The 144,179-nt window shown below is 44.4% G+C and overlaps 1 protein-coding gene across 3 annotated transcripts; it reads left to right on the top strand.

The window, feature by feature from the left end:
- The first annotated feature begins 41,632 nt into the window (after positions 1-41,632).
- On the top strand, positions 41,633-136,168 carry dnaaf9 (dynein axonemal assembly factor 9). 3 transcript variants are annotated; one of them, XR_006771026.1, is made up of 36 exons: positions 41,909-42,094; positions 44,960-45,036; positions 46,983-47,108; positions 48,552-48,676; positions 49,879-49,975; positions 53,158-53,264; positions 53,738-53,815; positions 53,910-54,011; positions 67,679-67,870; positions 68,598-68,679; positions 68,775-68,811; positions 69,518-69,602; positions 71,910-71,986; positions 75,173-75,217; positions 75,382-75,427; positions 75,709-75,820; positions 75,939-76,009; positions 76,601-76,648; positions 76,741-76,831; positions 85,988-86,091; positions 95,921-96,067; positions 98,727-98,812; positions 98,919-99,020; positions 105,094-105,211; positions 106,085-106,173; positions 107,485-107,619; positions 108,869-108,994; positions 115,482-115,655; positions 115,747-115,833; positions 120,166-120,272; positions 123,444-123,518; positions 124,796-124,977; positions 128,032-128,097; positions 128,812-128,905; positions 129,035-134,438; positions 134,521-136,168. XR_006771026.1 is itself a non-coding variant. In XM_045723811.1 (35 exons), the coding sequence occupies exons 4-35, from the start codon at positions 48,662-48,664 to the stop codon at positions 129,139-129,141; spliced, it is 3,084 nt and encodes a 1,027-aa protein (XP_045579767.1). In that variant the 5' UTR covers positions 41,633-41,728; positions 44,960-45,036; positions 46,983-47,108; positions 48,552-48,661; the 3' UTR covers positions 129,142-136,168. The 3 variants fall into 3 exon arrangements, 2 of the variants coding, with proteins under 2 accessions (XP_045579767.1, XP_045579766.1); XM_045723811.1 differs by lacking the exon at positions 41,909-42,094 and adding an exon at positions 41,633-41,728 and having other exon boundaries at positions 129,035-136,168; XM_045723810.1 differs by having other exon boundaries at positions 129,035-136,168.
- The last annotated feature ends 8,011 nt before the right edge of the window (positions 136,169-144,179 follow it).

The following is a 144,179-nucleotide window of genomic DNA, read 5'->3' as shown; positions in this document are numbered from 1 at the left end:
TGTGGTATTTAGTTAATGTGGTATATTAGTACAGGCCTATAGCTGGTAGTCTGTGGTATATTAGTACAGGCCTATAGCTGGTAGTCTGTGGTATATTAGTACAGGCCTATAGCAGGTAGTCTGTGGTATTTAGTTAATGTGGTATATTAGTACAGGCCTATAGCAGGTAGTCTGTGGTATTTAGTTAATGTGGTATATTAGTACAGGCCTATAGCTGGTAGTCTGTGGTATATTAGTACAGGCCTATAGCTGGTAGTCTGTGGTATTTAGTTAATGTGGTATATTAGTACAGGCCTATAGCTGGTAGTCTGTGGTATTTAGTTAATGTGGTATATTAGTACAGGCCTATAGCAGGTAGTCTGTGGTATTTAGTTAATGTGGTATATTAGTACAGGCCTATAGCTGGTAGTCTGTGGTATTTAGTTAATGTGGTATATTAGTACAGGCCTATAGCTGGTAGTCTGTGGTATTTAGTTAATGTGGTATATTAGTACAGGCCTATAGCTGGTAGTCTGTGGTATTTAGTTAATGTGGTATATTAGTACAGGCCTATAGCTGGTAGTCTGTGGTATTTAGTTAATGTGGTATATTAGTACAGGCCTATAGCTGGTAGTCTGTGGTATTTAGTTAATGTGGTATATTAGTACAGGCCTATAGCTGGTAGTCTGTGGTATTTAGTTAATGTGGTATATTAGTACAGGCCTATAGCTGGTAGTCTGTGGTATTTAGTTAATGTGGTATATTAGTACAGGCCTATAGCTGGTAGTCTGTGGTATTTAGTTAATGTGGTATATTAGTACAGGCCTATAGCTGGTAGTCTGTGGTATTTAGTTAATGTGGTATATTAGTACAGGCCTATAGCTGGTAGTCTGTGGTATTTAGTTAATGTGGTATATTAGTACAGGCCTATAGCTGGTAGTCTGTGGTATTTAGTTAATGTGGTATATTAGTACAGGCCTATAGCTGGTAGTCTGTGGTATTTAGTTAATGTGGTATATTAGTACAGGCCTATAGCTGGTAGTCTGTGGTATTTAGTTAATGTGGTATATTAGTACAGGCCTATAGCTGGTAGTCTGTGGTATTTAGTTAATGTGGTATATTAGTACAGGCCTATAGCTGGTAGTCTGTGGTATTTAGTTAATGTGGTATATTAGTACAGGCCTATAGCTGGTAGTCTGTGGTATTTAGTTAATGTGGTATATTAGTACAGGCCTATAGCTGGTAGTCTGTGGTATTTAGTTAATGTGGTATATTAGTACAGGCCTATAGCTGGTAGTCTGTGGTATTTAGTTAATGTGGTATATTAGTACAGGCCTATAGCTGGTAGTCTGTGGTATTTAGTTAATGTGGTATATTAGTACAGGCCTATAGCTGGTAGTCTGTGGTATTTAGTTAATGTGGTATATTAGTACAGGCCTATAGCTGGTAGTCTGTGGTATTTAGTTAATGTGGTATATTAGTACAGGCCTATAGCAGGTAGTCTGTGGTATATTAGTACAGGCCTATAGCAGGTAGTCTGTGGTATTTAGTTAATGTGGTATATTAGTACAGGCCTATAGCTGGTAGTCTGTGGTATTTAGTTAATGTGGTATATTAGTACAGGCCTATAGCTGGTAGTCTGTGGTATATTAGTACAGGCCTATAGCTGGTAGTCTGTGGTATATTAGTACAGGCCTATAGCAGGTAGTCTCTGGTATTTAGTTAATGTGGTATATTAGTACAGGCCTATAGCAGGTAGTCTGTGGTATTTAGTTAATGTGGTATATTAGTACAGGCCTATAGCTGGTAGTCTGTGGTATATTAGTACAGGCCTATAGCTGGTAGTCTGTGGTATTTAGTTAATGTGGTATATTAGTACAGGCCTATAGCTGGTAGTCTGTGGTATTTAGTTAATGTGGTATATTAGTACAGGCCTATAGCTGGTAGTCTGTGGTATTTAGTTAATGTGGTATATTAGTACAGGCCTATAGCTGGTAGTCTGTGGTATTTAGTTAATGTGGTATATTAGTACAGGCCTATAGCTGGTAGTCTGTGGTATTTAGTTAATGTGGTATATTAGTACAGGCCTATAGCTGGTAGTCTGTGGTATTTAGTTAATGTGGTATATTAGTACAGGCCTATAGCTGGTAGTCTGTGGTATTTAGTTAATGTGGTATATTAGTACAGGCCTATAGCTGGTAGTCTGTGGTATTTAGTTAATGTGGTATATTAGTACAGGCCTATAGCTGGTAGTCTGTGGTATTTAGTTAATGTGGTATATTAGTACAGGCCTATAGCTGGTAGTCTGTGGTATATTAGTACAGGCCTATAGCTGGTAGTCTGTGGTATTTAGTTAATGTGGTATATTAGTACAGGCCTATAGCTGGTAGTCTGTGGTATTTAGTTAATGTGGTATATTAGTACAGGCCTATAGCTGGTAGTCTGTGGTATTTAGTTAATGTGGTATATTAGTACAGGCCTATAGCTGGTAGTCTGTGGTATTTAGTTAATGTGGTATATTAGTACAGGCCTATAGCTGGTAGTCTGTGGTATTTAGTTAATGTGGTATATTAGTACAGGCCTATAGCTGGTAGTCTGTGGTATTTAGTTAATGTGGTATATTAGTACAGGCCTATAGCTGGTAGTCTGTGGTATTTAGTTAATGTGGTATATTAGTACAGGCCTATAGCTGGTAGTCTGTGGTATATTAGTACAGGCCTATAGCAGGTAGTCTGTGGTATTTAGTTAATGTGGTATATTAGTACAGGCCTATAGCTGGTAGTCTGTGGTATTTAGTTAATGTGGTATATTAGTACAGGCCTATAGCTGGTAGTCTGTGGTATTTAGTTAATGTGGTATATTAGTACAGGCCTATAGCTGGTAGTCTGTGGTATTTAGTTAATGTGGTATATTAGTACAGGCCTATAGCTGGTAGTCTGTGGTATTTAGTTAATGTGGTATATTAGTACAGGCCTATAGCTGGTAGTCTGTGGTATTTAGTTAATGTGGTATATTAGTACAGGCCTATAGCTGGTAGTCTGTGGTATATTAGTACAGGCCTATAGCTGGTAGTCTGTGGTATTTAGTTAATGTGGTATATTAGTACAGGCCTATAGCTGGTAGTCTGTGGTATTTAGTTAATGTGGTATATTAGTACAGGCCTATAGCTGGTAGTCTGTGGTATTTAGTTAATGTGGTATATTAGTACAGGCCTATAGCTGGTAGTCTGTGGTATTTAGTTAATGTGGTATATTAGTACAGGCCTATAGCTGGTAGTCTGTGGTATTTAGTTAATGTGGTATATTAGTACAGGCCTATAGCTGGCAGTCTGTGGTATATAAGTACAGGCCTATAGCTAGTAGTCTGTGGTATTTAGTTAATGTGGTATATTAGTACAGGCCTATAGCTGGTAGTCTGTGGTATTTAGTTAATGTGGTATATTAGTACAGGCCTATAGCTGGTAGTCTGTGGTATTTAGTTAATGTGGTATATTAGTACAGGCCTATAGCTGGTAGTCTGTGGTATTTAGTTAATGTGGTATATTAGTACAGGCCTATAGCTGGTAGTCTGTGGTATATTAGTACAGGCCTATAGCTGGTAGTCTGTGGTATTTAGTTAATGTGGTATATTAGTACAGGCCTATAGCTGGTAGTCTGTGGTATTTAGTTAATGTGGTATATTAGTACAGGCCTATAGCTGGTAGTCTGTGGTATTTAGTTAATGTGGTATATTAGTACAGGCCTATAGCTGGTAGTCTGTGGTATTTAGTTAATGTGGTATATTAGTACAGGCCTATAGCTGGTAGTCTGTGGTATTTAGTTAATGTGGTATATTAGTACAGGCCTATAGCTGGTAGTCTGTGGTATTTAGTTAATGTGGTATATTAGTACAGGCCTATAGCTGGTAGTCTGTGGTATATTAGTACAGGCCTATGTATGTGGTATATTAGTACAGGCCTATAGCTGGTAGTCTGTGGTATTTAGTTAATGTGGTATATTAGTACAGGCCTATAGCAGGTAGTCTGTGGTATTTAGTTAATGTGGTATATTAGTACAGGCCTATAGCTGGTAGTCTGTGGTATATTAGTACAGGCCTATAGCTGGTAGTCTGTGGTATTTAGTTAATGTGGTATATTAGTACAGGCCTATAGCTGGTAGTCTGTGGTATTTAGTTAATGTGGTATATTAGTACAGGCCTATAGCTGGTAGTCTGTGGTATTTAGTTAATGTGGTATATTAGTACAGGCCTATAGCTGGTAGTCTGTGGTATTTAGTTAATGTGGTATATTAGTACAGGCCTATAGCTGGTAGTCTGTGGTATTTAGTTAATGTGGTATATTAGTACAGGCCTATAGCTGGTAGTCTGTGGTATTTAGTTAATGTGGTATATTAGTACAGGCCTATAGCTGGTAGTCTGTGGTATTTAGTTAATGTGGTATATTAGTACAGGCCTATAGCTGGTAGTCTGTGGTATTTAGTTAATGTGGTATATTAGTACAGGCCTATAGCTGGTAGTCTGTGGTATTTAGTTAATGTGGTATATTAGTACAGGCCTATAGCTGGTAGTCTGTGGTATATTAGTACAGGCCTATAGCTGGTAGTCTGTGGTATTTAGTTAATGTGGTATATTAGTACAGGCCTATAGCTGGTAGTCTGTGGTATTTAGTTAATGTGGTATATTAGTACAGGCCTATAGCTGGTAGTCTGTGGTATTTAGTTAATGTGGTATATTAGTACAGGCCTATAGCTGGTAGTCTGTGGTATTTAGTTAATGTGGTATATTAGTACAGGCCTATAGCTGGTAGTCTGTGGTATTTAGTTAATGTGGTATATTAGTACAGGCCTATAGCTGGTAGTCTGTGGTATTTAGTTAATGTGGTATATTAGTACAGGCCTATAGCTGGTAGTCTGTGGTATTTAGTTAATGTGGTATATTAGTACAGGCCTATAGCTGGTAGTCTGTGGTATTTAGTTAATGTGGTATATTAGTACAGGCCTATAGCTGGTAGTCTGTGGTATTTAGTTAATGTGGTATATTAGTACAGGCCTATAGCTGGTAGTCTGTGGTATTTAGTTAATGTGGTATATTAGTACAGGCCTATAGCTGGTAGTCTGTGGTATTTAGTTAATGTGGTATATTAGTACAGGCCTATAGCTGGTAGTCTGTGGTATTTAGTTAATGTGGTATATTAGTACAGGCCTATAGCTGGTAGTCTGTGGTATTTAGTTAATGTGGTATATTAGTACAGGCCTATAGCTGGTAGTCTGTGGTATTTAGTTAATGTGGTATATTAGTACAGGCCTATAGCTGGTAGTCTGTGGTATTTAGTTAATGTGGTATATTAGTACAGGCCTATAGCAGGTAGTCTGTGGTATATTAGTACAGGCCTATAGCTGGAAGTCTGTGGTATATTAATACAGGCCTATTGCTGGTAGTCTGTGGTATTTAGTTGATGTGGTATATTAGTACAGGCCAATAGCTGGTAGTCTGTGGTATTTAGTTAATGTGGTATATTAGTACAGGCCTATAGCTGGTAGTCTGTGGTATTTAGTTAATGTGGTATATTAGTACAGGCCTATAGCTGGTAGTCTGTGGTATTTAGTTAATGTGGTATATTAGTACAGGCCTATAGCTGGTAGTCTGTGGTATTTAGTTAATGTGGTATATTAGTACAGGCCTATAGCTGGTAGTCTGTGGTATTTAGTTAATGTGGTATATTAGTACAGGCCTATAGCTGGTAGTCTGTGGTATTTAGTTAATGTGGTATATTAGTACAGGCCTATAGCTGGCAGTCTGTGGTATATAAGTACAGGCCTATAGCTAGTAGTCTGTGGTATTTAGTTAATGTGGTATATTAGTACAGGCCTATAGCTGGTTGTCTGTGGTATATTAGTACAGGCCTATAGCTGGTAGTCTGTGGTATTTAGTTAATGTGGTATATTAGTACAGGCCTATAGCTGGTAGTCTGTGGTATTTAGTTAATGTGGTATATTAGTACAGGCCTATAGCTGGTAGTCTGTGGTATATTAGTACAGGCCTATAGCTGGTAGTCTGTGGTATTTAGTTAATGTGGTATATTAGTACAGGCCTATAGCTGGTAGTCTGTGGTATTTAGTTAATGTGGTATATTAGTACAGGCCTATAGCTGGTAGTCTGTGGTATTTAGTTAATGTGGTATATTAGTACAGGCCTATAGCTGGTAGTCTGTGGTATTTAGTTAATGTGGTATATTAGTACAGGCCTATAGCTGGTAGTCTGTGGTATTTAGTTAATGTGGTATATTAGTACAGGCCTATAGCTGGTAGTCTGTGGTATTTAGTTAATGTGGTATATTAGTACAGGCCTATAGCTGGTAGTCTGTGGTATTTAGTTAATGTGGTATATTAGTACAGGCCTATAGCTGGTAGTCTGTGGTATATTAGTACAGGCCTATAGCTGGTAGTCTGTGGTATTTAGTTAATGTGGTATATTAGTACAGGCCTATAGCTGGTAGTCTGTGGTATTTAGTTAATGTGGTATATTAGTACAGGCCTATAGCTGGTAGTCTGTGGTATATTAGTACAGGCCTATAGCTGGTAGTCTGTGGTATTTAGTTAATGTGGTATATTAGTACAGGCCTATAGCTGGTAGTCTGTGGTATATTAGTACAGGCCTATAGCTGGTAGTCTGTGGTATTTAGTTAATGTGGTATATTAGTACAGGCCTATAGCTGGTAGTCTGTGGTATTTAGTTAATGTGGTATATTAGTACAGGCCTATAGCTGGTAGTCTGTGGTATTTAGTTAATGTGGTATATTAGTACAGGCCTATAGCTGGTAGTCTGTGGTATTAGTATGGTATTTAGTTAATGTGGTATATTAGTACAGGCCTATAGCTGGTAGTCTGTGGTATTTAGTTAATGTGGTATATTAGTACAGGCCTATAGCTGGTAGTCTGTGGTATTTAGTTAATGTGGTATATTAGTACAGGCCTATAGCTGGTAGTCTGTGGTATTTAGTTAATGTGGTATATTAGTACAGGCCTATAGCTGGTAGTCTGTGGTATTTAGTTAATGTGGTATATTAGTACAGGCCTATAGCTGGTAGTCTGTGGTATTTAGTTAATGTGGTATATTAGTACAGGCCTATAGCTGGTAGTCTGTGGTATTTAGTTAATGTGGTATATTAGTACAGGCCTATAGCTGGTAGTCTGTGGTATTTAGTTAATGTGGTATATTAGTACAGGCCTATAGCTGGTAGTCTGTGGTATTTAGTTAATGTGGTATATTAGTACAGGCCTATAGCTGGTAGTCTGTGGTATTTAGTTAATGTGGTATATTAGTACAGGCCTATAGCTGGTAGTCTGTGGTATTTAGTTAATGTGGTATATTAGTACAGGCCTATAGCTGGTAGTCTGTGGTATTTAGTTAATGTGGTATATTAGTACAGGCCTATAGCTGGTAGTCTGTGGTATTTAGTTAATGTGGTATATTAGTACAGGCCTATAGCTGGTAGTCTGTGGTATATTAGTACAGGCCTATAGCTGGTAGTCTGTGGTATTTAGTTAATGTGGTATATTAGTACAGGCCTATAGCTGGTAGTCTGTGGTATTTAGTTAATGTGGTATATTAGTACAGGCCTATAGCTGGTAGTCTGTGGTATTTAGTTAATGTGGTATATTAGTACAGGCCTATAGCTGGTAGTCTGTGGTATATTAGTACAGGCCTATAGCTGGTAGTCTGTGGTATTTAGTTAATGTGGTATATTAGTACAGGCCTATAGCTGGTAGTCTGTGGTATATTAGTACAGGCCTATAGCTGGTAGTCTGTGGTATTTAGTTAATGTGGTATATTAGTACAGGCCTATAGCTGGTAGTCTGTGGTATTTAGTTAATGTGGTATATTAGTACAGGCCTATAGCTGGTAGTCTGTGGTATTTAGTTAATGTGGTATATTAGTACAGGCCTATAGCTGGTAGTCTGTGGTATTTAGTTAATGTGGTATATTAGTACAGGCCTATAGCTGGTAGTCTGTGGTATTTAGTTAATGTGGTATATTAGTACAGGCCTATAGCTGGTAGTCTGTGGTATTTAGTTAATGTGGTATATTAGTACAGGCCTATAGCTGGTAGTCTGTGGTATTTAGTTAATGTGGTATATTAGTACAGGCCTATAGCTGGTAGTCTGTGGTATTTAGTTAATGTGGTATATTAGTACAGGCCTATAGCTGGTAGTCTGTGGTATTTAGTTAATGTGGTATATTAGTACAGGCCTATAGCTGGTAGTCTGTGGTATTTAGTTAATGTGGTATATTAGTACAGGCCTATAGCTGGTAGTCTGTGGTATTTAGTTAATGTGGTATATTAGTACAGGCCTATAGCTGGTAGTCTGTGGTATTTAGTTAATGTGGTATATTAGTACAGGCCTATAGCTGGTAGTCTGTGGTATTTAGTTAATGTGGTATATTAGTACAGGCCTATAGCTGGTAGTCTGTGGTATTTAGTTAATGTGGTATATTAGTACAGGCCTATAGCTGGTAGTCTGTGGTATTTAGTTAATGTGGTATATTAGTACAGGCCTATAGCTGGTAGTCTGTGGTATTTAGTTAATGTGGTATATTAGTACAGGCCTATAGCTGGTAGTCTGTGGTATTTAGTTAATGTGGTATATTAGTACAGGCCTATAGCTGGTAGTCTGTGGTATTTAGTTAATGTGGTATATTAGTACAGGCCTATAGCTGGTAGTCTGTGGTATTTAGTTAATGTGGTATATTAGTACAGGCCTATAGCTGGTAGTCTGTGGTATTTAGTTAATGTGGTATATTAGTACAGGCCTATAGCTGGTAGTCTGTGGTATTTAGTTAATGTGGTATATTAGTACAGGCCTATAGCTGGTAGTCTGTGGTATTTAGTTAATGTGGTATATTAGTACAGGCCTATAGCTGGTAGTCTGTGGTATTTAGTTAATGTGGTATATTAGTACAGGCCTATAGCTGGTAGTCTGTGGTATTTAGTTAATGTGGTATATTAGTACAGGCCTATAGCTGGTAGTCTGTGGTATTTAGTTAATGTGGTATATTAGTACAGGCCTATAGCTGGTAGTCTGTGGTATTTAGTTAATGTGGTATATTAGTACAGGCCTATAGCTGGTAGTCTGTGGTATTTAGTTAATGTGGTATATTAGTACAGGCCTATAGCTGGTAGTCTGTGGTATATTAGTACAGGCCTATAGCTGGTAGTCTGTGGTATTTAGTTAATGTGGTATATTAGTACAGGCCTATAGCTGGTAGTCTGTGGTATATTAGTACAGGCCTATAGCTGGTAGTCTGTGGTATTTAGTTAATGTGGTATATTAGTACAGGCCTATAGCTGGTAGTCTGTGGTATTTAGTTAATGTGGTATATTAGTACAGGCCTATAGCTGGTAGTCTGTGGTATATTAGTACAGGCCTATAGCTGGTAGTCTGTGGTATTTAGTTAATGTGGTATATTAGTACAGGCCTATAGCTGGTAGTCTGTGGTATTTAGTTAATGTGGTATATTAGTACAGGCCTATAGCTGGTAGTCTGTGGTATTTAGTTAATGTGGTATATTAGTACAGGCCTATAGCTGGTAGTCTGTGGTATTTAGTTAATGTGGTATATTAGTACAGGCCTATAGCTGGTAGTCTGTGGTATTTAGTTAATGTGGTATATTAGTACAGGCCTATAGCTGGTAGTCTGTGGTATTTAGTTAATGTGGTATATTAGTACAGGCCTATAGCTGGTAGTCTGTGGTATTTAGTTAATGTGGTATATTAGTACAGGCCTATAGCTGGTAGTCTGTGGTATTTAGTTAATGTGGTATATTAGTACAGGCCTATAGCTGGTAGTCTGTGGTATTTAGTTAATGTGGTATATTAGTACAGGCCTATAGCTGGTAGTCTGTGGTATATTAGTACAGGCCTATAGCTGGTAGTCTGTGGTATTTAGTTAATGTGGTATATTAGTACAGGCCTATAGCTGGTAGTCTGTGGTATTTAGTTAATGTGGTATATTAGTACAGGCCTATAGCAGGTAGTCTGTGGTATTTAGTTAATGTGGTATATTAGTACAGGCCTATAGCTGGTAGTCTGTGGTATTTAGTTAATGTGGTATATTAGTACAGGCCTATAGCTGGTAGTCTGTGGTATTTAGTTAATGTGGTATATTAGTACAGGCCTATAGCTGGTAGTCTGTGGTATTTAGTTAATGTGGTATATTAGTACAGGCCTATAGCTGGTAGTCTGTGGTATTTAGTTAATGTGGTATATTAGTACAGGCCTATAGCTGGTAGTCTGTGGTATTTAGTTAATGTGGTATATTAGTACAGGCCTATAGCTGGTAGTCTGTGGTATTTAGTTAATGTGGTATATTAGTACAGGCCTATAGCTGGTAGTCTGTGGTATTTAGTTAATGTGGTATATTAGTACAGGCCTATAGCTGGTAGTCTGTGGTATTTAGTTAATGTGGTATATTAGTACAGGCCTATAGCTGGTAGTCTGTGGTATTTAGTTAATGTGGTATATTAGTACAGGCCTATAGCTGGTAGTCTGTGGTATTTAGTTAATGTGGTATATTAGTACAGGCCTATAGCTGGTAGTCTGTGGTATTTAGTTAATGTGGTATATTAGTACAGGCCTATAGCTGGTAGTCTGTGGTATTTAGTTAATGTGGTATATTAGTACAGGCCTATAGCTGGTAGTCTGTGGTATATTAGTACAGGCCTATAGCTGGTAGTCTGTGGTATTTAGTTAATGTGGTATATTAGTACAGGCCTATAGCTGGTAGTCTGTGGTATTTAGTTAATGTGGTATATTAGTACAGGCCTATAGCTGGTAGTCTGTGGTATTTAGTTAATGTGGTATATTAGTACAGGCCTATAGCTGGTAGTCTGTGGTATATTAGTACAGGCCTATAGCTGGTAGTCTGTGGTATATTAGTACAGGCCTATAGCTGGTAGTCTGTGGTATTTAGTTAATGTGGTATATTAGTACAGGCCTATAGCTGGTAGTCTGTGGTATTTAGTTAATGTGGTATATTAGTACAGGCCTATAGCTGGTAGTCTGTGGTATTTAGTTAATGTGGTATATTAGTACAGGCCTATAGCTGGTAGTCTGTGGTATATTAGTACAGGCCTATAGCTGGTAGTCTGTGGTATTTAGTTAATGTGGTATATTAGTACAGGCCTATAGCTGGTAGTCTGTGGTATTTAGTTAATGTGGTATATTAGTACAGGCCTATAGCTGGTAGTCTGTGGTATTTAGTTAATGTGGTATATTAGTACAGGCCTATAGCTGGTAGTCTGTGGTATTTAGTTAATGTGGTATATTAGTACAGGCCTATAGCTGGTAGTCTGTGGTATATTAGTACAGGCCTATAGCTGGTAGTCTGTGGTATTTAGTTAATGTGGTATATTAGTACAGGCCTATAGCTGGTAGTCTGTGGTATTTAGTTAATGTGGTATATTAGTACAGGCCTATAGCTGGTAGTCTGTGGTATTTAGTTAATGTGGTATATTAGTACAGGCCTATAGCTGGTAGTCTGTGGTATTTAGTTAATGTGGTATATTAGTACAGGCCTATAGCTGGTAGTCTGTGGTATTTAGTTAATGTGGTATATTAGTACAGGCCTATAGCTGGTAGTCTGTGGTATATTAGTACAGGCCTATAGCTGGTAGTCTGTGGTATTTAGTTAATGTGGTATATTAGTACAGGCCTATAGCTGGTAGTCTGTGGTATTTAGTTAATGTGGTATATTAGTACAGGCCTATAGCTGGTAGTCTGTGGTATTTAGTTAATGTGGTATATTAGTACAGGCCTATAGCTGGTAGTCTGTGGTATTTAGTTAATGTGGTATATTAGTACAGGCCTATAGCTGGTAGTCTGTGGTATTTAGTTAATGTGGTATATTAGTACAGGCCTATAGCTGGTAGTCTGTGGTATATTAGTACAGGCCTATAGCTGGTAGTCTGTGGTATTTAGTTAATGTGGTATATTAGTACAGGCCTATAGCTGGTAGTCTGTGGTATTTAGTTAATGTGGTATATTAGTACAGGCCTATAGCTGGTAGTCTGTGGTATTTAGTTAATGTGGTATATTAGTACAGGCCTATAGCTGGTAGTCTGTGGTATATTAGTACAGGCCTATAGCTGGTAGTCTGTGGTATATTAGTACAGGCCTATAGCTGGTAGTCTGTGGTATTTAGTTAATGTGGTATATTAGTACAGGCCTATAGCTGGTAGTCTGTGGTATTTAGTTAATGTGGTATATTAGTACAGGCCTATAGCTGGTAGTCTGTGGTATTTAGTTAATGTGGTATATTAGTACAGGCCTATAGCTGGTAGTCTGTGGTATTTAGTTAATGTGGTATATTAGTACAGGCCTATAGCTGGTAGTCTGTGGTATTTAGTTAATGTGGTATATTAGTACAGGCCTATAGCTGGTAGTCTGTGGTATTTAGTTAATGTGGTATATTAGTACAGGCCTATAGCTGGTAGTCTGTGGTATTTAGTTAATGTGGTATATTAGTACAGGCCTATAGCTGGTAGTCTGTGGTATTTAGTTAATGTGGTATATTAGTACAGGCCTATAGCTGGTAGTCTGTGGTATATTAGTACAGGCCTATAGCTGGTAGTCTGTGGTATTTAGTTAATGTGGTATATTAGTACAGGCCTATAGCTGGTAGTCTGTGGTATTTAGTTAATGTGGTATATTAGTACAGGCCTATAGCTGGTAGTCTGTGGTATTTAGTTAATGTGGTATATTAGTACAGGCCTATAGCTGGTAGTCTGTGGTATTTAGTTAATGTGGTATATTAGTACAGGCCTATAGCTGGTAGTCTGTGGTATTTAGTTAATGTGGTATATTAGTACAGGCCTATAGCTGGTAGTCTGTGGTATATTAGTACAGGCCTATAGCTGGTAGTCTGTGGTATTTAGTTAATGTGGTATATTAGTACAGGCCTATAGCTGGTAGTCTGTGGTATATTAGTACAGGCCTATAGCTGGTAGTCTGTGGTATTTAGTTAATGTGGTATATTAGTACAGGCCTATAGCTGGTAGTCTGTGGTATTTAGTTAATGTGGTATATTAGTACAGGCCTATAGCTGGTAGTCTGTGGTATTTAGTTAATGTGGTATATTAGTACAGGCCTATAGCTGGTAGTCTGTGGTATTTAGTTAATGTGGTATATTAGTACAGGCCTATAGCTGGTAGTCTGTGGTATTTAGTTAATGTGGTATATTAGTACAGGCCTATAGCTGGTAGTCTGTGGTATTTAGTTAATGTGGTATATTAGTACAGGCCTATAGCTGGTAGTCTGTGGTATTTAGTTAATGTGGTATATTAGTACAGGCCTATAGCTGGTAGTCTGTGGTATTTAGTTAATGTGGTATATTAGTACAGGCCTATAGCTGGTAGTCTGTGGTATTTAGTTAATGTGGTATATTAGTACAGGCCTATAGCTGGTAGTCTGTGGTATTTAGTTAATGTGGTATATTAGTACAGGCCTATAGCTGGTAGTCTGTGGTATTTAGTTAATGTGGTATATTAGTACAGGCCTATAGCTGGTAGTCTGTGGTATTTAGTTAATGTGGTATATTAGTACAGGCCTATAGCTGGTAGTCTGTGGTATTTAGTTAATGTGGTATATTAGTACAGGCCTATAGCTGGTAGTCTGTGGTATTTAGTTAATGTGGTATATTAGTACAGGCCTATAGCTGGTAGTCTGTGGTATTTAGTTAATGTGGTATATTAGTACAGGCCTATAGCTGGTAGTCTGTGGTATTTAGTTAATGTGGTATATTAGTACAGGCCTATAGCTGGTAGTCTGTGGTATTTAGTTAATGTGGTATATTAGTACAGGCCTATAGCTGGTAGTCTGTGGTATTTAGTTAATGTGGTATATTAGTACAGGCCTATAGCTGGTAGTCTGTGGTATTTAGTTAATGTGGTATATTAGTACAGGCCTATAGCTGGTAGTCTGTGGTATTTAGTTAATGTGGTATATTAGTACAGGCCTATAGCTGGTAGTCTGTGGTATTTAGTTAATGTGGTATATTAGTACAGGCCTATAGCTGGTAGTCTGTGGTATTTAGTTAATGTGGTATATTAGTACAGGCCTATAGCTGGTAGTCTGTGGTATTTAGTTAATGTGGTATATTAGTACAGGCCTATAGCTGGTAGTCTGTGGTATTTAGTTAATGTGGTATATTAGTACAGGCCTATAGCTGGTAGTCTGTGGTATTTAGTTAATGTGGTATATTAGTACAGGCCTATAGCTGGTAGTCTGTGGTATTTAGTTAATGTGGTATATTAGTACAGGCCTATAGCAGGTAGTCTGTGGTATTTAGTTAATGTGGTATATTAGTACAGGCCTATAGCTGGTAGTCTGTGGTATTTAGTTAATGTGGTATATTAGTACAGGCCTATAGCTGGTAGTCTGTGGTATTTAGTTAATGTGGTATATTAGTACAGGCCTATAGCTGGTAGTCTGTGGTATTTAGTTAATGTGGTATATTAGTACAGGCCTATAGCTGGTAGTCTGTGGTATTTAGTTAATGTGGTATATTAGTACAGGCCTATAGCTGGTAGTATGTGGTATATTAGTACAGGCCTATAGCTGGTAGTCTGTGGTATTTAGTTAATGTGGTATATTAGTACAGGCCTATAGCTGGTAGTCTGTGGTATTTAGTTAATGTGGTATATTAGTACAGGCCTATAGCTGGTAGTCTGTGGTATTTAGTTAATGTGGTATATTAGTACAGGCCTATAGCTGGTAGTCTGTGGTATTTAGTTAATGTGGTATATTAGTACAGGCCTATAGCTGGTAGTCTGTGGTATTTAGTTAACGTGGTATGTTAGTACAGGCCTATAGCTGGTAGTCTGTGGTATTTAGTTAATGTGGTATATTAGTACAGGCCTATAGCAGGTATCGGAGGAAGTCAAAATCGAATAACAGAATGACCTGTTGTAGCTTTCACTATATATGTTCACTATATATGTTCACTATATATGTTCATTATATATGTACACTATATATGTTCACTATATATGTTCATTATATATGTACACTATATATGTTCACTATATATGTTCACTATATATGTTCATTATATATGTACACTATATATGTTCACTATATATGTACATTATACATGTTCATTATATATGTACACTATATATGTTCACTATATATGTTCACTATATATGTTCATTATATATGTACACTATATATGTTCACTATATATGTACATTATATATGTTCATTATATATGTACACTATATATGTTCATTATATATGTACACTATATATGTTCATTATATATGTTCACTATATATGTTCACTGTATATGTACACAATATATGTTCATTATATATGTTCATTATATATGTACACTACATATGTTCATTATATATGTACACTATATATGTTCACTGTATATGTTCACTAGACAGTGCATTCGGAAAGTATTCAGACCCTTTGACTTTATCCACATTTTGTTTCATTACAGCCTTAATTTATAATGGATTTTAAAAAAGAAATTCCTCATTAATCTACCCCATAATAAAAACAGAATTTCCTTATTTACATAAGTATTCAGACCCTTTACTATGAGACTCAAAATGTGGCTCAGGTGCATCCTGTTTCCATTGATCATCCTTGAGATGTTTCTACAATTTGATTGGAGTCCACCTGTTGTAAATTCAATTGATTGGACATGATTTGGAAAGGCCCACACCAATCCCACAGTTGACGGTGCATGTCAGAGCAAAAACTAAGCCATGAAGTCAAAGGAATTCTCCGTAGAGCTCCGAGACAGGATTGTGTCAAGGCACAGATCTGGGGAAGGGTACCAAAACATGTCTACAGCATTGAAGGTCCCCAAGAACAAAGTGGCCTCCATTATTCTTAAATGGAAGTTTGGAACCACCAAGGCTCTTCCTAGAGCTGGCCACCCGGCCAAACTGAGCAATCGGGGAAGAAGGACCTTGGTCAGTGAGGTGACCAAGAACCCGTTGGTCACTCTGACAGAGCTCCAGAGTTTCTCTGTGCTTTCAGAGATGATGCAAGCTATTGGTCTAGGTGACAGGATCAGCTATTGGTCTAGGTATCAGGATAAGCTATTGGTCTAGGTGACAGGATCAGCTATTGGTCTAGGTATCAGCATCAGCTATTGGTCTAGGTGACAGCATCGGCTATTGGTCTAGGTATCAGGATCAGCTATTGGTCTAGGTATCAGCATCAGCTATTGGTCTAGGTATCAGGATCAGCTATTGGTCTAGGTATCAGCATCAGCTATTGGTCTAGGTATCAGGATCAGCTATTGGTCTAGGTATCAGGATCAGCTATTGGTCTAGGTATCAGGATCAGCTATTGGTCTAGGTATCAGGATCAGCTATTGGTCTAGGTGACAGGATCAGCTATTGGTCTAGGTATCAGGATCAGCTATTGGTCTAGGTATCAGCATCAGCTATTGGTCTAGGTATCAGCATCAGCTATTGGTCTAGGTATCAGGATCAGCTATTGGTCTAGGTATCAGGATCAGCTATTGGTCTAGGTATCAGGATCAGCTATTGGTCTAGGAATCAGGATCAGCTATTGGTCTAGGTATCAGGATCAGCTATTGGTCTAGGTGACAGGATCAGCTATTGGTCTAGGTATCAGGATCAGCTATTGGTCTAGGTATCAGGATCAGCTATTGGTCTAGGTGACAGGATCAGCTATTGGTCTAGGTATCAAGATTAGCTATTGGTCTAGGAATCAGGATCAGCTATTGGTCTAGGAATCAGCATCAGCTATTGGTCTAGGTATCAGCATCAGCTATTGGTCTAGGTATCAGGATCAGCTATTGGTCTAGGTATCAGGATCAGCTATTGGTCTAGGTATCAGGATCAGCTATTGGTCTAGGTATCAGCATCAGCTATTGGTCTAGGTATCAGGATCAGCTATTGGTCTAGGTATCAGGATCAGCTATTGGTCTAGGTATCAGCATCAGCTATTGGTCTAGGTATCAGGATCAGCTATTGGTCTAGGTATCAGGATCAGCTATTGGTCTAGGTATCAGGATCAGCTATTGGTCTAGGTATCAGGATCAGCTATTGGTCTAGGTATCAGGATCAGCTATTGGTCTAGGTGACAGGATCAGCTATTGGTCTAGGTATCAGCATCAGCTATTGGTCTAGGTATCAGGATCAGCTATTGGTCTAGGTATCAGGATCAGCTATTGGTTTAGGTATCAGGATCAGCTATTGGTCTAGGTATCAGGATCAGCTATTGGTCTAGGTATCAGGATCAGCTATTGGTCTAGGTATCAGGATCAGCTATTGGTCCAGGTATCAAGATCAGCTATTGGTCTAGGAATCAGGATCAGCTATTGGTCTAGGTATCAGGATCAGCTATTGGTCTAGGTATCAGGTTCAGCTATTGGTCTAGGTATCAGCATCAGCTATTGGTCTAGGTATCAGGATCAGCTATTGGTCTAGGTATCAGGATCAGCTATTGGTCTAGGTGACAGGATCAGCTATTGGTCTAGGTATCAGCATCAGCTATTGGTCTAGGTATCAGGATCAGCTATTGGTCTAGGTATCAGGATCAGCTATTGGTCTAGGTATCAGGATCAGCTATTGGTCTAGGTATCAGCATCAGCTATTGGTCTAGGTATCAGGATCAGCTATTGGTCTAGGTATCAGGATCAGCTATTGGTCTAGGTATCAGGATCAGCTATTGGTCTAGGTATCAGGTTCAGCTATTGGTCTAGGTATCAGCATCAGCTATTGGTCTAGGAATCAGGATCAGCAATTGGTCTAGGTATCAGCATCAGCTATTGGTCTACGTGTGTCTAGGTTTGTCTGATGTTTCTCACTAGGGATTCCAGGGATGTGTGACAGACATTCTTAGGTAGAGAGACCTGGCAACAAGGTGGAATAGGTGTGTGTGAATGTGTTTGCTTTAGTGTCATAATCAAAGCCCAGCAATTGGTCTTGGTGTCTCAGGTGTGTTTCAGGTGTTCTCTGATGTCCCCCGGTGATGCCCTCTGCTCCTCCACTGGTAAGTGCTCCTCAATGTAGCGTGAAAATGGGACGTGGATCACTGACTGTGAGTGCAGTGCCTCAGCCCTCTCTCACCCCTCTCACCCCTCTCTCTCCTCTTCCCCTCCACAACCTCCTAGTCATCCTATCATCAAAGAGAGGTACCCCTCTCACCCCTCTCTCTCCTCTTCCCCTCCACAACCTCCTAGTCATCCTATCATCAAAGAGAGGTACCCCTCTCACCCCTCTCTCTCCTCTTCCCCTCCACAACCTCCTAGTCATCCTTTCATCAAAGAGAGGTACCCCTCTCACCCCCCTCACCCCTCTCTCTCCTCCACAACCTCCTAGTCATCCTATCATCAAAGAGAGGTACCCCTCTCACCCCTCTCTCTCCTCTTCCCCTCCACAACCTCCTAGTCATCCTATCATCAAAGAGAGGTATCTCTCTTACCCCTCTCACCCCTCTCTCTCCTCTTCCCCTCCACAAGGGTCCATCAGGTCCCTCTTCATCTATACATTAAACTGTTATCACTGAAAACAATAATGAGTCGTTTGGACATCCCCGGGACGTCGCGAAATGGTCACCTAAAGTCGTCAGGATGTTGTGTCACGGTCCCCTGGAGGTTTTTGTCTAGTTCCCGGATTGTCCCAGTGACGTCTCGTGATGGTCGCAAAGAAACAAACGTATTACCCAGGACACCCTAGTTTAATTAAACATCACCCCTTGTTGTTAACGTATCAGAGCCCATCAAGGCCCTGATTGGTGAACCACTGATCCAGTCACAGCTCTTTGTCTTTTGGCAACGCTCGCAACAACCACACACACAGTGCTTTTAGCATATCATGTTTTCAACTTATATATTTGACATACATGATTACATTGTGTATGTTTATTCGTACAGTAATTATTATTAAACATGTCCTCACCTGGGATTTGACCATTCTAATCATCCTGCTACACCAACATCAACAATCTAACCAAATAAAATGTTATTTGTCACATGCGCCGAATAGACCTCCAAGTGAAATGCTTTCGTAAAAGACCTTTAACCAACAATGCAGTTTTAAGAAAAATAAATGTTAAGAAAAAACTAGATAAGTAAAAATAAAAATAAATAATTAAAGAGCAGCAGAAACATAACAGTAGCGAGGCTATATACAGGGGGTACCGGTACAGAGTCAATGTGGAGGCTATATACAGGGGGTACCTGTACAGAGTCAATGTGGAGGCTATATACAAGGGGTACCGGTACAGAGTCAATGTGGAGGCTATATACAGGGGGTACCGGTACAGAGTCAATGTGGAGGCTATATACAGGGGGTACCGATACAGAGTCAATGTGAAGGCTATATACAGGGGGTACCGCACAGAGTCAATGTGGAGGCTATATACAGGGGGTAACGGTACAGAGTCAATGTGGAGGCTATATACAGGGGGTAACGGTACAGAGTCAATGTGGAGGCTATATACAGGGGGTACCGGTACAGAGTCAATGTGGAGGCTATATACAGGGGGTACCATTACAGAGTCAATGTGGAGACTATATACAGGGGGTTCCGGTACAGAGTCAATGTGGAGGCTATATACAGGGGGTAACGGTACAGAGTCAATGTGGAGGCTATATACAGGGGGTAACGGTACAGAGTCAATGTGGAGGCTATATACAGGGGGTACCGGTACAGAGTTAATGTGGAGGCTATATACAGGGGGGTACCGGTACAGAGTCAATGTGGAGGCTATATACAGGGGGGTACCGGTATAGAGTCAATGTGGAGGCTATATACAGGGGGTACCAGTACAGAGTCAATGTGGAGGCTATATACAGGGGGTACCGATACAGAGTCAATGTGGAGGCTATATACAGGGGGTACCGGTACAAAGTCAATGTGGAGGATATATACAGGGGGTACCGGTACAGAGTCAATGTGGAGGCTATATACAGGGGGTACCGATACAGAGTCAATGTGGAGGCTATATACAGGGGGTACCGGTACAAAGTCAATGTGGAGGATATATACAGGGGGTACCGGTACAGAGTCAATGTGGAGGCTATATACAGGGGGGTACCGGTACAGAGTCAATGTGGAGGCTATATACAGGGGGTAGCGGTACAGAGTCAATGTGCGGGGGCACCGGTTAGTCGAGGTAATTGAGGTTCATTGTACATGTGGGTAGAGTTAAAGTGACTATACATAGATAATAAACAGAGAGTAGCAGCAGAGTAGAAGATGGGGGGTGGGGAGGGGGAAATGCAAATAGTCTGGGTAGCCATTTGATTAGGTGTTCAGGAGTCTCATGGCTTGGGGTTAGATGCTGTTCAATAACTTATTTCACCTGTAAGCCCCTACATCTTCACTTCAAAGTAAATCTCAGCTCTGTTAAAAATACACTAAATAAAAACTATTATTTTTATCATAGTGATTCAGGAGTAACATTAAAACAGAATAATATGCCCCCGTCACCATTAGACAACTGTTCTGAAAACCCAAACTCAAATAACTGGAATAAGTAGATGAAGTCAATGACACAATGGTCAGACTAACTGATCAATCAAATCAAATGTATTTATAAAGCCCTTCTCACATCAGCTGATATCTCAAAGTGCTGTACAGAAACCCAGCCTAAAACCCCAAACAGCAAGCAATGCAGGTGTAGAAACACGGTGGCTAGGAAAAACTCCCTAGAAAGGCCAAAACCTAGGAAGAAACCTAGAGAGAAACCAGGCTATGAGGGGTGGCCAGTCCTCTTCTGGCTGTGCCGGGTGGAGATTATAACAGAACATGGCCAAGATGTTCAAACGTTCATAGATGACCAGCAGGGTCAGATAATAATAATCACAGTAGTTGTCGAGGGTGCAACAGGTCAGCACCTCAGGAGTAAATGTCAGTTGGCTTTTCATAGCCAATCATTCAGAGTATCTCTACTGCTCCTGCTGTCTCTAGAGAGTTGAAAACAGCAGGTCTGGGACAGGTAGCACGTCCGGTGAACAGGTCAGGGTTCCAGCAGGTCTGGGACAGCAGGTCTGGGACAGGTAGCACGTCCGGTGAACAGGTCAGGGTTCCAGCAGGTCTGGGACAGCAGGTCTGGGACAGGTAGCACGTCCGGTGAACAGGTCAGGGTTCCATAGCCGCAGGCAGAACAGTTGAAACTGGAGCAGCAGCACGACCAGGTGGACTGGGGACAGCAAGGAGTCATAAGGCCAGGTAGTCCTGAGGCATGGTCCTAGGGCTCAGGTCCTCCGAGAGAGAGAAAGAAAAAAAAGAAAGAGAGAAAGAAAGAATTAGAGAGCATACTTAAATTTACACAGGACACCGGATAAGACAGGAGAAATACTCCAGATATAACAGACTGACCCTAGCCCCCGACACATAAACTACTGCAGCATAAATACTGGAGGCTGAGACAGGAGGGGTCAGGAGACACTGTGGCCCCATCCGACGATGCCCCTGGACAGGGCCAAACAGGCACATTACCAGAGGGATATCCACCAACTTACCATCCTGAGACAAGGCCGAGTATAGCCCACAAAGATCTCCGCCACGGCACAACCCAAGGGGGGGGGCGCCAACCCAGACAGGAAGACCACGTCAGTGACTCAACCCACTCAAGTGACGCACCCCTCCTAGGGACGGCATGGAAGAGCGCCGTGATAACTATAATAGCAGTGCAGAGATGTATTATAGGTAATGTACTTGTAGGGGACTTCTGAAATTCTGGACACTTTGAGGCATAGCAGAAAGATTCACGTACCCCAATTCCAGAAGTCGTGAGTTCAACTCCCATGATCATGTCACATGTAATCATCTTGTCATTTTACACTATTTTAGCTGACCAGCGTACCACTTACCTTAAATACCCCATACCATTTCATTACTTGCCTTATAACGGTTTGTGACACCTGGGACCAACACGTGACCAAAATCTCCAGAGGACCATAACACAACATCCCGAGAACTTTCAGGGAACCTTCAAGGCACCAACAGGGAACTAAACAAACGTCTCGTCCTAAACACGTCCTCGGGGAAATCCTAGAGTGTGAGGGACACTACCGCTAACCGCTGTCCCTCAACTAACTCAGACACCTTCGTTACCTGCTGTCCCTCAACTAACTAGAGACACACTCTCTGGGATATTGCAGAACTCTGAAACATACTTTCCACAGCAGGTTCAGACTCAGACCTGTCCTCTCTGGGAGACTGCAGAACTCCGGCTCTCTGAGAATAAAACAGTCAGAGAGCCAGCCGAGACACAAACCGAGGACTACGGTACCGATAGCAGCCGGGACAAAAGCCAGCCTTATCGCGGACGAGAGGGAGAATCAGGCCTGTCTGGGAATGTTGGAATCCCCCTGAAAGGCATACACATTGGCACACCCACACACACACAGACACGCACGCTGGCACACACACAGACACGCACGCTGGCACACACACAAAGGTATACACATTTGCACAAACGTGAGAACGTGACAACCTGATAACGTTTGTGACGTTTGCATTGTTGGAAAACATTATTTCACTGTTATTCTACACCTGTGGTTTACAAAGCATGTGGCAAATATATATACTTTTAAACACACACAGACCCACACGCTGGCACACACAGACCCACACACTGGCACACACACACACAGACCCGCACGCTGCCACACACACACACAGACCCACACGCTGGCACACACACAGACACGAAAAATGGCACACACACACACAGACCCGCACGCTGGCACACACACACACAGACCCGCACGCTGGCACACACACAGACCCGCACGCTGGCACACACACAGACCCGCACGCTGGCACACACACATACACACAGACCCACACGCTGCCACACACACACACAGACCCGCATGCTGGCAAACACACAGACCTGCACGCTGGCACACACACAGACACGAACGCTGGCACACACACAGACCCGCACGCTGGCACACACACACACAGACCCGCACGCTGCCACACACACAGACCCGCACGCTGGCACACACACAGACCCGCACGCTGGCACACACACAGACCCGCACGCTGGCACACACACAGACCCGCACGCTGGCACACACACAGACCCGCACGCTGGCACACACACACAGACCCGCATGCTGGCACACACACACAGACCCGCACGCTGGCACACACACACACAGACCCGCACGCTGGCACACACACACACAGACCCGCACGCTGGCACACACACACACAGACCCGCACGCTGGCACACACACACACAGACCCGCACGCTGGCACACACACACAGACCCGCACGCTGGCACACACACAGACCCGCACGCTGGCACACACACAGACACGCACGCTGGCACACACACAGACCCGCACGCTGGCACACACACACACACAGACCCACACGCTGCCACACACACAGACCCGCACGCTGGCACACACACAGACCCGCACGCTGGCACACACACAGACCCGCACGCTGGCACACACACAGACCCGCACGCTGGCACACATACACACAGACCCGCACGCTGGCACACACACACACAGACCCGCATGCTGGCACACACACACACAGACCCGCACGCTGGCACACACACACACAGACCCGCACGCTGGCACACACACACCCGCACGCTGGCACACACACAGACCCGCACGCTGGCACACACACACACACAGACCCGCACGCTGGCACACACACAGACCCGCACGCTGGCACACACACAGACCCGCACGCTGGCACACACACAGACCCACACGCTGGCACACACACAGACCCACACGCTGGCACACACACAGACCCACACGCTGCCACACACACACACACAGACCCGCACGCTGGCACACACACAGACCCGCATGCTGGCACACACACAGACCCGCACGCTGGCACACACACAGACCCGCACGCTGCCACACACACAGACCCGCACGCTGGCACACACACAGACCCACACGCTGGCACACACACACAGACCCACACGCTGGCACACACACAGACCCGCACGCTGGCACACACACAGACCCGCACGCTGCCACACACACAGACCCGCACGCTGGCATACACACAGACCCGAACGCTGGCACACACACACAGACCCTCACACTGGCACACACACAGACCCGCCGTATATCATATATTAAAACTGTTGTGATGTTCTCTCTGTTGTCAGTTCACCAGACTGTGTTGTGATGTTCTCCCTGTTGTCAGTTCACCAGACTGTGTTGGGATGTTCTCTCTGTTGTCAGTTCACCAGACTGTTGTGATGTTCTCTCTGTTGTCAGTTCACCAGACTGTGTTGGGATGTTCTCTCTGTTGTCAGTTCACCAGACTGTGTTGGGATGTTCTCCCTGTTGTCAGTTCACCAGACTGTGTTGGGATGTTCTCTCTGTTGTCAGTTCACCAGACTGTGTTGGGATGTTCTCCCTGTTATGAGTTCACCAGACTGTGTTGGGATGTTCTCTCTGTTGTCAGTTCACCAGACTGTGTTGTGATGTTCTCTCTGTTGTCAGTTCACCAGACTGTGTTGGGATGTTCTCCCTGTTGTCAGTTCACCAGACTGTGTTGGGATGTTCTCTCTGTTGTCAGTTCACCAGACTGTGTTGGGAAGTTCTCTCTGTTGTCAGTTCACCAGACTGTGTTGTGATGTTCTCCCTGTTGTCAGTTCACCAGACTGTGTTGGGATGTTCTCCCTATTGTCAGTTCACCAGACTGTGTTGGGATGTTCTCTCTGTTGTCAGCTCACCAGACTGTGTTGTAATGTTCTCTCAGTTGTCAGTTCACCAGACTGTGTTGTGATGTTCTCTCTGTTATCAGTTCACCAGACTGTGTTGGGATGTTCTCCCTGTTGTCAGTTCACCAGACTGTGTTGGGATGTTCTCCCTGTTGTCAGTTCACCAGACTGTGTTGGGATGTTCTCCCTGTTGTCAGTTCACCAGACTGTGTTGGGATGTTCTCTCTGTTATCAGTTCACCAGACTGTGTTGGGATGTTCTCCCTGTTGTCAGTTCACCAGACTGTGTTGGGATGTTCTCTCTGTTGTCAGTTCACCAGACTGTGTTGGGATGTTCTCCCTGTTGTCAGTTCACCAGACTGTGTTGGGATGTTCTCTCTGTTGTCAGTTCACCAGACTGTGTTGGGATGTTCTCCCTGTTATCAGTTCACCAGACTGTGTTGGGATGTTCTCTCTGTTGTCAGTTCACCAGACTGTGTTGGGATGTTCTCTCTGTTGTCAGTTCACCAGACTGTGTTGGGATGTAATTAGTGATTTAATTAGTTTTCCCTGGGCTGTGCGGCGGATCAGTGGAGCAGGGTGGTGTTGGGGAGAAGACCAATCAATCAAATGTATTTATAAAGCCCTTCTTACATCAGCTGATGTCACAAAGTGCTGTACAGAAACCCAGCCTAAAGTCGCGCTCAGATGACTTCACTGGTTACGATTGTGGGGAGTGTTCCTGGGTAGAGAGACCCTGTCTGGGCTGGATGGTGTGTAGAGTATTCCTGGGTTGAGAGACCCTGTCTGGGCTGGATGGTGTGTAGAGTGTTCCTGGGTAGAGAGACCCTGTCTGGGCTGGATGGTGTGTAGAGTGTTCCTGGCTAGAGAGACCCTGTCTGGGCTGGATGGTGTGTAGAGTGTTCCTGGGTAGAGAGACCCTGTCTGGGCTGGATGGTGTGTAGAGTGATCCTGGCTAGAGAGACCCTGTCTGGGCTGGATGGTGTGTAGAGTGTTCCTGGCTAGAGAGACCCTGTCTGGGCTGGATGGTGTGTAGAGTGTTCCTGGCTAGAGACCCTGTCTGGGCTGGATGGTGTGTAGAGTGTTCCTTGCTAGAGAGACCCTGTCTGGGCTGGATGGTGTGTAGAGTGTTACTGGGTAGAGAGACCCTGTCTGGGCTGGATGGTGTGTAGAGTGTTCCTGGCTAGAGACCCTGTCTGGGCTGGATGGTGTGTAGAGTGTTCCTTGCTAGAGAGACCCTGTCTGGGCTGGATGGTGTGTAGAGTGATCCTGGCTAGAGAGACCCTGTCTGGGCTGGATGGTGTGTAGAGTATTCCTGGGTTGAGAGACCCTGTCTGGGCTGGATGGTGTGTAGAGTGTTCCTGGGTAGAGAGACCCTGTCTGGGCTGGATGGTGTGTAGAGTGATCCTGGCTAGAGAGACCCTGTCTGGGCTGGATGGTGTGTAGAGTGTTCCTGGGTTGAGAGACCCTGTCTGGGCTGGATGGTGTGTAGAGTGTTCCTGGGTAGAGAGATCCTGTCTGGGCTGGATGGTGTGTAGAGTGTTCCTGGCTAGAGAGACCCTGTCTGGGCTGGATGGTGTGTAGAGTGTTCCTGACTCGAGAGACCCTGTCTGGGCTGGATGGTGTGTAGAGTGTTCCTGGGTAGAGAGACCCTGTCTGGGCTGGATGGTGTGTAGAGTGTTCCTGGCTAGAGAGACCCTGTCTGGGCTGGATGGTGTAGGTTGTGTTCCTGGGTTGAGACTGTCTGGGCTGTAGGTTATGGGTTGTGTTCCTGGGTTGAGACCTTCTGGGCTGTAGGTTATGGGTTGTGTTCCTGGGTTGAGACTGTCTGGGCTGTAGGTTATGGGTTGTGTTCCTGGGTTGAGACTGACTGGGCTGTAGGTTATGGGTTGTGTTCCTGGGTTGAGACTGTCTGGCCTGTAGGTTATGGGGAGTTTTCCTGGGTTGAGACTGTCCGGGCTGTAGGTTATGGGTTGTGTTCCTGGGTTGAGACCTTCTGGGCTGTAGGTTATGGGTTGTGTTCCTGGGTTGAGACTGTCTGGGCTGTAGGTTATGGGTTGTGTTCCTGGGTTGAGACTGACTGGGCTGTAGGTTATGGGTTGTGTTCCTGGGTTGAGACTGTCTGGGCTGTAGGTTATGGGGAGTTTTCCTGGGTTGAGACTGTCTGGGCTGTAGGTTATGGGGAGTGTTCCTGGGTTGAGACTGTCTGGGCTGTAGGTTATGGGTTGTGTTCCTGGGTTGAGACTGTCCGGGCTGTAGGTTATGAGGAGTTTTCCTGTCTAGAGCGACCTGCCTGCCTGGCTGTCTGCTGGAGGTAATGAGAGAGATTAACACAAGAGGAATCTCCTCCAACCCTGCTTTAAACACCTAACACACACACACACACACACACACACACACACACACACACACACACACACACACACACACACACACACACACACACGCACACACCACATATGCACATTCTCACACACCCCACACACACAAACACATACACCATGCCACACCACACACACACACACTCACACACACACACACACACACACACACACACACACACACACACACACACACACACACACACACACACACACACACACACACACACACACACACACACACACACACACACACACACACACACACACACACACACACACACATAAACACCTATCTCACCTACCACTAACCCTCTCATCAGATGGTACTGCAGAGAATGAGGAAACACAGGAGATTAGAAAGATTAACAGTAATCCTGAAAGGAGGGGGGAGAGGGAGGGAGGGGGAGAGGGAGGGAGGGGGAGGGTGGTGAGGGAGGGGGAGAAGGGAGAAGGAGGGATGAGGAGGGAAGGAGGGGGAGAAGGGAGAAGGGAGAAGGAGGGAGGAGGAGGGAGCGGGAGAAGGGAGAAGGAGGGAGGAGGAGGGAGGGAGGGGAGAAGGGAGAAGGAGGGGGGAGAGGGATGAGGAGGGAGGGGAGAAGGAGAGAAGGAGAGAGGGGGGAGAGGAGGGAGAGGAGGGAGGACAGTGAAAGGGAAGGACAGATGGGGAGAGAAAATAATTAAACATTTAAACATAAAAAAGCATTCTTTGGAGATCACCCCTGATAACTGTTTCAGTGTCAGACCACACACAGGGATGCACACACACACACACACACACACACACACACACACACACACACACACACACACACACACACACACACACACACACACACACACACACACACACACACACACACACACACACACACACACAGACCTGTGGTTGTTCCTGGGTGGGCTAGCTGAGATCCAGCAAGGGTGTTTCCCTCAGTGTTTCGGGATACATGTGCTGTCAGAGTTGGACACCCACACCTTGTCATCATGGGAACCAGGTAACGCTGTGAGTCTAAAAGCCATTTTATGTTTAATCCGAAAATGTAATCGGAGGCCTCGTATGGAGGGTGTAACGCCTTCAGAGGCACGCTGTAGCCAAATCAAGCTCCGTACCGCATCGCCGTGGCCAAATCAATTTCACCTTTATTTAACCAGGATGGCTAGTTGAGAACAAGTTCTCATTTACAACTGCGACCTGGCCAAGATAATGCAAAGCAGTTCGACACATACAACAACACAGAGTTACACATGGAATAAACAAGCGTACAGTCAATAATACAGTAGAAAAATCTATATACAGCATGTGCAAATGAGGTAGGATAAGAGAGGTAAGGCAATAAATAGGCCATGGTGGCGAAGGAATTACAATATAGCAATTAAACACTGGAATGGTAGGATGTGCAGAAGATGAAAGTGCAAGTAGAGATACTGGGGTGCAAAGGAGCAAGATAAATAAATACAGTATGGGGATGAGGTAGATTGGATGGGCTATTTACAGATGAACTATGTACAGGTGCAGTGATCTGTGAGCTGCTCTGACAGCTGGTGCTTAAAGCTAGTGAGGGAGATATGAGTCTCCAGCTTCAGAGATTTTTGCAGTTCGTTCCAGTCATTGGCAGCAGAGAACTGGAAGGAAAGGAGGCCAAAGGAAGAATTGGCTTTGGGGAGACCAGTGAGATATACCTGCTGGAGCGCATGCTACGAGTGGGTGCTGCTATGGTGACCAGTGAGCTGAGATAAGGAGGGGCTTTACCTTGCAGAGACTTGTACATAACCTGTAGATTACCTCTAAGGAGCAGGGTTGTGTAACCGGGTGATCTGAGTTTATATAACATAACATAGATCTGATTTTATATAATATAATCCATAGATCTGAGTTTATATAACATAACATAGATCTGAGTTTATATAATATAATACATAGATCTGATTTTATATAAAATAATACCTAGATCTGAGTTTATATAATATAATCTATAGATCTGAGTTTATATAAAATAATACCTAGATCTGAGTTTATATAATATAATACATAGATCTGAGTTTTTATAATATAATCCATAGATCTGAGTTTATATAATATAATCCATAGATCTGAGTTTATATAATATAATCCATAGATCTGAGTTTGTATAATATAATACATAGATCTGAGTTTGTATAATATAATACATAGATCTGAGTTTATATAATACACTGCTCAAAAAAATAAAGGGAACACTAAAATAACACATCCTAGATCTGAATGAATGAAATAATCTTATTAAATACTTTTTTCTTTACATAGTTGAATGTGCTGACAACAAAATCACACAAAAATAATCAATGGAAATCCAAATTATCAACCCATGGAGGTCTGGATTTGGAGTCACACTCAAAATTAAAGTGGAAAACCACACTACAGGCTGATCCAACTTTGATGTAATGTCCTTCAAACAAGTCAAAATGAGGCTCAGTAGTGTGTGTGGCCCCCACGTGCCTGTATGACCTCCCTACAATGCCTGGGCATGCTCCTGATGAGGTGGCGGATGGTCTCCTGTCGGATCTCCTCCCAGACCTGGACTAAAGCATCCGCCAACTCCTGGACAGTCTGTGGTGCAACTTGGCGTTGGTGAATGGAGCGAGACATGATGTCCCAGATGTGCTCAATTGGATTCAGGTCTGGGGAACGGGCGGGCCAGTCCATAGCATCAATGCCTTCCTCTTGCAGAAACTGCTGACACACTCCAGCCAGATGAGGTCTAGCATTGTCTTGCATTAGGAGGAACCCAGGTCCAACCGCACCAGCATATGGTCTCACAAGGGGTCTGAGGATCTCATCTCAGTACCTAATGGCAGTCAGGCTACCTCTGGCGAGCACATGGAGGGCTGTGCGGCCCCCCAAAGAAATGCCACCCCACACCATGACTGACCCACCGCCAAACCGGTCATGCTGGAGGATGTTGCAGGCAGCAGAACGTTCTCCACGGCATCTCCAGACTCTGTCACGTCTGTCACATCTGCTCAGTGTGAACCTGCTTTCATCTGTGAAGAGCACAGGGCGCCAGTGGCGAATTTGCCAATCTTGGTGTTCTCTGGCAAATGCCAAACGTCTTTGCACGGTGTTGGGCTGTAAGCACAACCCCCACCTGTGGACGTCGGGCCCTCATACCACCCTCATGGAGTCTGTTTCTGACAGTTTGAGCAGACCCATGCACATTTGTGGCCTGCTGGAGGTCATTTTGCAGGGCTCTGGCAGTGCTCCTCCTTGCACAAAGGCGGAGGTAGCGGTCCTGCTGCTGGGTTGTTTCCCTCCTACGGCCTCCTCCACGTCTCCTGATGTACTGGCCTGTCTCCTGGTAGTGCCTCCATGCTCTGGACACTACGCTGACAGACACAGAAAACCTTCTTGCCACAGCTCGCATTGATGTGCCATCCTGGATGAGCTGCACTACCTGAGCCACTTGTGTGGGTTGTAGACTCCGTCTCATGCTACCACTAGAGTGAAAGCACCGCCAGCATTTCAGAAGTGACCAAAACATCAGCCAGGAAGCATAGGAACTGAGAAGTGGTCTGTGGTCACCACCTGCAGAATCACTCCTTTATTGGGGGTGTCTTGCTAATTGCCTATAATTTCCACCTGTTGTCTATTCCATTTGCACAACAGCATGTGAAATTTATTGTCAATCAGTGTTGCTTCCTAAATGGACAGTTTGATTTCACAGAAGTGTGATTGACTTGGAGTTACATTTGGTTGTTTAAGTGTTCCCTTTATTTTTTTGAGCAGTGTATAATACCTAGATCTGAGTTTGTATAATATAATCCATAGATCTGAGTTTATATAATATAATACATAGATCTGAGTTTGTATAAGATAATACATAGATCTGAGTTTGTATAATATAATCCATAGATCTGAGTTCTTATTGTATAATATAATCCATAGATCTGAGTTTATATAATATAATACATAGATCTGAGTTTATATAATATAATCCATAGATCTGAGTTTATATAATATAATCCATAGATCTGAGTTTGTATAATATAATCCATAGATCTGAGTTTATATAATATAATCCATAGATCTGAGTTCTTATTGTATAATATAATCCATAGATCTGAGTTCTTATTGTATAATATAATCCATAGATCTGAGTTTATATAATATAATACATAGATCTGAGTTTATATAATATAATCCATAGATCTGAGTTTATATAATATAATCCATAGATCTGAGTTTGTATAATATAATACATAGATCTGAGTTTGTATAATATAATACATAGATCTGAGTTTATATAATATAATCCATAGATCTGAGTTTATATAATATAATCCATAGATCTGAGTTTGTATAATATAATCCATAGATCTGAGTTTATATAATATAATACCTAGATCTGAGTTCATATAATATAAGACATAGATCTGAGTTTATATAATATAATACTACATAGATCTGAGTTTATATAATATAATCCATAGATCTGAGTTTGTATAATATAATACATACAGTGCCCTTCGGAAAGTATTCACCCCTGTGAGTTTTTTTTCTCTCACTACAGTTGAGGAACAATGGGAAAGTTATTCTGCTTTGAAAGTTGATACATTTGTAACTTCACTTTTAAGAAAATTGCCCTTGAATGTTGTCAGTACCTAGAGGAGAGCTTTTCTTTGTCTACACCCATTCAGCATCATTCACACCCTCTTAAGCTTTAGCCCCACCCATCTCTTTAAGAATTCACATGTGAGGCAATGTACTAAACAACCAAAACTTAAGGCTGGTTTGTACAACGGGAGTGTTCATAAATTTAATCTGGAGTGCCAGTGTGCTCTGGGTGTTCGTAGACGCAGATAGTTGTCAGATTGTCTGTTCAAAAATTCAGAGCGTTTTGGTCTTGGAGCGTTCAGAGCACACACTGGACACTGGCCGAGGAGTAGGGTTGATCTAACAACAGCAGTCAAGCACCCAAGCTAACTGGCTAACGTTGACTAGCTTGCTAGCTACTTCCAGACACAAATGAGAGAACAGCTCACTCTGACCATTTTACTCACCCTAGCAGAGCTGGTTAGGCAGTTTTCGTGTTAACCAGAGCGTTGGTGACTGTGCTGCTGGAAACAATTTAATTACTCTTTTTTTGCCAATGTTTGCGTAGTTGCGTAATTCATTCGCTGTGGGTGGCGACGACGTTTGTGCGGTTATTCCTATTATGTTTGTGTTGTGCTTTCGGGACCACCTGAATAAACGTTGAATTACACTGGAATTCATCTGCTCTCCTGCTCCTGATTTCCTACACACCCCCCTCCTACAAAGAGGCGCTGTTACACTTCATTGCAAAACAGTGTGTTTTAATCAATTATTTGGTGACATAAATATATGTGACTCGTTTCAGGAAACTTGGCATATGTCGCGCGTAACTACTTCACAAGACATTTGAACGTAAAACTTTTTTTTTTTTGGCAGATATGCCTTCTGGAGCCATTTACAATGCTAGTTAAAGCCTAATTTTAGCTAGCTAGCAAACATTGAACCTAGCTAGTTTGTTAGCTTGTTTAGCTAGCTTCATGTCTAAAGAAAAGACTCCACTATGCAGGTAACCATTTCACCTTCTGTAGCCTGTGCATGTGACAAATAAACTTAGATTTTATTTGATATAGTGTGTGTTTACCAGAGATGGTAATGTGAAGAACAACATGACCTGCACCAGTCCAATTAGGATATAACGTAGGTGTAACATAGATGCTGGGAGTTGAGAAGCATGTGGTAAGTTTAATATAACATGGAACGATACAACGTAGGTGTCACGCCCTGACCATAGAGAGCCCTTGGTTCTGGGGAGACCCTTCCTTGTAGAGAATCACAGAAAGATCACAGCGACGACGCCGGGGGCCACGGCTACAAAAACCCCAAGATTTTTTTGGGGGGGAGGCACATGGGTCGACTGAGCAGCGGGGAGTGCCAGAGCCCGTTTGGGACTTGGTGGAGTAATTCAATGAAAGATACCGGAGAGAGGTGGTAGCGAGGAGTAAGCTGCAGCGCAGGCGTGCTGAAGAGCGTGACACCAGTTCGGTGCAATCTGCGCCGGCTCCACGCACCAGGCCTCCAGTGAGCCTTCTCAGCCCGGTACATCCTGTGCCGGTTCCTCGCACTTGCCCTGAAAAGCGGGTCATCGGTCCGGTGCCATCTGTGCTAGCTCCCCGCACTCGCCCTGAAGAGCCAGAGACCGCCAGGGAGGCGATGGAGAAGTTGGGAGAGAGAGAGAGGAGAGAGATGTTGGTCAGGTGTGTTCTGCACAACATTCAACCAGAAGAGCCTGTCAGCAGTCTGGTGAGTCCTGTGCCAGCTCCCTGCACCCTCCCTGAAGTGCGTGTCACCAGTCCGGTGCCACGTGCCGGTTCCACGCACTAGGCCTCCAGTGCGCCTCTCCAGCCCGGAGCGTCCTGTGCCGGCTCCACGCACTCGACCTGAGGAGCATGTCATCAGTCTGGTGCAACCTGGGCTGATGCCCAGTCCAGGCACGGTGTCCAGTCCCGCTCCCTGGCAGGAGCCTTCCTCTGCGCCAGTGCCCAGTCCAGGCACGGTGTCCAGTCCCGCTCCATGGCAGGAGCCTTCCTCTGCGCCGGTGCCCAGTCCAGGCACGGCGTCCAGTCCCGCTCCATGGCAGGAGCCTTCCTCTGCGCCGGTGCCCAGTCCAGGCACGGCGTCCAGTCCCGCTCCATGGCAGGAGCCTTCCTCTGCGCCGGTGCCCAGTCCAGGCACGGCATCCAGTACCGCTCCAAGGCTGGAGCCTTACTCTGCGTCGATGCCCAGTCCAGGCACGGCATTCAGCCCGGCGCCATGGCCGGATCCGGGGTCTGGGCGGGGGCTACGACCCGCACCGGAGCCGCCACCGACACTAGTCACCCCCCCTAGCTAACAAGCTAACAAGCTAGAAACGAACCAAAATATTGTTTCCGAAAGTTCCTTTTAGTTCCCTGGTTTGCTAGATTGACTTATACTACATTCATTTTTAAACAGATGGGTTTATTGGTGTTAAAATACACAACCTGCTATTTTGGACCATCGGGCTGCTGATGTCATGCCGCCTGTCGTTTTTGTGTTTATACTTGTTCATAACAACAACACAAAGTTTGACGTCGGACGGCAATAGAATGTTAATGATGTCACTGCGACAATTGTATATAGACGTATTATAAACCAGTCTCTAGTCTTTGGTTGTACACTACCATACTCACTGTTTAGCACATGGCCTTATGTGAATCCTTAATGAGATGGGTGGGGCTAAATTTATCAACTTTCAAAGCAGAATTACTTTCCCATTGTTCCTCAACTATAGTGTATGAGGTACCATTTTCAAGCTCTGAGTCTCTTCTTTGATCCAATGTAAAAAAAAAATTATAATTATAATAATTCTAATGTTGCTAAATAAGACCGAATCAAGCTGGTCAGTCACATATTTTCTGTATAGTTTATCTAAAAAATAATAAAAACATTTAATGTTTCACTATTTTCTCCTCACTGAGGAGGATGGTCCTCCCCTTCCTCCTCTAAGGAGCCTCCACTGCTCCACATGGAAAAGCAGGTCATCTGGAGATGCACCGTTTTCATCAGCCACAATAAAGATTAGCCACAATAGTGGAATTTGCGGTTTACCTTCAAAATAAAGATCCCGCATTGAAACGGATACAAAATAGTGGAATCATGTCATATTTGACACTCGATCGTTCTTAACAAGTTTGGAATGTTATATAAATGCAACAAAAAAAACAATAGTTAATTTGACAGAGAAGGACAAATCATTTGAAATCACTCTGTTGATGTATTAGATGTTGGGGGGCATATTTATATTACCTATGGATGGTGGATCAATTAAATAAGGTATCAGCCTATTCAGTGACACCCACAGAACACAACCAGGAAGAGTTTACACACATTTTAGCGTTGTAGCTCTTATTGCAGGGCTTTATGGGAAACGACCTCACCGTTCAGCCTATTGTGCATATACACCTTTAAACAATGCCACTTTTATATAACGTTCTCATTCCCTACATTACTCATCTCATATGTATATACTGTACTCTATACCATCTACTGCATCTTGCCATCCTGAAGTAATGTATCACTAGCCACTTTAAACAATGCCATTTTTATATAACGTTCTCATACCCTACATTGCTCATCTCATATGTATATACTGTACTCTATACCATCTACTGCATCTTGCCATCCTGATGTAATGTATCACTAGCCACCTTAAACAATGCCACTTTATATAATGTTTTCATACCCTACAATACTCATCTCATATGTATATACTGTACTCTATACCATCTACTGCATCTTGCCTATGCTGCACGGCCATCACTTATTTACATATTTTTATGTACATATTCATATTCATTCCTTTACACTTGTGTGTATAAGGTAGTTGTTGTTAAATTGTTAGATTACTTGTTAGATATTACCGCATGGTCAGAACTAGAAGCACAAGCATTTCGCTACACTCGCATTAACACCTGCTAAACATGTGTATGTGACAAATAAATGTGATTTGATTTGAACATTAATATTTCACTGTACAGCCTTACCTATGAATCCTATGGTCCATGAAATGGGGTGTCAGCCTCCTGGGTGACACCCACATAACACAACTGAAGGGTTTACACATATTAGCGTACTATTGAGCCCTATTGACTTAGTGAGCTAATGTGGCTCATTTTCACAGTGGTGTCCTGCAATAGAGAGTTACAACCTTAATATTTGTGTAAACTCTTCACAGTTGTGTTCTGTGGGTGTCACTGAGTAAGCCGATACCCCATTTCATGGACCCAAAATCCGTAGGTAAGGCTATTACATTGCAATATAAATGTTCAATTCACAGTAGTCTCGACTGGTACTCTAATGTGGCTCCTTTCACAGTCGTGTCAAAGTCCTGCAATAATAAATAATAAAATCCCATTTCACGGACCCAAGCTACATAGGCAAGGATACAGTATTGCCCCCAATACAATTCTGAATCCAGCCACGCTGAGATTTCAACTGATTTTAAATGTTTTGGTCAAATTGACTAACTATCTTTTGTTGAAATCATACAACATCAAATCAAATTTTATAGCATTTTAGTCATTTGGCAGATGCTCTTATCCAGAGCGACTTACAGTAGTGAATGCATACATTTCATTTCATGCATTTTTTTGTACTGGCCCCCCGTGGGGATCGAACCCACAACCCTGCCGTTGCACACACCATGCTGGCGTTGCAAACACCATGCTCTACCAACTGAGTCACAGGGAAGGCAAGAGCGTATTGGTCATATACACTTGTTTAGCAGATGTTATTGTGGGTGTAGCAAAATCCATATACATATATTTTTTTATATATTAAAAAAATACATTTTTTACCTTGTTTAGCATTATCCAGTTTTTGTGTTTGTTTGTCAGTTTCAATGCAAGACTTTTATTTTGAAGGCGATCCGCAGATTCTACAGTGTGGCTAATCATTATTGTGGCTAGCTTCACATAGGTGGTGACATTAAATACCACCCACAGACGTTTGATTGAGTGACACACGTACACAATCCATGTCTCAATGCTTCCAAATTATTTTTTTAACCCGTCTCCTCCCCTACACTGGTTCTACGCTGGTTGAAGTGGATTTAACAAGCGACATCAATAAGGGATCATAGCTCTCACCTGGTCAGTCTGACGTGGAAAGAGCAAGTGTTCTTAATGTTTTGTACACTTAGTACAAAACATCGATCATACACTGTTTACCAGGGGGCAGGGCTACCGACGTTAAGGCTAATCTGAAGATGGTGCTGGCTAAAGCTAAAACTGGGGAGTGTAGAGAGTATAGAGATATTGTTATCCACGTCGGCACCAACGATGTTAGGATGAAACAGTCAGAGGTCACCAAGCACAACATAGCTTCAGCGTGTAAATCAGCTAGAAAGATGTGTCGGCATCGAGTAATTGTTTCTGGCCCCCTCCCAGTTAGGGGGAGTGATGAGCTCTACAGCAGAGTCTCTGGCCCCCTCCCAGTTAGGGGGGAGTGATGAGCTCTACAGCAGAGTCTCTGGCCCCCTCCCAGTTAGGGGGAGTGATGAGCTCTACAGCAGAGAGTCTCTGGCCCCCTCCCAGTTAGGGGGAGTGATGAGCTCTACAGCAGAGAGTCTCTGGCCCCCTCCCAGTTAGGGGGAGTGATGAGCTCTACAGCAGAGAGTCTCTGGCCCCCTCCCAGTTAGGGGGAGTGATGAGCTCTACAGCAGAGTCTCACAACTCAATCGCTGGTTGAAAACTGTTTTCTGCCCCTCCCAAAAGATAGAATTTGTAGATAATTGGCCCTCTTTCTGGGACTCACCCACAAACAGGACCAAGCCTGGCCTGTTGAGGAGTGACGGACTCCATCCTAGCTGGAGGGGTGCTCTCATCTTATCTACGAACATAGACAGGGCTCTAACTCCTCTAGCTCCACAAAACCCAAAGATTCCTTGATGCCCTTCCAGACTCCCTCTGCCTACCAAAGGACGTCAGAGGACAAAAATCAGTTAACCACCTAACTGAGGAACTCAATTAAACCTTGCGCAATAACCTAGATGCAGTCGCACCCCTAAAAACCAAAAACATTTGTCATAAGAAACTAGCTCCCTGGTATACAGAAAATACCCGAGCTCTGAAGCAAACCTCCAGAAAATTTGAACGGAAATGGCGCCACACCAAACTGGAAGTCTTCTGACTAGCTTGGAAAGACAGTACCGTGCAGTATCGAAGAGCCCTCACTGCTGCTCGATCATCCTATTTTTCCAACTTAATTGAGGAAAATAAGAACAATCCGAAATTTCTTATTGATACTGTCGCAAAGCTAACTAAAATGCAGCATTCCCCAAGAGAGGATGGCTTTCACTTCAGCAGTAATACATTCATGAACTTCTTTGAGGAAAAGATCATGATCATTAGAAAGCAAATTACGGACTCCTCTTTAAATCTGCGCATTCCTCCAAAGCTCTGTTCTCCTGAGTCTGCACAACTCTGCCAGGACCAAGGATCAAGGGAGACACTAAAGTGTTTTAGTACTATATCTCTTGACACAATGATGAAAATAATCATGGCCTCTAAACCTTCAAGCTGCATACTGGACCCTATTCCAACTAAACTACTGAAAGAGCTACTTCCTGTGCTTGGCCCTCCTATGTTGAACATAATAAACGGCTCTCTATCCACCGGATGTGTACCAAACTCACTAAAAGGGGCAGTAATAAAGCCTCTCTTGAAAAAGCAAAATCTTTACCCAGAAAATATTAAAAAAACTATCGGCCTATATCGAATCTTCCATTCCTCTCAAAATGTTTTGAAAAAACTGTTGCGCAGCAACTCACTGCCTTCCTGAAGACAAACAATGTATATGTAACGCTTCAGTCTGGTTTTAGACCCCATCATAGCACTGAGACTGCACTTGTGAAGGTGGTAAATGACCTTTTCATGGTGTCAGACCGAGGCTCTGCATCTGTCCTCGTGCTCCTAGATCTTAGTGCTGCTTTTGATACCATCGATCACCACATTCTTTTGGAGAGATTGGAAACCCAAATTGGTCTACACAGACAAGTTCTGGCCTGGTTTAGATCTGTCAGAAAGATATCAGTTTGTCTCTGTGAATAGTCAATGTCCTCTGACAAATCAACTGTAAATTTCAGTGTTCCTCAAGGTTCCATTTTAGGACCACTATTGTTTTCACTATTTTTACATTTTAGTCATTTAGCAGACGCTCTTATCCAGAGCGACTTACAGTAGTGAATGCATACATTTCATTTCATTCATTTTCTTTAAAAAAAAATTGTACTGGCCTCCCATGGGAATCAAACCCACAACCCTGGCATTGCACACACCATGCTGGCATTACAAACACCATGCTCTACCAACTGAGCCACAGGGAAGACTATATATTTTACCTCTTGGGGATGTCATTCGAAAACATAATGTTAAATTTCACTGCTTTGCGGATGACACACAGCTGTACATTTCAATGAAAAGGGGTGAAGCCCCAAAATTGCCCTCACTGGAAGCCTGTGTTTCAGACATAAGGAAGTGGATGGCTGCAAATGTTCTACTTTTAAACTCGGACAAAACAAAGATGCTTGTTCTAGGTCCCAAGAAACAAAGAGATCTTCTGTTGAATCTGACAATTAATCTTGATGGTTGTACAGTCGTCTCTAATAAAACTGTGAAGGACCTCGGCGTTACTCTGGACCCTGATCACTCTTTTGAAGAACATATCAAGACTGTTTCAAGGACAGCTTTTTTCCATCTACGTAACATTGCAAAAATCTGAAACTTTCTGTCCAAAAATGATGCAGAAAAATTAATCCATGCTTATGTTACGTCTACGTTGGACTACTGCAATGCTGTATTTTCCGGCTACCTGGATAAAGTACTAAATAAACTTCAGTTAGAGCTAAATACGGCTGCTAGAATCCTGACTAGAACCCAAAAATGTGATCATATTACTCCAGAGCTTCCTGTTAAGGCAAGGGCTGATTTCAAGGTTTTACTGCTAACCTACAAAGCATTACATGGGCTTGCTCCTACCCATCTTTCCGATTTGGTCCTGCCGTACATACCTACACGTACGCTACGGACACAAGACGCAGGCCTCCTAATTGTCCCTAGAATTTCTAAGCAAACAGCTGGAGGCAGGGCCTTCTCTTATAGAGCTCCATTTTTATGGAATGGTCTGCCTACCCATGTGAGAGACGCAGACTCGGTCTCAACCTTTAAGTCTTTACTGAAGACTCATCTCTTCAGTAGGTCCTATGATTAAGTGTAGTCTGGCGCAGGAGTGTGAAGGTGAACGGAAAGGCTCTGGAGCAACGAACCGCCCTTGCTGTCTCTGCCTGGCCGGTTTTCCTCTCTCCACTGGGGTTCTCTGCCTCTAACCTTATTACAGGGGCTGAGTCACTGCCTTACTGGTGTTCCTCCATGCCGTCCCTAGGAGGGGTTCGTCACTTGAGTGGGTTGAGTCACTGACGTGGTCTTCCTGTCTGGGTTGGCGCCCCCCTTGGGTTGTGCCGTGGCGGAGATCTTTGTGGGTTATACTCGGCCTTGTCTCAGGATGGTAAGTTGGTGGTTGAAGTGATCCCTCTAGTGGTGTGGGGGCTGTGCTTTGGCAAAGTGGGTGGGGTTATATCCTGCATGTTTGGCCCTGTCCGGGGGTATCATCGGATGGGGCCACAGTGTCTCCTGACCCCTCCTGTCTCAGCCTCCAGTATTTATGCTGCAGTAGTTTATGTGTCGGGGGGCTAGGGTCAGTCTGTTATATCTGGAGTATTTCTCCTGTCTTATCCGGTGTCCTGTGTAAATTTAAGTATGCTCTCTCTAATTCTCTTTCTTTCTTTCTTTCTTTCTTTCTTTCTTTCTTTCTTTCTCTCTCTCGGGGGACCTGAGCCCTAGGACCATGCCTCAGGACTACCTGGCATGATGACTCCTTGCTGTCCCCAGTCCACCTGGCCGTGCTGCTGCTCCAGTTTCAACTGTTCTGCCTGCGGCTATGGAACCCTGACCTGTTCACCGGACGTGCTACCTGTCCCAGACCTGCTGTTTTTAACTCTGTAGAGACAGCAGGAGCGGTAGAGATACTCTCAATGATTGGCTATGAAAAGCAAACTGACATTTACTCTTGCGGTGCTGACTTGTTGCACCCTCGACAACTACTGTGATTATTATTATTTGACCATGCTGGTCATCTATGAACATTTGAACGTCTTGGCCATGTGCTGTTATAATCTCCACCCTGCACAGCCAGAAGAGGACTGGCCACACTTCATAGCCTGGTTCCTCTCTAGGTTTCTTCCTAGGTTTTGGCCTTTCTAGGGAGTTTTTCCTAGCCACCGTGCTTCTACACCTGCATTGTTTGCTATTTGGGGTTTTAGGCTGGGTTTCTGTACAGCACTTTGAGATATCAGCTGATGTGAGAAGGGCTAAATAAACACATTTGATTTAGTGTGTGTTTACAGTACCTCTTAGATATTGTGATCTCCCTGTAGTGCTTTTGTATGTATGATTGCTGTAAGAAGAGTTTGTTAACATGTTCTAAATGTAATGGGCATATTAGCTCCCTGCTAATTACAGAGTTGTTTTTCTACAGCCATAAAGAGCATCGAGAAATGCATATCTAATGTGCAACCTCTTTATTAAGTATTTATACATATTGTATTCCAATATTTTTGTAATTGTTCAATTATTGATGGTAAATCCCAGTCTACTGGCATACAAGCACTATCGAGCCTTGCACAACATATGTAATATCTACAGAGTAAAGATCACATCTGTTAAATACACACAGGTGTTCAGAGAGATGCAGATAGCTCATTAGCACAGGTTAGTCCACTCTGTCTTCCGTGAACAAGCTCTTTAACATGGAAATATGGCCCTGTGGGAACCCTAACCCTGTGTATCAATTTAGCCTATTTTTGTTGTTTAAAATAATTTCTCGCCGATATGAAAACCGTACACCAAGCGATGCGTGTTAATGTTCAGATGAAGGGTTGGAGACTAAATTATTATTAACCCCAAACCACAGAAGATTCCTGCGTCTAATGTAATGGAACTGTAGAGTCAACGCTAACAGGGTCGACTGCTGCTGTGGTGTAGGAAGAGGGGTTTCCAATATGTAGGTTATATCCCTTTCTATATTATAACAACTAATATCCCCCCTCCCAAAAAAACTATATATGTTCATTAATGATACTTGTCTTATACCAGCCATAACTAATGGAATTACATGTTGTTTAGCCTAAATATGACAGTGTTTTTAAAAAGCTACTCCCCTAAATGTGTAATGATCCAGGCGGTTGCTATGCCGTGTAGTTTTATACAGGTCTATAGGGCTAACGAACAAAAATAATGGCACCGATACTGGCGCCTTGAAAAATATCGCCGGATTTATAAAACGTTATTTTCATAACAACGTTTGTTTAAAAATGGCTTGTATACGCAGGGCGAACGGACAATTCCCGTGTATGAGCCCCGCTGTCAGGTAACGTCGATTTCTGACGCTATCTTGTTTACCCGAAATGGGACGTGATGAAGCTAGCTAGCTACCTTTTAGCTAGCCGGCTGTAAATATTTAGCTGCAGATGTGTTGCTTCTTTACGTTGCTCGGCGGTTGAGCTAGCTAACGTTAGCCAACTGGTAACGTTAGCCAACTGGTAACGCTAGCCAACGGGTAACGCTAGTCAACGGGTAACGCTAGTCAACGGGTAACGCTAGTCAACGGGTAACGCTAGTCAACGGGTACCGTTAGCCAACGGGTAACGTTAGCCAACGGGTAACGTTAGTCAACTGGTAACGTTAGCTAACAGTAGCTTTCAAGCAAACGTCAGCTATCTCTCGCCATGTTTGACTATTGATATTGGATCAACCAGATAATGAAGCTAACTAATCGATTGATTTTAGCTAGACTAGTTAGCCGCAAGCGTCAATTGCCTAGGAATTCAATCAAAGTCGCACTGTGGGAATGTGCATATTCATCTACGTTGTACCTTTTTTACTGTATTTTTTTTATTTATTATTATTTACTGTAGATGCTGTGTTGCTATTTCCGCCTTTCGCAGGTCTGAGTGCGGATTGCACATTTTGATCATACGAAAAAAGGTAGAAGGTGGAAAATGTAAATTGCACCACCATCTAACCCTGCACACTATCTCCAAAACACATCCCACTACTTTAGCCCTAAACGATTCTACACCAGGCCGTGGTCCTTGCAGGATGGAAACCCTTCTCTCAATTTCCTGTAGATCTTCTGCACAAAAATCTCTCACACCCAAATATTTATCTGCTGCTTCAACTATCACATCTTTCTTCGGTGATTTTTTTTTTTTCTCCATCAGTGCAGTTGATCAAAGTTGGTTAAATGCAAGAAATCCAACCTTATTAAAACTCAACCTTTCTGAATCTCTCTCTTCAGGCCTACTCACTGGGGGGGGGCTCCGAGTCAAATCCCTCATCATTGGGCTATCCTCTACTCTCCTTACTGCCTCAGCATATGAAAGTCTTCCTCACTCAAACAATCTCAACTTGTCTCTTGTACAGGGCACTTCAGACCCCCAGCTGCATGGGCGCCCCACAGTGTTCACACAGTGCTTTCTCAACCCGAACTTCACACTCCCTCTGACTATGGCCTCCTGCACACTTTCCACATCCTTTTCTCCCCAATTGATAGTCTTGTCCCATCGCTGCAACTCCCGTACAGACTCGGGAGGGGCGAAGGTCAAGAGTCCTCCGAAACACAACCCCGCCCAAGCCGCACTGCTTTTTGACACAATACACACTTAACACGGAAGCCAGCCGCACCAATGTGTCGGAGGAAACACGTACACCTGGCGACCGTGTCAGCGCCCAGCCCGTCACAGGAGTCGCTAGAGCGCGATGGGACAAGGACATCCCTGCCGGCCAAGCCCTCCCCTAGCCGGTCGACGCTGGGGGTCTCCCGGTCACGACACAGCCTGGGATCGAACCAGGATCTGTAGTAACGCAGCTAGCACTGCCTTAGACCGCAGCACCACTCGGGAACCCTGAAATTATTATGTTTTAGTCAAGCATCTGTTTGGGCTTCTTGTGGTCAATTTGCATTCTACAAATGATTTGTAATTATCTTTATATTTTAGTTGACATTCTTATCCAGAGTGACTTACAGGAGCAATTAGGGTTTTTCACCTAGTCGTCTCAGGGATTCAAACCAGTGACCTTTCAATTACTGGCCCGACACTCTTAACCACTAGGCTACCTGCCGACCCTGCCTGTTCTGGCCCCCCCGACACTCTTAACCACTAGGCTACCTGCCGACCCTGCCTGTTCTGGCCCCCCCGACACTCTTAACCACTAGGCTACCTGCCGACCCTGCCTGTTCCGGCCCCCCGACACTCTTAACCACTAGGCTACCTGCCGACCCTGCCTGTTCTGGCCCCCCGACACTCTTAACCACTAGGCTACCTGCCGACCCTGCCTGTTCCGGCCCCCCCGACACTCTTAACCACTAGGCTACCTGCCGACCCTGCCTGTTCCGGCCCCCCCGACACTCTTAACCACTAGTTGATGGTCCCTGGTCTAGGCTATGCCACCCGTTTTCAAGTCCATTCGCAAATTTTTCATGCCATGCGTCAGCCTAATGATAAATAATGGTGTAATGGCCGACAGTTTTCTTGAGATTTAGTTTTCGTTATTGTGACAGGCTCATGTTTTACCGGACCATACCGCCTTACTTTCACCCCGAACATGACACCAGTCGAGTCTCGAGACGCCTGACGCAGATGGCTTCTCTGGGTGGAGGATACACAAAAAAATCTAAACAATTCCACTTCTCTAAACTTTGACGGATATAACAGTTCCCAGTTTGTCTTTTACCCAGCTTGAAACAACATATTGGTTGGCCAAAAAGCATAGATCCACTTATTCCAAAAACCGCGCTCCAACCGGTCCAAAATCATCTCTGGTAAGATTTTCAGGGCAAACGTTGGAAATCTGTACCAACACACCTGCTGCCACAGGACGGCCTTCATCCTGGTCAGCCTCAATTTCAGAGAAATCGTCACTGGCTGCATCTCATGATTCTCAAGAGAGCCAGCAGACCCATGGGATCTAACATCCTCAAAATGCTCAAGCGATAAACTAGATTTATAAGTAATATTACCTGGCTTGTATTCAGGCGATGAAGGTTTGTACTTAGAAAATTTTTTCCCCCTGCTTTCGAGTCATGGCATTTCCTCTTTCTCGCCGTCGGACTGTTAACCTTTTGTCCAATTGCTGCTCCAAGGTTCATACGGTGGATGTTTATTTGTATTTTGACAAACTGGCGTCAATGGCACCTACTGTAGTTATGTTATATTGTGTTTGTCTTTTTCAGCTGCTCCCGTCTGCGCCATGTCCAGTCACTTCTGTGGGAGGGGGAAGCCAGCCCTGATGGGATTCTTTGCTCTCTGGGTGAGTCCAGCACTGTCTCAATACTGGAGTCAACATTCAGTCTGAGGAAGTTGAATTTGACATCATGACAATCAATATATTAAACATTGCTTGAATGCAGTATACTGTCTTGAGATATTATTATTTATACACTTAGTATACCAAACATTAGGAACACCTTCCTAATATTGAGTTTCACCTCCACCTTTTGCCCTCAGAACAGCCTCAATTCATCAGGACATGGACTCTTCAAGGTGTCAAGCGTTCCACAGGGATGCTGGCCCATGTTGACTCCAATGTTTCCATTTGGGTGGTGGACCATTCTTGATACACACGAGGGAACTGTTGAGCGTGAAAAACCCAGCAGCGTTGCAGTTCTTACATTTACGTCATTTAGCAGACGCTCTTATCCAGAGCGACTTACAAATTGGTGCATTCACCTTATGATATCCAGTGGAACAACCACTTTACAATAGTACATCTATATCTTTTTTTGGGGGGGGGGGGTAGAAGGATTACTATGTCCTATCCCAGGTATTCCTTAAAGAGGTGGGGTTTCAGGTGTCTCCGGAAGGTGGTGATTGACTCCGCTGTCCTGGCGTCGTGAGGGAGCTTGTTCCACCATTGGGGTGCCAGAGCAGCGAACAGTTTTGACTGGGCTGAGCGGGAACTGTGCTTCCGCAGCGGTAGGGGGGCCAGCAGGCCAGAGGTGGATGAACGCAGTGCCCTTCTTTGGGTTTAGGGACTGATCAGAGCCTGAAGGTACGGAGGTGCCGTTCCCCTCACAGCTCCGTAGGCAAGCACCATGGTCTTGTAGCAGATGCGAGCTTCAACTGGAAGCCAGTGGAGAGAGCGGAGGAGCGGGGTGACGTGAGAGAACTTGGGAAGGTTGAACACCAGACGGGCTGCGGCGTTCTGGATGAGTTGTAGGGGTTTAATGGCACAGGCAGGGAACCCCGCCAGCAGCGAGTAGCAGTAATCCAGACGGGAGATGACAAGTGCCTGGATTAGGACCTGCGCCGCTTCCTGTGTGAGGCAGGGTCGTACTCTGCGAATGTTGTAGAGCATGAACCTTCTTGACACAAACCGGTGCGCCTGGCACCTACTACCATACCCCGTTCATAGGCACTTAAATCTCTGAATGGCACACATACACAATCCTGTGTCAAGGCTTAAAAAACATTATTTAACCCGACTCCTTCCCTTCATCTACACTAATTGAAGTGGATTTAACAAGTGACATCAATAAGGGTTCATACAGTAGCTTTCTCCTGGTCAGTCTCATGGAAAGAGCATGTGTTCTTAATGTTTTGTACACTATTCCCTGTTTTATATAGATGATGCGTTAGCTATATTGTTGTATATGTAGTCATATGAACTTCCCTGTTTTATATAGATGATGCTTTAGCTATATTGTTGTATATGTAGTCATATGAACTTCCCTGTTTTATATAGATGATGCGTTAGCTATATTGTTGTATATGTAGTCATATTAACTTCCCTGTTTTATATAGATGATGCTTTAGCTATATTGTTGTATATGTAGTCATATGAACTTCCCTGTTTTATATAGATGATGCTTTAGCTATATTGTTGTATATGTATTCATATTAACTTCCCTTGTTTTATATAGATGATGCTTTAGCTATGTTGTTGTATATGTAGTCATATTAACTTTCCCTGTTTTATATAGATGATGCTTTAGCTATGTTGTTGTATATGTAGTCATATGAACTTCCCTGTTTTATATAGATGATGCTTTAGCTATATTGTTGTATATGTAGTCATATGAACTTTCCCTGTTTTATATAGATGATGCTTTAGCTATGTTGTTGTATATGTAGTCATATTAACTTCCCTGTTTTATATAGATGATGCTTTAGCTATATTGTTGTATATGTAGTCATATGAACTTTCCCTGTTTTATTTGATTTCAGCATGATTTGACATGTTAGTTCATATTGCAGGGATTGACAGCAGGTATAACGAGGGCTGCAGTGAGCTGGCCAACTACCTGTTCTATGGACTGTACCGGAAGAACCATCTGAACCTGGGGCACATTCTAGAGGACTTCCCCGAGGAGGTGCTGGATGGTGAGGAGTACGGGTTATATGGGGTTTAGTATTTTATTAAGATCCCCAAGGCAGCGGATACTCTTCCTGTGGTCCAAATAGGAAGCAAAAACACAACAAATAGAATCAATTATATATATATATATATATATATATATATATAATACAATATGCAAATATATATATATATATAATACAATATGCAAATATATATATATATAAACATGTCTGTGTGTCTCTTCATAGTCCCCGTCATGCCGTAAGGTGTTCTTTTATCTGTTTAAAAATCTGAGTTACCTGGGGTGGCAGACAGTACAAAAAAAAATGCATGAAATGTATGCATTCACTACTGTAAGCCGCTCTGGATAAGAGCGTCTGCTAAATGACTAAAATGTAAATGAAGAGACGTCTGGTTGCATATCTTGTTTTTTACCGATGAGTGTCCATACTTTGTGCCAACAGACAGTTCGGTACCTTAAACGCATCAATACCTTGCGCAAATACCCATAGTGATGCAGGCAATCTCTCCACAACTGTATGCATTCACTACTGTAAGTCGCTCTAGATCTCTCCTCAACTTTGAGCCAGGGGAGACTGGCATGTAATTGACATTTTTATTTATTAATTTTTATTTCACCTTTATTTAACCAGGTAGGCAAGTTGAGAACAAGTTCTCATTTACAATTGCGACCTGGCCAAGATACAGCAAAGCATCCGCCCTACGTGTACATCTAAGTGCGATATGTGCTGCCCTGTTGTGAACCGACTGCAATTTATCTATGTCCAGGGCATAAAATTAACACCCGGCAAATGCGGGTAGATTTAGGTATTGCCCTGTTAGAATATCTATTTCACCAGCCACGCAGCAACATGGGGTTAGGATCAGTATAGTCAGTAGTAGGGGTTATGGGGTTAGGATCAGTATATAGTCAGTAGTAGGGGTTATGGGGTTAGGATCAGTATAGTCAGTAGTAGGGGTTATGGGGTTAGGATCAGTATAGTCAGTAGTAGGGGTTATGGGGTTAGGATCAGTATGGTCAGTAGTAGGGGTTATGGGGTTAGGATCAGTATGGTCAGTAGTAGGGGTTATGGGGTTAGGATCAGTATATAGTCAGTAGTAGGGGTTATGGGGTTAGGATCAGTATAGTCAGTAGTAGGGGTTATGGGGTTAGGATCAGTATAGTCAGTAGTAGGGGTTATGGGGTTAGGATCAGTATAGTCAGTAGTAGGGGTTATGGCTCCTGGCTCCAGTGATTAATATGTCTAAAGGTCTACATCCCGAATGGCACCCTATTCCCTATATAGTGCATATAGGTCTCTGGTCAACAGTAGTGCACTATATAGGGAATAGGGTGCTTTTGGGATGACAACCTCTGTTTTCTAGTGTGTTGTTAATGCTGTCTTACTCCGTGTGTTGTTCTGGCTCGTTAACATTGAGACCCCTCTCTTCGTCTCCATCTCCAGATGTGATCGTGCTGATCAAGGCAGAGAGTGTTCACCTGTACTGTAACCCAGTCAACTACAGTTACCTGCTGCCTTACGTCTCCCACTGGAGGAACCTCACCGTTCACTGCATGAACCAATCAGAGGTTAGCTATTACTGTAATCACATAGACTGCCTTACCCAGACAGAGGTTAGCTACTACTGTAATCACATAGACTGCCTTACCCAGGCAGAGGTTAGCTATTACTGTAATCACATAGACTGCCTTACCCAGGCAGAGGTCAGTTCACTACTATAACCACATAGACTGCCTTACCCAGGCAGAGGTCAGCTATTACTGTAACCACACATAGACTGCCTAACCCAGGCAGAGGTTAGCTATTACTGTAATCACATAGACTGCCTTACCCAGGCAGAGGTTAGCTATTACTGTAATCACATAGACTGCCTTACCCAGGCAGAGGTTAGCTATTACTGTAATCACATAGACTGCCTTACCCAGGCAGAGGTTTGCTACTACTGTAATCACATAGACTGCCTTACCCAGGCAGAGGTTAGCTATTACTGTAATCACATAGACTGCCTTACCCAGGCAGAGGTCAGTTCACTACTATAACCACATAGACTGCCTTACCCAGGCAGAGGTCAGCTATTACTGTAACCACACATAGACTGCCTAACCCAGGCAGAGGTTAGCTATTACTGTAATCACATAGACTGCCTTACCCAGGCAGAGGTTAGCTATTACTGTAATCACATAGACTGCCTTACCCAGGCAGAGGTTAGCTATTACTGTAATCACATAGACTGCCTTACCCAGGCAGAGGTTTGCTACTACTGTAATCACATAAACTGCCTTACCCAGGCAGAGGTTCGCTATTACTGTAATCACATAGACTGCCTTACCCAGGCAGAGGTTAGCTACTACTGTAATCACATAAACTGCCTTACCCAGGCAGAGGTTCGCTATTACTGTAATCACATAGACTGCCTTACCCAGGCAGAGGTTCGCTATTACTGTAATCACATAGACTGCCTTACCCAGGCAGAGGTTAGCTACTACTGTAACCACATAGACTGCCTTACCCAGGCAGAGGTTAGCTTCCTGCCATCACATTTCTAAATTCTCATTCAAATTTTCAATTGATCAAGTAATTAACAATATTTTTATGTCTTGATTAGATTACTTAATTAATAGAAATGCATTTATATTTGTTTCCTTAACCAAGCGTAGACATACATTGACCTGTGTATAAGTTGAATGTTGATTACCCATGTTGATTGTGTACACTCCTGTTCTCCGCCCTCCCCCATCTTCTTTGTTTTTCCCCTCATCTCCCCCTGCAGTATGAAGACGAGGAAGCAGCGGAGGAGTTTAAGATCTCCAGCTTTGTGAGCATGGTTCAAGACTGCAGCCGTATAGGAGTTCCTTACAGCACCCAGGGTACAGTATACTTACAGAGATTACATTACATAGTACATGTTACATGTACAGTGTCTTTGGCAAGTATTCGGACCCCTTGACTTTTCTCACATTTTGTTACGTGTCGTGACTTTACTTTCATTAATCTGATGATTGTTATTTATTTAATCAACTAACTATATGTGTTACCTGATTTTAAATTAATCATTTGACAATTAACTCATTAGGATTTGGGGCACCACGAGAGCGGTTGTTACCGTCTCCTGAATTAAACTCTGAAGGTCTTTACCTATTACATCCATAAAACAGTCAACGTATTAATCATAACCTCATATCATATCATCATTCTGAACAGTTGTAACCTCCTGCATCTGCAACAAAAAAAACAGCCTTACTTATGATTCAGTACTGATTCAGTAAAGACCCAATTGTGCTACTGTGTGTGTTTTTTTTGTGTTATTTGTAGCTTATTTTGTACATGTTTCCGCCACTGTCTCTTATGACCCGAAAAAGAGCTTTTGGATATCAGGACAAGAGATTACTCACCTCGAACTGGAAGAAGATTTTTTCTTTAACGTGTCGGAGGCGAAGGATTTACTTCAGACACCCGACAAGGCTCAAATCCCCGTTCATCGCATGAGAAAGAGACGGAGATATCGAGGACATAGGTCGGGGTGCCTTGTAAGGATCCGACGGCGACTGGGTAATCTGCCTCTACCATCAGTCCTATTAGCCAACGTACAATCATTTGGATAACAAAATAGACGAGCTACGTTCACGAATATCCGACCAATGGGACATTAAAGACTGTATTATGTTTCACCGAGTTGTGGCTGAACGACGACATGGATAACATTCAGCTGGTGGGGTTTACGCTGCATCGGCAATATAGAAGAGCTGCCTCTGTGTAACGGCTGTCTATGGAAGTAGACCAAGGTGCAGCAGAGTTAGTGTTCATCTTGAGTTTTAATTTACGAACGAACACGATACAAGAAAACCGACAGCCAAACAGTGCTGTCAGGTGCAAGACACTAAACAGAAACAATCCCCCCACAAAACCCAAAGGAAAAACAGGCTCCTTATGTGTGACTCCCAATCAGCAATGACGAACTACAGCTGTGCCTGATTGGGAGCCACACACGGCCCAAAACAAAGAAATACAAAAACATAGAAAAATGAACATAGAACGCCCACCCAATGTAACACCCTGGCCTAACCAAAATAAAGAACAAAAACCCCTCTCTATGGCCAGGGCGTTACACTCTGGTAAGACAATGGGTGCACCAGCTGTAAACAACAGCTGTAAATAACAAAATCTAATATTAAGGAAGTCTCAAGGTTTTGCTCGCCTGAGGTAGAGTATCTCATGATAAGCTGTAGACCACACTATCTACCTAGAGAGTTTTCATCTGTATTTTTTATAGCTTTCTATTTACCACCACAAACCGATGGTGGCACTAAGAACTCACTCAATGAGCTGTATACGGCCATAAGCAAACAGGAAAACGCTCATCCAGAGGCGGCGCTCCTAGTGGCCGGGGAACTTTCCAGAAGGATAGCCATCTCTGCAGCACTCCACCAATCAAGCCTTTTTATTGTAGAGTGGCCAGAGGGAAGCCACTCCTCAGTAAAAGGCACACGACAGCCCGCTTGGAGTTTGCCAAAAGGCACCTAAAGACTCTAAGACCATGAGAAACAATATTCTCTCGTCTGTTGAAACCAAGATTGAAGTCTTTGGCCTGAATGCCAAGCATAACTGAGCCCCCTGTGGCTCAGTTGGTAGAGCATGGTGTTTGCAACGCCAGCATGGTGTGTGCAACGCCAGGGTTGTGGGTTCGATTCCCACGGGGGGCCAGTACAAAAAAAATGCATGAAATGAATGTGTTCACTACTGTAAGTCGCTCTGGATAAGAGCGTCTGCTAAAATGACTAAAATGTTTAAAAAAATGGAGGAAACCTGGCACCATCTCTACGGTAAAGTATGGGGGTGGCAGCATCATGGTGTGGGGATGTTTTTCAGCGGCAGGGACTGGGAAACTAGTCACGATCAAGCGAACGATGAACGGAACAAAGTACAGAGAGATCCTTGATGAAAACCTGCTCCAGAGCGCTCAGGACCTCAGACTGGGGCAAAGGTAAACCTTCCTACAAGACAACAACCCTAAGCACACAGCCAAGACAACACAGTCTCTGAATGTCCTTGAGTGGCCCAGCCAGAGCCCGAATTTGAACCCGATTGAACATCTCTGGAGACACCTTAAAATAGCTGTGCAGCAACGCTCCCCATCCAACCTGACAGAGCTTGAGAGGATCTGCAAGCAAGAATGTGAGAAACTCCCCAAATACAGGTGTGCCAAGGTTATAGCGTCATACCCAGGAAGACTCAAGGCTGTAATCGCTGCCAAAAAGGCTTCAACAAAGTACTGAGTAATGGGTCTGAATACTTATGTTAATGTGATATTTCAGTAAAAAAATTTAAAAAAGGATATCTAAAAACCTGTGTTTGCTTTGTCATTATGGGGTATTGTGTGTAGATTTATGAGGGGAAAAAACGATTTAATCAATTTCAGAATAAGGCTGTAACGTAACAAAATGTGTTGAAAGTGAAGGGGTCTGAATACTTCCTGAATGCACTGCATTTACTCCTCCATATCTACTTCCTTAGTAACCAGTAATTACTCCTCCATATCTACTTCCTTAGTAACCAGTAATTACTCCTCTATAACTATTTCATTGGTAACCAGTAATTACTCCTCTATAACTACCTCCTTGGTAACCAGTAATTACTCCTCTATAACTACCTCCTTGGTAACCAGTAATTACTCCTCTGTAACTACCTCCTTGGTAACCAGTAATTACTCCTCTATAACTACCTCCTTGGTAACCAGTAATTACTCCTCTATAACTACTTCCTTGGTAACCAGTAATTACTCTATAACTACCTCCTTAGTAACCAGTAATTACTCCTCTATAACTATTTCCTTGGTAATCAGTAATTACTCCTCTATAACTACCTCCTTGGTAACCAGCAATTGCTTTTAACAGCCTCCGACGTGACTTCTATTGTTCCACTTATGTAATGAAGCAAACAACTAATTGAACAATTGTAACATAATTGAACTGTAACCAGCAACTTGTTTTATAGTGTGACGATTTGGGATGTGTATTGTTTATATGTAAATGAGAAACTGTGCTGTTTTCAGGCCACATCCAGACGTTTGACATGTTTATGATAGAGAAGTGGCCCATCATTCAGGCCTTCGCTCTGGAGGGGATTGGTGGAGGAAGCTTCTTCACCATGAAATACAAGGTACCTCACTCCATATTACTAATACAAATGTAATACAAACCTTACATCCATGGCAGAATAGTTAGTAAAATAATTACATCTCCATTTAATTTGAATGGTAGACAATAGTTGCCTGACAACTCAAACTAAATTCGCTACATACTTCAGTCTTAGACATTTGTGGTGACGAGGGGCGTTGATACAAAACAAAGTCATCAGCAATTGGATCATCTCTAACCAATCAGAGAATCAAAGCTAATGACACATTTTCTAAAACACTGCTTTACCTACTTGTGTTCTGGCTCTGTCTGGGACCAATCAGAACGGTTAGAATGTGTTTCGCATTATAATAATCGTCGGGGAGGTAGCTCGGATCCAGACTCATCGCAGAGAAGAAACTGTGGGCGTGGCGTTGCATTTGGCCGTTAGCAAGAAGTTTGGGTTACTTGTCGCAAATGGTTGACAGGATGTGTGTACTGTGCTGTGTGTTTCAGTTGATGGACATTAGTGAGAAGCTGTGGCAGACCTACACCAGATTGGACCCTGTCTCCCTGGACAACCTCCTGACTGAGGTAACCATTCTGAGCTTGAACGTACCACACGCCTGTGAGTAGACGTTGGACCAGCGTGTTGTGATGGCCACGCTGACTCTGGTGTCTCTTCCAGGACCTGGTGTTGTTTGAGAAGCAGTGGAGCAGTTTCTTCTCCAGCTTTGACATCGAGAGCCATCTGTCAATCCTGGAGCTGTCTGAGGCTCAGGCAGGGGAGGTAACTAGAACTGCTAAACCAGTCAAATGAAATTGTATTGGTCCATACACATGGTTAGCAGATGTTATTGGTCCATACACATGGTCAGCAGATGTTATTGGTCCATACACATGGTCAGCAGATGTTATTGGTCACATGGTTAGCAGATGTTATTGGTCCATACACATGGTTAGCAGATGTTATTGGTCCATACACATGGTTAGCAGATGTTATTGGTCCATTACACATGGTCAGCAGATGTTATTGGTCCATTACACATGGTCAGCAGATGTTATTGGTCCATACACATGGTCAGCAGATGTTATTGGTCCATACACATGGTCAGCAGATGTTATTGGTCCATTACACATGGTCAGCAGATGTTATTGGTCCATACACATGGTTAGCAGATGTTATTGGTCCATACACATGGTTAGCAGATGTTATTGGTCACATGGTCAGCAGATGTTATTGGTCACATGGTTAGCAGATGTTATTGGTCACATGGTTAGCAGATGTTATTGGTCCATACACATGGTCAGCTGATGTTATTGGTCCATACACATGGTCAGCAGATGTTATTGGTCCATACACATGGTCAGCAGATGTTATTGGTCCATACACATGGTCAGCAGATGTTATTGGTCACATGGTCAGCAGATGTTATTGGTCCATACACATGGTTAGCAGATGTTATTGGTCCATACACATGGTTAGCAGATGTTATTGGTCCATACACATGGTTAGCAGATGTTATTGGTCCATTACACATGGTTAGCAGATGTTATTGGTCCATTACACATGGTCAGCAGATGTTATTGGTCCATACACATGGTTAGCAGATGTTATTGGTCCATACACATGGTTAGCAGATGTTATTGGTCCATTACACATGGTTAGCAGATGTTATTGGTCAATTACACATGGTTAGCAGATGTTATTGGTCCATTACACATGGTCAGCAGATGTTATTGGTCCATTACACATGGTCAGCAGATGTTATTGGTCCATTACACATGGTCAGCAGATGTTATTGGTCCATTACACATGGTCAGCAGATGTTATTGGTCCATACACATGGTCATCAGATGTTATTAGTCACATGGTCAGCAGATGTTATTGGTCCATACACATGGTTAGCAGATGTTATTGGTCCATACACATGGTTAGCAGGTGTTATTGGTCACATACACATGGTCAGCAGATGTTATTGGTCACATGGTCAGCAGATGTTATTGGTCCATACACATGGTTAGCAGATGTTATTGGTCCATACACATGGTTAGCAGATGTTATTGGTCCATACACATGGTTAGCAGATGTTATTGGTCCATACACATGGTTAGCAGGTGTTATTGGTCACATACACATGGTTAGCAGATGTTATTGGTCCATACACATGGTTAGCAGATGTTATTAGTCACATACACATGGTTAGCAGATGTTATTGGTCACATACACATGGTTAGCAGATGTTAATGCGAGTGTAGCGAAATGCTTGTGCTTCTAGTTCCGACAGTGCAGTAATATCTAACAAGTAATCTAACAATTCCCCAACAACTACCTAATACACACAAATCTAAAGGGGTGAATGAGAATATGTACATATAAATATATGGATGAGCGATGGCCGAACGGCATAGTCAAGATGCAATATATGGTATAAAATACAGTATATACATGTGATATGAGTAATGTAAGATATGTAAACATTATTAAAGTGGCATTATTTAAAGTGACTAGTGATGGCCTGTGATTGGGTCTCAGTGCAAGCAGCAGCCTCACTGAGTTAGTGATGGCTGTTTAGCAGTCTGATGGCTTTGAGATAGAAGCTGTTTTTCAGTCTCTCAGTCCCGGTGTGATGCAACACACCTCCAGGCTGTGTAAGGGTTATTTTACCACGAAGGAGAGTGATGGAGTGCTGCATCATATGATCTGGCCTCCACAATCCCCCGAACTCAACCAAATTGAGATGGTTTGGGATAAGTCAGACCGCAGAGTGAAGGAAAAGCAGCCAACAAGTGCTCAGCATATGAGGGAACTCCATCAAGACTGTTGGAAAAGCATTCCAGGTGAAGCTGGTTGAGAGAATGCCAAGAGTGTGCAAAGCTATCATCAAGGCAAAGGGTGGCAATTTAAAGAATCTCAAATATAAAATATATTTTGATTTATTTAACACTTTTTTTTTGTTACTACATGATTCCATATTGTGTTATTTCATAGTTTTTGATGTCTTCACTATTATTCTACAATGTAGAAAATTGTAAAAATAAAGAAAAACCCTTGAATGAGTAGGTGTTCTAAAACTTTTGACCAGTAGTGAATATAACACACTGTCAGTGTTAGAATCTTAATCACAAACACAACTGGAGTTATAACCAGTTTTAGGAGTGTATATTATCAGCACAAACTGTCATCACTGAGAGAGCAGGCTCTACATCTCAAGCACAAAATGTCATCACTGAGAGAGCAGGCTCTACATCTCAAGCACAAAATGTCATCACTGAGAGAGCAGCCTCTACATCTCAAGCACAAAATGTCATCACTGAGAGAGCAGCCTCTACATCTCAAGCACAAAAATACATCCGCAACACACTCGCCTGCTTTCATTGTTTTATGTGACGTGAACATGCTACAGCAGGTACTGTGGCTGAGGTGCACAGGGAGCAAGGAGACACTGCCTGGGATCTGTCTGTTGATGAGCATCATTTCATTCCTGTATGTCCCTGAAGTATTCGGTGGCGAGAGCGTGTGTATGGAGAGCTTCTGCTCAGACATGTACTGTATGGGATACCGTTCCTTTGGAGAAACCATTTCACAAGATTACTTCAGAGAGATCATGCGTTACCTCCGTATTGATGAAATAGAAACGAGAACGCTATCAGCAGGCAAAAAAAAATGCTAATTAAAAACTGAGATCACCCAACAATAAATATTAGATGGCGTTAAAAATTCACACAGAGAAAAGCACCAGGACTGGACAGCTTTCCCATAGAATTCTGTTCAAAGTTTTTGGACAAAGAGGCTTCCTATTTACACAAATGACAACACACGTCACTTAATTCAGCACTTTCTAGTTCCATGTATCAAACAGGTATTTCAGTTATATTAAAACCAGGAAAATATGGAGAGTTTAAAATAATAACAAAGCGTATAAGCATTAGAATGGCAAAAGTCTTACCAGACTTGATACATATCAATCAAACAGGGTTTATTACATATTTCAGTTTAATACAATATGTAAAAAATAAATAGATATAGGTTGATCAATAACAGCAAGATGGCGCCGACAGAGATGGTCGCCTGTATTATTTCGTACACTGTTAGCCCAGAAAATCTGTTGTTATTACACAGCCAGGAAGAACTACTGGATATAAAAGCGACGTCAACTTACCATCATTACAACCAGGAATACGTCTTTCCTGAAGCGGATCCTTTGTTCGAACCTCCATCCTGGACATTGAATCTAATCCCAGAGGCCGACCCAAAACAACACGGTCGCCGCAGGAGAGGCAGACGGAGCGGCTTACTGGTCAGACTCAGAAGGCAAGCACACCATCCACCGCTTCTGAGAATATTACTTGCCAATGTCCAGTCTCTAGACAACAAGGTGGATGAAATTAGGGCACGAGTTGCCTTCCAGAGAGACATCAGAGATTGTAACATTCTCTGTTTCACGGAAACATGGCTCACTCGGGATATGTTGTCAGAGTTGGAACAGCCACCGGGTTTCTTCATGCGTCGCGCCAACAGAAACAAACATCTCTCTGTTAAGAAGGTGCCTCATGATTAGCGACTCGTGGTGTAATCATAACAACATACAGGAACTCAAGTCCTTTTGTTCACCTGACCTAGAATTCCTTACAATCACATGCCGACCGCATTATCTACCAAAATAATTCTCTATTCTCTAGAGAATTCGACTATAGTCACAGCCGTGTATATCCCCCCCAAGCAGATACCTCAACGGCCCTGAAAGAACTTCACTGGACTCTATATAAACTGGAAACCATATATCCTGAGGCTGCATTTATTGTAGCTGGGGATTTTAACAAAGCTAATTTGAGAACAAGGCTACCTAAATTCTACCTGCACATTGATTGTAGTACCCGCTCGAGCAAAACATTGGACCACTGCTACTCTAACTTCCGCAATGCATACAAGGACCTCCCCCGCCCTCCCTTCGGCAAATCTGACCACGACTCCATCTTGTTCCTCCCTTCCTATAGGCAGAAACTAAAACAGGAAGTGCCCGTACTTAGGTCTATCCAATGCTGGTCTGACCAATCGGATTCCACGCTTCAAGATTGCTTCGATCATGTGTACTGGGATATGTTCCAGGTAGCTTCAGACAATAACATCGACGTATACGCTTACTCGGTGAGTGAGTTTATTAGGAAGTGCATTGGAGATGTTGTACCCACTGTGACTATTAAAACCTTCCATAACCAGAAACCATGGATAGATGGCAGCATTCTTGCAAAACTGAAAGCGCGAGAACCACCACATTTAATCAAGGTGACTGGAAACATGACCGTATACAAACAGTGTAGTTATTCCCTCCAAGGCAATCAAGCAAGCAAAGCGTCAGTGTGTATATATATATATTTTTATTTAACCTTTATTTAACTAGGCAAGTCAGTTAAGAATACATTCTTATTTACAATGACGGCCTACCTAGTCAAACCCGGACGACGTTGGGCCAATTGTGCTCCACCCTATGGGACTCCCAATCACAGCTGGGTTGATGCAGCCTGGATCTGAACCAGGTACTGCAGTGACGCCTCTTGCACTGAGATGCAGTGTCTTAGACCACTGCGCCCCAGTATAGAGACAAAGTAGAGTTGCAATTCAACGGTTCAAACATGAGACGTATGTGGCAGGGTCTACAGACAATCACCGATTTTATAAAAAGAAAACCAGCCCCATCGGAGACATCGACATCTTGCTCCCAGACAAACTAAACAACTTCTTTGTGTGCTTTGAGGACAATACAGTGCCACCGACACGGCCTGCTACCAAAGACTGTGGGCTCTCCTTCTCCGTGGCCGACGTGAGTAAAACATTTAAACGTGTTAACCCTCGCAAGGCTGCCGGCCCAGACGGCATCCCCAGCCGCATCCTCAGAGCATGAGCAGACCATCTGGCTGGTGTGTTTACAGACATATTCAATCAATCCTTATCCCAGTCTGCTGTCACCACATGCTTCAAGATGGCCACCATTGTTCCAGTTCCCAAGAAAGCAAAGGTAACTGAGCTAAATGACTATCGCCCCGTAGCACTCACTTCTGTCATCATGAAGTGCTTTGAGAGACTAGTCAAGGATCACATCACCTCCACCCTACCTGATACCCTAGACCCACTCCAATTTGCTTGCCGCCACAATAGGTCCACAGACGATGCAATCGCCATCACACTGCACACTGCCCTATCCGATCTGGACAAGAGGAATACCTATGTAAGAATGCTGTTCATTGACTACACCTCAGCATTCAACACCATAGTACCCTCCAAGCTCATCATTAAGCTTGAGACCCTGGGTCTCAACCCCGCCCTGTACAACTGGGTCCTGGACCTTCTGACGGGCCGCCCCCAGGTGGTGAGGGTAGGAAACAACATCTCCAACCCGCTGATCCTCAACACTGGGGCCCCACAAGGGTGCGTTCTCAGCCCTCTCCTGTACTCCCTGTTCACCCATGACTGCGTGGCCATGCACGCCTCCAACTCAATCATCAAGTTTGCAGACAACACTACAGTGGTAGGCTTGATTACCAACAACGATGAGACGGCCTACAGGGAGGAGGTGAGGGCCCTCGGAGTGTGGTGTCAGGAAAATAACCTCACACTCAATGTCAACAAAACAAAGGAGATGATCGTGGACTTCAGGAAACAGCAGAGGGATCAGCCCTCTATCCACACCGATGGGACAGTAGTGGAGAAGGTGGAAAGTTTTAAGTTCCTTGGCGTACACAGACAAACTGAAATGGTCCAGCCACACAGACAGCGTGGTGAAGAAGGCGCAACAGTACCTCTTCAACCTCAGGAGACTGAAGAAATTTGGCTTGTCACCAAAAACACTCAAACTTTTACAGATGCACAATCGAGAGCATCCTGTCGGCTGTATCACCGCCTGGTACGGCAACTGCTCTGCCCACAACTGTAAGGCTCTCCAGAGGGTAGTGAGGTCTGCACAATGCATCACCGGGGGAAAACTACCTGCCCTCCAGGACACCTACACCACCCGATGTAATAGGAAGGCCAAAAAGATCATCAAGGACAACAACCACCCGAGCCACTGCCTGTTCACCCGCTATCATCCAGAAGGCAAGGTCAGTACAGGTGCATCAAAGCTGGAACCGAGAGACTGAAAAAAAGCTTCTATCTCAAGGCCATCAGACTGTTAATAACATGTTTGGGATAGGGGGCAGTATTTTCACGTTGGGATGAAAAGCGTGCCCAGAGTAAACTGCCTGGTACTCGGGCCCAGAGTCAAATATTTGCATATTATTAGTAGATTTGGATAGAAAACACTCTGAAGTTTCTAAAACTGTTTGAATGATGTCTGCGAGTATAACATAACTCATATGGCAGGCAAAAACCTGAGAAAAATCCAACCAGGAAATGGTAAATCTGAGGCTTGTAGTTTTTCAAGTGATTGCCTATCCAAACTACAGTGTCTGGGGTCATTTTGCACTTCCTAAGGCTTCCACTAGACGTCAACAGTCTTTAGAACCTTGTTTCATGCTTCTACCGTTACTGGGGAGAGAATAAGAGCCCATTCAACCAGTGGACTGCTTGAGACCAATGAGTTGTTTACTGCAGGCGCTCCAATCCTTCTTCTTTTTCCTCTGTAATGAATACGCTATTGTCCGGTTGGAATATTATCGAATATTTATGATAAAAAAGACCCTAAGGATTGATTGTAAACATCGTTTGACATGTTTCTACGAACGGTAATGGAACTTTTTGACTTTTCGTCTCTGGTTTTGCGCTCGTGCATTTTGCCTTTGGATAGTGATCTGAACGCACGAACAAAAGGAGGTATTTGGACATAAATATGGAGTTTATCGAACAAAACAAACATTTCTTGGGGAAGTGGGAGTCCTGGGAGTGCATTCCGACGAAGATCAGCAAAGGTAAGTGAAGATTTATAATACTATTTCTGAGTTTTGTTGACTCCAGAACTTGGCGGGTAACTGTATAGCTTGCTTTGATGGCTGAGCTCTGTACTCAGAATATTGAACAATGTGCTTTCACCATAAAGCTATTTTGAAATCTGACACAGCGGTTGCATTAAGGAGAAGTGTATCTATAATTCTTTCAATAACTGTTGTAAATTTGATCAACGTTTATGATGAGTATTTTTGTAATTATATGTGCTCATTCACAGGAAGTTTTGGAGGCAATACATTTTATGAACATCACACGTCAATGTAAAATGGGGTTTTTGGATATAAATATGAACTTTATCGAACAAAACATACATGTATTGTGTAACATTGAGTCCTGGGAGTGTCATCTGATGAAGATCATCAAAGGTTAGTGATTCATTTTAGCTGTATTTCTGGTTTTTGTGACGCCTCTCCTTGCTTGGAAAATGGCTGTGTGGTTTTTCTTGTCAAGGTGATGTCCTAACATAATCTAATGTTATGCTTTCGCCGTAAAGCCTTTTTGAAATCGGACAATGTGGTTGGATTAACGAGAAGTTTATCTTTAAAATGGTGTAAAATAGTTGATTGTTGAGAAATCTGAATTATGAGATTTTTGTTGTTTTGTATTTCGCGCCCTGCTATTCCATTGGCTGTTGGCTAGGGGTCCTGCTGGCGGAACATCTGTCCTCAACAGGTTTTAAACAGCCATCACTAACACAGACTAAAATCTCTAGCCACTTTAATAATTAAAAATTGGATGTAATAAATGTATCACTAGCCACTTTAAACAATGCCACTTTATATAATGTTTACATACCCTACATTACTCATCTCATATGTATATACTGTACTCTATACCATCTACTGCATCTTGCCTATGCCGTTCAGCCATCACTCATTCATTTATTTTTATGTACATATTCTTATTCATTCCTTTACACTTGTGTGTGTATAAGGTAGTTGTTGTGAAATTGTTAGATTACTTGTTAGATATTACTGCATAGTCAGAACTAGAAGCACAAGCATTTCGCTACACTCGCATTAACATCTGCTAACCACGTGTATGTGACAAATAAAATTTGATTTGATTTGGAGGGAATGATGGAACATAACTAACGAGATTACTGTTAACTAAAATGTACGCTTAATTCAGTATAAATTCATGTGTAGAATTTATTATACAATAGACAATATTCACACATTTTGCTGCACGTGTATTAAGTATAAAACTAATAATGACTCAATAATCCATGCTTTCTGGCAATGCGATATAGTCCAGAATATGTGGGCGGAGCTAGAAAGTTGGCTGCCAGAGGTATTACAATGTAAACTTCCTTTTTAATCCGTCTGTCTGTATATTTCAAGACATGTCATATGGTTGTAGAGTGAGATACCCAATGGACTGGACGGTTCTCATTTCTCATCTTGAAAAAAACGTATATTAAAAACTTGGCAATCAATTAATCTACCATAATTAACAGAATGGAAAAATCTCATTTATTATTGAAATAGCATTGGCGACCGACGAAAAATGAATTAACATAGCATAGCTACATGTTGTCTATAACTACATTATTACAGTCTGGGCTCAGACAGGAGAGGTAACTTAACATAGCTACATGTTGTCTATAACTACATTATTACAGTCTGGGGCTCAGATAGGGGAGGTAACTTAACATAGCTACGTGTTGTCTATAACTACATTATTACAGTCTGGGGCTCAGGCAGGGGAGGTAACTTAACATAGCGACATGTTGTCTGTAACTACATTATTACAGTCCGGGCTCAGACAGGGGAGGTAACTTAACATAGCTACATGTTGTCTATAACTACATTTAAATTTACATTAAAGTCATTTAGCAGACGCTCTTATCCAGAGCGACTTACAAATTGGTGCATTCACCTTATAATATCCAGTGGAACAACCACTTTACAATAGTGCATCTAAATCTTTTAAGGGGGGGTTAGAAGGATTACTTAATCCTATCCCAGGTATTCCTTAAAGAGGTGGGGTTTCAGGTGTCTCCGGAAGGTGGTGATTGACTCCGCTGTCCTGGCGTCGTGAGGGAGCTTGTTCCACCATTGGGGTGCCAGAGCAGCGAACAGTTTTGACTGGGCTGAGCGGGAACTGTGCTTCCTCAGAGGTAGGGAGGCGAGCAGGCCAGAGGTGGATGAACGCAGTGCCCTTGTTTGGGTGTAGGGCCTGATCAGAGCCTGAAGGTACGGAGGTGCCGTTCCCCTCACAGCTCCGTAGGCAAGCACCATGGTCTTGTAGCGGATGCGAGCTTCGACTGGAAGCCAGTGGAGAGAGCGGAGGAGCGGGGTGACGTGAGAGAACGTGGGAACGTTGAACACCAGACGGGCTGCGGCGTTCTGGATGAGTTGTAGGGGTTTAATGGCACAGGCAGGGAGCGCAGCCAACAACGAGTTGCAGTAATCCAGACGGGAGATGACAAGTGCCTGGATTAGGACCTGCGCCGCTTCCTGTGTGAGGCAGGGTCGTACTCTGCGAATGTTGTAGAGCATGAACCTACAGGATCGGGTCACCGCCTTGATGTTAGCGGAGAACGACAGGGTGTTGTCCAGGGTCACGCCGAGGCTCTTAGCACTCTGGGAGGAGGACACAAGGGAGTTGTCAACCGTGATGGCGAGATCATGGAACGGGCAGTCCTTCCCCGGGAGGAAGAGCAGCTCCGTCTTGCCGAGGTTCAGCTTGAGGTGGTGATCCGTCATCCACACTGATATGTCTGCCAGACATGCAGAGATGCGATTCGCCACCTGGTTGTCAGAAGGGGGAAAGGAGAAGATTAATTGTGTGTCATCTGCATAGCAATGATATGAGGGACCATGTGAGGATATGACAGAGCCAAGTGACTTGGTGTATAGCGAGAATAGGAGTGGGCCTAGAACAGAGCCCTGGGGGACACCAGTGGTGAGAGCACGTGGTGCGGAGACAGATTCTCGCCACGCCACCTGGTAGGAGCGACCTGTCAGGTAGGACGCAATCCAAACGTGGGCCGCGCTGGAGATGCCCAGCTCGGAGAGGGTGGAGAGGAGGATCTGATGGTTCACGGTATCAAAGGCAGCAGATAGGTCTAGAAGGATGAGAGCAGAGGAGAGAGAGTTAGCTTTAGCAGTGCGGAGAGCCTCCGTGACACAGAGAAGAGCAGTCTCAGTTGAATGCCCAGTCTTGAAACCTGACTGATTAGGATCAAGAAGGTCATTCTGAGAGAGATAGCAAGAGAGCTGGCCAAGGACGGCACGTTCAAGAGTTTTGGAGAGAAAGGAGAGAAGGGATACTGGTCTGTAGTTGTTGACATCGGAGGGATCGAGTGTAGGTTTTTTTCAGAAGGGGTGCAACTCTCGCTCTCTTGAAGACGGAAGGGACGTAGCCAGCGGTCATGGATGAGTTGATGAGCGAGGTGAGGTAGGGGAGAAGGTCTCCGGAAATGGTCTGGAGAAGAGAGGAGGGGATAGGGTCAAGTGGGAAGGTTGTTGGGCGGCCGGCCGTCACAAGACGCGAGATTTCATCTGGAGAGAGAGGGGAGAAAGAGGTCAAAGCACAGGGTAGGGCAGTGTGAGCAGGACCAGCGGTGTCGTTTGACTTAGCAAACGAGGATCGGATGTCGTCGACCTTCTTTTCAAAATGGTTGACGAAGTCATCCGCAGAGAGGGAGGAGGGGGGGGGGAGGGGGAGGAGGATTCAGGAGGGAGGAGAAGGTAGCAAAGAGCTTCCTAGGGTTAGAGGCAGATGCTTGGAGTTTAGAGTGGTAGAAAGTGGCTTTAGCAGCAGAGACAGAAGAGGAAAATGTAGAGAGGAGGGAGTGAAAGGATGCCAGGTCCGCAGGGGAGGCGAGTTTTCCTCCATTTCCGCTCGGCTGCCCGGAGCCCTGTTCTGTGAGCTCGCAGTGAGTCGTCGAGCCACGGAGCAGGAGGGGAGGACCGAGCCGGCCTGGAGGATAGGGGACAGAAGAAATAAAAGGATGCAGAGAGGGAGGAGAGGAGGGTTGAGGAGGCAGAATCAGGAGATAGGTTGGAGAAGGTTTGAGCAGAGGGAAGAGATGATAGGATGGAAGAGGAGAGAGTAGCGGGAGAGAGAGAGCGAAGGTTGGGACGGCGCAATACCATCCGAGTAGGGGCAGAGTGAGAAGTGTTGGATGAGAGCGAGAGGGAAAAGGATACAAGGTAGTGGTCGGAGACTTGGAGGGGAGTTGCAATGAGATTAGTGGAAGAACAGCATCTAGTAAAGATGAGGTCAAGCGTATTGCCTGCCTTGTGAGTAGGGGGGGAAGGTGAGAGGGTGAGGTCGAAAGAGGAGAGGAGTGGAAAGAAGGAGGCAGAGAGGAATGAGTCGAAGGTAGACGTGGGGAGGTTAAAGTCACCCAGAACTGTGAGAGGTGAGCCATCCTCAGGAAAGGAACTTATCAAGGCGTCAAGCTCATTGATGAACTCTCCAAGGGAACCTGGAGGGCGATAAATGATAAGGATGTTAAGCTTGAAAGGGATGGTAACTGTGACAGCATGGAATTCAAATGAGGAGATAGACAGATGGGTCAGGGGAGAAAGAGAGAATGTCCACTTGGGAGAGATGAGGATTCCAGTGCCACCACCCCGCTGGCTCGATGCTCTAGGGGTATGCGAGAACACGTAGTCAGGCGAGGAGAGAGCAGTAGGAGTAGCAGTGTTATCTGTGGTAATCCATGTTTCCGTCAGCGCCAGGAAGTCTAGGGACTGGAGGGTAGCATAGGCTGAGATGAACTCAGCCTTGTTGGCTGCAGACCGGCAGTTCCAGAGGCTGCCGGAGACCTGGAACTCCACGTGGGTCGTGCGCGCTGGGACCACCAGGTTAGAGTGGCAGCGGCCACGCGGTGTGGAGCGTTTGTATGGCCTGTGCAGAGGGGAGAGAACAGGGATAGACAGACACATAGTAGACAAGCTACAGAAGAGGCTACGCTAATGCAAAGGAGATTGGAATGACAAGTGGACTACACGTCTCGAATGTTCAGAAAGTTAAGCTTACGTTGCAAAAATCTTATTGACTAAAATGATACAGTACTGCTGGCTGGTGGAGTAGGCTAGCTAGCAGTGGCTGCGTTGTTGACTTTGAACGTGTAGCTGGCTAGGTAACCTCGATAGTTTCAGTACTACACCTTGTCATGATACAAAGCAACTTTGTAGCTAGCTAGCTAACATAACACTAATCAAGACGTTCCTTGTAATGTATTTAGTTTCTACAATGCTGCTCGTCGGTAATAGTTGGCTGGGTTAGGAAAAATGGCGTCACGGGGAACGGAAATAGCTGGCTAGCTAACCTCGATGGCTGGCTAGCTAACCTCGGTAATTACTAGACTACACAATTATCAAGCTATGACAAAGACAACTAAGTAGCTAGCTAGCTAACACTGCACTAGTCAAATCGTTCCGTTGTAAAGTATTAGTATCTACAGCGCTGCTAGTCGGTAACGGTTGGCTAGCTAGCAGTGGGTTAATGATGACTAGGTGTGTTGACTAAGTCTGGCGCCGCGTCGCGGCTGGCTAGCTCACCTCGATAATTACTCAAACTACACAATTATCTTAGATACAGAGACAGCAAAGACAACTATGTAGCTGGCTAACTAACACTAACACCACACTAATCAAGTCGTTACGTTGTAATGTAATAGTTTCTACAGTGCTGCTAGTCGGTAGTGTTTGGCTAGCTAGCAGTGATGACTAGCTAGCTAGCAGCTAGCAGTGTTGACTACGTTAGGAGGACGAAGATAGCTAGCCTCGATAATTACTCAATTACTCTAAACTACACAATTATCTTTGATACAAAGACGGCTATGTAGCTAGCTAAGAAGAATTGCTCAGATCAAACAACTCAAGCCGTTGTAATGTAGTGAAGTGTAATATTACCTGTGGAGCGAAGCGTAGTGCGACTGCTTGCTCCAAACCGGAAGTACCGGTTTGGAGCATTATTACAGTCCAGGCTCAGACAGCGAAGGTAACTTAACATAGCTACATGTTGTCTATAACTACATTATTACAGTCCGGGCTCAGACAGGAGAGGTAACTTAACATAGCTACATGTCTATAACTACATTATAACAGTCCGGGGCTTGGGCAGCGAAGGTAACTTAACATAGCTACATGTTGTCTATAACTACATTATTACAGTCCGGGCTCAGACATGGGAGGTATCTTAACATAGCTACATGTTGTCTATAACTACATTATTACAGTCCGGGGCTCAGATAGGGGAGGTAACTTAACATAGCTACATGTTGTCTATAACTACATTATTACAGTCCGGGCTCAGACAGGGGAGGTAATTTAACATAGCTACATGTTGTCTATAACTACATTATTACAGTCCGGGCTCAGACAGGGGAGGTAATTTAACATAGCTACATGTTGTCTATAACTACATTATTACAGTCCGGGGCTCAGACAGGGGAGTTAACACATGTTCTCTAGTTGGCCAAGTACAGTTTGCTACGTTGGTTTGTTAGTGAGCAAACCAAACCATTGACTACATGTCTGTTAAATCCCCAGGCGTTCCGGAGTTATTTCTCTCATGGCCTGATCTCCAGTAACATAGCTGACAGCAGTAGGAGACGGCAGCCCCTGGTTCTGTTTGGGAGCCACTCCTCCATGGAAAACCTTCACAGCTACTCCTTCAACTTCCCTTCTGATGGACACCAGGTCCGCAACACCGGACCCCAGGGGACCCCAGCCAAACACATGGTGAGAGCACCCTAACCCCTAGCACCCTAAACCCTAACCCCTACCCTGTTCCCAGCCAAACACATGGTGAGAGCACCCTAAACCCTAACCCCTATCCAGATTAGACGTTACCTAACCCCTATCCAGATTAGACTGATCCTCTACTGGTACCTAACCCCTATCCAGATTAGACTGATCCTCTACTGTTACCTAACCCCTATCCAGATTAGACTGATCCTCTACTGGTACCTAACCCCTATCCAGATTAGACTGATCCTCTACTGTTGCCTAACCCCTATCCAGATTAGACTGATCCTCTACTGGTACCTAACCCCTATCCAGATTAGACTGATCCTCTACTGTTACCTAACCCCTATCCAGATTAGACTGATCCTCTACTGGTACCTAACCCCTATCCAGATTAGACTGATCCTCTACTGTTACCTAACCCCTATCCAGATTAGACTGATCCTCTACTGTTACCTAACCCCTATCCAGATTAGACTGATCCTCTACTGTTACCTAACCCCTATCCAGATTAGACTGATCCTCTACTGGTACCTAACCCCTATCCAGATTAGACTGATCCTCTACTGGTACCTAACCCCTATCCAGATTAGACGTTACCTAACCCCTATCCAGATTAGACTGTTAGTGTTGTGTGTGTGCATGTTTAATGAGATGTCTTGGCAGTCCATATTGGGCTTGGTCTCCCTAGACTACTCTGTAATCTGTTCTGGTCTGTTAGGTTCTTCAGTGTGTGGCTCCTAAAGGATCTTTAGCCTGCTCCAGGACTTACTTCTTTGGAACCACTCACATCCCCTACCTAGGTAAACATACTGTATACTTTAAACTGTTTCTAGGATCTACCATAGCTATTTTACTGTACTGTCTCTAGACCTAATATCTGATGTTTCACTTGCAGGAAATGACAACATGCAACAGAGGAAAACGGAACTCCTGTAAGTTCACCAATACAAAATGTCTAAACCTGTTAACCCATCTCCCCATATGATAATTTTGTATATAACGTGTTAAATGTATCTCTTCTAGATCTATGTATTATTTAAGGTGTTAAATGTATCTCTTCTAGAACAGTGGTTACCAAACTGTGGAGTTTTAAGGAAGTTGTAATAGTAGAATGCACAAGGTGACATGTCTAAATGGGGTAGAGTGCGTCATCAGGTCCTCTTGTCATGTCAGTCAGTACAGACCTTCGAGAGGTATTTATAACTTGTCAGAAATGTCCAGATCAACTAGCCCATCTCAGCAAACGTTTTTTTAGCTACGTTTTTTTAGTCCATAGATTTTGTAGTAATGTTTGATTCACTCAAATAACATATGAATTCACATGTAGACAGTTTTGCTTTAAACCTGCAAAATGTTCTCACCGCCAACAAGAGGGGTTTGAACAGTGCTCGTGCCCATAGAATAGGCATGGCGTGCCCACATGTGCGGGGGGGGGGGCAAGGTATGTCCCCCAATGCTGGAAGTTGGGCCTCAGTGAAACCTGTTGGAAACCCCTGCTCCAGAAGATAATGCCTGAATATTATGTAGAATATGTACATATTACATGGCCCGAAGTGAGATGAAATGTACAATGAGCAGCTGTCCACATACTTTTGTCCATGTAGTGTATGTACGGTGTTAAATCTATCTCTCTTCCAGTCTTCTCTCTCAGATCTATGCAGCAGCCGTCCAGTCGGTCCTGGCTGGAATCAAATGCTACTCCAACACCACAAGTGCTGCTAAGGTGATACACTAGTCCTTTCTCCAACTAGCTACAGTTGAAGTCGGAAGTTTACATACACCTTAGCCAAATACATTTAAACTCAGTTTTTCACAATTCCTGACATTTAATCCTAGTAAAAATTCCCTGTCATAGGTCAGTTAGGATCACCACTTTATTTTTAAGAATGTAAAATGTCAGAATAATAGTAGAGAGAATGATTTATTTCAGCTTTTATTTCTTTCATCACATTCCCAGTGGGTCAGAAGTTTACATACACTCAATTAGTATTTGGTAGCATTGCCTTTAAATTGTTTAACTTGGGTCAAACGTTTCGGTTAGCCTTCCACAAGCTTCCCACAATAAGTTGGGTGAATTTTCGCTCATTGCTCCTGACAGAGTCAGGTTTGTAGGCCTCCTTGCTCGCACATGCTTTTTCAGTTCTGCCCACAAATTTTCTATGGGATTGAGGTCAGGGCTTTGTAATGGCCACTTCAATACCTTGACTTTGTTGTCCTTAAGCCATTTTGCCACAACTTTGGAACTATGCTTGGGGTCACTGTCCATTTGGAAGACCCATTTGCGACCAAGCTTTAACTTCCTGACTGATGTCTTCAGATGTTGCTTCAATATATCCACATAATTTCCCCCCCTCATGATGCCATCTAGTTTGTGAAGTGCACCAGTCCCTCCTGCAGCAAAGCACCCCCACAACATGATGCTGCCACACCCGTGCTTCACGGTTGGGATGGTGTTCTTCGGCTTGCAAGCATCCCCCTTTTTCCTCCAAACATAATGATGGTCATTATGGCCAAACAGTTCTATTTTTGTTTCATCAGACCAGAGGACATTTCTCGAAAAAGTATGATCTTTGTCCCCATGTGCAGTTCCAAACTGTAGTCTGGCTTTTTTATGCGGTTTTGGAGCAGTGGCTTCTTCCTTGCTGAGCGGCCTTTCAGGTTATGTCGGTATAGGACTCGTTTTACTGTGGACATAGATACTTTTGTACCCGTTTCCTCCAGCATCTTCACAAGGTCCTTTGCTGTTGTTCTGGGATTGATTTGCACTTTTCTCACCAAGGTACGTTCATCTCTAGGAGACAGAACGCGTCTCCTTCCTGAGCGGTATGGCGGGTACGTGGTCCCATGGTGTTTATACTTGCGTACTATTGTTTGAACAGATGAACGTGGTACCTTCAGGCATTTGGAAATTGCTTCCAAGGATGAACCAGATTTGTGGTGTTCTACAATTTATTTTCTGAGGTCTTGGCTGATTTCTTTTGATTTTCCCATGATGTCAAGCAAAGAGGCACTGAGTTTAAAGGTAGGCCTTGAAATACATCCACAGGTAGACCTCCAATTGACTCAAATGATGTCAATTAGCCTATCAGAAGCTTCTAAAGCCATGACATAATTTTATGGAATTTTCCAAGCTGTTTAAAGACACAGTCAACTTAGTGTATGTAAACTTCTGACTCACTGGAATTGTGATGCAGTGAATTATAAGTGAAATAATCTGTCTGTAAACAATTGTTGGAAAAATGACTTGTGTCATGCACAAAGTAGATGTCCTTCCTAACCGACTTGCCAAAACTATAGTTTGTTAACAAGAAATTTGTGGAGTGGTTGAAAAACGAGTTTTAATGACTCCAACCTAAGTGTATGTAAACTTCCCACTACAACTGTATGTTTGCTGTAACTAGCTTTACATGGTATACTAGAACTAATCGTACACTATAACTAGCTATACACATTTGCTGTAACTAGCTATACATGGTATACTATAACTAATCGTACACTATAACTAGCTATACACATTTGCTGTAACTAGCTATACATGGTATACTGAAGGGGAAAGGGGGGTACCTAGTCAATGGTTCAACTGAATTCATTCAACTGAGATGTTCACTGCTCTGAATCAGAGAGGTGGGGGGCTGCCATAATCCACGTCTTCGCTGCCCGGGGAACACTGGGTTAACTGCCTTGATCAGGGGCAGAACGAAACATTTTTACATTGTCAGCTCAGGGATTCGATCCAGTAAACTTTCACTTGTTGGCTCAATGCTCTAACCACTGAGCTACCTAACTAGCTAAACACGTTTGCTGTAACTAGCTATACACGGTATGCTGTAACTAGCTATGCACGATATACTGTAACTAGCTATACACGGTATGCTGTAACTAGCTATACACGGTATGCTGTAACTAGCTAGGAACGGTATGCTGTAACTAGCTAGGCACGGTATGCTGTAACTTGCTAGGCACGGTATGCTGTAGGCATTGGATGAGGACAAATGTTTCGTTACTGACTGAAACTTGTGTATATTTCCAGGCGAAGGACGTAGCAGAGCATACCTTCCAGCTGGCGCTGGACTCGGTCCACCTGCCTCAGTACAGAACTGCTCTCAGGTACCAGCACACCTGTCACAATAGATAACAATTCTACCTTTGTATTCCAATAGAAGGAAGAAGGTATTTAATGTGATTAGTGTTCTCTGAATGATGACGTTAGCTGATCTAGTATAAAGTGTTCTACCTGTTGTTTCATTAGTGTTCTCTGAATGATGACATTAGCTGATCTAGTATAAAGTGTTCTACCTGTTTCATTAGTGTCCTCTGAATGATGACATTAGCTGATCTAGTATAAAGTGTTCTACCTGTTTCATTAGTGTCCTCTGAATGATGACGTTAGCTGATCTAGTATAAAATGTTCTACCTGTTGTTTCATTAGTGTTCTCTGAATGATGACGTTAGCTGATCTAGTATAAAGTGTTCTACCTGTTTCATTAGTGTCCTCTGAATGATGACATTAGCTGATCTAGTATAAAGTGTTCTACCTGTTTCATTAGTGTCCTCTGAATGATGACGTTAGCTGATCTAGTTTAAAGTGTTCTACCTGTTTCATTAGTGTCCTCTGAATGATGGCGTTAGCTGATCTAGTATAAAGTGTTCTACCTGTTTCATTAGTGTCCTCTGAATGATGACGTTAGCTGATCTAGTATAAAGTGTTCTACCTGTTGTTTCATTAGTGTCCTCTGAATGATGACGTTAGCTGATCTAGTATAAAGTGTTCTACCTGTTTCATTAGTGTTCTCTGAATGATGACGTTAGCTGATCTAGTATAAAGTGTTCTACCTGTTTCATTAGTGTTCTCTGAATGATGACGTTAGCTGATCTAGTATAAAGTGTTCTACCTGTTGTTTCATTAGTGTCCTCTGAATGATGACGTTAGCTGATCTAGTATAAAGTGTTCTACCTGTTGTTTCATTAGTGTCCTCTGAATGATGACGTTAGCTGATCTAGTATAAAGTGTTCTACCTGTTGTTTCATTAGTGTCCTCTGAATGATGACGTTAGCTGATCTAGTATAAAGTGTTCTACCTGTTGTTTCATTAGTGTCCTCTGAATGATGACGTTAGCTGATCTAGTATAAAGTGTTCTACCGTTGTTTCATTAGTGTTCTCTGAATGATGACGTTAGCTGATCTAGTATAAAGTGTTCTACCTGTTGTTTCATTAGTGTTCTCTGAATGATGACGTTAGCTGATCTAGTATAAAGTGTTCTACCTGTTGTTTCATTAGTGTTCTCTGAATGATTACGTTAGCTGATCTAGTATAAAGTGTTCTACCTGTTGTTTCATTAGTGTTCTCTGAATGATTACGTTAGCTGATCTAGTATAAAGTGTTCTACCTGTTTCATTAGTGTTCTCTGAATGATGACGTTAGCTGATCTAGTATAAAGTGTTCTACCTGTTGTTTCATTAGTGTTCTCTGAATGATTACGTTAGCTGATCTAGTATAAAGTGTTCTACCTGTTGTTTCATTAGTGTCCTCTGAATGATGACGTTAGCTGATCTAGTATAAAGTGTTCTACCTGTTGTTTCATTAGTGTTCTCTGAATGATTACGTTAGCTGATCTAGTATAAAGTGTTCTACCTGTTGTTTCATTAGTGTCCTCTGAATGATGACGTTAGCTGATCTAGTATAAAGTGTTCTACCTGTTGTTTCATTAGTGTTCTCTGAATGATTACGTTAGCTGATCTAGTATAAAGTGTTCTACCTGTTTCATTAGTGTTCTCTGAATGATGACGTTAGCTGATCTAGTATAAAGTGTTCTACCTGTTGTTTCATTAGTGTCCTCTGAATGATGACGTTAGCTGATCTAGTATAAAGTGTTCTACCTGTTGTTTCATTAGTGTCCTCTGAATGATGATGTTAGCTGATCTAGTATAAAGTGTTCTACCTGTTGTTTCATTAGTGTCCTCTGAATGATGACGTTAGCTGATCTAGTATAAAGTGTTCTACCTGTTGTTTCATTAGTGTCCTCTGAATGATGACGTTAGCTGATCTAGTATAAAGTGTTCTACCTGTTTCATTAGTGTTCTCTGAATGATGACGTTAGCTGATCTAGTATAAAGTGTTCTACCTGTTGTTTCATTAGTGTTCTCTGAATGATTACGTTAGCTGATCTAGTATAAAGTGTTCTACCTGTTTCATTAGTGTTCTCTGAATGATGACGTTAGCTGATCTAGTATAAAGTGTTCTACCTGTTGTTTCATTAGTGTTCTCTGAATGATTACGTTAGCTGATCTAGTATAAAGTGTTCTACCTTGTTTCATTAGTGTCCTCTGAATGATGACGTTAGCTGATCTAGTATAAAGTGTTCTACCTGTTGTTTCATTAGTGTTCTCTGAATGATTACGTTAGCTGATCTAGTATAAAGTGTTCTACCTGTTGTTTCATTAGTGTCCTCTGAATGATGACGTTAGCTGATCTAGTATAAAGTGTTCTACCTGTTGTTTCATTAGTGTTCTCTGAATGATTACGTTAGCTGATCTAGTATAAAGTGTTCTACCTGTTTCATTAGTGTTCTCTGAATGATGACGTTAGCTGATCTAGTATAAAGTGTTCTACCTGTTGTTTCATTAGTGTCCTCTGAATGATGACGTTAGCTGATCTAGTATAAAGTGTTCTACCTGTTGTTTCATTAGTGTTCTCTGAATGATTACGTTAGCTGATCTAGTATAAAGTGTTCTACCTGTTTCATTAGTGTTCTCTGAATGATGACGTTAGCTGATCTAGTATAAAGTGTTCTACCTGTTGTTTCATTAGTGTTCTCTGAATGATGACGTTAGCTGATCTAGTATAAAGTGTTCTACCTGTTGTTTCATTAGTGTCCTCTGAATGATGACGTTAGCTGATCTAGTATAAAGTGTTCTACCTGTTGTTTCATTAGTGTTCTCTGAATGATTACGTTAGCTGATCTAGTATAAAGTGTTCTACCTGTTTCATTAGTGTTCTCTGAATGATGACGTTAGCTGATCTAGTATAAAGTGTTCTACCTGTTGTTTCATTAGTGTTCTCTGAATGATTACGTTAGCTGATCTAGTATAAAGTGTTCTACCTGTTTCATTAGTGTTCTCTGAATGATGACGTTAGCTGATCTAGTATAAAGTGTTCTACCTGTTGTTTCATTAGTGTTCTCTGAATGATTACGTTAGCTGATCTAGTATAAAGTGTTCTACCTGTTGTTTCATTAGTGTTCTCTGAATGATTACGTTAGCTGATCTAGTATAAAGTGTTGTTTTCTCTCTCAGATCTAAAAGTGTTTTCCACATCCAAGCTGTGAACAACCAAGGCAGGTGGGTGCTGGTTTGTTATAAAGAAAGTGTTTAATCACACAATGATTCAATGTTGTCAGTTGAATCGTTGTATGAGCGATTGGTGATATATACATTTGTCCTGGGGCTTTTTATTGACTCGTTGTTTTCCTAAATGTTCCGTTTTTTATTGTTTTCCTTTTCAGAATTGTTCCTCTGAGTGAAGAGGGGAGCTGCTTCTTGGTGAAAACTGTAAGTCAATACTTCCAACCTGATAATTGTTACAAAATATTTGCGGTAGGCATGCCACTGTGTTTGACTGATTTATTGATTAAATTGGAATGAATTACAATGTTCGTTTTCTGTCCACAACTCCCAGACCTCCAGTGGGGTTCAGGGTCAGGGGTTAAGGGTTATACGTTATAGTGGTGGTTGTGTGTCCCAGGCGTCCATGTCAGTGTACGACATCCCAGACCTCCAGTGGGGTTCAGGGGTTAAGGGTTATACGTTATAGTGGTGGTTGTGTGTTCCAGGCGTCCATGTCAGTGTACGACATCCCAGACCTCCAGTGGGGGAAAGGAGACCTGGGCTCTGTAATCTTCTCTGAGTCCTTCCTGGTGTCCAGTATCAACATCCAACAGAAAGGTAAGAGAGACACATACTGTTAGGCCTGACCGATGCCTACTCCCTATTGTTTTAAACTGTGTGTCTGTGAGTCATGTTGTTTCTCCTGTTTAACTGTAATGTTGAGTCTTTCCTGTAGATGGAAGTGTTTCCTCAGACAGCTGCTACACCATCCTGACTACAGCTCTGCCTCGATATGTCTGCTGGCTGGTACGCTGCCCTCTCTCCTTTCCTCTTTCCTCTCCTCCCTTCTCTCTTCTTTCCTCTCATCTCTCCTCTCCTCACTCCTCTCTCCTTTCCTCTCTTCCTTCCTCTCTCCTTTCCTCTCTTCCTTCCTCTCTCCTTTCCTCTCTTCCTTCCTCTCTCCTTTCCTCTCTTCCTTCCTCTCTCCTTTCCTCTCTTCCTTCCTCTCTCCTTTCCTCTCTTCCTTCCTCTCTTCTTTCCTCTCTTCCTTCCTCTCTCCTTTCCTCTCTTCCTTCCTCTCCTCTCTTCTCTCTTCTTTCCTCTCATCTCTCCTCCCTTTCCTCTCTTCCTTTCCTCTCTTCCTTCCTCTCTTCTTTCCTCTCCTCTCTCCTCTCCTCTCTCTCTGTTCATCCAGGGATCAAGTCGCCTACTTTCAACAAAATGGCTGTGTTCAAGAGCTTCAAAACGCCTGCCGACTGACCTGCAAATCAACCTGGCATCATAAATAACTGCTAATTATAATTTGTAGATGAGTCCGTCACAATTTATCCATAATGCATTGTGGGTTTGATCCTCTCGATCACAGCCGTTGTTAACTGTGTGTCCTAATGGCTTTAGGTGGAGTCTGATGTGAAGCATTCTGAGAAGGCCCAGGTCCTGCTGAAGGTCAGACAACAACAGCTGGTGTTTTCTATATTGCAGTTGTTACATTGAGAAATGCTGGTCAGTGTGTTGATGTGTGTGTGTTTAATCCCCAGGAAGAGGATGGCACCTGCCTGGGCACCTCGTTGACTACAGCAGACACAGCTCATGTGTTCTCCAACAGCCAGCTCTCCACTCCAGAGGAAGGTCACACCTACTTTAATGCTCTCTCTGTAGTCAGCCAGCCAGCCAGTCAGTTAGTCAGCCAGTCAGCCAGCCAGCCAGCCAGCTCTCCACTCCAGAGGAAAGTCACACATACTTTAATGCTCTCTCTGTAGTCAGTCAGTCAGCCAGTCAGCCAGTTAGTCAGTCAGCCAGCCAGCCAGTCAGTCAGCCAGCCAGTCAGTTAGTCAGTCACCCAGCCAGCTCTCCACTCCAGAGGAAGGTCACACACCTACTTTAATGCTCTCTCTGTAGTCAGTCAGCCAGTTAGTCAATCACCCAGCCAGTCACCCAGCCAGTCAGCCAGCCAGTCAGTTAGTCAGTCACCCAGCCAGCTCTCCACTCCAGAGGAAGGTCACACCTACATTAATGCTCTCTCTGTAGTCAGCCAGCCAGCCAGTCAGTCAGCCAGCTCTCCACTCCAGAGGAAGGTCACACATACTTTAATGCTCTCTCTGTAGTCAGTCAGCCAGCCAGTCAGCCAGCCAGTCAGCCAGCCAGCCAGTCAGCCAGCCAGCCAGTCAGTTAGTCAGTCACCCAGCCAGCTCTCCACTCCAGAGGAAGGTCACACCTACTTTAATGCTCTCTCTGTAGTCAGTCAGCCAGTTAGTCAATCACCCAGCCAGTCAGTCAGCCAGTCACCCAGCCAGTCAGCCAGCCAGCCAGTCAGCCAGCCAGTCAGTTAGTCAGTCACCCAGCCAGCTCTCCACTCCAGAGGAAGGTCACACCTACTTTAATGCTCTCTCTGTAGTCAGCCAGTCAGTCAGTCAGTTAGTCTAGTCAGCCAGCCAGTCAGTCAGTCCAGCCAGTCAGCCAGCCAGCCAGTCACCCAGCCAGCTCTCCACTCCAGAGGAAGGTCACACCTACTTTTATGCTCTCTCTGTAGTCAGTCAGCCAGTTAGTCAGTCAGTCCAGTCAGCCAGTCAGTCAGTCCAGTCAGTCCAGTCAGCCAGTCAGTTAGTCAGTCAGTCAGTCAGTCCAGTCAGCCAGTCAGTCAGTCCAGTCAGTTAGTCAGTCCAGTCAGCCAGTCAGTCAGTTAGTCAGTCAGCCAGCCAGTCTGTCCAGTCAGTTAGTCAGTCCAGCCAGTCAGTCCAGTCAGTCAGTCAGTCCAATCAGCCAGCCAGTTAGTCCAGCCAGCCAGTTAGTCAGTCAGTTAGTCAGTCAGCCAGTCAGTTAGTCAGTCAGTCCAGTCAGCCAGTCAGTCAGTTAGTCAGTCAGTCCAGTCAGTCAGTTACTCAGTCAGTTAGTTAGTTAGTCAGTCAGCCAGTAAGTTAGTCAGTCAGTCCAGTCAGTCCAGGCAGTCAGTCAGCCAGCCAGTAAGTTAGTCAGTCAGCCAGCCAGTCAGTCAGTCCAGTCAGTCAGTCCAGTTAGTCAGTCCAGTCAGTCAGTCTAGTCAGTCAGTCAGTCCAGTTCGTCAGTCCAGTTCGTCAGTCCAGTCAGTCAGTCCAGTCAGCCAGTTAGTCAGTCAGTCCAGTCAGCCAGTTAGTCAGTCAGTCAGCCAGTTAGTCAGTCAGTCCAGTCAGTCAGTCAGTCATTCAGTCCAGTCAGCCAGTTAGTCAGTCAGTCAGTCTAGTCAGTCAGTTAGTCAGTCAGTTAGTCAGTCCAGTCAGTTCAGTCCAGTCAGTCCAGTCAGTCTAGTCAGTCAGTTAGTCAGTCAAGTCAGTCAGTCTAGTCAGTCAGTCAGTTAGTCAGTCCAGTCAGTCAGTCTAGTCAGTCAGTCCAGTCAGTCAGTCAGTTAGCCAGTCAGTCAGTCTAGTCAGTCAGTCCACCAGTCAGTCAGTCTAGTCAGTTAGTCAGTCCAGTCAGTCCAGTCAGTTAGTCAGTCCAGTCAGTCAGTTAGTCAGTCAGTCCAGTCAGTTAGTCAGTCAGTTAGTCAGTCAAGTCAGTCAGTCCAGTCAGTCAGTTAGTCAGTCCAGTCAGTCAGTCTAGTCAGTCCAGTCAGTCAGTCAGTCAGTCAGTCAGTTAGCCAGTCAGTCAGTCTAGTCAGTCCGCCAGTCAGTCAGTCTAGTCAGTCAGTCAGTTAGTCAGTCCAGTCAGTCAGTCCAGTTAGTCAGTCCAGTCAGTCAGTCTAGTCAGTCAGTCAGTCCAGTTCGTCAGTCCAGTTCGTCAATCCAGTCAGTCAGTCCAGTCAGCCAGTTAGTCAGTCAGTCCAGTCAGCCAGTTAGTCAGTCAGTCAGCCAGTTAGTCAGTCAGTCCAGTCAGCCAGTTAGTCAGTCAGTCAGTCTAGTCAGTCAGTTAGTCAGTCAGTTAGTCAGTCCAGTCAGTTCAGTCCAGTCAGTCCAGTCAGTCTAGTCAGTCAGTTAGTCAGTCAAGTCAGTCAGTCTAGTCAGTCAGTCAGTTAGTCAGTCCAGTCAGTCAGTCTAGTCAGTCAGTCCAGTCAGTCAGTCAGTTAGCCAGTCAGTCAGTCTAGTCAGTCAGTCCACCAGTCAGTCAGTCTAGTCAGTTAGTCAGTCCAGTCAGTCCAGTCAGTTAGTCAGTCCAGTCAGTCAGTTAGTCAGTCAGTCCAGTCAGTTAGTCAGTCAGTTAGTCAGTCAAGTCAGTCAGTCTAGTCAGTCCAGTCAGTCAGTCAGTCAGTCAGTCAGTTAGCCAGTCAGTCAGTCTAGTCAGTCCGCCAGTCAGTCAGTCTAGTCAGTCAGTCAGTTAGTCAGTCCAGTCAGTCAGTCCAGTCAGTCTAGTCAGTTAGTCAGTCAGTCAGTCCAGCCAGTTAGTCAGTCAGTCCAGTCAGTCCAGTCAGTCAGCCAGCCAGTCAGTCAGTCAGTCCAGTCAGTCAGTCAGTCAAGTCAGTCAGTCAAGTCAGTCAGTCTAGTCAGTCAGTCAGTTAGTCAGTCCAGTCAGTCAGTCTAGTCAGTCAGTCCAGTCAGTCAGTCAGTCTAGTCAGTCAGTCCACCAGTCAGTCAGTCTAGTCAGTTAGTCAGTCCAGTCAGTCCAGTCAGTTAGTCAGTCCAGTCAGTCAGTCAGTCCAGTCAGTTAGTCAGTCAGTTAGTCAGTCAAGTCAGTCAGTCCAGTCAGTCAGTTAGTCAGTCCGCCAGTCAGTCAGTCTAGTCAGTCAGTCAGTTAGTCAGTCCAGTCAGTCAGTCCAGTCAGTCTAGTCAGTTAGTCAGTCAGTCAGTCCAGCCAGTTAGTCAGTCAGTCCAGTCAGTCCAGTCAGTCAGCCAGCCAGTCAGTTAGTCAGTCCAGTCAGTCAGTCAGTCCAGTCAGTCAGTCAGTCAGTCCAGTTAGTCAGTCAGTCCAGTTAGTCAATCAGTCAGTCCAGTCAGTCCAGTCAGTCAGTTAGTCAGTCCAGTCAGTCAGTCCAGTCAGTCCAGTCAGTCAGCCAGCCAGCCAGCCAGCTAGTTCGTCCAGTTCAGCCAGTCTGTCAGTCCAGCCAGTGGCCGTGTTCAAGAGGATCTAAACCGCAATGTATCATGGGTAAATTGTGACTGACTGATCTATAAATTATAATGAGTAGTTATTTATGATCCCAGGTGATTTGTATATCAGTCAGTCGCCTGCGTTTGTTTTGATGCTCTGGAACAAGGCCAGCCAGGCCGGTCGGTCGGTCAGTTGGTGGTCTCGTTAGATTAGTAAGGCGAAAGCAACCGCTATAGACAAGTTACGTTGTGGGAGGTGCATTTGCGACAGCCGGAAGTCGGTGCTACTGGTTTCCAACAGCAAGGCTCAGCGCTCAGTGCTGCTCAGCGCTCAGTGCTCAGCGCTCAGTGCTCAGTGCTGCTCAGTGCTCAGTGCTGCTCAGCGCTCAGTGCTGCTCAGCGCTCAGTGCTGCTCAGCGCTCAGTGCTGCTCAGCAGCTCAGTGCTGCTCAGCAGCTCAGTGCTGCTCAGCGCTTCTCAGTGCTCAGCGCTGCTCAGTGCTCAGCGCTGCTCAGTGCTCAGCGCTGCTCAGTGCTGCTCAGTTCTCAGCGCTCAGCGCTGCTCAGCGCTGCTCAGTTCTCAGTGCTGCTCAGTGCTGCTCAGCTCTCAGCGCTCAGTGCTCAGTGCTGCTCAGTTCTCAGTGCTCAGTTCTCAGTGCTCAGCGCTCAGTGCTGCTCAGCGCTCAGTTCTCAGTTCTCAGTGCTCAGCGCTCAGTGCTCAGTGCTGCTCAGCGCTCAGTGCTGCTCAGTGCTCAGCGCTCAGTTCTCATCGCTCAGCTCTCAGCGCTGCTCAGTGCTCAGCGCTGCTCAGTGCTCAGCGCTCAGCGCTCAGTGCTGCTCAGTGCTCAGCGCTCAGTTCTCAGCGCTGCTCAGTGCTCAGCGCTCAGTTCTCAGCGCTCAGCTCTCAGCGCTGCTCAGTGCTCAGCGCTCAGTTCTCAGCGCTCAGCTCTCAGCGCTGCTCAGTGCTCAGCGCTCAGTTCTCAGCTCTCAGTTCTCAGCGCTGCTCAGCTCTCAGTGCTCAGCGCTCAGTGCTCAGTGCTGCTCAGTGCTCAGCGCTCAATGCAACATGGTGCTGGACAGCTTTGCCAAGAGTATGCAAGGCTGTTATCAAGGCAAAGGGTGGCTACTTTGAAGAATATAAAATATATTTTGATTTGTTTAACACTTTTTTGGTTACAACATGATTGGTACTGGTACTGTGTGTACAATGTACAGTGAATTGGACAGAGAGAGATCCTTAAATATCACGTTCATTTCTACATATCCACTGTTTACGTGAACTGTGGCAAAGTTGGCTCCTGTCTCAATCACGTCATTGGTCACGTTCACGTGGGTCAAACAAAAACAGCCTAATAATTGGTTGACAATAGATCCTCCCACAATGCAGGTGAGGGCTACAGGATGACATTGGTGAAGAGCAACTGCGTTTATACAGTCGACATGTAGGCAGAAGCCAGTGATAGTCACCTACTTGACCAAATCAAATGTTATTGGTCCATACACATGGTTAGCAGATGTTATTGGTCACATACACATGGTTAGCAGATGTTATTGGTCCATACACATGGTTAGCAGATGTTATTGGTCCATTACACATGGTTAGCAGATGTTATTGGTCACATACACATGGTCAGCAGATGTTATTGGTCACATGGTTAGCAGATGTTATTGGTCCATACACATGGTCAGCAGATGTTATTGGTCACATGGTCAGCAGATGTTATTGGTCCATACACATGGTTAGCAGATGTTATTGGTCACATACACATGGTCAGCAGATGTTATTGGTCACATGGTTAGCAGATGTTATTGGTCACATGGTTAGCAGATGTTATTGGTCCATACACATGTTTAGCAGATGTTATTGGTCCATACACATGGTTAGCAGATGTTATTGGTCCATACACATGGTTAGCAGATGTTATTGGTCCATTACACATGGTCAGCAGATGTTATTGGTCCATTACACATGGTCAGCAGATGTTATTGGTCCATACACATGGTCAGCAGATGTTATTGGTCACATGGTCAGCAGATGTTATTGGTCCATACACATGGTTAGCAGATGTTATTGGTCACATACACATGGTCAGCAGATGTTATTGGTCACATGGTTAGCAGATGTTATTGGTCACATGGTTAGCAGATGTTATTGGTCCATCCACATGGTTAGCAGATGTTATTGGTCCATCCACATGGTTAGCAGATGTTATTGGTCCATACACATGGTTAGCAGATGCTATTGGTCCATACACATGGTCAGCAGATGTTATTGGTCCATACACATGGTTAGAAGATGTTATTGGTCCATTACACATGGTCAGCAGATGTTATTGGTCCATTACACATGGTCAGCAGATGTTATTGGTCACATGGTTAGCAGATGTTATTGGTCACATGGTTAGCAGATGTTATTGGTCCATACACATGGTTAGCAGATGTTATTGGTCCATACACATGGTTAGCAGATGTTATTGGTCCATACACATGGTTAGCAGATGTTATTGGTCCATACACATGGTTAGCAGATGTTATTGGTCCATTACACATGGTTAGCAGATGTTATTGGTCACATGGTTAGCAGATGTTATTGGTCCATCCACATGGTTAGCAGATGTTATTGGTCCATCCACATGGTTAGCAGATGTTATTGGTCCATACACATGGTTAGCAGATGCTATTGGTCCATACACATGGTCAGCAGATGTTATTGGTCCATACACATGGTTAGCAGATGTTATTGGTCCATACACATGGTTAGAAGATGTTATTGGTCCATTACACATGGTCAGCAGATGTTATTGGTCCATTACACATGGTCAGCAGATGTTATTGGTCACATGGTTAGCAGATGTTATTGGTCACATGGTTAGCAGATGTTATTGGTCCATACACATGGTTAGCAGATGTTATTGGTCCATACACATGGTTAGCAGATGTTATTGGTCCATACACATGGTTAGCAGATGTTATTGGTCCATACACATGGTTAGCAGATGTTATTGGTCCATTACACATGGTCAGCAGATGTTATTGGTCCATACACATGGTCAGCAGATGTTATTGGTCACATGGTCAGCAGATGTTATTGGTCCATACACATGGTTAGCAGATGTTATTGGTCACATACACATGGTCAGCAGATGTTATTGGTCACATGGTTAGCAGATGTTATTGGTCACATGGTTAGCAGATGTTATTGGTCCATACACATGGTTAGCAGATGTTATTGGTCCATACACATGGTTAGCAGATGTTATTGGTCCATACACATGGTCAGCAGATGTTATTGGTCACATGGTTAGCAGATGTTATTGGTCACATGGTTAGCAGATGTTATTGGTCACATGGTTAGCAGATGTTATTGGTCACATGGTTAGCAGATGTTATTGGTCCATACACATGGTTAGCAGATGTTATTGGTCCATACACATGGTCAGCAGATGTTATTGGTCCATACACATGGTCAGCAGATGTTATTGGTCACATGGTTAGCAGATGTTATTGGTCCATACACATGGTTAGCAGATGTTATTGGTCACATGGTTAGCAGATGTTATTGGTCCATACACATGGTTAGCAGATGTTATTGGTCCATACACATGGTTAGCAGATGTTATTGGTCCATACACATGGTTAGCAGATGTTATTGGTCCATACACATGGTTAGCAGATGTTATTGGTCCATTACACATGGTCAGCAGATGTTATTGGTCCATACACATGGTCAGCAGATGTTATTGGTCACATGGTCAGCAGATGTTATTGGTCCATACACATGGTTAGCAGATGTTATTGGTCACATACACATGGTCAGCAGATGTTATTGGTCACATGGTTAGCAGATGTTATTGGTCACATGGTTAGCAGATGTTATTGGTCCATACACATGGTTAGCAGATGTTATTGGTCCATACACATGGTTAGCAGATGTTATTGGTCCATACACATGGTCAGCAGATGTTATTGGTCACATGGTTAGCAGATGTTATTGGTCACATGGTTAGCAGATGTTATTGGTCACATGGTTAGCAGATGTTATTGGTCACATGGTTAGCAGATGTTATTGGTCCATACACATGGTTAGCAGATGTTATTGGTCCATACACATGGTCAGCAGATGTTATTGGTCCATACACATGGTCAGCAGATGTTATTGGTCACATGGTTAGCAGATGTTATTGGTCCATACACATGGTTAGCAGATGTTATTGGTCACATGGTTAGCAGATGTTATTGGTCCATACACATGGTTAGCAGATGTTAATGCGAGTGTAGCGAAATGCTTGTGCTTCTAGTTCCGACCATGCAGTAATATCTAACAAGTAATCTAACAATTCCACAACAACTACCTTATACACACAAGTGTAAAGGAATGAATAAGAATATGTACATATAAATATATGGATGAGTGATGGCCGAACGGCATAGGCAAGATGCAATAGATGGTATAGAGTACAGTATATACATATGAGATGAGTAGTGTAGGGTATGTAAACATTATTCATGTGGCGTTATTTAAAGTGGCTAGTGATACATTTATTAAAGTGGCCAATGATTTCAAGTCTGTATGTTGGCAGCAGCCTCTCAATGTTAGTGATGGCTGTTTAACAGTGATGGCCTTGAGATAGAAGCTGTTTAACAGTCTGATGGCCTGGAGATAGAAGCTATTTAACAGTCTGATGGCCTTGAGATAGAAGCTGTTTTTCAGTCTCTCGGTTCCAGCTTTGATGCACCTGTACTGACCTCGCCTTCTGGATGATAGCAGGGTGAACAGGCAGTGGCTCGGGTGGTTGTTGTCCTTGATGATCTTTTTGGCCTTCCTGTGACATCGGGTGGTGTAGGTGTCCTGGAGGGCAGGTAGTTTGCCCCCGGTGATGCGTTGTGCAGACCTCACTACCCTCTGGAGAGCCTACCGGTTATGGGCGGAGCAGTTGCCCTACCAGGCGGTGATACAGCCCGACAGGATGCTCTCGATTGTGCATCTGTAAAAGTTTGTGAGTGTTTTTGGTGACAAGCTGAATTTCTTCAGCCTCCTGAGGTTGAAGAGGCGCTGCTGCGCCTTCTTCACCACGCTGTCTGTGTGGGTGGACCATTTCAGGCCGTCTCATCGTTGTTGGTAATCAGGCCTATTACTGTTGTGTCGTCTGCAAACTTGATGATTGAGTTGGAGGCGTGCATGGCCCAGTCATGGGTGAACAAGGAGTACAGGAGGGGGCTGAGAACGCACCCTTGTGGAGCCCCAGTGTTGAGGATCAGCGGGGTGGAGATTATGTTTCCTACCCTCACCACCTGGGGGCGGCCCGTCAGGAAGTCCAGGACCCAATTACACAGGGCGGGGTCGAGACCCAGGGTCTCAAGCGTAATGATGAGTTTGGAGGGTACTATGGTATTGAATGCTGAGCTATAGTCAATGAACAGCATTCTTACATAGGATTTCCTCTTGTCCAGATGGGATAGGGCAGTGTGCATTGTGGTTGCGATTGCGTCGTCTGTGGACCTATTGGGGCGGTAAGTAAATTGGAGTGGGTCTAGGGTATCAGGTAGGGTGGAGGTGATGTGATCCTTGACTAGTCTCTCAAAGCACTTCATGATGACAGAAGTGAGTAGTCATTTAATTCAGTTACCTTAGCTTTCTTGGGAAATCAGAACGATGGCTATTAAAAAGCGATCCACTCGAACGCAGCAAGTCAGCCAGTCCGTCAGTGTGTCAGTTATTTAATTCGTTAATGAGTTAGTCTGTAGTTAATGTGAATGATGTCCCTTTAACCCCCGTGTGTCTGTGTGTTTCAGGTAAGATGAGCTTCTTCACAGAGGGCATCCTTTTCCTCCATCCTCAGTACGGCACCATCACTTTACCCAGGAGCCTCATCAGCAGTATCAAGTTGTATGACCTGGTACGTTTCTCTACCAGAACACAGGGAGTTACATGGGGCTGTCTCCCAGAGGGCACCCTGTTCCCTATAGTGCACTACTGTGGACCAGGGACCTGGGAACAAATCAAATCAAATGTTATTTGTCACGTGTCGAAATTGTTTTCCACAAGTACACGGAGTAGGCAGCCACGTGTCCCTGGGTTGGGGCCTGTTTTAGTGGCCTCTGGTACATTCTCATGCCTCTGGTACATACTGATGCCTCTGGTACATTCTGATGCCTCTGGTACATTCTGATGCCTCTGGTACATTCTGATGCCTCTGGTACATTCAGATGCCTCTGGTACATTCTGATGCCTCTGGTACATTCTCATGCCTCTGGTACATTCTCATGCCTCTGGTACATTCTGATGCCTCTGGTACATTCTGATGCCTCTGGTACATTCTAATTACTTGATTCCATCCAGCCACTCGCCCCTGGGTCAGGGCCTATTTTAGTGGCCTGTGGTACATTCCGATGCCTCTGGTACATTCCGATGCCTCTGGTACATTCCGATGCCTCTGGTACATTCCGATGCCTCTGGTACATTCCCATGCCTCTGGTACATTCTCATGCCTCTGGTACATTCTCATGACTCTGGTACATTCCCATGACTCTGGTACATTCCCATGACTCTGGTACATTCCCATGACTCTGGTACATTCCCATGACTCTGGTACATTCTCATGCCTCTGGTACATTCCGATGCCTCTGGTACATTCCGATGCCTCTGGTACATTCCGATGCCTCTGGTACATTCTCATGCCTCTGGTACATTCCGATGCCTCTGGTACATTCTGGTGCCTCTGGTACATTCCGGTGCCTCTGGTACATTCCGGTGCCTCTGGTACATTCCGATGCCTCTGGTACATTCCGATGCCTCTGGTACATTCCCATGCCTCTGGTACATTCCCATGCCTCTGGTACATTCCCATGCCTCTGGTACATTCCCATGCCTCTGGTACATTCCCATGCCTCTGGTACATTCCATTGCCTCTGGTACATTCCATTGCCTCTGGTACATTCCATTGCCTCTGGTACATTCTGATCCCTTGATTCCATCCGAAATGCACAGTGACCTCAGGGCATGCTTAGCCCAGCATGCATCTGTAGCCTTCTTGTGTGCTGCTATAGCCCCTTGCTTTAGCTACTGTCATGGAGTTCACTAAATATTTTCATCAAGAAACTGATATAACACACAGGTTCTAAATGAAGGTGACTTAGAAAAGAGGACCAAGAGAGGGAGTGTGGTGATGTAATGTCCACAACTAAAGAATCATAATGGAGTCTGAAAAGTCTCGTGATGGGGTACTTACTATGTACATATGCTAACAGAAAACTAAGTGTGTCATTGTAAAAAATTGTATTTAGAAACTAAAAACCAGATCTCTTAAAAGTTATATTATCTATACAATAGATTATAGATTTTGGCCCAGTAGGCCTGACATATTACCTCTTTCAAGAAGCTTTCCGTTTTGACAGGGCTATGTTGCCTAAAAACCTTTCAGCATACCCATAGAAAAATGTGAAAACAACTCTGCATCTCTGCCCAGCCTGGCAAGAGTGGCCTGAAGGGTGTTTATCATCCTCAGTGGCTCTGCAAGCGCCAAGATGGAATTTTCCTCTACTGGCCTGATCTCCAGGTACCATCGCATGAACCTGAAGCAAGTCTCTGGCCAAACTCGTGTTTCTAAAAATGAATTCAAAGGAACTGTAGACTGAGCCAAACATGGCATTTTTGTTTAATTTGTATTTTATTCACAGTAAGCCACAGCCTATATGTGCAGTGTATAGACTATAATGATTTAATACAACAAAATGTTGTTTAAATGCTGAGCGCTTTAAGTCCCTACCAGTCTGTCGCGTCGCACTCGCAAATGCTTCACAATGTATTCCTTTGTAGAATATAGCCTTGAAATCATTGAAATACACAGCCTAAATAATGCACTAGTCTTCCTGTCTGGCTCCTGACCCATTTTAGTGTTAATATGCTGTTTAATATGACATGGAGCCTATTTCAAAATAAGCGCTTCTTTACAGTCACCTTTTCATGTTGGTTATTAAAATACTTTTCATTCAAATCATATGGTTTGGTTTCAATACTTCAAGACCAAATGGTAGGTCCAGGTAGTCACAATAATTGATGGGTGTTGGTTAAATAGTGATTTTAATGAATGGAGCGAATTTGGAGCTGCAGTTTTTTTTAATCCTGTGAGCAAGGAGCGATTTTTAGCGGAGAGGTTGGAAAGGACTTTGAGCGCCAGCGAGATATGAGCGGGATATCTGACTGCTCAACTCCGCTCACATACTCTCGTCTCGCATACTCTCAAAATCACTCTTTTTCAACAGAAAAACAACAAAATCGAAAGTTCTACGTCCACAACAATAAACCACATCAGGAGGCCACATTCATCGAATGTTTTCATAATTTTTCTGCAGATAATAGCCAGAAAGCCTAGGTCTACCAATAGCCAAATGAATGGCTCTCACTGATGTAAATTGGTAGGCTACATTGACTACAGGAGAGCCGCTCAATTTAACCAACCAGCTTTCCATCCATCAATTTTTACTAGAGGAGAGCTGCTCACATAGATAATGGCGCCGAAGGAGATGGCCGCCGTTTTTACGATCCCGTAACCAGTTGTGCATGTTTTTTTCGCGTTATTTGTAACTTATTTTGTACATAATGTTTCTGCCACCGTGTCTTATGATTGAAAAGAGCTTCTTGATATCAGGAAATCGATTTACTCACCCTGTACTGGAGGAATTCTTCTTCTTCAACGAGTCGGACGGGAAGAATTTACTCCAGACACCCAACAATGCCCTCATCCCCGTTATTCGCAGGAGGAAAAGACGGAGATATCGTGGACGACGGTCCGGGTTCCTTATAAGGTTCCGTCGCCGAGAGGGTAATCTACCTTTACCATCGGTCCTATCAGCCAACGTACAATCAATGGATAATAAAATAGACAATCTACGAGCACGTTTATTCTACCAACGGGACATTCAAAACTGTAATATCTAATGTTTGCCCATTCCTCCTGACAGAGCTGGTGTAACTGAGTCAAGTTTGTAGGCCTCCCTGCTCACACACACTTTTTCAGCTCTGCCCACAAGTTTTCTATAGGATTGAGGTCAGGGCTTTTTGCCACAACTTTGGAAGTATGCTTGGCGTCATTGTCCATTTGGAAGACCCATTTGCGACCAAGCTGTAACTCCCTGACTGATGTCTTGAGATGTTGCTTCAATATATCCACATAATTTTCCTCCCTCATGATGCCATCTATTCTGTGAAGTGCAGTAGTCCCTCCTGCAGCAAAGCACCCCCACAACATGATGCTGCCACCCCCGTGCTTCACTGTTAGGATGGTGTTCTTCGGCTTGCTAGCCTCCCCCTTTTTCCTCCAAACATAACGATGGTCATTATGGCCAAACAGTTCTATTTTTGTTTCATCAGACCAGAGGACATTTCTCCAAAAAGTATGATCTTTGTCCCCATGTGCAGTTGCAAACCGTAGTCTGGCTTTTTTTATGGCAGTTTTGGAGCAGTGGCTTCTTCCTTGCTGAGCGGCCTTTCAGGTTATGTCGATATAGGACTCGTTTTACTGTGGATATAGATACTTTTGTACCTGTTTCCTCCAGCATCTTCACAAGGTCCTTTGTTGTTGTTCTGGGATTGATTTGCACTTTTCGCACCAAAGTATGTTCATCTCTAGGAGACAGAACGCGTCTCCTTCCTGAGCGGTATGATGGCTGCGTGGTCCCATGGTGTTTATACTTGTGTACTATTGTTTGAACAGATGAACGTGGTACCTTCAGGCGTTTGGAAATTGCTCCCAAGGATGAACCAGACTTGTGGAGGTCTTGGCTGATTTCTTTTGATTTTCCATGATGTCAAGCAAAGAGGCACTGAGTTTGAAGGTAGGCCTTGAAATACATCCACAGGTACACCCCAATTTACTCAAATGATGTCAATTAGCCTATCAGAAGCTTCTAAAGCCATGACATCATTTTCTGGAATTTTCCAAGCTGTTTAAAGACACAGTCAACTTAGTGTATGTAAACTTCTGACCCACGAATTGTGATACAGTGAATTATAAGTGAAATAATCTGTCTGTAAACAATTATTGGAAAAATGACTTGTGTCAAGCCTAAAGTAGATGTCCTAACCGACTTGCCAAAACTATAGTTTGTTAACAAGACATTTGTGGAGTGGTTGAAACACTTAGGTTGGAGTCATTAAAACTAGTTTATGTACACTTCCGACTTCAACTGTATATTTTTCGTAGCTGTCTATATACCACCGCAGACCGATGGTGGCACTAAGACCACACTCAACGAGCTGTATACGGCCATAAGCAAACAGGAAAACGCTAATCCAGAGGTGACTTTCCTAGTGGCCGGGGACTTTAATACAGGGAAACTCAAATCAGTTTTACCTAATTTCTATCAGCATGTTAAATGCGCGACCAGAGGAAAAACATACAATGCTCTCCCTCGCCCTCCATTTGGCAAATCTGACCATAATTCTATCCTCCTGATTCCTGCTTACAAGCAAAAACTAAAGCAGGAAGCACCAGTGACTCGGTCTATAGGAAAGTGGTCAGATGAAGCAGATGCTAAACTACAGGACTGTTTTGCTATCACAGACTGGAACATGTTCCGGGATTCCTCCAATGGCATTAAGGAATACAGCACTTCAGTCACTGGCTTCATCAATAAGTGTATCGATGACGTTGTCCCCACAGTGACCGTACGTACATTCCCCAACCAGAAGCCATGGATTACAGGCAACATTCGCACTGATATATATATTTTATATTTATATATATTTTTTTATTTAACTAGGAAAGTCCGTTAAGAACAAATTATTATTTACAATGACGGCCTAGGAACAGTGGGTTAACTGCCTTGTTCAGGGGCAGAACGACTGATTTTTACCTTGTCAGCTTGGGGATTCGACCTAGAAACCTTTCGGTTACTGGCCCAATTCTCTAACTACTAAGCTACCTGCCGCCCCAAATGGTAGAGCTGCCGCTTTCAAGGAGCGGGACTCTAACCCGGAAGCTTATAAGAAATCCTGCTACGCCCTCCGACGAACCATCAAACAGGCAAAGCGTCAATACATGACTAAGATTGAATCGTACTACACCGGCTCCGACGCTCGTTGGAAGTGGCAGGACTTGTAAACTATTACAGACTACAAAGGGAAGCACAGCCACGAGCTGCCCAGTGACACAAACCTACCCAAACGAGCTAAATTACTTCGAGGCAAGTAGCACTGAAACATGCGTGAGAGCACCAACTGTTCCGGAAGACTGTGTGATTACGCTCTCCGTGGATAATGTGAGTAAGACCTTTAAAAAGGTCAACATTCACAATGCCGCAGGGCCAGATGGATTACCAGCACGTGTACTCCAAGCATGCGCTGACCAACTGGCAAGTGTCTTCACTGACATTTTCAACCTGTTGCTGACTGAGTTTGTAATACCAACATGTTCCAAGCAGACCACCATAGTCCCTGTGCACAAGAACACTAAAGTAGCGTGCCTAAATTACTACCGCCCCGTAGCACTCACATCTGTAGCCATAAAGTGCTTTGAAAGGCTGATCATGGCTTACATCAACACCATTATCCCAGAAACCCTAAACCCAATCCAATTTGCATACCAGCCCAACAGATCCACATATGATGCGATCTCTATTGCACTCAACACTGCCCTTTGCCCCAGGAAGAGTAGCTGCTGCCTTGGCAGGAACTAATGGGGATCCATAATAAATACAATGTAAAAAAAAATATATATATATATATATAAATATTTAACTTTTTTTTAACCTGGTAGGCCAGTTGAGAACAAGTTCTCATTTACAACTGTGACCTGGCCAAGATAAAGCAAAACAGTGCAACAAAAACAACAACACAGAGTTACACATGGGATAAACAAACGTACAGTCAATAACACAATACAATCTGTATACAGTGTGTGCAAATGAAGTAAGGATGTAAGGCAAAAAATAGGCCATAGTGGCGAAGTAATTACAAATTAGCAATTAACACTGGAGTGATAGATGTGCAGATGAGGATGTGCAAGTAGAAATACTGGTGTGCAAAAGAGCAGAAAAACAAATATGGGATGAGGTAGGTAGTTTGTTGGATGGGCTATTTACAGATGGGCTGTGTACAGCTGCAGTGATCGGTAAGCTGCTCTGACAGCTGATGCTTAAAGTTAGTGAGGGAGATAAGTCTCCAACTTCAATGATTTTTGCAATTCGTTCCAGTCATTGGCAGCAGAGAACGGGAAGGAAAGGCGGCCAAAGGAGGTGTTGGCTTTGGGGGTGACCAGTGAGATATACCTGCTGGAGCGCGTGCTACGGGTGGGTGTTGTTATGGTGACCAGTGAGCTGAGATAAGGCGGGGCTTTACCTAGCAAAGACTTATAATGACCTGGGGCCAGTGGGTTTGGCTACGAATATGTAGCGAGAACCAGCCAACGAGAGTATACAGGTTGCAGTGGTGGGTAGTATATGGGGCTTTGGTGCCAAAACGGATGGCACTGTGATAGACTGCATACAATTTGCTGAGTAGAGTGTTGGAGGCTATTTTGTAAATGACATCGCCGAAGTCGAGGATCGGTAGGATGGTCAGTTTTACGAGGGTATGTTTGGCAACATGAGTGAAGTTGCAAAATAGGAAGCCGATTCTAGATTTCATTTTGGATTGGAGATGCTTAATGTGAGTCTGGAAGGAGAGTTTACAGTCTAACCAGACACCTAGGTATTTATAGTTGTCCGCATATTCTAAGTCGGAACCGTCCAGAGTAGTGATGCTAGTCGGGCGGGCAGGTGCGGGCAGCGATCGGTTGAAGAGCATGCATTTCGTTTTACTAGCATTTAAGAGCAGTTGGAGGCCATGGAAGGAGTGTTGTATGGTATTGAAGCTCGTTTGGAGATTTGTTAACACCGTGTCCAAAGAAGGGCCAGATGTATACAGAATGGTGTCGTCTGCGTAGAGGTGGATCAAAGAATCACCCGCAGCAAGAGCGACATCATTGATAAATACAGAGAAGTCAGCCCGAGAGTACAGAGTCGGCCCGAGAATTGAACCCTGTGGCAACCCCATAGAGACTGCCAGAGGTCCGGACAACAGGCCTTCCGATTTGACACACTGAACTCTATCTGAGAAGTACTTAGTGAACCAGGCGAGGCAGTCATTTGAGAAACCAAGGCTGTAGAGTCTTCCGATAAGAATACGGTGATTGACAGAGTCGAAAGCCTTGGCCAGGTCGATGAAGACGGCCGCACAGTACTGTCTTTTATCGATGGCGGTTATGATATCGTTTAGGATCTTAAGCGTGGCTGAGGTGCACCCGTGACCAGCTCGGAAACCGGATTGCATAGCGGAGAAGGTACGGTGGGATTCAAAATGGTTGGTGATCTGTTTGTTCACTTGGGTTTCGAAGACTTTAGAAAGGCAGGGTAGGATAGATATAGGTCTGTAACGGTTTGGGTCTGGAGTGTCTCCCCCTTTGAAGAGGGGGATGACCGTGGCAGCTTTCCAATCTTTAGGAATCTCAGACGATTCGAAAGAGAGGTTGAACAGACTAGAAGTAGGGGTCGCAACAATGGCGGCGGATAGTTTTAGGAAGAGAGCGTCCAGATTGTCTAGCCCAGCTGATTTGTAGGGATCCAGATTTTGCAGCTCTATCAGAACATTAGCTGTTTGGATTTGGGTGAAGGAGAAGCGGGGGTGGGTCTTGGGCCAGTTACTGCGGGGGGGTGCAGAGCTGTTGGCCGGGGTTGGGGTAGCCAGGTGGAAAGCATGGCCAGCCGTAGAGAAATGCTCATTGAAATTCTCTATTATCGTAGATTTATTGGTGGTGACAGTGTTTCCTAGCCTCAGTGCAGTGAGCAGCTGGGAGGAGGTGCTCTTATTCTCCATGGACTTTACAGTGTCCGAGAACTTTTTGGAATTAGTGGTTAGGGTTAGGATGCAAATTTCTGTTTGATAAAACTAGCCTTTGCTTTCCTAACTGACTGTGTGTATTGGTTCCTGACTTCCCTGAAAAGTTGCATATCACGCATATCACGGGGACTATTCGATGCTAGTGCAGTACGCCACAGGATGTTTTTGTGCTGGTTAAGGGCAGTCAAGTCTGGGGTGAACCAAGGGCTATATCTGTTCTTAGTTCTACATTTTTTGAATAGGGCATGCTTATTTAAGATGGTGACGAAAGCACTTTTAAAGAACAACCAGGCATCCTCTACTGACGGGATGAGGTCAATATCCTTCCAGGATACCCGTGCCAGGTCGATTAGAAAGGCCTGTTCGCTGAAGTATTTTAGGGAGCGTTTGACAGTGATGAGGGGTGGTTGTTTGACCGCAGACCCGTTACGGATGCAGGCAATGAGGCAGTGATCGCTGAGATCCTGGTTGAAGACAGCAGAGGTGTATTTAGAGGGCAGGTTGGTCAGGATGATATCTATTAGGGTGCCCATGGTTACGGATTTGGGGTTGTACCTGGTAGGTTCCTTGATAATTTGTGTGAGATTGAGGGCATCTAGCTTGGATTGTAGGACGGTCGGGGTGTTAAACATATCCCAGTTTAGGTCACCTGACAGTACGAACTCTGAAGATAGATGGGGGGCAATCAATTCACATATGGTGTCCAGGGCACAGCTGGAAGCTGAGGGGGGTCTATAACAAGCGGCAACAAGCGGCAACATCATCACAAAAGTGACAAGGCATCAGGATAGATAATAAGGTATTTGAGGTAGATATGTACATGAAGGCAGGGTAAAGTGACAAGGCATCAGGATAGGTAATAATAAGGTATTTGAGGTAGATATGTACATGAAGGCAGGGTAAAGTGACTAGGCATCGGGATAGATAATAATAAGGTATTTGAGGTAGATATGTAGGCAGGGTAAAGTGACTAGACATCAGGATAGATAATAATAGGAGTAAAATAAAGAACAGACTAGTGTGTGTGTGTGTGTGTGTGTGTGTGTTTGTTGTTCGTATGTGTGTGTGTGTTTGTTGTTCGTATGTGTGTGTGTGTTTGTTGTTCGTATGTGTGTGTGTGAGAATAGGGTGCTATGTTGGACCAACCATGGTTCTGTTATTGTTACTGTGCCTTTTCAGTCTGTGGGGTCCTGTCCTCCTTATCTCTCTGCCATCTGTTTCTTTCAGTCTGTGGGGTCCTGTCCTCCTTATCTCTCTGCCATCTGTTTCTTTCAGTCTGTGGGGTCCTGTCCTCCTTATCTCTCTGCCATCTGTTTCTTTCAGTCTGTGGGGTCCTGTCCTGCTCATCTCTCTGCCATCTGTTTCTTTCAGTCTGTGGGGTCCTGTCCTCCTTATCTCTCTGCCATCTGTTTCTTTCAGTCTGTGGGGTCCTGTCCTGCTCATCTCTCTGCCATCTGTTTCTTTCAGTCTGTGGGGTCCTGTCCTCCTTATCTCTCTGCCATCTGTTTCTTTCAGTCTGTGGGGTCCTGTCCTGCTCATCTCTCTGCCATCTGTTTCTTTCAGTCTGTGGGGTCCTGTCCTCCTTATCTCTCTGCCATCTGTTTCTTTCAGTCTGTGGGGTCCTGTCCTCCTTATCTCTCTGCCATCTGTTTCTTTCAGTCTGTGGGGTCCTGTCCTCCTTATCTCTCTGCCATCTGTTTCTTTCAGTCTGTGGGGTCCTGTCCTCCTTATCTCTCTGCCATCTGTTTCTTTCAGTCTGTGGGGTCCTGTCCTGCTCATCTCTCTGCCATCTGTTTCTTTCAGTCTGTGGGGTCCTGTCCTCCTTATCTCTCTGGGTCTGTTTTCTCCAGGACTCGTCGAGCGTGGTGGCAGCTCTGTTTGTACAGTATGAAGCTGCTCTGCTGTCCCACCTGCCCTTCCCTCTCCACAGTGACGACCACTGTTTGGTCTTCAGCCTCCAGCCACGCTCACAGAGTCACCGAGCCTTCTACTCAAAGGTCAGTCAGTCACAGAGCCTTCTACTCACAGGTCAGTCAGTCAGTCACAGAGCCTTCTACTAACAGGTCAGTCAGTCACAGAGCCTTCTACTAACAGGTCAGTCAGTCAGTCACAGAACCTTCTACTCACAGGTCAGTCAGTCACAGAACCTTCTACTCACAGGTCAGTCAGTCACAGAGCCTTCTACTAACAGGTCAGTCAGTCACAGAGCCTTCTACTAACAGGTCAGTCAGTCACAGAGCCTTCTACTAACAGGTCAGTCAGTCACAGAGCCTTCTACTCACAGGTCAGTCAGTCATAGAGCCTTCTACTAACAGGCCAGTCAGTCAGTCACAGAACCTTCTACTAACATGCCAGTCAGTCAGTCACAGAACCTTCTACTCACAGGTCAGTCAGTCAGTCAGTCACAGAGCCTTCTACTAACAGGTCAGTCAGTCAGTCACAGAACCTTCTACTCACAGGTCAGTCAGTCAGTCACAGAGCCTTCTACTAACAGGTCAGTCAGTCATAGAGCCTTCTACTCACAGGTCAGTCAGTCAGTCACAGAGCCTTCTACTCACAGGTCAGTCAGTCAGTCACAGAGCCTTCTACTAACAGGTCAGTCAGTCACAGAGCCTTCTACTCACAGGTCAGTCAGTCACAGAGCCTTCTACTAACAAGTCAGTCAGTCATAGAGCCTTCTACTAACAGGTCAGTCAGTCACAGAGCCTTCTACTCACAGGTCAGTCAGTCAGTCACAGAGCCTTCTACTCACAGGTCAGTCAGTCAGTCACAGAGCCTTCTACTCACAGGTCAGTCAGTCAGTCAGTCACAGAGCCTTCTACTAACAGGTCAGTCAGTCATGGAGCCTTCTACTAACAGTCAGTCAGTCACAGACCCTTCTACTAACAGGTCAGTCAGTCACAGACCCTTCTACTAACAGGTCAGTCAGTCACAGAGCCTTCTACTAACAGGTCAGTCAGTCACAGAGCCTTCTACTAACAGGGCAGTCAGTCACAGACCCTTCTACTAACAGGTCAGTCAGTCACAGAGCCTTCTACTAACAGGTCAGTCAGTCACAGAGCCTTCTACTAACAGGTCAGTCAGTCAGTCACAGAGCCTTCTACTCACAGGTCAGTCAGTCAGTCACAGAGCCTTCTACTAACAGGTCAGTCAGTCACAGAGCCTTCTACTAACGGGTCAGTCAGTCACAGAGCCTTCTACTCACAGGTCAGCCAGTCAGTCACAGAGCCTTCTACTAACAGTCAGTCAGTCACAGAGCCTTCTACTAACAGGTCAGTCAGTCACAGAGCCTTCTACTAACAGGTCAGTCAGTCACAGAGCCTTCTACTAACAGGTCAGTCAGTCACAGAGCCTTCTACTAACAGGTCAGTCAGTCACAGAGCCTTCTACTAACAGGTCAGTCAGTCACAGAGCCTTCTACTAACAGGTCAGTCAGTCACAGAGCCTTCTACTAACAGGTCAGTCAGTCACAGAGCCTTCTACTAACAGGTGAGTCAGTCACAGAGCCTTCTACTAACAGGTGAGTCAGTCAGTCACAGAGCCTTCTACCTACAGGTCAGTCAGTCACAGAACCTTCTACTCACAGGTCAGTCAGTCAGTCAGTCACAGAGCCTTCTACTAACAGGTCAGTCAGTCATAGAGCCTTCTACTCACAGGTCAGTCAGTCACAGAGCCTTCTACTAACAGGTCAGTCAGTCACAGAGCCTTCTACTCACAGGTCAGTCAGTCACAGAGCCTTCTACTCACAGGTCAGTCAGTCACAGAGCCTTCTACTCACAGGTCAGTCAGTCACAGAGCCTTCTACTAACAAGTCAGTCAGTCACAGAGCCTTCTACTAACAGGTCAGTCAGTCACAGAGCCTTCTACTAACAGGTCAGTCAGTCACAGAGCCTTCTACTAACAGGTCAGTCAGTCACAGAGCCTTCTACTAACAGGTCAGTCAGTCACAGAGCCTTCTACTAACAGGTCAGTCAGTCACAGAGCCTTCTACTAACAGGTCAGTCAGTCAGTCACAGAACCTTCTACTAACATGCCAGTCAGTCACAGAGCCTTCTACTAACAGGTCAGTCAGTCACAGAGCCTTCTACTAACAGGTCAGTCAGTCACAGAGCCTTCTACTAACAGGTCAGTCAGTCACAGAGCCTTCTACTAACAGGTCAGTCAGTCACAGAGCCTTCTACTAACAAGTCAGTCAGTCACAGAGCCTTCTACTAACAGGTCAGTCAGTCACAGAGCCTTCTACTAACAGGTCAGTCAGTCACAGAGCCTTCTACTAACAGGTCAGTCAGTCACAGAGCCTTCTACTAACAGGTCAGTCAGTCACAGAGCCTTCTACTAACAGGTCAGTCAGTCACAGAGCCTTCTACTAACAGGTAGCTGTGGTTGTTTATGTGTTGTATTGTGGTTGTTTATCGGTTGTGTTGTATTGTGTTGTGTTGTATTGTGTATGTGTTATATTGTAGTTGTATTGTGGTTGTTTAAGTGTTATACTGTGGTTGTTTAAGTGTTGTGTTGTGGTTGTTTAAGTGTTGTATTGTGGTTGTTTAGGTGTTGTATTGTGGTTGTTTAGGTGTTATACTGTGGTTGTTTAGGTGTTGTATTGTGGTTGTTTAGGTGTTGTATTGTGGTTGTTTATGTGTTGTATTGTTGTTGCAGGTGTTACCAGTGTGGCAGGGGTCAGACTCTGGCCTCTCTCTGCAGCTGGTGGACAGAGAACAGCTGACCTGGGATCAGAGGAACATGTGAGTCACAGCAACTAACTGGCTACTTACTCTACGACGTCTATGTGATCTGACTTTGACCTGTCAGTATTCGGAGTGATGTTGATGATCCATGTTGTCCCTCAAGGCACTCCAGACTGCAGTGGCTGCATGACTGCCACGCCCCCCCTGTAGCCAAACGCCGAGGCAGCCTGAAGGCCTCATACTCCCAGCTGCCAGAACAGGACATGTACGTATACATTACCTAGTATACACTACCTAGTATAAATTACCTAGTATACATTACCAAGTATACATTACCAAGTATACATTACCTAGTATACACTACCTAGTATACATTACCTAGTATACATTACCAAGTATACATTACCAAGTATACATTACCTAGTATACACTACCTAGTATACATTACCTAGTATACATTACCTAGTATACATTACTATACACTACCTAGTATACACTACCTAGTATACACTACCTATTATACATTACCTAGTATACATTACCTAGTATACACTACCTAGTATAAATTACCTAGTATACACTACCAAGTATACATTACCTAGTATACACTACCTAGTATACACTACCTAGTATACATTACCTAGTATACATTACCTAGTATACATTACTATACACTACCTAGTATACACTACCTAGTATACACTACCTAGTATACATTACCTAGTATACATTACCTAGTATACACTACCTAGTATACACTGCCTAGTATACATTACCTAGTATACATTACCTAGTATACATTACCTACCACATAGAGGCAGTCTGAAGGCCTCATACTCCCAGCTACCAGAACAGGACATATTGGCTCCCGAGTGGCGCCGCAGTCTAAGGAACTGCATCGCAGTGCTAGATGCGTCACTACAGACCCTGGTTCGATCCTGGGCTGTATCACAACCGGCAGTGATCGGGAGTCACAAAGGGCGGCACACAATTGGCCCAGTGTCGTCCGGGTTAGGGGAGGGTTTGGCCGGGGCAGGCCGTCATTGTAAATAAGAATTTGTTCTTAACGGACTTGCCCAGTTAAATAAAGGTTAAATAAAAAATTCTATAAAATGTAGTTATACCTACTGCCCTTGTGAAGACAACAGGCTGTCGCCGTATGTATCACACCTGCCAGCAGGGGGGAAAGTAACAGCCGCAGTGGCCGGTGGGTGCCCACATTCTACCAGCCACAAAACATTTTATGAGGCATATTTACTGAAAACACATGCACATGTTTTGTAATGTTAAACAGCCAATCATTTTGACTAAAAACATGCATGTGTGTCCAATCAGAGAAAGTGTGTGTGTAAATATACACTGCTCAAAAAAATAAAGGGAACACTAAAATAACACATCCTAGATCTGAATGAATGAAATAATCTTATTAAATACTTTTTTCTTTACATAATTGAATGTGCTGACAACAAAATCACACAAAAATAATCAATGGAAATCCAATTTATCAACCCATGGAGGTCTGGATTTGGAGTCACACTCAAAATTAAAGTGGAAAACCACACTACAGGCTGATCCAACTTTGATGTAATGTCCTTAAAACAAGTCAAAATGAGGCTCAGTAGTGTGTGTGGCCTCCACGTGCCTGTATGACCTCCCTACAACGCCTGGGCATGTTCCTGATGAGGTGCGGATGGTCTCCTGAGGGATCTCCTCCCAGACCTGGACTAAAGCATCCGCCAACTCCTGGACAGTCTGTGGTGCAGCGTGGCGTTGGTGGATGGAGCGAGACATGATGTCCCAGATGTGCTCAATTGGAATCAGGTCTGGGGAACGGGCGGGCCAATCCATAGCATCAATGCCTTCCTCTTGCAGGAACTGCTGACACACTCCAGCCACATGAGGTCTAGCATTGTCTTGCATTAGGAGGAACCCAGGGCCAACCGCACCAGCATATGGTCTCACAAGGGGTCTGAGGATCTCATCTCAGTACCTAATGGCAGTCAGGCTACCTCTGGCGAGCACATGGAGGGCTGTGCGGCCCCCCAAAGAAATGCCACCCCACACCATGACTGACCCACCGCCAAACCGGTCATGCTGGAGGATGTTGCAGGCAGCAGAACATTCTCCACGGCGTCTCCAGACTCTGTCACGTCTGTCACATGTGCTCAGTGTGAACCTGCTTTCATCTGTGAAGAGCACAGGGCGCCAGTGGCGAATTTGCCAATCTTGGTGTTCTCTGGCAAATGCCAAACGTCCTGCACGGTGTTGGGCTGTAAGCACAACCCCCACCTGTGGATGTCGGGCCCTCATACCACCCTCATGGAGTCTGTTTCTGAGCGTTTGAGCAGACACATGCACATTTGTGGCCTGCTGGAGGTCATTTTGCAGGGCTCTGGCAGTGCTCCTCCTGCTCCTCCTTGCACAAAGGCGGAGGTAGCGGTCCAGCTGTTGGGTTGTTGCCGTCCTACGGCCTCCTCCACGTCTCCTGATGTACTGGCCTGTCTCCTGGTAGCGCCTCCATGCTCTGGACACTACGCTGACAGACACAGCAAACCTTCTTGCCACAGCTCGCATTGATGTGCCATCCTGGATGAGCTGCACTACCTGAGCCACTTGTGTGGGTTGTAGACTACCACTAGAGTGAAAGCACCTCCAGCATTCAAAAGTGACCAAAACATCAGCCAGGAAGCATAGGAACTAAGAAGTGGTCTGTGGTCCCCACCTGCAGAACCACTCATTTATTGGGGGTGTCTTGCTAATTGCCTATAATTTCCACCTGTTGTCTATTCCATCTGCACAACAGCATGTGAAATTTATTGTCAATCAGTGTTGCTTCCTAAGTGGACAGTTTGATTTCACAGAAGTGTGATTGACTTGGAGTTACATTGTGTTGTTTAAGTGTTCCCTTTCATTTTTTTGAGCAGTGTATAATACATAAATAAAATCAATTGAGGCTCAAATAAATAATGAAACATGTTCAATTTCGTTTAAATAATGCAAAAACACAGTGTTGGAGAAGAAAGTAAAAGTGCAATATGTGCCATGTAAAAAAGCTGAAATTTAAGTTCCTTGCTCAGAACATGAGAATATATGAAAGCTGGTGGTTCCTTTTAACATGAGTCTTCAATATTCCCAGGTAAGAAGTTTTAGGTTGTAGTTATTATAGGACTATTTCTCTCTATACTATTTGTATTTCATATACCTTTGACTATTGGATGTTCTTATAGGCACTATAGTATTGCCAGCCTAATCTCGGGAGTTGATTGGCTTGAAGTCATAAACAGCGCAATGCTTGAAGCACAGCGAAGAGCTGCTGGCAAACGCAGGAAAGTGCTGTTTGAATGAATGCTTACGAGCCTGCTGCTGCCTACCACCGCTCAGTCAGACTGCTCTATCAAATTATAGACTTAATTATAATATAATAAACACACAGAAATACGAGCCTTAGGTCATTAATATGGTCAAAACCGGAAATTATCATTTAGAAAAACAAAACGTTTATTCTTTCAGTGAAATATGGAACCGTTCCGTATTTTATCGAACGGTCGGCAACCATAAGTCTAAATATTGCTGTTACATTGCACAACCTTCAATGTTATGTCATAATTATGTACAATTCTGGCAAATTAATTATGGTCTTTGTTAGGAAGAAATGGTCTTCACGCAGTTTGCAACGAGCCAGGCGGCCCAAACTGCTGCATATACCCCATATGCACAGAACGCAAGAGAAGTGACACAATTTCCCTAGTTAATATTGCCTGCTAACATGAATTTATTTTAACTACATATGTAGGTTAATAAATATATTGTGTATTGATCTTAAGAAAGGCATTGATGTTTATGGTTAGGTACATTGGTGCAACGACAGTGCTTTTTTCGCGAATGCGCTTTTGTTAAATCATCACCCGTTTGGCGAAGTAGGCTGTGATTCGATGATAAATTTACAGGCACCGCATTGATTATATGCAACGCAGGACAAGCTAGTTAAACTAGTAATATCATGAACCATGTGTAGTTAACTAGTGATTATGATTGATTGATTGTTTTTTATAAGATAAGTTTAATGCTAGCTAGCACCTTACCTTGGCTCCTTGCTGCACTCACATAACAGGTAGTCAGCCTGCCACGCAGTCTCCTCATGGAGTGCAATGTAATCGGCCATAATCAGTGTCCAAAAATGCCGATTACCGATTTGTTATGAAAACTTGATATTCGGCCTTAATTACAGTGCCTTGCGAAAGTATTCGGCCCCCTTGAACTTTTCGACCTTTTGCCACATTTCAGGCTTCAAACATAAAGATATAAAACTGTAATTTTTTTGTGAAGAATCAACAACAAGTGGGACACAATTATGAAGTGGAACGAAATTTATTGGATATTTCAAACTTTTTTAACAAATAAAAAACTGAAAAATTGGCCGTGCAAAATTATTCAGCCCCTTTACTTTCAGTGCAGCAAACTCTCTCCAGAAGTTCAGTGAGGATCTCTGAATGATCCAATGTTGACCTAAATGACTAAGGATGATAAATAGAATCCACCTGTGTGTAATCAAGTCTCCGTATAAATGCACCTGCTCTGTGATAGTCTCAGAGGTCCGTTTAAAGCGCAGAGAGCATCATGAAGAACAAGGAACACACCAGGCAGGTCCGAGATACTGTTGTGGAGAAGTTTAAAGCCGGATTTGGATACAAAAAGATTTCCCAAGCTTTAAATATCCCAAGGAGCACTGTGCAAGCGATAATATTGAAATGGAAGGAGTATCAGACCACTGCAAATCTACGAAGACCCGGCCGTCCCTCTAAACTTTCAGCTCATACAAGGAGAAGACTGATCAGAGATGCAGCCAAGAGGCCCATGATCACTCTGGATGAACTGCAGAGATTGACAGCTGAGGTGGGAGACTCTGTCCATAGGACAACAATCATTTGTATACTGCACAAATCTGGCCTTTATGGAAGAGTGGCAAGAAGAAAGCCATTTCTTAAAAGATATCCATAAAAAGTGTCGTTTAAAGTTTGCCACTAGCCACCTGGGAGACACACCAAACATGTGGAAGAAGGTGCTCTGGTCAGATGAAACCAAAATCGAACTTTTTGGCAACAATGCAAAACGTTATGTTTGGCGTAAAAGCAACACAGCTCATCACACACCATCCCCACTGTCAAACATGGTGGTGGCAGCATCATGGTTTGGGCCTGCTTTTCTTCAGCAGGGGCAGGGAAGATGGTTAAAATTGATGGATGGGAAGATGGATGGAGCCAAATACAGGACCATTCTGGAAGAAAACCTGATGGAGTCTGCAAAAGATCTGAGACTGGGACGGAGATTTGTCTTCCAACAAGACAATGATCCAAAACATAAAGCAAAATCTGCAATGGAATGGTTCAGAAATAAACATCCAGATGTTAGAATGGCCAAGTCAAAGTCCAGACCTGAATCCAATCGAGAATCTGTGGAAAGAACTGAAAACTGCTGTTCACAAACGCTCTCCATACAACCTCACTGAGCTCGAGCTGTTTTGCAAGGAGGAATGGGCAAAAATGTCAGTCTCTCGATGTGCAAAACTGATAGAGACATACCCCAAGCGACTTACAGCTGTAATCGCAGCAAAAGGTGGCGCTACAAAGTATTAACTTAAGGGGGCTGAATAATTTTGCATGCCCAATTTTTCAGTTTTTTATTTGTTAAAAAAGTTTGAAATATCCAATAAATTTCGTTCCACTTCGTGATTGTGTCCCACTTGTTGTTGATTCTTCACAAAAAATTACAGTTTTATATCTTTATGTTTGAAGCATGAAATGTGGCAAAAGGTCGAAAAGTTCAAGGGGGCCGAATACTTTCGCAAGGCACTGTAATTGGCCATTCCGATTAATCGGTCGACCTCTAATATATATACACATACACTACCATTCAAAAGTTTGGGGTCACTTAGAAATGTCCATGTTTTTGAAAGAAAATAAAAAAAATTGTTCATTAAAATGACTTCAAATTGATCAGAAATACAACACAACGTGCCATTGGAACACAGGAGTGATGGTTGCTGATAATGGGCCTCTGTACGCCTATGTAGATATTCCATATAAAAATCTGCCGTTTCCAGCTACAACAGTCATTTACAACATTAACAATGTCTACACTGTATTTCTGATCAATTTGATGTTATTTCAATGGACAATCTTTTTTGATTTTCTTTAAACAAACAAGGACATTTCTAAATGACCTCAAATGTTTGAAGGGTAGTATATATGTATAGATGTCCCACCCTACCTCCCAATAGCCCAAGTGTTCTCCCATTGAACCACCCCAACATGCTTCCTAATGCTGCTGTGTTCCAACAGGTTCCTGCAGCACTTTGCTCTGAGCAGTGTGGGTCAGGAGCCCATCCAGGATGACCACCTGGGGCCACTGTTCTCCACGCCAGACACCAGGAACCCTCTGGCAGGACGCACTGACAAGGTAACCAACCCTCTCACAGGACACACTGACAAGGTAACCAACCCTCTCACAGGACACACTGACAAGGTAACCAACCCTCTAACAGGACAGACTGACAAGGTAACCAACCGTTCTAACAGGACAGACTGACAAGGTAACCAACCCTCTCATAGGACAGACTGACAAGGTAACCAACCCTCTAACAGGACAGACTGACAAGGTAACCAACCCTCTCACAGGACAGACTGACAAGGTAACCAACCCTCTCACAGGACAGACTGACAAGGTAACCAACCCTCTCACAGGACAGACTGACAAGGTAACCAACCCTCTCACAGGACAAGGTAACCAACCCTCCCACAGGACAGACTGACAAGGTAACCAACCCTCTAACAGGACAGACTGACAAGGTAACCAACCCTCCCACAGGACAGACTGACAAGGTAACCAACCCTCTCACAGGACAGACTGACAACGTAACCAACCCTCTCACAGGACAAGGTAACCAACTCTCTCACAGGACAGACTGACAAGGTAACCAACCCTCTCACAGGACAGACTGACAAGGTAACCAACCCTCTCACAGGACAGACTGACAAGGTAACCAACCCTCTAACAGGACAGACTGACAAGGTAACCAACCCTCTAACAGGACAAGGTAACCAACCCTCTCACAGGACAGACTGACAAGGTAACCAACCCTCTCACAGGACAGACTGACACGGTAACCAACCCTCTCACAGGACAGACTGACAAGGTAACCAACCCTCTAACAGGACAGACTGACAAGGTAACCAATACAGATTACTATTCTGTCTTCCCAGCTCCCACTACTTACCACGTTTTGTTGATAGTCCAGGAGTCTGATGTTCCTGTGTGTTTGTATGATAACAGGTGGTTATAACCATCATCTCTGGACTACCGGGCAGCCACAAGAACAGACTGGTTAACTTCCTGGTCCAGCTGAATAGAGAAGGAGGAAGGTGAGACAAGTCAATAGGAACTATAACTCTGACCCACTGTGGTGTTTAACTGTGCCGTTCCTGACTGTGGCGTTCCCGACTGTGGCGTTCCCGACTGTGGTGTTCCCGACTGTGGTGTTCCCGACTGTGGTGTCTAACTGTGGCGTTCCCGACTGTGGTGTTTAACTGTGGCATTCCCGACTCTGGCGTTCCCGACTGTGGCGTCCCCGACTGTGGTGTTTAACTGTGGTGTTCCCGACTGTGGTGTCTAACTGTAGTGTTCCCGACTGTGGTGTTCCCGACTGTGGTGTTCCTGACTGTGGTGTCTAACTGTGGTGTTCCTGACTGTGGTGTTCCCGACTGTGGTGTTCCCGACTGTGGTGTTCCCTACTGTGGCGTTCCCGACTGTGGCGTTCCCGACTGTGGTGTTCCCGTCTGTGGTGTTTAACTGTGGTGTTCCCGACTGTGGTGTCTAACTGTAGTATTCCCGACTGTGGTGTTCCCGACTGTGGTGTTCCCGACTGTGGTGTTCCCGACTGTGGTGTCTAACTGTGGTGTTCCTGACTGTGGTGTTCCCGACTGTGGTGTTCCCGACTGTGGTGTTCCCGACTGTGGTGTTCCCGACTGTGGCTTTCCCGACTGTGGCGTTCCCGTCTGTGGTGTTTAACTGTGGTGTTCCCGACTGTGGTGTCTAACTGTAGTGTTCCCGACTGTGGTGTTCCCGACTGTGGTGTTCCCGACTGTGGTGTTCCCGACTGTGGTGTTCCCGACTGTGGTGTCTAACTGTGGTGTTCCCGACTGTGGTGTTCCCGACTGTGGTGTTCCTGACTGGTGTTCCCGACTGTGGTGTTCCTGACTGGTGTTCCCGACTGTGGTGTTCCCGACTGTGGTGTTTAACTGTGGTGTTCCTGACTGTGGTGTCTAACTGTGGTGTTCCTGACTTTGGTGTTCCTGACTTTGGTGTTCCTGACCGGGGTGTTCCTGACTGGGGTGTTCCTGACCGGGGTGTTCCTGACCGGGGTGTTCCTGACTGGGGTGTTCCCGACTGTGGTGTTCCCGACTGTGGTGTTCCCGTCTGTGGTGTTCCCGACTGTGGCGTTCCCGACTGTGGCGTTCCCGACTGTGGCGTTCCCGACTGTGGCGTTCCCGACTTTGTGTGTGTATATTCTACCAGGCGGGTTGTCTACCGTCCAGGTCCAGACTGCAGTGATGGTGTCTAACTGTAGTGTTTCTCCTGTGTGTGTTGATGTGTAGGCGGGTTGTCTACCGTCCAGGTCCAGACTGCAGTGATGGTGTCTAACTAGTGTTTCTCCTGTGTGTGTTGATGTGTAGGTGGGTGGTATACCGTCCAGGTCCAGACAGCAGTGATTGTTTCTCCACCTCCCACTTGCAGCGCTACCTGTCCTGCTTCCTGGAGACGCAGAGAGCACCTGGAGGGAAGCCTCGACTACTGCTGCTCACTCCTGGGTATGTACACATTAATCTGTGTACCGGTCTCTAAGATCATCTGTTATAGTAGCATGTAGTTACAGAAGTCAACCAGACAGACGTACCCTCCGTTAGCTCCGTTATAGTAGCGTGTAGTTACAGAAGTCAACCAGACAGACGTACCCTCCGTTAGCTCTGTTATAGTAGCATGTAGTTACAGAAGTCAACCAGACAGACATACCCTCCGTTAGCTCCGTTATAGTAGCGTGTAGTTACAGAAGTCAACCACACAGACATACCCTCCGTTAGCTCTGTTATAGTAGCATGTAGTTACAGAAGTCAACCAGACAGACATACCCTCCGTTAGCTCTGTTATAGTAGCATGTAGTTACAGAAATCAACCAGACAGACGTACTCTCCGTTAGCTCTGTTATAGTAGCATGTAGTTACAGAAGTCAACCACACAGACGTACCCTCCGTTAGCTCTGTTATAGTAGCATGTAGTTACAGAAGTCAACCAGACAGACATACCCTCCGTTAGCTCTGTTATAGTAGCATGTAGTTACAGAAGTCAACCACACAGACATACCCTCCGTTAGCTCTGTTATAGTAGCATGTAGTTACAGAAGTCAACCACACAGACATACCCTCCGTTAGCTCTGTTATAGTAGCATGTAGTTACAGAAGTCAACCACACAGACATACCCTCCGTTAGCTCTGTTATAGTAGCATGTAGTTACAGAAGTCAACCACACAGACATACCCTCCGTTAGCTCTGTTATAGTAGCATGTAGTTACAGAAGTCAACCACACAGACATACCCTCCGTTAGCTCTGTTATAGTAGCATGTAGTTACAGAAGTCAACCACACAGACATACCCTCCGTTAGCTCTGTTATAGTAGCATGTAGTTACAGAAGTCAACCAGACAGACGTACCCTCCGTTAGCTCTGTTATAGTAGCATGTAGTTACAGAAGTCAACCACACAGACGTACCCTCCGTTAGCTCTGTTATAGTAGCATGTAGTTACAGAAGTCAACCAGACAGACATACCTTACATTAGCTGCTGGTGTCACTGATGATCTTTCTGTTTTATAATCCACTGGTTAAATCTCTTTTTCCTGTGTCTGTGTAGATGTATTAGACTTGACCCAGGCTTAACCCTGACTATCTCCCTGTCTCTGTCTCTAGATGTACAGATGTATTAGACGTGACCCAGGCGGTGCTGTCCAACCCAGATGCTGTGGTCCAGGCTTAACCCTGACTGTCTCTCTGTCTCTATCTCTAGATGTACAGATGTATTAGAAGTGGTCCAAGCGGTGCTGTCCCATCCAGATGCTGTGGTCCAGGCCTGTTTCACCATCGGGGCGGTCACAGCCTGTGTGGACCCTCTCAGCTCATACATGGAACACAGGTCAGGACACCTTCCACTGGTCACACCTACGGCTGTGGCGGACATTTTGTCAAGACAGTGATTGTCAAGCAAATAACTGCCGTTCTCACGGTAATTGACCGTTAATTAACATAAAAACATTTAGCATCTACTGGCTTCCACACACAGCCTACAAGCCACTGATGCAGACCTTTGAAACATCGACATTTTAAAAATTCAAAAAAATCCATTTAATATATCCTACACCTTCACAATAAACCCATTATTTATTTTAGACAGGTCTAAAGAACAGAATAGCATACTCTGAGTTGTCCTAATGTTAGGTCCTGATCTGGCTGTGCCATATGGCTGTGGGGCTACACTAGTTCATTTAGCAGGTCCTGATGTGCTGTGGGCTACACTAGTTAATTTAGCAGGTCCTGATGTGGCTGTGCCATATGGCTGTGGGGCGACACTAGTTCATTTAGCAGGTCCTGATGTGGCTGTGGGTGACACTAGTTAATTTAGCAGGTCCTGATGTGGCTGTGCCATATGGCTGTGGGCTACACTAGTTACTTTAGCAGGTCCTGATGTGGCTGTGCCATATGGCTGTGGGGCGACACTAGTTCATTTAGCAGGTCCTGATGTGGCTGTGGGCTACACTAGTTCATTTAGCAGGTCCTGATGTGGCTGTGGGGCTACACTAGTTCATTTAGCAGGTCCTGATGTGGCTGTGGGCTACACTAGTTCATTTTAGCAGGTCCTGATGTGGCTGTGGGGCTACACTAGTTCATTTAGCAGGTCCTGATGTGGCTGTGGGGCTACACTAGTTCATTTAGCAGGTCCTGATGTGGCTGTGGGGCTACACTAGTTCATTTAGCAGGTCCTGATGTGGCTGTGGGGCGACACTAGTTCATTTAGCAGGTCCTGATGTGGCTGTGGGCTACACTAGTTCATTTAGCAGGTCCTGATGTGGCTGTGGGCGACACTAGTTCATTTAGCAGGTCCTGATGTGGCTGTGGGGCGACACTAGTTAATTTAGCAGGTCCTGATGTGGCTGTGGGGCGACACTAGTTCATTTAGCAGGTCCTGATATGGCTGTGGACTACACTAGTTCATTTAGCAGGTCCTGATGTGGCTGTGGGCTACACTAGTTCATTTAGCAGGTCCTGATGTGGCTGTGGGGCGACACTAGTTAATTTAGCAGGTCCTGATGTGGCTGTGGGCGACACTAGTTCATTTAGCAGGTCCTGATGTGGCTGTGGGCTACACTAGTTCATTTAGCAGGTCCTGATGTGGCTGTGGGGCTACACTAGTTCATTTAGCAGGTCCTGATGTGGCTGTGGGCTACACTAGTTCATTTTAGCAGGTCCTGATGTGGCTGTGGGGCTACACTAGTTCATTTAGCAGGTCCTGATGTGGCTGTGGGGCGACACTAGTTAATTTAGCAGGTCCTGATGTGGCTGTGGGCGACACTAGTTCATTTAGCAGGTCCTGATGTGGCTGTGGACTACACTAGTTCATTTAGCAGGTCCTGATGTGGCTGTGGGGCGACACTAGTTCATTTAGCAGGTCCTGATGTGGCTGTGGGCGACACTAGTTCATTTAGCAGGTCCTGATGTGGCTGTGGACTACACTACTTCATTTAGCAGGTCCTGATGTGGCTGTGGGGCGACACTAGTTAATTTAGCAGGTCCTGATGTGGCTGTGGGCTACACTAGTTCATTTAGCAGGTCCTGATCTGGCTGTGGGTGACACTAGTTAATTTAGCAGGTCCTGATGTGGCTGTGCCATATGGCTGTGGGCTACACTAGTTCATTTAGCAGGTCCTGATGTGGCTGTGGACTACACTAGTTCATTTAGCAGGTCCTGATGTGGCTGTGGGTGACACTAGTTAATTTAGCAGGTCCTGATGTGGCTGTGCCATATGGCTGTGGGGCGACACTAGTTAATTTAGCAGGTCCTGATGTGGCTGTGGGCGACACTAGTTCATTTAGCAGGTCCTGATGTGGCTGTGGGCTACGCTAGTTCATTTAGCAGGTCCTGATGTGGCTGTGGGCGACACTAGTTCATTTAGCAGGTCCTGATGTGGCTGTGGGGCGACACTAGTTAATTTAGCAGGTCCTGATGTGGCTGTGGGCTACACTAGTTCATTTAGCAGGTCCTGATGTGGCTGTGGGGCGACACTAGTTAATTTAGCAGGTCCTGATGTGGCTGTGGGCTACACTAGTTCATTTAGCAGGTCCTGATGTGGCTGTGGGCGACACTAGTTCATTTAGCAGGTCCTGATGTGGCTGTGGGCTACACTAGTTCATTTAGCAGGTCCTGATGTGGCTGTGGGCTGCACTAGTTCATTTAGCAGGTCCTGATGTGGCTGTGGGCTGCACTAGTTCATTTAGCAGGTCCTGATCTGGCTGTGGGCGACACTAGTTCATTTAGCAGGTCCTGATCTGGCTGTGGGCGACACTAGTTCATTTAGCAGGTCCTGATGTGGCTGTGGGCTACACTAGTTCATTTAGCAGGTCCTGATGTGGCTGTGGGCTACACTAGTTCATTTAGCAGGTCCTGATCTGGCTGTGGGCGACACTAGTTCATTTAGCAGGTCCTGATGTGGCTGTGCCATATGGCTGTGGGCTACACTAGTTACTTTAGCAGGTCCTGATGTGGCTGTGCCATATGGCTGTGGGGCGACACTAGTTCATTTAGCAGGTCCTGATGTGGCTGTGGGCTACACTAGTTCATTTAGCAGGTCCTGATGTGGCTGTGGGCTACACTAGTTCATTTAGCAGGTCCTGATGTGGCTGTGGGCTACACTAGTTCATTTAGCAGGTCCTGATCTGGCTGTGGGCGACACTAGTTCATTTAGCAGGTCCTGATGTGGCTGTGCCATATGGCTGTGGGCTACACTAGTTACTTTAGCAGGTCCTGATGTGGCTGTGCCATATGGCTGTGGGGCGACACTAGTTCATTTAGCAGGTCCTGATGTGGCTGTGGGCTACACTAGTTCATTTAGCAGGTCCTGATGTGGCTGTGGGGCTACACTAGTTCATTTAGCAGGTCCTGATGTGGCTGTGGGGCGACACTAGTTCATTTAGCAGGACCTGATGTGGCTGTGGGCGACACTAGTTCATTTAGCAGGTCCTGATGTGGCTGTGGGTGACACTAGTTCATTTAGCAGGTCCTGATGTGGCTGTGGACTACACTAGTTCATTTAGCAGGTCCTGATCTGGCTGTGGGCGACACTAATTCATTTAGCAGGTCCTGATGTGGCTGTGCCATATGGCTGTGGGCTACACTAGTTCATTTAGCAGGTCCTGATGTGGCTGTGGGCGACACTAGTTCATTTAGCAGGTCCTGATGTGGCTGTGGGCGACACTAGTTAATTTAGCAGGTCCTGATGTGGCTGTGCCATATGGCTGTGGGCTACACTAGTTAATTTAGCAGGTCCTGATGTGGCTGTGCCATATGGCTGTGGGGCGACACTAGTTCATTTAGCAGGTCCTGATGTGGCTGTGGGCGACACTAGTTCATTTAGCAGGTCCTGATGTGGCTGTGGGGCTACACTAGTTCATTTAGCTGGTCCTGATGTGGCTGTGGGCTACACTAGTTCATTTAGCAGACTAGATTTGCTAAGAATTCCGTGGCATTATTTTATTATTTTATAGTATAAATAATACAATGGAACAAAGCTGAATAAAATAGAAAGGATATTTTCTCCAAACGATTTGAGGGAGAGCGAACAGGCAGCTATTCTGTGTTGAGAGGTTAACAAAGAAACAGGTCCTCCTATATGCTTAATGTAGCGTTATTAATGTAACTTTAGTTGTTCTACCAATGTTGGTCTATATGTTTAGATGTTTAATACATTGTAAGGCTGCATGATGAGACTATAATGATGATTTGAACAAAGTAGCTTGAAATGCATGAGCTCTGCTTATTTAATTTTTTTTGCCAGGCTGTGCACACTTCATCAGTCTCTCATTCACAATTTGACAAGCACTTGATTATGGCTCGAATTTCACGGGGGCATCCCCTTTGCGACCGTAATGCACCCTAAAAAAATCAGGGATGCATCTGCGCGCGTCCTTATCCAATTCCGAGGTGCATATTAAAGATATTGGAAGAACTGTCCACATTTACTTTTCGTCAGCCAACAAGATGAGTAGGCCTAACGAACAGCGAAAGCATTAGCCTATGTCAATCTACTTTCCCCCATAGTACAAAAGTTGACCTATTCTGTGCAAGAAATAAATATTCCAGACATAGTCTGGGACAGTTGTGGGATGCGATAGGATCCAAATTATTACAACCACTAGAATTTAAAAAATATAAGAAATTCTGCAATGTGGCTGACGCAACAGATCAGAACGTTTAGCTTAAAATGTGGATAAAGTATTAAGCTATTTCTTCACATTATATCCACAGCAATGCGCACACAGTAGTAGGCTATAAACGCAAATGTTCCATTAGCGGAAAACACCGTTATCAAAAGTGACCGCAAATGTGATTATGCATGTAATGGTTTTATTATAAAGGTGCATTTTAATGGTGAAAATGAACTTCCCCAACCTGGAAACTCACATGCTGCTTATGTATGTAGTTATGCACTACACTCCGTTGTAAAGCAGATTCATGTGCTTCATTTTAAGAAGTTATTTGGCCACTTTAGTTTATCAAAACATATAGGCCTATGGCCTAGATGACGTGAGTTGTGATACTAACCTTATTAAAACATATAGGACTATGGGCTAGGCTACATGAGGTGTGATACTAACCTTATCAAAACATATAGGCCTATGGCCTAGGCTATTTGAGGTGTGCGACTATGATTCGAAAAAGTCGCAAACAAAAGGGCGTTGTTTCTTGCTGGGCATCATTCACAAGTGATAATATATAACTCACAAGTGGTAGGCTAATATTGTCACCCATCAGACTGTTCTTGATTTAATATTGTCTTGACATGTACAAAATACTATATGTGTGAAATTTGTTTTGATTTAGAATGGACCATTATCATGTACCTGTATCGAAACGGGCAGCGGGAAAAAATATATGTCATCTATGCACTTAAATAGCAAATGGAGGATGTTTTCTCTTGGTTCATTTTCAGCCAGGTAGGCTATACTCCTGTTGTAAAGAGAAGCAATGTGCTTAATATTAGGAATGTTGAGAAATAAATATAGTAGGCTATAGAAAGCTGATGGGATCCTCCTCTTTTTAATAGAGGCCATCACTCTGTTTTCTAGTGCAATTGCATAGCCTATAGAAATGTTGTGCAACATGAGCTCATGGGCTCTCATGAAGTGTTTGATTAGATTTTAGATTCACCCCATCTCACCTCTCCTCTCCACCTCACCCCATCTCACCTCTCCTCTCCACCTCACCCCATCTCACCTCTCCTCTCCACCTCACCCCATCTCTCCTCTCCATCTCACCCCACCTCTCCTCTCCACCTCACCCCATCTCTCCTCTCCATCTCACCTCACCCCATCTCTCCTCTCCTCTCCACCTCACCCCATCTCACCTCTCCTCTCCACCTCACCCCATCTCGCCTCTCCTCTCCACCTCACCCCATCTCACCTCTCCTCTTCTCTCTACCTCACCCCATCTCACCTCTCCACCTCACCTCACCTCACCTCTCCACCTCACCTCACCTCACCTCTTCTCTCCACCTCACCCCATCTCACCTCTCCTCTCCACCTCACCCCATCTCACCTCTCCTCTCCACCTCACCCCATCTCACCTCTCCTCTCCACCTCACCTCACCCCATCTCACCTCTCCACCTCACCTCACCCCATCTCACCTCTCCTCACCCCTCATACAGCCTCCAACAGCCATACAGGTGCCACATAGCATGACTCAGCGATCAGTCTAAAAAAAGAGAACCACTCAAAATAAACAAAGTTATGACTAGCTACTGTTCCCTGAAGGAGGGAAATGAGTTACAACACACTATGGGGAGTCACACTCTCGCAACTTCTGTTGAATCTACAATCAATACTGACGAGGCCAATGACATCCACACCTCACGGAAGCCCCGCCTTCCACAGGTGATAAGATGGAGGCTCGGATTCAGTCCTTAAATTTCTAAAAGATGGCGCCGTACTGCATGGCTGCCATTTTGCATACTCCAACCCAATTATTATTTAACTAAATTAATCCGCTATCATTTCTTATAACCATTATAACCGATCCGCAAGGCAATCAAAGAAGCGAAATGTCGTTATAGGGACAAAGTGGAGTCGCAATTCAACGGCTCAGACACGAGACCTATCTGGCAGGGTCTACAGGCAATTACGGACTACAAAGAAGAAAACCAGCCACGTCATGGACACCGACGTATTTCTTCCAGACAAACTAAACACCTTCTTTGCCCGCTTTGAGGATAATACAGCGCCACCGACGCGGCCCGCTAACAAGGACTGCGGGCCCCCACTCTCCTTCTCTGAGCTAAACCCCTCTGTACCATAACTGATGATATTAAAGTGAGGTAGCCGTTCTGAGTGTATATCCGATTCTACTTTATAGATTTGTCTTCCCGAAGCTGGTGGAGCAGTGCAGCCAAGGTATAGTGAGTACGGTCGTCTTCACTGGACTGACAGCAGAACAGAAGAACCCTCTCCTCCAAACCGTACAGCAGCTGATCCGGTCAGCAAATCCCAACGCTGTCTTCATCCTGGCAGAGAGAGGAGCTGTTACCAGGTAGATTAGACTAATGGAGTCTCATTTCTGTCTTAATCTTTCAGTAATTTTCATGGTTCCTTGCGTAACAATGCATCATTCTCTTCTATAGGAATGAGGATGTGAAGATGATTTTGTCTGAGAGCAGCTTCTCTGAGGCTCAGATGATGAGAGCACGCTACCTGCTCTACCCTGGCTGGTAAGATGATCTCTCCCTCTCTCCTCCACCTCTTTCTCTCTTATCCTTCCCCTCTCTCTCCTTCCCCTCTATCCTCTCCCCTCCAACTCTCTCTCCTTCCCCTTGATCTCTCCTCTCCCTCACTTCCACCTCTCTCCTCTCCTTCTCCCCTCTCTCCTCTCCTTCTCTCCTCTCCATTTATTTGTTTTATATTTATTTGACCTACAGTGGCTTGTGAAAAGATTCATCCCCCTTGGCATTTTTCCTATTTTGTTGCCTTACAACATGGAATAAAACATTTTGTGGGGTTTGTATCATTTGATTTACACAACACTTTGAAGGTGCAAAATATGTTTTTTTGTGAAAGAAACATGAAATAATACCAAAAATACAGAGAACTTGAGCGTGCATAACTATTCACCCCCCCAAAGTCAATACTTTATAGAGCCACCTTTTGCAGCAATTACAGCTGCAAGTCTCTTGGGGTATGTCTCTATAAGCTTGGCACATCTAGCCACTGGGATTTTTGCCCATTCTTCAAGGCAAAACTGCTCCAGCTTCTTCAAGTTGGATGGGTTCCGTTGGTGTACAGCAATCTTTAAGTCATACCACAGATTCTCAATTGGATTGAGGTCTGGGCTTTGACTAGGCCATTCCAAGACATTAAAATGTTTCCCCTTAAAAAACTCAAGTGTTGCTTTAGCAGTATGCTTAGGGTCATTGTCCTGCTGGAAGGTGAACCTCCGTCCCAGTCTAAAATCTCTGGAAAATTGAAACAAGTTTCCCTGAAGAATTTCTGTGTATTTAGCGCCATCCATCATTCCTTCAATTCTGACCAGTTTTCCAGTCCCTGTCGATGGAAAAACATCCCCACAGCATGGGATGGTGTTCTCGGGGTGATGAGAGGTGTTGGGTTTGCGCCAGACTTCCTTGATGGCCAAAAAGCTCAATTTTAGTCTCATCTGACCAGAGTACCTTCTTCCATATGTTTGGGGAGTCTCCCACGTTTGCTTATTATTTTCTTTAAGCAATGGCTTTTTTTGGCCACTCTTCCGTAAATCCCAGCTCTATGGAGTGCACGGCTTAAAGTGGTCCTATCGATATATACTCCAATCTCCAATGTGGAGCTTTTCAGCTCCTTCAGGGTTATCTTTGGTCTCTTTGTTGCCTCTCTGATTAATGCCCTCCTTGCCTGGTCCGTGAGTTTTGGTGGGCGGCCCTCTCTTGGCAGGTTTGTTGTGGTGCCATATTCTTTCCATTTTTTAATAATGGATTTAATGGTGCTCTGTGGGATGTTCAAAGTTTCGGATATTTTTTTATAACCCAACCCTGATCTATACTTCTCCACAACTTTGTCCCTGGCCTTTTTGGAGAGCTCCTTGGTCTTCATGGTGCCACTTGCTTGGTGGTGCCCCTTGTTTAGTGGTGTTGCAGACTAAGGGCCTTCAGAACAGGTGTATATATACTGAGATCATGTGACAGATCATGTGACACTTAGATTGCACACAGGTGGACTTTATTTAACTAATTATGTGACTTCTGAAGGTAATTGGTTGCACCAGATCTTATTTAGGGGCTTCATAGCAAAGGGGGTGAATACATATGCACGCACCACTTTTCCGTTTTTTATTTTTTAGAATTTATTGAAACAAGTCATTTTTTTTTCATTTCATTTCACCAATTTGGACTATTTTGTGTATGTCCATTACATGAAATGAAAATAAAAATCAATTTAAATTACGGGTTGAAATGCAACAAAATAGGAAAATGCCAAGGGGAATGAATACTTTTGCAAGGCATTGTAGACATATTGCGATCTAGGTCTTTTTTCCAAATGTGCCCTGTATAATACAATATATACAGTGCATTCGTAAAGTATTCAGACCCCTTGACTTTTTCCGAAAAATGTACGTTACAGCCTTATTCTAAAATGTATACAATTATGTTTTCCTCATCTATCTACAAACAATACCCCATAATGACAAAGCGAAAACAGGTTTTTCGAAATGTATTAAAAATAAAAAACAAACACCTTATTTACATAAGTATTCAGACCCTTTGCTATGAGACTAGAAATTGAGCTCAGGTGCATCCTGTTTCCGTTGATCATCCTTGAGATGTTTCTATGACTTGATTGTAGTTCACCTGTTGTATATACAATTGATTGGACATGATTTGATCATCCTTGTTTTGTAGGGTATTTTTTTTTACCCCTTTTTCTCCCCAATTTCATGGTATCCAATTGGTAGTTACAGTCTTGTCCCATCGCTGCAACTCCCCTGCGGACCTGGGAGAGGCGAAGGTCGAGAGCCATGCGTCCTCCAAAACACGTGCCTGCTAAGTTGCACTTCTTCTTGACACACTGCTCACTTAACCTGGAAGCCAGCCGCACCAATGTGTCGGGAAAAAGACACAGTACAGCTGGCGACCGAAGTCAGCATGCATGCACCTGGCCTGCCACGGGAGTCGCTAGAGCACGATGGGACAAGGAAATCCCAGGCCGGCCAAACCCTTAGACCGCTGCGCCACTCCGGAGGTATTGATCATCCTTGAGATGTGTCTACAACTTGATTGGAGTACACCTGTGGTAAATTCAATTAATTGGACATGATATGGGAAGGCACACACCTGTCTATATAAGGTCCCACAGTTGACAGTGCATGTCAGAGCAAAAACCAAACCATGAAGTCAAAGGAATTGTCCGTAGAGCTCCGAGACAGGATTGTTTCAAGACTCTTCCTAGAGCTGACTCACCAAGACTTTTGGCCACCCAGCCAAACTGAGCAATCGGGGGAGAAGGACCTTTTTTATTTATTTATTTTATTTATTTCACCTTTATTTAACCAGGTTGGCCAGTTGAGAACAAGTTCTCATTTACAACTGCGACCTGGCCAAGATAAAGCAAAGCAGTGCGACACAGACAACAACACAGAGTTACACATGGAGTAAACAAACATACAGTCAGTAACACAATAGAAACATTTATATACAGTGTGTGCAAATGTAGTAAGATTAGAGAGGTAAGGCAATAAATAGGCCATGGAGGTAAAATAATTTCAATGTAGCATTAACACTGGAGATAGATATGCAGATGATGGTGTGCAAGTAGAGATACTGGGGTGCAAATGAGCAATGGGGATGAGGTAGTTGGGTGGGCTATTTACAGATGGGCTATTTACAGATGGGCTATGTACAGGTACAGTGGTCGGTAAGCTGCTCTGACAGCTGATGCTTAAAGTTAGTGAGGGAGATTTGAGTCTCCAGCTTCAGTGATTTTTGCAGTTCGTTCCAGTCATTGGCAGCAGAGAACTGGAAGGAAAGGCGGCCAAAGGAGGTGTTGGCTTTGGGGGTGACCAGTGAAATATACCTGCTGGAGCGTGTGCTACGGGTGGGTGTTGCTATGGTGACCAGTGAGCTGAGATAAGGCGGGGCTTTACCAAGCAAAGACTTATAGATGACCTGTAGCCAGTGGGTTTGATGACGAATATGAAGCGAGGGCCAGCCAACGAGAGCATACAGGTCGCAGCGGTGGGTAGTATATGGGGCTTTGGTGACAAAACGGATGGCACTGTTCTAGCAGCAGCTGATCCTACAGTACAGTATTGTAGGAGTAATAAACTGTAACAGACCACTACCAGCCTGGTTCCTCCTACTGTAACAGGCCACTACCAGCCTGGTTCCTCCTACTGTAACAGACGACTACCAGCCTGGTTCCTCCTACTGTAACAGACCACTACCAGCCTGGTTCCTCCTACTGTAACAGACCACTACCAGCCTGGTTCCTCCTACTGTAGCAGACCACTACCAGCCTGGTTCCTCCTACTGTAACAGACCACTACCAGCCTGGTTCCTCCTACTGTAACAGACCACTACCAGCCTGGTTCCTCCTACTGTAGCAGACCACTACCAGCCTGGTTCCTCCTACTGTAACAGACCACTACCAGCCTGGTTCCTCCTACTGTAACAGACCACTACCAGCCTGGTTCCTCCTACTGTAACAGACCACTACCAGCCTGGTTCCTCCTACTGTAACAGACCACTACCAGCCTGGTTCCTCCTACTGTAACAGACCACTACCAGCCTGGTTCCTCCTACTGTAACAGACCACTACCAGCCTGGTTCCTCCTACTGTAACAGACCACTACCAAGCTGTTGGCCAGGCGGTTGCCATGTACACAGACTGGCTGGGCTCTCTACCTCTGGACCAGTCCATTTAGACAGCGTATGACACCTCAGTGGTCCGTTTGCCTCGTTAGAACTGGTTCTAACAGCAGCTTAGAAAACACCGGGTATCTACTCTATGCAGCGTGCATGAATTCCCGTCACAAGGTTTGATGTCTGTGTGTATTTCAGGTGTAAGGGCCGGTTCAGCAGTGGCTGTGGGTCCCTGTCTCTGGTCCACCAGTATGTGATGTTTAACCTTCCCCTGGAGAGACCTCTGTTTCTGAAACACTGTAAAGGTAAGAACCCTCCCCCTAATAATTACATCAGTCAATCAAGTGGAACACATAAAGACCTTTCGCTTCTAATATGGAGAGCACCAAGAGACTGCACTCTGAGTTGTCATGACATGGCACATGTTCTTAAGAGATTTTCAGTACAATAGAATTGGAATGATTTTAATTATATCAAATCAAATTTTTGAAATCAAATTTTATTTGTCACGTGCCCGAATACAGCAGGTGTAGATAAGTCAATAACAATAATGAGACCAAAGACTAGATGAACCAGTCCTACCATGTCAATAACAACAATGAGACCATAGACTAAATGAACCAGTCCTACCATGTCAATAACAACAATGAGACCATAGACTAAATGAACCGGTCCTACCATGTCAATAATAACAATGAGACCAAAGACTAGATGAACCAGTCCTACCATGTCAATAACAACAACGAGACCATAGACTAGATGAACCAGTCCTACCATGTCAATAACAACAATGAGACCATAGACTAGATGAACCAGTCCTACCATGTCAATAACAACAATGAGACCAAAGACTAGATGAACCAGTCCTACCATGTCAATAACAACAATGAGACCATAGACTAGATGAACCAGTCCTACCATGTCAATAACAACAATGAGACCATAGACTAGATGAACCAGTCCTACCATGTCAATAACAACAATGAGACCATAGACTAAATGAACCAGTCCTACCATGTCAATAACAACAATGATACCATAGACTAGATGAACCAGTCCTACCATGTCAATAACAACAATGAGACCATAGACTAAATGAACCAGTCCTACCATGTCAATAACAACAATGAGACCATAGACTAGATGAACCAGTCCTACCATGTCAATAACAACAATGAGACCATAGACTAGATGAACCGGTCCTACCATGTCAATAACAACAATGATACCATAGACTAGATGAACCAGTCCTACCATGTCAATAACAACAATGAGACCATAGACTAGATGAACCAGTCCTACCATGTCAATAACAACAATGAGACCATAGACTAAATGAACCGGTCCTACCATGTCAATAACAACAATGAGACCATAGACTAGATGAACCAGTCCTACCATGTCAATAACAACAACGAGACCATAGACTAAATGAACCAGTCCTACCATGTCAATAACAACAATGAGACCATAGACTAAATGAACCAGTCCTACCATGTCAATAACAACAATGATACCATAGACTAGATGAACCAGTCCTACCACGTCAATAACAACAATGAGACCATAGACTAGATGAACCAGTCCTACCATGTCAATAACAACAACGAGACCATAGACTAAATGAACCAGTCCTACCATGTCAATAACAACAATGAGACCATAGACTAGATGAACCAGTCCTACCATGTCAATAACAACAATGAGACCATAGACTAAATGAACCAGTCCTACCATGTCAATAACAACAATGAGACCATAGACTAGATGAACCAGTCCTACCATGTCAATAACAACAACGAGACCATAGACTAAATGAACCAGTCCTACCATGTCAATAACAACAATGAGACCATAGACTAAATGAACCAGTCCTACCATGTCAATAACAACAATGAGACCATAGACTAGATGAACCAGTCCTACCATGTCAATAACAACAATGATACCATAGACTAGATGAACCAGTCCTACCATGTCAATGTGCAGGGTACCAGGTAGTCGAGGTAATAGAGAGAATCGGCATAGATAATAAACAGAGTAGCAACATGTGTGAAAGTCTGTCTGTGTTGTCAATATGCGTATGTAGTGTGTGTGAGTGTGCGTATGTAGTGTGTGTGAGTGAGCATATGTAGTGTGTGTGTGTGTGTGAGCATATGTAGTGTGTGAGTGTATGTAGTGTGTGTGTGTGTGTGTGTGTGCGTATGTAGTGTGTGAGTGTGCGTATGTAGTGTGTGTGTGTGTGTGTGAGCGTATGTAGTGTGTGTGAGCGTATGTAGTGTGTGTGAGTGTATGTAGTGTGTGTGAGTGTGCGTATGTAGTGTGTGTGAGTGAGCATATGTAGTGTGTGTGTGTGTGTGTGTGTGTGTGTGTGTGTGTGTGTGTGTGTGTGTGTGTGTGAGTGAGCATATGTAGTGTGTGAGTGTATGTAGTGTGTGTGTGTGTGTGTGTGCGTATGTAGTGTATGAGTGTGCGTATGTAGTGTGTGTGTGTGTGAGCGTATGTAGTGTGTGTGAGTGTATGTAGTGTGTGTGTGTGAGTGTGCGTATGTAGTGTGTGTGAGTATGTAGTGTGTGAGTGTACGTATGTAGTGTGTGTGCGTATGTAGTGTGTGTGAGTGTGCGTATGTAGTGTGTATGTAGTGTGTGTGAGTGTGCGTATGTAGTGTGTGTGAGCGTATGTCGTGTGTGTGTGAGCGTATGTAGTGTGTGTGTGTGTGTGTGAGCGTATGTAGTGTGTGTGTGTGTGAGCGTATGTAGTGTGTGTGTGAATCTAGTGTGAGGTAGTGTGTGTGTGTGTAGTGTGGGAGTGACTGTATGTATGTAGTGTGGGAATGAGTGGATGTAGTGTGTGTGTGTGTGTGTGAGTGTATGTAGTGTGTGTGTGTGTGAGGTAGTGTGTGTGAGTGTGTGTGTGTGAGTGTATGTAGTGTGTAGTGTGTGAGTGTAGTGTGTGTGTGTAGTGTGTGTCAGGGCGCATAGAGCCAGTGCAAGAATGTCATTCAATAAAAACAGGGGTCAATGTTAGCAGTCAGAGTAGCCATTAACTGTTCAGCAGTCTAATGGCTTGGGGGTAGCAGCTGCTAAGGAGCCTTTTGGTCCCAGACTTGGTGCTCCGGTACCGCTTGCCGTGCGGTAGCAGAGAGAACAGTCTATAACTTGAGTGACTGGAGTCTTTGACAATTTTTAGGGTCTTCCTCTGATACAGCCTGGTATAGAGGTCCTGGATGGCAGGAATCTTGGCCCCAGTGATGTACTGGGCCGTACGCACTACCCTCTGTAGTGCCTTATGGTCAGATGCCAAAGCAGTTGCCATACCAGGCAGTGATGCAACCAGTCAAGATGCTCTCAATGGTGCAGCTGTAGAACTTTTTGAGGATCTATATAAATGTACAGTACAATGCTTAACCATGTATATTAGACAATAGAATATTTTTATACAGTTGAATATCCTACCAGTCTCTCTCTGCCCCCTAGCCTTCAAGTCAGCTCTGAGACCAAACCCTTTCAGAGGAAACGTCTACAACATCTGTGGGAAGGTCCTCTTCTCTGGTAGGGTTTCTCTGTTCTTCTGACTCACTGACAATATACACAACATCACTCTGTACAATGACGGTGGTGATTGAATAGAAATGTTTAGTTGTACTACTTATCAATAATCATACAAGTATTATTTATTCTGCCTTGTGTTGTAATACCAAAATGAATGTCAACCTTTAACCTGTACTTGCACTCCCAGTTGTGAGTATTATTAGATAAAGGTTTGTCCTCAAGGCAGGCAGCACCAGCTGATGGTAGGAAACTGAGCTCCTTCACTCTCCAATGGTTTAGTTTGGTTGAGTAGTTTCTCCTCACTTTATTCATGCAGACGTTTATGTGACGTTGTTGAATGAGGAGAGAGTGCAGAATGAGGAGAGAGTGCAGAATGAGGAGAGAGTGCAGAATGAGGAGAGAGTGCAGAATGAGGAGAGAGTGCAGAGTGAGGAGAGAGTGCAGAGTGAGGAGAGAGTGCAGAGTGAGGAGAGAGTGCAGAGTGAGGAGAGAGTGCAGAGTGAGGAGAGAGTGCAGAGTGAGGAGAGAGTGCAGAGTGAGGAGAGAGTGCAGAGTGAGGAGAGAGTGCAGAGTGAGGAGAGAGTGCAGAATGAGGAGAGAGGGCAGAATGAGGAGAGAGGGCAGAATGAGGAGAGAGGGCAGAATGAGGAGAGAGTGCAGAGTGAGGAGAGAGTGCAGAATGAGGAGAGAGGGCAGAATGAGGAGAGAGGGCAGAATGAGGAGAGAGGGCAGAATGAGGAGAGAGGGCAGAATGAGGAGAGAGGGCAGAATGAGGAGAGAGGGCAGAGTGAGGAGAGAGTGCAGAATGAGGAGAGAGGGCAGAATGAGGAGAGAGGGCAGAATGAGGAGAGAGGGCAGAATGAGGATAGAGGGCAGAGTGAGGAGAGAGTGCAGAATGAGGAGAGAGGGCAGAATGAGGAGAGAGGGCAGAATGAGGAGAGAGTGCAGATGTTTGTGGAAGTTGAATGACTCTGGAGCTGGTGGTCCTTGGCGTGTTCCTTTCTAGTTTCTGTGAATTTTAAGTTACCGTCCATTGAATTAAACTAGTTGCATTGATTTTGTTTATTTGTGTCTTCTATTGAATATTCCATGTTGTTTGAGTCATTCTGGAGTTGAATTATGGATAGACGGATGGATGTTGTAGCACTGAACCCCTCCTCATCCTCAGCATTCTGTTTGGTATATGTAGCTGCCACAGTGGTAGGTCCATCCGACCAGTCATTAGGACCATCAGACAGGTCAGTGAGATGCTGAGATATCTCCATGTTCTTCTCCAGACTCTGAGAGGATGATGGAGGTGAGCCACAACACTGTGAGTGGGAACCTCCGTATCACCCAGCAGCCCTTGGGGGACAGCCACCAGGGAGACCAGGAGCCCTCTGGATGCTTCCTGCTGTTCCATGGAGTGGGATTGACACAGGAGGCCCTGAAGGACTGGCTGAGGCTATGTGTAAAACAGGTACAACACTGACTGACCAACTACTGGAATTCATAGCTCATCTAACTGACCAACTAACTGGCCACCTAACTGGCCACCTAACTGACCACCTAACTGACCACCTAACTGGCCACCTAACTGGCCATCTAACTGGCCACCTAACTGACCATTTGGCCACCTAACTGACCATTTGGCCACCTAACTGACCATTTGGCCACCTAACTGGCCACCTAACTGGCCACCTAACTGGCCACCTGACTGGCCACCTGACTGGCCACCTGACTGGCCACCTGACTGGCCACCTAACTGGCCACCTGACTGGCCACCTGACTGGCCACCTGACTGGCCACCTGACTGGTCATCTGACTGACCATCTAACTGGCCATCTAACTGAGCATCTGACCATCTAACTGACCACCTAACTGACCATCTAACTGGCCACCTAACTGACCACCTAACTGACCACCTAACTGACCACCTAACTGGCCACCTAACTGACCACCTAACTGACCACCTAACTGACCATCTAACTGGCCACCTAACTGGCCACCTAACTGACCACCTAACTGACCACCTAACTGACCATCTAACTGGCCATCTGACCATCTAACTGACCACCTAACTGACCACCTAACTGACCATCTAACTGACCACCTAACTGGCCACCTAACTGGCCACCTAACTGGCCATCTAACTGACCAACTACTGTAATTCACAGCTCATCTAACTGACCACCTAACTGGCCATCTAACTGGCCATCTAACTGGCCATCTAACTGACCATCTAACTGGCCATCTAACTGACCATCTAACTGACCATCTAACTGACCACCTAACTGGCCACCTAACTGACCATCTATCTGGCCACCTAACTGGCCACCTAACTGGCCATCTAACTGACCAACTACTGTAATTCACAGCTCATCTAATTGGCCATCTAACTGGCCATCTAACTGGCCACCTAACTGGCCACCTAACTGACCATCTGACCACCTAACTGGCCACCTAACTGGCCACCTAACTGACCATCTAACTGACCATCTAACTGACCACCTAACTGACCATCTAACTGACCATCTAACTGACCACCTAACTGACCATCTAACTGACCATCTAACTGACCATCTAAATGGCCATCGAACTGGCCATCTGACCATCTAACTGGCCACCTAACTGACCATCTGACTGACCATCTAACTGGCCACCTAACTGACCATCTAACTGGCCATCTGACCATCTAACTGACCACCTAACTGACCACCTAACTGACCATCTAACTGACCACCTAACTGGCCACCTAACTGGCCACCTAACTGGCCATCTAACTGACCAACTACTGTAATTCACAGCTCATCTAACTGACCACCTAACTGGCCATCTAACTGGCCATCTAACTGGCCATCTAACTGACCATCTAACTGGCCATCTAACTGACCATCTAACTGACCATCTAACTGACCACCTAACTGGCCACCTAACTGACCATCTATCTGGCCACCTAACTGGCCACCTAACTGGCCATCTAACTGACCAACTACTGTAATTCACAGCTCATCTAATTGGCCATCTAACTGGCCATCTAACTGGCCACCTAACTGGCCACCTAACTGACCATCTGACCACCTAACTGGCCACCTAACTGGCCACCTAACTGACCATCTAACTGACCATCTAACTGACCACCTAACTGACCATCTAACTGACCATCTAACTGACCACCTAACTGACCATCTAACTGACCATCTAACTGACCATCTAAATGGCCATCGAACTGGCCATCTGACCATCTAACTGGCCACCTAACTGACCATCTGACTGACCATCTAACTGGCCATCTAACTGGCCATCTGACCATCTAACTGGCCACCTAACTGGCCACCTAACTGGAACTCACAGCTCATCTAACTGGCCATCTAACTGGCCAACTACTGGAACTCACAGCTCATCTAACTGGCCATCTAACTGGCCATCTGACCATCTAACTGGCCATCTGACCATCTAACTGACCACCTAACTGACCACCTAACTGGCCACCTAACTGGCCACCTAACTGACCACCTAACTGACCACCTAACTGGCCATCTAACTGGCCATCTGACCATCTAACTGACCACCTAACTGGCCATCTAACTGACCACCTAACTGGCCACCTAACTGGCCACCTAACTGGCCATCTAACTGACCAACTACTGTAATTCACAGCTCATCTAACTGACCACCTAACTGGCCACCTAACTGGCCACCTAACTGGCCATCTAACTGACCAACTACTGTAATTCACAGCTCATCTAACTGACCACCTAACTGGCCATCTAACTGGCCATCTAACTGGCCATCTAACTGACCATCTAACTGGCCATCTAACTGACCATCTAACTGACCATCTAACTGACCATCTAACTGACCACCTAACTGGCCACCTAACTGACCATCTATCTGGCCACCTAACTGACCATCTAACTGACCATCTAACTGGCCACCTAACTGGCCACCTAACTGGCCATCTAACTGACCATCTAACTGGCCATCTAACTGACCATCTAACTGGCCATCTAACTGACCATCTAACTGACCATCTAACTGACCATCTAACTGGCCACCTAACTGGCCACCTAACTGGCCATCTAACTGACCAACTACTGTAATTCACAGCTCATCTAATTGGCCATCTAACTGGCCATCTAACTGGCCACCTAACTGGCCACCTAACTGACCATCTGGCCACCTAACTGGCCACCTAACTGGCCACCTAAGTGACCATCTAACTGACCATCTAACTGACCACCTAACTGACCATCTAACTGACCATCTAACTGACCATCTAAATGGCCATCGAACTGGCCATCTGACCATCTAACTGGCCACCTAACTGACCATCTGACTGACCATCTAACTGGCCATCTAACTGGCCATCTAACTGGCCACCTAACTGACCATCTAACTGGCCATCTGACCATCTAACTGGCCACCTAACTGGCCATCTATCTGGCCATCTAACTGACCATCTGCTGATCTTATTGTCACCTAAACATCAGAGGTAATATAGTCATCTTGCTGTCTGTTGTCTTGTTTTCAGAAGGAGGTGAGGAAGGTGAAGAAGACCCACACCAGCCTCTCTGCTCAGGAGATCAGGACCATCCATGTGAGTGTTCCTCTAATATAACATATATTATATCCTCTCTCTTGACCCACCTGTCCGTCTGTCTACCTGTCTGTCAACCTGCCTGCCTGCCTGTCTGTCAACCTGCCTGCCTGTCTGTCAACCTGCCTGCCTGTCTGTCTGTCTACCTGTCTGTCAACCTGCCTGCCTGTCTGTCTGTCTGTCTGTCTGTCTGTCTGTCTGTCTGTCTGTCTGTCTGTCTGTCTGTCTGTCTGTCTGTCTGTCTGTCTGTCTGTCTGTCAACCTGCCTGTCTGTCTGTCTGTCTGTCAACCTGCCTGTCTGTCTGTCTGTCAACCTGCCTGTCTGTCTGTCTGTCAACCTGCCTGTCTGTCTGTCAACCTGCCTGTCTGTCTGTCTGTCAACCTGCCTGCCTGTCTGTCAACCTGTCTGTCTGTCTGTCAACCTGCCTGCCTGTCTCTCTGTCTGTCAACCTGCCTGCTTGCCTGTCTACCTGTCTGTCAACCTGCTTGCCTGCCTGCCTGTCTGTCAACCTGCCTGCCTGTCTGTCAACCTGCCTGCCTGCATGTCTGTCTGTCTGTCAACCTGCCTGCCTGCCTGTCTGTCAACCTGCCTGTCTACCTGTCTGTCAACCTGCCTGCCTGTCTACCTGTCTGTCAACCTGCCTGCCTGTCTGTCAACCTGCCTGTCTGTCTACCTGTCTGTCAACCTGCTTGCCTGCCTGTTTCTGTGTTCAGGTGAAGAGACATCTGGACCCTCTGCCTCCAGGCTTCTTCTACAACGGACAACATTACGTCAGTTTCTTTGGAGAGAAAAAGAACTTCCATCCACGTATCCTTTTATCCCTACTGTCTGCCTGGCGTCTAATACAACACCTGACAACACAGCCCTATTCCACTGAACGGTTTCTTGTTGATGAGTAGTAGGTGGTGTAGCTGTCCTTACATCAAGCCCCTGCAGAAATGGACCAGTTCATAACGGAGTATGTTGAGGAGGCCAACCGAGAGATCGACCTCTTCAACAATCAGCTGGAGCAGCAGCAGCACCAGGACCTCTTTGACCCTTAGTGACCCCTAATGACCCCCAAGGTTAGGGTTAGAGGTCGTCTGTCTCGTCCTTTTACTGTTTGTCCTTCTTCTCAGCATATCTCAAAGGGAAAACTATACTATACATACTGTCACCTCCACTATACTATACATACTGTCACCTCCACTATACCGTACATACTGTCACCTCCACTATACCATACATACTGTCACCTCCACTATACCATACATACTGTCACCTCCACTATACCATACATATAGTGGTACATATAGGGGTGATAAACATAACTGAATCAAGACATTATTATGGTGAGAGAGCACAAGCTTTCCGTCCAGATAAGAGGTTCAACTTTACATTGTCAGTCAGTATCATTCTAGGTAGGTTTCTAATAGGCCAGTAGAATTGGTTCTATTTGTAGCCTGGCTGTTGGCATTATTAAAACACTCCTCTCTCTCGTCTCCTTTCCTGACCTGTCATACGATCCACAGCCCACCTGTTTAGTTAGCAGCTTTCAGCATCCCGCTGTGTAGCTGGCTGTGTAGCTGGCTGTGTAGCTGGCTGTGTAGCTGTTCTCACTGGCTCTACTGTGCTAATAGCTTGTATCCATGTCAGACTTTGGTGAGAGGACGTGGACGCAGAGCTGTGAACTTTGAATAGACAGCCTGTCCGTCCCTGTTGTAAATACTAGCTAGACCGTCACATAGTTCTAGTCAGCAGAGAAACGTGGTCCTCGGTAACATAATGTTGTTCAAACATCAACAATAACATTACCCCTCCCCTTTTCACATGGTCACCTAACATGCTGCGGGTGGGATACTTGTTGGAATGGGGATGGTCTGAAATCAATTAGTCTAGTTTAGGCCAGTTTGGGCTGGTTTAGGCCAGTTTGGGTTAGGAGGGTTTGGGCTGGGTTAGGAGGGTTTGGGCTGGTTTAGGCCAGTTTGGGCTGGTTTAGGCCAGTTTGGGCTGGGTTAGGAGGGTTTGGGCTGGTTTAGGCCAGTTTGGGCTGGGTTAGGAGGGTTTGGGCTGGTTTAGGCCAGTTTGGGCTGGGTTAGGAGGGTTTGGGCTGGTTTAGGCCAGTTTGGGCTGGGTTAGGAGGATTTGGGCTGGGTTAGGAAGGTTTGTGCTGGTTTAGGCCATTTTGGGCTGGGTTAGGAGGGTTTGGGTTGAGGGTGTTTGAGGGATAGGGAGGGTAGGACTGGGGTTGGCCAGATAAGGCCTGAGGAATGAGTTCGTAGTGGTGTATTTCAGGGATGGGTAGGATCAGAGATCAGAGTTAGTAGTGTTGCTGACCACATGCAGTTCCTTGATGTGGGACTTAAGCTGCGTGGGTGGTGGAGGTATCTTACATGTTCTCTCAGGACTACCTGTCGTCATGTTCCTGGAGATGGGACTTAAGCTGCGTCCACTACCTGTTAGATAGATGTGATTTAAGCTGCGTCCACTACCTGTTAGATAGATGGGATTTAAGCTGCGTCCACTACCTGTTAGATAGATGGGATTTAAGCTGCGTCCACTACCTGTTAGATAGATGGGATTTAAGCTGCGTCCGCTACCTGTTAGATAGATGGGATTTAAGCTGCGTCCGCTACCTGTTAGATAGATGGGATTTAAGCTGCGTCCACTACCTGTTAGATAGATGGGATTAAGCTGCGTCCACTACCTGTTAGATAGATGGGATTTAAGCTGCGTCCACTACCTGTTAGACAGATGGGATTTAAGCTGCATCCGCTACCTGTTAGATAGATGGGATTTAAGCTGCGTCCGCTACCTGTTAGATAGATGGGATTTAAGCTGCGTCCACTACCTGTTAGATAGATGGGATTTAAGCTGCGTCCACTACCTGTTAGATAGATGGGATTTAAGCTGCGTCCGCTACCTGTTAGATAGATGGGATTTAAGCTGCGTCCACTACCTGTTAGATAGATGGGATTTAAGCTGCATCCGCTACCTGTTAGATAGATGGGATTTAAGCTGCGTCCGCTACCTGTTAGATAGATGGGATTTAAGCTGCGTCCGCTACCTGTTAGATAGATGGGATTTAAACTGCGTCCACTACCTGTTAGATAGATGGGATACAACACCCTGATATTGTTAGGATGTAGTGTGTAAGTGTCATTCATGTTCCTCCAGGACTACCTTTTGTGTTATTCTGTACTATAGTAGAATCATCCACTCAGACAATACTAGTACTACACTAGTACAATACTAGTACTACACTACTACAGTACTAGTACTACACTACTACAGTACTGGTACTACTACAGTACTGGTACTACACTACTACAGTACTAGTACTACACTAGTACAGTACTGGTACTACAGCTGCGTTTTCTGATCTGATCTATGCATGTTTCCTCATCTCCAATAACAGCCTTAGTGGCTTAATCAGAAAGGGGGCAGCAGTGTCAACATAATCTAGCTATCTGGGAATATGGTCCAATACTTTGTCTTCGTGTGGAATGGACTGGTAATGTTCAGTAGACAACAATGGCGTCTTTGTACACAAATAACTGTGTAGGCTACCCACTCTGCTACATCTCTGTACTGCATTTCATATTGGACCAATTCTGGAACAGTGGTTTGTGGCTGAACCTCAACTTTAGAAAATAACAGAATATTCAACAATATAAGTTGACAGGACAGTTACAGTCTGCTAATTTAACTCCACTGACCAGGAGAACAGTTACGGTCTGCTAATTTAACTCCACTGACCAGGAGAACAGTTACGGTCTGCTAATTTAACTCCACTGACCAGGAGAACAGTTACGGTCTGCTAATTTAACTCCACTGGCCAGGAGAACAGTTACGGTGTGCTAATTTAACTCCACTGACCAGGAGAACAGTTACGGTCTGCCAATTTAACTCCACTGACCAGGAGAACAGTTACGGTCTGCTAATTTAACTCCACTGACCAGGAGAACAGTTACGGTGTGCTAATTTAACTCCACTGACCAGGAGAACAGTTACGGTGTGCTAATTTAACTCCACTGACCAGGAGAACAGTTACGGTGTGCTAATTTAACTCCACTGACCAGGAGAACAGTTACGGTCTGCTAATTTAACTCCACTGACCAGGAGAACAGTTACGGTGTGCTAATTTAACTCCACTGACCAGGAGAACAGTTACGGTGTGCTAATTTAACTCCACTGACCAGGAGAACAGTTACGGTCTGCTAATTTAGCTCCACTGACCAGGAGAAACACTTTGTTTTCTGCAGAAACACAGACATACATTGTTTGATGTTTGAGTGATGCTGAAGTGGACACAGTATTCCACATTGAGATTCCAAACGTTCAAATTCCAGAACCTTAAAGACACTGCTGGCCCCCTCTGTCTTCATACAGTCCATCTATACCAAGCCTGTCATCATACAGTCCATCTATACCAAGCCTGTCATCATACAGTCCATCTATACCAAGCCTGTCATCATACAGTCCATCTATACCAAGCCTGTCATCATACAGTCCATCTATACCAAGCCTGTCATCATACAGTCCATCTATACCAAGCCTGTCATCATACAGTCCATCTATACCAAGCCTGTCATCATACAGTCCATCTATACCAAGCCTGTCATCATACAGTCCATCTATACCAAGCCTGTCCATTCACAGTGCCTCCCATGCTAGACATGTTACTGTCTGAATAGAGAATGATCCCTAGCCAGTAAGTTAGTTACTTCAGGGTCCAGGCCTGTTCCAGTCAGATACACACCCAGTCAATCAGTCAGCTAGACAGGCTCTATCTGGAAAGGAAGACAGACTACATCACAATCCTTCTATTCATTCTCTTAGCTTACAATCCCTCCCTCTCCTTAACTTTATCAAGTGCAATTGTACTCTGTTTTTATATGTATTCTAATTACCTTCACAGAACTATTTTAAGGACTAGCTGATTAAATAAGGACCGCGTTCTCACTCTCAACATTTGAGCGAGTTGAGATTTGTTCAACGTTTAGTACCATGCTGACCTAAGACTAAAGCTCTGGATTAGGTCAGCTCTGTTGTCTGTCTCCGTATGACTGGAGTCTCTTCTGACAAGTCCTCTTGTCTGCTTAGAGCAAAAGTTGTTTTCATTCACAATACCACAGAGACCTGTCTCAGTTGAGACGGAGACACAGATGCCATGACTGAGGGTGATTGATATCCTACAGCATGAGACGGAAGATGCCATAACTACAGGCCTTTAATGGGCCGTGTTAGGAAACAGACACTGGTTGGTCTACAGTGTAGCGATACGTCCTTAAAGGGTTCTAGAGGGTTATTATTACGATAGGACATGTTTGTGATATTAACTTTATTTAGTAGCACATATGATACCACACTATCTGCATGTGTTAGGATGTCCTTTTAATATATATATATATATATATATCTATGATATATTCTGATACTATTGCCTTTCACCAAACTGGTATAACCAAGAGAAAATTTAGCACATTTATTTTACAAAACTGGTGAGAATTGAAGTACCTCAGACACCACTAGAGTATTTTTGTAATGCTGTGAATCGAACAGAGAAAAAGCTAAGAGTCAAATCTTTTTCTCACACAATTGAATAAATAAGCAAAACGGAGAAATGTTGTGAGACGTGATGTTTCTCTGGTCCAGCAGTGCCTTGGCCCGTTACTCTACGGCTAAGAAATAACCCTGTTCAGAACTCCAGCTCCCCTCTAGTCTACATGCTACTGTACATGACGGGGCTGGAGGCTGAGGAACCGTCCTGAAACGGCCTGGGTACCAGTCTATTTGTGCCATCATGCCACTCCTTGCCGGTTTGGCATGACAAGGAGTTGAGATGATGACACGCAGATCTAGGACCGGCTATCTTAAACAGATCTGGGACCGGCTATCTTAAACAGTGTTGGTGAAAGGACTGAATCAATGGAATTGTTCTTTAAGCAATGTGTTACTCAGCCAAAGGGGGCAGTAAGTCCCAGGGGAAGGGGAGGTCACTCGAGGGCTCACACCGTTTCAACTAGTAAATAAATGATACAAAGCTACAGTGATTCTGAATGGAAACCGGGTACTTGTGGTTCTGGTTGTGGGTCTGGTTTCAAAGCTGTTGTCAAAAATGAGGATGATGACATAGTGGTTAAAGTAGAGCAGTCTACCCTGTCCTAATGGTAAACTTAGTGGTTACAGTAGAGCAGCCTACCCTGTCCTAATGGTTAACTTAGTGGTTACAGTAGAGCAGTCTACCCTGTTCTAATGGTTAACTTAGTGGTTAAAGTAGAGCAGCCTACCCTGTCCTAGTTAAGGTATTGGTTAAGGTAGAGCAGCCTACCCTGTCCTAGTTAGGGTATTGGTTAAGGTAGAGCAGCCAACCCTGTCCTAGTTAAGGTATTGGTTAAGGTAGAGCAGCCTACCCTGTCCTAGTTAGGGTATTGGTTAAGGTAGAGCAGCCTACCCTGTCCTAGTTAGGGTATTGGTCAGCTGTTTGGCTCGGTGACCCACCTTATTGCTCAGTGGGCCCCAGGAAAGAAGCCCTCCAGAGGTTCTCCCCTGTAACTCAGAGCTAAATCTATGCTTCTGGTGTAACTCTTCTTACTCAACCCTCTGGCTATGTTGTATTCATGCTGTATGTGGAGGCTAACGGCTTGTAGCTGAAGTTATAGGACAAAAAAAAAGTTTAGTGTTCACAGTTTTTTTTTTTTTTATGAGGGAAATGTGATGAGCATGTTCTGAAAACAATAAAAATGTTCTGAAGATTGGCTCCAAGGTTACAAAGAGACAACATTTGGAATTTATGCACTTTGATGAAAACTGTTATTAGAATTCCTTGTATTTTTAATGTTTTGTAATGGAGTAATTATCACACCTGTAGTCAAAGTGATCTTTCTCAGGCCTACAGTAACCTATACAGTACCCTGACTTCAACAGTCTTTAGGTGTTAAAAGGAATCACAAGTTTCAGTGGGAGTAATAACTCAGGTATATAGGTCTATAGGAAGGTTATAGGTCAGGACCCAGATTCACAAAACCTTCTTAAGAAGACATTTCTTCTTACCTGCCATTTATTCCTTAACTATAAACTACAGAAGAAAGTTCAGCAAAGTTGTTATTCCTCATAAAGCTTCTTGGAAATGTTCTTGTGTTATTTCATGTTTCTCTTCAAGTAAAAAAATGTAAGAAGAAATTAGATTTTTTTTAAATAAGGTTTGTTCTTGGACATTTTTCTTAATTCCAAGATGGCTAAAGCCTTGTCTTAAACTCAGGGCAGTGAGATAATAAGCTAATTAAATCAATTGAACATATTTAATTCACTCAAACATCATCTGAAAGTTTCAGTATTGATTATTTGAAACCCCAAAAACATGTTTTAGAACAGTCATCTCAGTACGAAATATGCTAACATGATTGCCCTTGCTAGCTAGATACTGTAGCTAGCTAAAACAGTTTGCCGAGTGACAATCATTTTAAAACGATAGTTACGTTTGTAAGAAAAAGATAAAATCTTAACATATTGTTGAAGAATTACACTTGTGAACTATCTTATGAACTTGTTTTTTTTTTTTTTTTTCTTAAGAAGGTTCTTAAGTTTTTGTATAAGAAGGTTTTGTGAATCTGGGCCCAGGTTTCCACACCTGTAACAGTGGATTATACCCTGATGGTTCAGTAGTAGTTAGTCTGCCAATCCTAATCAGAAGCTAATAGCCTATCGTTTTCCCCCATACAATCTAATGACAACTACATTTATATGTTTGAAAATGTATTGATTTAAGTTGGAGGTAGTTTATGGCATGAACTTGATGGTAAACCTCTACAACCAAGTTATTACATCTGTAACTTAACTATATCAATACAATTGATTAATATATTGCCTCAAAAAAAGGATTTCCGATGTGGAATCCAATACACTGAAAGAAGGAATTTGGTGAAGTGAACTTCAAAAGTGCCAAAAAATGTTTGAGGATGATTCATTGAATCGCATTTGCACAAAACTACTGTAACTTTAGTTTTTTTTCCTGTGACTGATGCTTTTATAATCTTATTGTGGTATTTATTGCACCAAGTAATCCATTAAAATATTAATATGGTCAAATTGTCTCATTATTTTTGTCATTGTCAGATATGATTGTATTTACAGTACCTTTCAAAAGTATTCAGACCTGGATTTCTTCAGATTTTTTGTTAGTGGTATTAAATGGATTTAATTGTAATTTATTCAACAAAATACTCTGTGAAAGTGGAAGAACATTTTTACTTTTTTAAAGATTAATAACAAATAATGAACTAAAATATAGTCGTTGCATAAGTATTCAGCCCCTTTGTTTAAGGCAGCCTAAATTAGTTCAGTAAGATGTGGCTTAACAAGTCACATAATAACTTACATGGACTCACTTTGTGTGTAATAATAGTGTTTAGCATGACTTATTTTATGACTAACCCTTCATCTGTCCCCCATACATACATACATCTGTAAGGTCCCTCAGTCAAGTATTGAATTTCAAGCACAGGTTCAACTACAAAGATCTGGGAGCGTTTTGAAAGCCTCAAAGGGCAGTGATTGAATCCTACTGCTCTGATGCTCGTCGGATGTGGCAGGGTTTGCAAACTATTATGGACTACAAAGACAAAAACAACTGCGAGCTGCCCAGTGACACGAGCCTACCAGGCGAGCTAAATGACTTCTATGTGCGCTTCAAGGCAAGCAACACTGAAGCATGCATGGGAGCTCCAGCTGTTCCAGACGACTGTGTGATCACGCTCTCCGTAGCCGATGTGAGTAAGACCTTTAAGCAGGTCACCATTCACAACCATTCACACGGATTACCAGGACGTGTACTCCGAGCATGCGCTTACCAACTGGCAAGTGTCTTCACTGACATTTTCAACCTGTCTCTGACCGAGTCTGTAATACCTACATGTTTCAAGCAGACCACCACAGTCCCTGTGCCCAAGAACACCAAGGTAACCTGCCTAAATGACTACAGACCCGTAGCACCCACATCTGTAGCCATAAAGTGCTTTGAAGGCTGGTCATGGCTCACATCAACACCATTATACCAGAAACCCTAGATCCACTCCAATTTGCATACCGCCCTAACAGATCCACAGATGATGCAATATCTATTGCACTCCACGCTGCCCTTTTCCACCTGGACAAAAGGAACACCTACGTGAGAATGCTATTCATTGACTACAGCTCAGCGTTCAACACCATAGTGCCCTCAAAGCTCATCACTAAATCAAATCAAATTTTATTGGTCACATGGTTAGCCACTGCTGTCCCGTCGATGTGGATAGAGGGGTGCTCCCTCTGCTGTTTCCTGAAGTCCACGATCATCTCCTTTGTTTTGTTGACATTGAGTTTGTGGTTATTTTCCTGACACCACACTCCGAGGGCCCTCACCTCCTCCCTGTAGACCGTCTCATCGTTGTTGGTAATCAAGCCTACCACTGTAGTGTTGTCTGCTAACTTGATGATTGAGTTGGAGGCGTGCATGGCCACACAGTCATGGGTGTACAGGGAGTACAGTAGAGGGCTGAGAACGCACCCTTGTGGGGCACCAGTGTTGAGGATCAGCGGGGTGGAGATGTTGTTTCCTACCCTCACCACCTGGGGCGGCCCGTCAGAAAGTCCAGGATCCAGTTGCACAGGGCGGGGTCGAGACCTGTGCAACTGTTTGGAGGGTACTATGGTGTTGAATGCTGAGCTGTAGTCGATGAACAGCATTCTTATGTAGGTATTCCTCTTGTCCAAATGGGTTAGGGCAGTGCGATTGCGTCGTCTGTGGACCTATTGGGGCAGTAAGCATATTGGAGTGGGTCTAGGGTGTCCAGGTAGGGTGGAGGTGATGTGATCCTTGACTAGTCTCTCAAAGCACTTCATGATGATGGAAGTGAGTGCTACGGGGCGATAGTCATTTAGCTCAGTTACCTTAGCTTTCTCTGGGAAACATTAACAATGGTGGCCCTCTTGAAGCATGTGGGGACAGCAGACTGGGATAAGGATTGATTGAATATGTCCGTAAACACATCAGCCAGCTGGTCTGCGCATGCTCTGAGGACGCGGCTGGGGATGCCGTCTGGGCCGGCAGCCTTGCGAGGGTTAACGCGTTTAAATGTTTTACTCACGTTGGCTGCGGTGAAGGAGAGCCCGCAGGTTTTGGTAGTGGGCCGTGTCAGTGGCACTGTATTGTCCTCAAAGCAAGCAAAGAAGTTGTTTAGTTTGTCTGGGAGCAAGACATCGGGGTCCGCGACGGGGCTGGTTGTCTTTTTGTAGTCCGTGATTGACTGTAAACCCTGCCACATACCTCTCGTGTCTGAGCCGTTGGACCCCCACTAAGCAGATAACGCAATCTCTATTGCTCTCCACACTGCCCTTTCCCACCTGGACAAAAGGAAAACCTATGTGAGAATACTATTAATTGACTACAGCTCAGCATTCAACACCACAGTACCCTCAAAGCTCATCAATAAGCTAAGGCCCCTGGGATTAAACACCTCCCTCTGCAACTGGATCCTGGACTTCCTGACGGGCCGCCCCCAGGTGGTAAGGGTAGGTAACAACACATCTGCCACGCTGAGCCTCAAGTGCTCAGTCCCTCTTGTACTCCCTGTTAACCCATGACTGCATGGCCAAGCACAACTCCAACACAATCATTAAGTTTGCCGACGACACAACAGTGGTAGGCCTGATCACTGACATCGATGAGATGGCCTATAGGGAGGAAGTCAGCAGAGACCTGACCGTGTGGTGCCAGGACAACAACCTCTCCCTCAATGTGATCAAGACAAAAGAAATTATCATTGACTACAGGAAAAGGAGGGCAGAGCACGCCCTGTCACGAGAATTTTTATCCCAATGTTGTGAACTCAACTATCACTTAAGCTTTGAATAATTCCCAGGGGTTGTAAATCCCTGGTTAATGAAGAATTAGACAAAGTCCCAGTCTGCAATAGGTCCGAAATCTATTCAGAGAACGTTCTGAAAACCATACAATGCATATAGCCTTTTATACCTCTCTTTGGTCATACCGTACCCCTTATAAATGCCCCTCCTCTTCTCTAACACTGTCAATGCTATTTACAAGAATTTTCCAACATATACATTGCTTCAATATGTTTCATAATCTACTGCAAGCCTAACGGTTTCTCCCCTCCCTGGGTGGGGAGACCTTCTTCCTGTTATCAGTTTCACAGTTGCCTGTCACAAGTTGTCTGTCGACAGAGCCTCTTCTCCTTAAATGTCTCACTTACATCGCTAAATAGTAAAGTCTTAACTTGTCCTATGCACACACATTAGAGAATTAATCTTATAATCACTCAGTTATACATTTTCAGGGTGGAATCATTTACTTAAAACCTTAAACCTATAAATTCCATTATCACGCGCCCATTCTCATCGACGGGAATGTAGTGGAGCAGGTTTAGAGCTTCAAGTTCCTTGGTGTTCACATCACCATCGAGAGCATCCTGACTGATTGCATCACCGCCTGGTATGGCAACTGCTCGGCCTTCGACCGCAAGGCACTACAGAAGCTTGACTCTGGGGCCAAGCTTCATGCCACCCAGGACCACTATACCAGAGGAAGGCCCTAAAAATTATCAAAGACTCCAGCCACCCAAATCATAGACTGTTCTCTCTGCTACCGCACGGCAAGCAGTACCGGAGCGCCAAGTCTAGGTCCAAAAGGCTTCTTAACAGCTTCTACCCCAAAGCCATAAGACTACTGAACAACTAACCCAATGGCTAACCTGTTGCTACTCTCTGTTCATTATCTTTGCATGGTCACTTTACCTCTACCTACATTTACATATTACCTCGACTAACCTGTGCCCCCGCATATTTTTTTATTTATTTAATGATCCGAAGGTTCAGAGCTTGCGGTAGGAATCCGGAGATGTGGTAGAGAAAAGCAGTCCGATATGCTCTGGGTTGATATCGCACTGTGCAGACTGGCAGGAGTTGACCAGGCTGAGGCTGGCAGTCCGGGTTAACGGTGATGACCACTAGCAGTGGCTAACTAACTACTAGCTAGTAGCTAGTTAGCTGCCTAGCTTTTGAAGGGGGTTCCGGTTCTAAAGTGTAAAAATAGCAGATCCGTACCACATTGGGTGAGGCTGGTTGCAGAAGAGTATGTTAAGTTCGTAGATGGAAATTGAGATTCAAAATATAAGAAATATATATGAAGAAAACAATATATACACGGGACGGACAAGACAAGACAGACATCCGACTGCTACGCCATCTTGGAATACCTTTAATACCTACATTGACTCTGTACCGGTACCCCCTGTATATAGCCTCCACATTGACTCTGTACCGGTACCCCCTGTATATAGCCTCCACATTGACTCTGTACCGTAACACCCTGTATATAGCCTCCACATTGACTCTGTACCGGTACCCCCCTGTATATAGCCTCCACATTGACTCTGTACCGGTACCCCCTGTATATAGCCTCCACATTGACTCTGTCCCGGTACCCCCTGTATATAGCCTCCACACTGACTCTGTACCGGTATCCCCTGTATATAGTCTCCACATTGACTCTGTACCGGTACCCCCTGTATATAGTCTCCACATTGACTCTGTACCGGTACCCCCTGTATATAGCCTCCACATTGACTCTGTACCGGTACCCCCTGTATATAGTCTCCACATTGACTCTGCACCGGTACCCCCTGTATATAGCCTCCACATTGACTTGGTACCAGAACCCCCTGTATATAGCCTCCACATTGACTCTGTACCGGTACCCCCCGTATATAGCCTCCACATTGACTCTGTACCGGTACCCCCTGTATATAGCCTCCACATTGACTCTGTACCGGTACCCCCTGTATATAGCCTCCACATTGACTCTGTACCGGTACCCCCTGTATATAGCCTCCACATTGACTCTGTACCGGTACCCCCTGTATATAGCCTCCACATTGACTCTGTACCGGTACCCCCTGTATATAGCCTCCACATTGACTCTGTCCCGGTACCCCCTGTATATAGCCTCCACATTGACTCTGTACCGGTACCCCCTGTATATACCCTCCACATTGACTCTGTACCGGTACCCCCTGTATATAGCCTCCACATTGACTCTGTACCGGTACCCCCTGTATATAGCCTCCACATTGACTCTGTACCGGTACCCCCTGTATATAGCCTCCACATTGACTCTGTCCCGGTACCCCCTGTATATCGCCTCCACACTGACTCTGTCCCGGTACCCCCTGTATATAGTCTCCACATTGACTCTGTACCGGTACCCCTGTGTATAGTCTCACTACTGTAATTTTATTGTTGCTCTTTAATAATTGTTCTATTTTTTTTATAATTTTCTTTTTTACTTCAGTTTATTTTGTAAATACTTTAACTGCATTGTTGTTTAAGGGCTTGTAAGTAAGCATTTCACTGTATTGTATTCAGTGCATGTGACAAATAAAATTTGATTGGTAGATGGCTACCAATAACAAATCAGACATGAAATAGTTCTTGAATGAAAAATGTTGATTCAACCTAAATAGACATACCCAAATGTAATTATTTTTCATGAGATGGCCATAAACAGTAACTGGTGTCATGACTCTCCTGACAGTGTATCAAAGGACCTATCAGCTTGGCAAATGCTTGAAGATCGGTCTTGATACCTTAACACTGGGTCGTAAATTTAGAGAAAACTTTATCTTCCTTGCCCTGCAGTATTGGAAGACTGAAACCCCTTTGTTACAGAGAGACTTTTGCAGACAAAACCTTTTTCGCCAAAGAATAGGTTAATATTCCGTGGGGATCTAAAGAATAAACCTGTCATATGGTTTATTATTTTGTGGTGTCATTACATTTTTTTATTTTACCTTTATTTAACTAGGCAAGTCAGTTAAGAACAGATTCTTATTTTCAAAGACGGCTTAGGGACAGTGGGTTAACTGCCTTGTTCAGGGGCAGAACGACAGATTTTTACCTTGTCAGCTCAGGGATTCGATCTTGCAACCTTTCGGTTATTAGTCCAATGCTCTAACCACTAGGGTACCTGCCACCCCTGCCGTTAAGGATGGATGACAAAGTAACTGTAACTCTGAAAGTGTACGCATCCTATGTATCAAGTTTAAATGTGGTATAAAATATATGATTAAATATGAGAATACTTTTGTGAAGATAGCAATGTGATTTTAGACTTTTAAATTAGATATTTTTTTTTCATATACAGTTGAAGTCGGAAGTTTACATACACTTAGGTTGGAGTCATTAAAACTCATTTTTCAACCACTCCACAAATTTGTTGTTAACAAACTATAGTTTTGGCAAGTCCGTTAAGACATCTACTTTGTGCGTGACACAAGTAATTTTTCCAACAATTGTTTACAGACAGATTATTTCACTTATAATTCACTGTATTACAATTCCAGTGGGTCAGAAGTTTACATACACTAAGTTGACTGTGCCTTTAAACAGCTTGGAAAATTCCATAAATGACGTCACGGCTTTAGAAGCTTCTGATAGGCTAATTGACATCATTTGAGTAAATTGGAGGTGTACCTGTGGATGTATTTCAAGGCCTGCCTTCAAACTCAGTGCCTCTTTGCTTGACTTCATGGGAAAATCAAAAGAAATCAGCCAAGACCTCCACAAGTCTGGTTCATCCTTGGGAGCAATTTCCAAACACCTGAAGGCACCACGTTCATCTGTACAAACAATAGTACGCAAGTATAAACACCATGGGACCACGCAGCCGTCATACGTATATCTCTCTAGTCACCCCCAAAGCCAATTCCTCCTTTGGCCGTCTCTCCTTCCAGTTCTCTGCTGCCAATGACTGGAACGAACTGCAAAAAATCTCTGAAACTGGAAACACTTATCTCCCTCACTAGCTTTAAGCACCAGCTGTCAGAGCAGCTCACAGATCACTGCACCTGTACATAGCCCATCTATAATTTAGCCCAAACAACTACCTCTTCCCCTACTGTATTTATTTATTTATTTTGCTCTTTTGCACCCCATTATTTCTATTTCTACTTTGCACTTTCTTCCACTACAAATCTACCATTCCAGTGTTTTACTTGCTATATTGTATTTACTTTGCCACCATGGCCTTTTTTGCCTTTACCTCCCTTAACTCACCTCGTTTGCTCACATTGTATATAGACTTATTTTTCTACTGTATTATTGACTGTATGTTTGTTTTACTCCATGTGTAACTCTGTGTTGTTGTATGTGTCGAACTGCTTTGCTTTATCTTGGCCAGGTCGCAATTGTAAATAAGAACTTGTTCTCAACTGGCCTACCTGGTTAATTAAAGGTGAAATAAAATAAATAAATAACTACCACTAAGGAAGGAGACGCATTCTGTCTCCTAGAGATGAACGTACTTTAATGCGAAAAGTGCAAGTCAATCCCAGAACAACAGCAAAGGACCTTGTGAAGATGCTGGAGGAAACATGTACAAAAGTATCTATATCCACAGTAAAACGAGTCCTATATCGACATAACCTGAAAGGCCGCTCAGCAAGGAAGAAGCCGCTGCTCCAAAACTGCCATAAAAAAGCCAGACTACGGTTTGCAACTGCACATGGGGACAAAGATTGTACTTTTTGGAGAAATGTCCTCTGGTCTGATGAAACAAAAATAGAAGTGTTTGGCCATAATGACCATCGTTATGTTAGGAGGAAAAAGGGGGACACTTTAAAGCCGAACAACACCATCCCAATCGTGAAGCACCGGGGTGGCAGCATCATGTTGTGGGGGTGCTTTGCTGCAGGAGGGACTGGTGCACGTCACAAAATAGATGGCGTCATGAGGTAGGAAATTATGTGGATATATTGAAGCAACATCTCAATACATCAGTCAGGAAGTTAAAGCTCGGTCGCAAATGGGTCTTCCAAATGGACAATGACCCCAAGCATAGTTCCAAAGTTGTGGCAAAATGGCTCAAGGACAACAAAGTCAAGGTATTGGAGTGGCCATCACAAACCCCTTACCTCAATCCCATAGAACATTTGTGGGCAGAACTGAAAAAGCATGTGTGAACAAGGAGGCCTACAAACCTGACTCAGTTACACCAGCTCTGTCAGGAGGAATGGGCAAAAATTCACCCAACTTGTTGTGGGAAGCT

This window comes from Salmo salar, chromosome ssa09, assembly GCF_905237065.1.
Source record: "Salmo salar chromosome ssa09, Ssal_v3.1, whole genome shotgun sequence".
NCBI classification, from domain to species: Eukaryota; Metazoa; Chordata; class Actinopteri; order Salmoniformes; family Salmonidae; genus Salmo; species Salmo salar.
Note: the sequence above shows the minus strand (reverse complement) of the source record. Positions and strands in the feature narration are given on the sequence as shown.

What these genes read in the sequence shown, in the direction of transcription:
- dnaaf9 (XM_045723810.1), top strand. Translation starts at nt 42,039, where the DNA reads ATGGCTTGTATACGCAGGGCGAACGGACAATTCCCGTGTATGAGCCCC. An exon ending in AGGCCCAGGTCCTGCTGAAG is followed by an intron (nt 76,649 to 76,740) that starts GTCAGACAACAA and finishes TTTAATCCCCAG; the next exon opens with GAAGAGGATGGCACCTGCCT. An exon ending in GCTCTCCACTCCAGAGGAAG is followed by an intron (nt 76,832 to 85,987) that starts GTCACACCTACT and finishes TGTGTGTTTCAG; the next exon opens with GTAAGATGAGCTTCTTCACA.